Source organism: Crocodylus siamensis, chromosome 2, assembly GCF_052110815.1.
Source record: "Crocodylus siamensis isolate JL-2025a chromosome 2, ASM5211081v1, whole genome shotgun sequence".
Classification (NCBI taxonomy): domain Eukaryota; kingdom Metazoa; phylum Chordata; order Crocodylia; family Crocodylidae; genus Crocodylus; species Crocodylus siamensis.
In genome coordinates this window covers 278,724,108-278,837,791 of record NC_143396.1, presented here as the reverse complement: position 1 = coordinate 278,837,791, position 113,684 = coordinate 278,724,108, and the positions used below count along the sequence as shown (strand labels likewise).

At 44.3% G+C, this 113,684-nt stretch overlaps 2 protein-coding genes across 3 annotated transcripts; both read right to left on the bottom strand.

Moving 5' to 3' along the window:
* Positions 1-4,479: 4,479 nt before the first annotated feature.
* Positions 4,480-37,710, bottom strand: LOC149872263 (inverted formin-2-like). The gene is made up of 14 exons (XM_090035009.1): positions 37,608-37,710; positions 27,789-28,307; positions 25,835-25,977; positions 25,198-25,259; positions 23,670-23,772; positions 23,016-23,101; positions 22,085-22,185; positions 21,240-21,310; positions 20,968-21,075; positions 19,084-19,154; positions 18,540-18,660; positions 16,850-17,014; positions 9,716-9,818; positions 4,480-5,859 (listed from the first exon to the last, which is right to left on the bottom strand). Exons 2-14 carry the CDS (start codon positions 28,294-28,296, stop codon positions 5,660-5,662), a joined length of 1,842 nt encoding a protein of 613 aa, XP_089891135.1. The 5' UTR covers positions 28,297-28,307; positions 37,608-37,710; the 3' UTR covers positions 4,480-5,659.
* A 1,421-nt stretch (positions 37,711-39,131) lies between these two features.
* INF2 (inverted formin 2) lies at positions 39,132-105,763 on the bottom strand. Of its 2 annotated transcripts, XM_090034138.1 has the most exons (23): positions 105,365-105,763; positions 70,251-70,659; positions 68,839-68,954; positions 68,098-68,257; positions 65,790-65,823; positions 63,758-63,899; positions 63,490-63,631; positions 62,257-62,991; positions 59,969-60,114; positions 59,818-59,879; positions 59,150-59,252; positions 58,969-59,054; positions 57,469-57,569; positions 54,717-54,787; positions 54,482-54,589; positions 53,340-53,410; positions 51,851-51,971; positions 51,537-51,701; positions 50,498-50,600; positions 49,499-49,657; positions 47,967-48,767; positions 46,696-46,752; positions 39,132-42,882 (listed from the first exon to the last, which is right to left on the bottom strand). In XM_090034138.1, exons 2-22 carry the CDS (start codon positions 70,642-70,644, stop codon positions 46,697-46,699), a joined length of 3,876 nt encoding a protein of 1,291 aa, XP_089890264.1. In that variant the 5' UTR covers positions 70,645-70,659; positions 105,365-105,763; the 3' UTR covers positions 39,132-42,882; position 46,696. The 2 variants fall into 2 exon arrangements, with proteins under 2 accessions (XP_089890264.1, XP_089890265.1); XM_090034139.1 differs by lacking the exon at positions 46,696-46,752 and having other exon boundaries at positions 105,365-105,760.
* Between the last annotated feature and the right edge of the window lie 7,921 nt (positions 105,764-113,684).

Here is a 113,684-nt window from a genome sequence, read left to right as displayed (position 1 = left end):
ATGTGGGGCCATGTCACTTCAGGGCACACACAAATGCATAAATGCACAACCCCAGCCTGACACAGATGGGGGGGCTGTGTCAGTGCAACACTCCCATGTCAATCTGAGACATGTGACACTGTATGTCATGTCAGAATACACACATGCTGTCTAGCCTGTAGCACGTGGGTACCTATATATGCAGAACACCCATTCCTACAGAAGTCTGAGGCACTGAGAGTCAAATCACTTCAGGATGCATACATGCGCGCACACACGCGCACACACACACACACACCTCTCGCTCTCTCAGTCCAAGACACAGGAGGTTGTTGCAGCAAGATAGGCACAGACGGAGAACATCCACCCAGTCAGAGGTACAACGGGATAGATCTTGTACAGGCTGCAACACACAAGCTGTGTTACTTCAGGACGTGTGCACACACACTTCAGCTTGGGCTGTGTGGGCCTTGTCAGCATGCATGTAGAGAAGGGACATAGCTGTTCAAGCCTGATGCACACAGAACATACTGCAGGCTCATGCACATGCTTTTCTGTCATTGCGTGTGCATGTGTTCATGGGTTGGGGGAAATATTTAACTTCCAGCTTTGGATACTGGTGACCTCCTGAATGCACGTGGACATACGAGACACACAACGTTCTTCTGACACATGGGGCTATCAGAGAACTGTGTTGCTGTGGGAGAGAAATGGGCAAGCTTAAGGGGGAGAACAGGGTACATCATGGGGTACGTCATCTACAGGAGCCTGCGGGGCCTGGTCACACCTGGAATTACATCCTAGCACACTGCACAGTGTCATCACACAACACATTCCAGCACCTGCTCTCATGAGTGTTTTGATGAATCCATGCATTGAAATCAAATAAATAGATAACAGACCCACTCCTGCAGAGCAGGAACCAAGAATTTGGTGCTTCAGTTTTAGATGCCCAGACTTCATTCCACCGTGCTACAGCTCTCTCTTCCTGCCTGGTAGTACGTCCCTTATTTTCACTGTGAATCTGACAGTATTTCAGAAAAAGGGCAAACAAATCTCACACTGATGCTATTATACTACAATAGGAGTGCATTTAAAAAAAAAACATAAATGCATGCCAGGCTCCAGCACGTGGCAGGTACACGTGCAAGGTACAAGTACTCATTCTCTTCAGTTCTACCATTTGCTCTGGAAAGGAGAGCTGGTTAGAGTTGGCACACAATACACTCCAGCCGCAATATTTGTCATTGGTAAATGAAGAATGCGATTAATATTGAATATGGGACCTTCTGAATTATCCTCCTGTCCTAAGTATAGGTCCCTGTTATAGCAGTCAACCACATCGGAACATAGGATGGGAAGGGCCTTCCAGAGTCCAGTCTCCCATGAAACTGTCTGTTTAGCTCCTCTCATATGCCACAGCCAGGACGCTACTTAAAAAATACCTACACTGGGACACAGAAAAGAGCTAGGAGAGACAAGGGTGCTGTCAGTGCCCTGGCCATTGCAATAGCAGGGAATTAGGCAAAATATGTACAGGTGATCCTAGGAAGTGGACCAGGCTGGCATTGTGATAGAAGGCCAAAGCCCCATGGTTGGGATCTGATCCCAAATCTGAAAATCAGTTTGACATGAGTTGTATGACCAAAACCTTCTAGGTAGGTACCTAAGGTATTTCTAGGTACTAGTAGGAGGATCAGTATACCCAAACCAAACTCCCACCCAAAGGTCTGGGGCAGTTACAAGACAGCAACATGTTCCCAGTCTCTAGACTGAAGCGACACAGCTGTTTTGGAAAGCTGGGAGGCTAGAGATGAAAAAAAAGCACTAAACAGTTCTCTTTTGTTTTGTTTTAAAGAGTAACAGCAATGAAAGTAGTACAAACAATAGACTGCAGAGTGCAAGGCAAACTGAGTGTCAGTGTGTCAGAGACAGAGAGATACAACTTTTAATGTAGAGTTTATTTACCGCTAAATAGAATAGTGAGTGTTAGAGCATTGTTTAAAAATGTGTATTCATCCTGCTGTTTTATATTTAATTCATATTTTAAAAAAGCACTAAAAAGTCTCTTGAGGAAAAGAAGCGTGGGGGGTGAGGAGGTGCCAAGGATTGTCCAAGGGTTCAACAGTGAGTTCTGTAGCAGTCTAAAGAGAGTCAACTTCAAGAGAGAGGGCTTGTTAATAAGTCATTGAAAAGGATGTAAGATACCTTGCATAAGTTGATCTTCCCTCGATTGTAGTGGTGCATACACGTTATTTGTTAGTCACTATGTAAAAATAGTTACTGCCCCATCACAAACTGTGCCTTTTGAAAGCAGAGACTACCAGCACCATTTATATGGAATCTAGTAAACTGAACCCCTCCCAATTTCTGTGTAGTGTCCAAACTCAGTATAAATAATGATTTAAATTAATGAGTCAATTAATAAGTAAACTGACATGGATTAGAAAATAATTTTAAATGATTTAAAATTATTTTCTTGTCTGTGCTAGTTTTGTTCATTCAAATAATTTAAAGGTATCGGCCCATTTTAAAATGAGGAATATCAACTGATACTTATTTTTACTATTAGAAAAAAACAGACACCGCACCAATAAAAGCTGGCAGTAGGATCACTTACTGTTAACAAAGTACATGTACTATTTTGATTCAGTCTTATGTGGAAAAATTCTCTTTGGGGCTAACAAGTCTCCACTTTCCCAAAATATAGAAACACCCTGGACTGCAATAGATCGGTATTACCAGTACTTTTTCTCTGGAGGCGAGGTGGGTATATGAGTACATGCCATAGCCAAAGATCACAGCGGGTACTATTTATTACTGATGCATATAATGTTCCCTTCATTGCCTGCATTTTCCCTCCCTACTGTACTTTAGTTCTATTAGCACCAGATCTTTTTCCAGACCTTAATTGTACTTGTATTTTCAAAGGAAATGTGTGTGGTATATTCTTGCTATGATTACCTCATGGCTTTTTCTTTGTAGTATCTTTGAACATAAAAGTATCTGGTCTTTTGTGCCATAGTTTTCAATGTTCACAGCTATTTCCTGTATGTGGCTCTCAACCAGTCGTTCCTTAATGTTTTTCATGTGGCAAACCAGGAGTGACTTGTTCTGCAAGAAATCGCCACAGGGATTTGAAGACAAGAAAATGCCATTCTGTCTTAAAAATAGAAAAACTTTAAAGATTGTCATCTTCAGCTTTTATTTTTGGACATTTGTCTTTTTCCATTTGTCCTGACCCTTTATATACTGTTTTAAGTAAAGGTGGTTAGCCAGCTTAGTCTGAAGGTAGCAGGTAGGGCAGGGTGTCAATTTAGAGATTAATTGGGCATGTCTACACATGCTTTTACAAGTGCCTAAACTTAAAGAGCCTTAAGGTGATTTAGGTACATGTCTACATGTGCACATGCTAAGGTGCATTAATGTGGTGTGAGGACCGACTCGGAACTCAAAGTAGTCCCGAGTCAGTCGACATACACGGCATCAATGTGCCTTAGCACGTCTACACTTGCATTAAGGCTCGTTAGTTATTTAGCTACCTAAATCTGATACCTGCTTTGGTACTGAGGCATATACTTTCTTCTTATGTCTAAATCCACTGTGGAGGTACCACTGACGTTCTCAAAGTCACTTCACTGCCACTTAACTCTAGAGAGAGACAAATTTCTCTTGATGGGTGTGCACTAATTAGTTGCTTTGAGCTATAGAGTTAGGCACTCTCTTACCTAATGAATAATAAAACTGAGCACTGAAATGCCTAAGTACCTTTAAGGATGGTTTATAATTATATTACTGCATGTGCTACATTTATTTTTATTCATGTTTACATTTAATTCATTATTACCTCATTTGACTTTATGCCATCTGAACAGCAGGTTCAATTTAATCCTTTTGTTCACTTGAATGATTCAGTTTGAATCATGCCTTGAGCTGCACAATTATCTGACTGTTTTGCAGAAAGATTTATTAAGAGAGTGAACACTCTAAGTTATAGTCATTTCTCCAGTGGGGTATCTAGCGAGGTGATGCTTTTAGGCTGGTTGAGCAGGTCTAACTCAATGGCAAACCTCCACTGACTTCAGTGGTGAAGAGTTAAGAGCAAAACATTTTCTTTGCAACTGTGTGCAATGTAGCACTAAATCTGTTATTTTGTAGTTTGACATGCTGAAGTGTAATTTGGCTTTTAGGGGCTTCTCTCATTACAGGGCATATTTCTCCATCATTGTCTCTAAGAAGTTAGATGTTAAAACTCTGGAAGTCTGGAATTCTGCCCTGAGGAGAATCAAGAAAGTATTCGATATTCTAGGTGATCACATGAGGATATTGTTTGCTTTTAAATGAGTGACTATTTTTGCTTTAAGAAAAACACAAAAACAGGCTCAGGCTCATCTGTTTAGTAATTCATTGCAATTAACATAGCAAGAACAAAATATGAATTAAATATAAAACAGCAGGATGAATACACATTTTTAAACAATGCTCTGTTAATAACACTCACTATTCTATTTAGCGGTAAATAAACTCTACATTAAAAGTCGTGTCTCTCTGTCTCTGACACACTGACACTCAGTTTGCCTTGCGCTCTGCAGTCTATTGTTTGTACTACTTTCATTGCTGTTACTCTTTAAAACAAAGCAAAAAACATCTAGTAGATATCCCAGCAACCTCTTAGGAAAACAATGCATGTTTCTTTACTCCATCCTTGAATAATAAAGTCAAGTCTCTTTTATCAGGCTGCACCAGGAGTTTGGAGTGTTCCACCATTCTAAGTCCAATTTTCACTGACGGCATTTTGGCACCAGTTTATTATTTAGGGGCCAAATAATGAGATCCACATTCAGAATTTTGCTTCAGAAAGCAATGGCCTTAAATAAGTTGCCTTTGCTTAATTAAGCTTTACTTTTCAGCAGTGTGAGGGGTGCAAAGTGAGGGGAGAGAAGAGGGTCTTTCTGTAGTTCTTAAAATCAGTGGTTGGTTTGTGTGTGTAAAGAAAGCAAGACAGGACTTTATAATTAAATGGAACTGCTTCACCATAATTAAAACTACTTAGCGCTTCATCAACTTAACTTTCTGCTTTTCCTTGAGCATAAAATGAAATGCATACGAATCACCACCAGACATTAAATATAGCCTCTCCCACATTCATACAAAGGGTTTTTTCCCCACTTAATGTTTTCTGTGGTTATTAGACAAAAATGCTCTCTTTTTAAATACTGATAAAATGAAATATTTTAGTTAAATAAATGTATATAATCTAACTAAATCAAAGCAGAAAAGGAATGCTAGTAAAGTTCATGTGTGCATGGTGACATAAAAAGAATCTTGTTTTGCTCACCTGATTAGTTAAGAAAAATAAACCCCAAAGATTTCAATACCTCTTGCATATCATATATAGAATAGTCTCTTGCAGCATGTTAGTGACTTACATTTCACCATGTAATTAGCTGGTAGCTTCAGTTAATGGACTCTTCAGTAACACAAAATAAAGCAAAAAAAGCAGCAGAGAAAAATTGTTTTTTATTTGTTATGGAACATTAAAAATAATGGAAGTAAAAAAAGCCACTTATGTCTATGATTTCAAAGATAGTCTGAAGGAGGTAGGAACTCCATTTTCTTTGAAAGTCTAAGAAAACTGACTTCTCCGTCTTCTTTAAGTATGGTGGCCTATATCCTAGCATTATTTAAAGGAAGGTTCAGCAGTTGCAGCCAGGATGCAGTTGGATTGATCTACAGTCTTGCCAGCTTCAGTTGTGGTTTTGGGAAGAATTTTTGTCTCGGACATATTTCCATGAGTTCTCCGTAGCTTAAAGCCTTTCCTGATATCTGCTAGCAAGGCACTGATGTCAGCTGCTTCTGGTTTCACATCTCCTTTTCGAACTATGAAGAATGAGATTATACATGTTAAAACACTTTGGTGCAGTGGGCTTTGAAACCCCCAAAAAGAGCTATAGCTTAAGGCTTGTTTGTTAACTGCCGATGAATAATCCCCCTTATGCATAATGCAGATAAATTAGAAACTGATATGGAGGAAACTTGTAATTTCCATCAATTACCCAAAGTTTAAGTTTCCTAATTTTGCAAAGATTTACTCAGAGTGTACAAAACTAAACATGTACTTAATTCTTTCTTAATTCTGTGGTGGTTCAAAGCCTAAAAATCCTGCGGGTACTTGCTAATAGGATGTCACTGAATCCATTGACTTTCAACTGTTTTCCTACAAAAAACAACACTCTATTTTAATAAAAGACCCAGCACTACTGTGGTCCTAAAATGTCTTTGTTGTATACACAGCATGGGAATTCTCAAAAAAGCTTGAGTAATTGAGGCACTCAACTCCGAACTTGTAAAAAAATGGTGATATATCACCAGCTTACTTCAATGTGGTCTTGTGATTGAGAATTGCAACCAATAATGCCCATCATTCCTTTAAAGTGGGCACTAATCAGTATACCATTTTCTTAGATGAGTGTCAAGAAAAATAATTTGATCTTATCTCCTTAAACCCCATTTAATTTAGACCTGTCCCAGAGAATGAAATTTACTCCCTTGCAGAGGGCTGCTACTAAATCTGTGTACCCCTGCACTCCCTCTTAAACTTGATTTTCCTGTCAGTGGAATATAAAAGGGGGTCATAGGCCTTGTGTTGTCTTTCTGCACGGTCACAAATTACAACTTTAATTTTATTTAAAATGTATTTAAATTATGTTTTTGTATTTATAATAAACTATATGTTACCTGGGAATGACATGCCAGGAATGACAGCCTCCACACTGTGGATGCTGAGCGGGTATAATACCAACTAGAAAAGGTAGAGGTTTGTAAGTCAGCAGCACCAGATGGACTCCATCCGAGAGTGCTGAAGGAGCTGGCTGAGGTCATCGCAGAACCCCTGGCAAAGCTCTTTCAGACTTCGTGGTGCATGAATTCGGAAATCCCTGAGGATTGGAGGAGGGCCAACACTGTGCCCATCTTCAAGAAGGGGAAGAGGGAGGACCCAGGCACCTATAGGTCAGTCAGCCTAACTTTCATCCCAGGGAAAATCCTGGAAAAGCTCATTAAAGAATCACTGTGCGATATGCTCGCGGAAGGGAAGATTCTGAATGACAGCCAGCATGGCTCTGTTGCGGGTAGGTTTTGTCTTACCGATCTCATCTCCTTCTACGACCAGGTTTCTCACCACCTGAACATGGGAGATGAGGCATACAGTATGTACCTAGCCTTCCAAAAGGCTTTTGATCTAGTATCCCATGATATCCTTGTGGGGAAACTGGAATATTGTGGGCTCAGCTGCTCGACAGTTCTGTGGGTGGGAAACTGGCTACAGGGTTGGACTCAGAGAGTTCTCATGAACGGATCTGTGTCGTCCTGGTGCGAAGTGGCCAGCGGTGTCCCTCAGGGGACTGTGCTTGGATAAAATACTTTTCAACATCTTTATCAATGATTTGGATGGGGGAGTGAAAAGCTCGCTGGCCAAGTTCGCGGATGACATCAAGTTACAGGGCAACGTGGTCAGGTCAGAAGCTAGGTTGCAGATACAGGCAGACCTGGACAGGCTCAAGAATCAGGCAGACCAGAACCAGATGAAATTTAACACTTCCAAGCATAAGGTGCTCCATCTGGGGGCAAACAACTTTCAACCCACATACTGGCTTGGTGGCGACAGCTTGACTTGCACCACGGCTGAAGGGGACCTCAGGGTGATGATTGACAGTTGCATGAATATGAGCAGTCAGTGCAAGGCAGTGGTCATCAGGGCAAATAACACACTGGCATGCATCAACCAATGCATCTCGTGTAATACTAAGTAAGTGATACTCCCGCTGTACTCAGCACCGGTGAGACCACAATTGGAGTACTGCATCCAGTTCTGGACACCGCACTTCAATGAGAATGTGGAAAACCTTGAGAGGGTCCAGAGAAGAGCCACCAGCATGATCAGGGACTTGCAAGGCAAGCCATACGAGGAAAGGCTGAGGGACCTGGGCCTCTTTAGCCTAAAGAAGAGAAGGTTGAGAGGGGACTTGATAGTGGCTTACCACTATATCAGATGAGTGCACCAGGAGCTCGGTGAACAACTGTTCACCAGGGCACCCCCGGGGAAGACCAGGACCAATGGATACAGGCTTAATACCAGGAAAACCTTGTTCACAGTCAGGGTGTCCAGACTGTGGAATAAACTCCCTCCAGAGGTGGTGCAGTCACCTACCCTGGAGGTTTTCAAGAGAAGACTGGACAGTCACCTCGCTGGGGTCACCTAACCCCAGTAGTCTTCCTGCCTAGAGCGGGGGGAGGAGAAGGGGGACTGGACCTGGTGATCTGCAAGGTCCCCTCCAGCCCCTAACGATCTATGAATCTACTCTCGCTTACAATATTTACTACAATAAATGCATTGGAACTGAAACAGAAACAACATTCTTGTAGTTTTGTGACATGTTGGGTGCTTTGAAACCATTTTAAGGGTGCCACTGGATACTAGAGGTGCACCAATACATCAGTCCCATATTGGATTGGCACTGATATAAGGAAAATTGACAATATCAGCAATTGGCTCAGTGGCAGCCTGCCCTTGCCCAGCGCACAGATCTGGGGGCACACACGCTCATGGCCTCCTGGGATACATGCAGCAGTGGTAGCCGCACACCCCTGTGGCCCTCGAATGAGTCGCTTGCAGCTCCATCCCCTGTCCCTCCCCAGCTGTGCAGCACCTGCCCCTGCCCACTCCTTCACTATGGCGCTGCGATCTGCCCCCCACAACCCGTTCCCTCTCCCTGTGCCTTTCCCCACAACAGACCCACGAGCCAGACACTACTCTCCAAGCTGCCGGGCCACATATTGGCAATCGGATCTGTATTGGCTGCTATGGCTCCTTGAAAATCAGCCATTGATACTGGCCCAAAAAATCTATCGGTGCACCCCTACTGGATACCATACAATTATTAGCACTGTTAAGGATGCAAACACCTACACGATTCACAGGATAAACCCAGATAAGAATCAGTGTCAAAAACATTTTGACTTGTTGTGGTCTTTCTGAGATCTTTGCAATAGAATAATTGCTCCATTATTTTTTCCTAGTCAAAAGCAGGTGACATTAGTTTTTGAATTGGGATGTTGTTATATTCAGGAGAGTTATGGAGAGGTACCTTGAGTCTAAAAAGGTTGTGAAGCCCTGACTAGGGTGCATGATTAACTATAAGCATACAAGTCATTCACAGAGCCTATGCAGCAAAGCAAAGCATTACACATTTAAATGCTTTACTGAACCAGAACTTGGATCAGAACAAGCAAAATATTAGGAGCAGGAAGGGAGAGTAAAATGGGACTTGTCCGGCCATATCACAACAAAGCAATAGAGTTTGATTTCAAATTCAACTGATACATCTAATAAAAATATTCCAAGAAATTCAGAAAAATGCAAAGAAATAAACTACCTCCAAGCTGGAGGGAAAAGCTAAATTCAATACTTTTAGTCACTTGGAATGACTTTTTATCTATTCTACCCTGACTATTTTAGGCGATGATGAAGTTTTGAAGCACATTTTATCCCTCCTATGGAGAGTGCTTCTAAATGAGTGTCTTTCTAATACTTAGTTCTTCCATTTAGGATAGAATAAGCATGCCAAGAACCAAAAGAAAATTAAACTAATGCCTTTTCACTCTCCCACATACCAGATCTATAGATTCTTCCTAGCAAAAGATAGCAAATGAATGGAAAACTTTTATGGGAACTTACCGATAATTCCACATTCCCCCTTTTGTCGCTTAGCTTCTTCCTCTGCAAGAAGTTTCTTCCTTTTCTCTGCCTTTGCAGCTTGTTCCTTCCTTTCCTGGTTTTCCTGCATTCAAATATTTAGATACAAGTTACACAGAACATCCATGAGAAAAATTTCATGGTCAAAATATTTGCAGTTTGTAATTGAAAGCTATTTTTTAAATGTCCATAATTTGATACACGCTGCTGGGCCTCAGTTGTTTAGACTTTGTGCTTTTGGGCGAGTGGCATAGTGAAATCTCTTCGGGACAAACTCTAGCCTTGTCTACATGGTGACATAGTGACTTAGTTTATTAACTATAAAAGCAATGACAATACAGTGGACTGAAATGGACCCACAGCAGCTTGTTATGACACTATCCTACTTAATAATAATGAATCCACATGGCTTTTTGTTATTTCAAACTAATCGCTTAGCAATCTGGGCAGATATTCCATGCTACGGTGCTCTGCCACTCTGCTCTGATTTTTCATGACACAAATGCAGAGATTCATACCAGAACCATAGGAAATCCAGGACTGGAAGAAAGGTCAAAGTCCCACGGTTCCTCTTTTAGTATTCAAGGCTGGTTTTGAACTGGTAGGAAGCAGTCAGAAGCAGGGAGCCAGTGCCAAGCACTGTGATGATGACTGTCATTAATATGAACTACATGACATGCAGACACTTGAAATGCAGGTGGATATATCTGTTTGGATTTGCATGTTCACAGGGCACTGGATGCCTGGCAATAAAGCTAATGGAAGAGGAGGAAACCAAGAGGTGACCTTTGCAGATTAACTACCTGAAGCAATACTTCTGGGCAAGATGGTATTAGCAGACCACCAGGATGACAAAGGCCAGTTTCCCAGAAATCTGCACAGAGCTCCCCCCAACACCCTCCAAAGCTGGAGAGGCAGACTGCTATTATGAGAATTCCCCTCCGTGAGAAACACATTACCATAATCTCGAAGCTCATGTTTCCAGTTAATAACTAACCAGTTTGGTGGTAATGCTGGTAGATCAGCTCTCGGGACAGTTGCTATAGAGATTTGCAGCGCTATAAGGACAGTACTGCTGTATAGTATCGACACTTAACAGTGCACAGGAGGTTAGGGATGGTTTTGAATAGAAAAGCTCTTGAACTGGACGGGAGCTATTGTTGGTGCACATGTTCTTTACTTCCTCAGCCAAAGTATTAATCAACAGGAGAGGATATTTCTCCATGGTAGTGCATAGCCTATTGATCAGTGTGAAAGATTCACCATTATTAAGTGGTCTGAAAAGGTTTATGATGAAAGAACTTCTAGAAATTCACACCTATTCGCTAGAATGAGGGAAATTCTGCTTCTCAGAAAATGTACTATAATGAAATTAATTTCTTCCTCTCATTCTGGGAGATGCAGTGAACTATTTACACCCACATCTTGCAAAACTGTTCACTGGATTCTCAGACAAAAGAATTGGCTTCATTTTATTCCGAGTAGCTACAGAATGTCAATAGAGCTTGCTTCCAATGCTTTTGGAAAAAAGGAAAGGTGGATGACAGTCTTATGGAAAGGCTGGATGTTTCTCATTATTATAGGCCTGCTTCTTTCTATACAACGTGTGAGACCAAGAGAGAAATTCTGAATGGTGGATAGAAACAGGAAGCAAAAAATTATTCTTTCAAAGTTTGACTGCCAGAGAGTGCCTCCCTGAAAAACAGCCTAAAAGGTACAAAAACAGGATCAGCAATCCATTATGTTCCTAGTTTGAGGCCCAGTCTGAGGCTGAATAATGCCCCATAATGAGTTTAGTGTGCTTTTATAAGCAAGTAAAACGGAAACAGTTGGTGTTATGCTATTTATGAGCTGGGCCATATCTAAGCTGAGATTTTCTGACACATTGTCCACAAACACATTTAATAATTTAACAAATGACACACAGTTGAGGTTTCTTCAATAAAAATACAAAACAACGAAACAACAAACTGACTGAAAAGTTAAGGACAAAGCTTAGGGAGGCATAGCAAAAAGTATTCACAGCACCTGCAGGTGATGCGGTCAGAAGCATTCTCCTTCTCCATTTCCTCTGGATTTGAATACAGTAGGAAGGAGGTATAATTAAAGTAACAGAAATGGTGGATCCATCAATAGGGCATGTTCGCCACACTCCTTCAACGCCTTGGAGCATTTGAGTGTGTGGTTTGACCTTTGTATCAAGCAGTATTTCATCACAGCTGTTTGCTTCTGCAGACACTCCCTCTCCAATGCTGAATACTCCAGTTCAATCTCTGAGAATGCTTCAGGCAGCTACAGAAGTCTGCCTTCACAGTCTACTGATGTGATAATAGGTCGTGGATCAGATCCTCTTCTTACCCCTCCCAAGTCATTCAGCAACCCCTCTTTTAATGATAACTCACTTCTTTACATAGCTTGAGGTGCCAAGGGAAATCAGAAAAGGTCCAATTACTGATTTTCCCCACCTTCATATTTTATCACTGGTGGAGTGGAGACTTTTTTGTCTCATAAATTTAGAATCCCATTCCCAGCATCTCAGCACTTCCTTTTGAGGTAGCTATGTTTTCAGCTTACTTCCTTGTACTACATATCAACAGATGGATATAGAAGATACGTGGTGTTGTTGCTATGAACCAGGATGTTCCCTGCTCACCGCTACCTGTACTGGAGATGGTAGTGCAGGTAGTACAGAAGGGGAATGCTAACTATTGGGGCAATAGCTAGGAGTTGCTTCGCCATGTAATTTCTGGACCAGAATAGTTCACACTGTCTGAGTCTCCCATTACTGCATCAGCTCATAAAATACACTGAAAGATTAACAGAATTCTTCAGGACCTGTTATATGCATTATATGTCTTCAGCTACCTCTGCCCTTTGAAATGTCCCTGTAGCTTGATTTGGGGCATTTATCTTCTGAACTCCAAAGCTGTGTAGAAGTGGAGTGCGCTGATGGAACTGAGCCAGTGCATCTTTTCTAATTATTTTGATAAACCTTCCTATGTCTTAGGCTATGATAAATATGATTTTAAAATATGTAAATCATTTCATTTTTGTAATTCCTATGTTGCTGGTGTGAGAGGGATGGAAGAGGCCGGAAGGAGGCAGAGTAAACAATTTAGAAAGGCAGTAACGATGTAGTCAATGGTTATGCTGTGCCATGCCAGATTTTAAAAAAAACAAAGGTTTTAACTCTCTAAAATGTTGCCATTTTGAGTATCTCTGGGGATATCTGCAGTAGGTGAAGGGGGAAGGGACAGCAAGCAAAAAGCAGTTTTGCAAAAGAAAATGCATACTTGCAGAAAGCATGGCTGATAGCTGCAATATTTATGGGGTTAAATGCTGTAGGGAAATAGATTTAAAAACACTTCAGTCTCTAGGCTGGATGCCGAGTACAGCAGGCTTAGCAGAAGCGGGGATTAAATGTCAACCAGGTAGAGTGCTCCAGAATGTAAGTGGGCAGCCTGCACCCAGGTTATGCAGTTTAAATCTCCTTATGCAATAGTACTGGCATACAGTACACAGGATGTACAGACACTATTACCCCTCACAGGCACTTTGTAGTGCCGTCCACGCGGGGTTCCTGCACATTGTCCATATCTGCTGCATCATACCACTCTCTTCTATCTTGATAATCTTCCTCCTATTTGAACTTCATATTATGTATAGGGCCAAGTGTGGCCTCAGTGGTTTGTTGGGGTTTGTCATGCTGCCTGAAGTGTTATTTGCCACATCACCTTTGGATGGGGCAAAAGGTCAATCTTGGGGATAGCTCTGTCAGGCCTTAGGTCAGCACAGATGTAGTTAGGGATCTTCTGGAAGGGCTAGACATTTTTAAATCCGCAGGTCCAGATGTCCTTCACCCAAGGGTGTTGAGGAAGCTGGCAGGGGTCATTGCAGAGCCCTTGGCCCAGCTGTATGAGCATTTGTGGTCATCTGGCCAGGTGCTGGGGGATTAGAAACTGGCTAATGTGATCCCAATTTTCAAGAAAGGGAAGAAGGAGGACCCAAGCAACTATAGGCCTGTAAGCCTCACCTCAGTGCTCAGGAAGATCTTGGAGAGAATCATCAAGGAGCATATCTGTGGGGGGCCAGCAGGGGAGATCATGCTCAGGGGCGATCAGCATAGGTTCATCAAAGGCAGGTCCTGTCTGACCAACCTGATTGCCCTTTATGACCAAGTAACTAAATCCTTGGATGATGGTGTCGCCGTGGACGTAGTCTTTCTAGACTTTAAGAAGGCCTTCAACATCATCTCTCACCCCATCCTCATCAATAAATTAAGTGACTGTGGCACTGATGCCTACACAGTTGCATGGGTAAAAAATTGGCTGATGGGGTGCACCCAGAGAGTAGTGGGTCATGCTCAACCTGGCAAGATGTGAGCAGTGGGGTACCCCAGGGCTTGGTCCTCGGGCCCGCACTATTTAACATCTTCGTTAGCAACTTGGACAAGGGGGTGGAAAGCACATTGTTCAAGTTTGCTGATGACACCAAGATGTGGGACGAGCTGGACACACTTGAAGGGAGAGAGAGGCTGCAACTAGATTTAGAGTACAAAAGTGGGGAGATGAGAATAGGATGGGGCTCAACGTAGACAAATGCAGGGTGCTACACCTTGGGAGAAGGAATCCACAGCATACATACAGGCTGGGGAGTTCCCTCCTTGATAGCACAGAGGCAGAAAGGGATCTTGGAGACTCCAAGATGAACATGAGCCACCAATGCCAGACCTCAGCCAACAAGGCCAGGCATACCTTGTCATGCATCCAAAGATGCATCTCAAGCTGGTCCAGAGAGGTCATACTCCTCCTCTATGTGACTTTGGTCAGGCCTCATTTGGAGTACTACGTCCAGTACTGGGCACTGCACTTCAGGAGGGATGTGGCCAGCCTGCAGAGAGTTCAGAGGAGGGCCACCCACTTGGTTAGAGGGCAGCAGGACAGGCCCTATGAGGAGAGACTGCGGGACCTGAACCTGTTCAGCCTCAGCAAGAGGAGGCTGAGGGGCGACCTGGTGGCTGCCTACAAACTCATCAGGGGAGATCAACAGCAAATAGGCACCAGCTGGAGTGATGAGGAACAATGGTAATTAGCTGATAGACAATAGGTTTAGGTTATAGATCAGAAGGCAATATTTTACAGTTAGGGTGGCCAAAACCTGGAACCAACTTTCCAGGGAAGTGGCTCTCGCCCGTACCTTGGGCAAATTCAAGAGAAGGTTGGATGATCACCTGTCTGGGGTCTTGTGAACCCAGCATTCATTCCTGCCTGTGGCGGGGGGTCAGGCTAGATGATCTGTTCAGGTCCCTCCTGCCCCTAGCTACTATGAAACTACTTGCGGGGGTCAGCTCTGGTTCACTTGCTTCAGGTACCATTGCTGTTTTGAGTATTCACTGGAATTAGTACTGAGAGCATCCCTTCCCTGTCCTTTGCTTTAACTGTGCCCAGTATAGTTTTCTGATGATTTTTTCTGTATGGGGCTGGAAATGGGAAGAACCAGGTAGATAAGTCCTCTGGTACGCCTCCCCTCCTGGGTTCCGAGTCCCAATATTCAGTAAGAAATTTACTCCCTTGTGTAACGTATCCATTTTACTCATCTGCTTTCATATAGTCCACATCATCAAGATAATTTTGAGGAGTGCCTGACCCATTAGAGTAGCTTTGCTGAATTTTTGTATCAGTTTATATGCTCATTTCTTGCCCACTTGCGCTGGGGATGAAGCAAGCACAGAGGTAGCTCTATTTGAATCCAGGGTAAGTCTACCTTGTTATTTCGGGTTGACACTCAGGTTACCCCTAACTAGCCCAAGGCACATGAGCAGCACCTTCCTGTCTATATTACCGTGTTCCAACTACAGACCAAACACAGAAGAGACAAGTTGTGGGCAGACTGATACCTAGCAGGACTCCACTTGAGCATCTGCGCTTGCCCTCTGGTTATGGGTAGTTGAGACAAAAGTAGAATACAGAAAGGTTGTACGTTGGATGATGACAACCTGCCTATGCTTTCAGTCTTTAGCTAGGGGAGTCCTAAACACACTGAATGGGAGGTGCATGGAGGGAGAAAATTGGCCTCACGTTCTGGTGTTCAGTACAACTTCCAGAGGCAGGCCAAAGACTATTTTAAGTGAATGGTCATCAGGTTTGGGCTCGAAGCAGCACTAGGTAGTGATGCAGACACAGTCCCACACAATGACGGAAGTGTAGGGTAGGCCATCTAAGGCTGCTTACAAATATTCAGGATCAAGATAAAAAATGGCCACACTATCTAAGGCAAGCCGGAATAGTGGGGTTAGCAAGTAGGGAGCTTGTGGGGGGTCAGGCAGGCTCTGCAGCGCAAGTGGGGTCTGTGGAGGAGTTGCTGGGGTCCAGGAGGGTTTGTCAAAATCAGGGGGACTCATGAGGTCCATGGGAGGGGTGCTCTCCCCACCACCCCCCTTGGACCAGGGGCTATTTTTAGCTCCTCAACCCCACCCCCCCATCCCCAGATGAATAACTCCCACTTCCTGCCTGCCCTTTCCCTCACCCTGACTTACTTGCTCAGCTCCTGGCCTTAGCAAATGCATGTAAAACCAGCACCTGGAACAGCATATGGGATGGTGGGGATGGGTTTGGTGGGCTCAGGGGGAGGGAAGCTGACTGTTTGCGGGGGGGGGGCGGCTAAAGATAGCCTGGTGCCAGGGAGATGATAGGAAAAGTGCGTCCCTGGGGTTAGGCCAGCAGCTGGGCTTTCCCAGCCTTAGAGCTATTCTAGGAACTGTACAAAGGTTCAGGACAGCTAGATTGGTCTAAGAATGGTCAACTGGATCTTAGTTAGATGACCTTGGAAGCAGGGTTAACTTGGATCGAGTCAGCCATTTTTAGATGGATCTAACTTTCTGGGAACTTCTGTACAGTTTGCACTTAGATTGACCTAACTAATGTAAGGTCTGCACCTGGGTGAACTAAGTTAGATTGGGTGGCCATTTTTAATGTGATCCAGCCTTTCCCTAACCTCCCTGAATGTCTGCACCTGGCCTCAGAGTATAAAGGAGTAGGGAGAGGAAGTCACATTTTCTTGTACAAGTGCTGAACTGAAATTACAATCTAGCCTTAAATGTTCACAAATGCAAACCACCTTTCGTGCCTTGATAAAGAGGTCTCTGAAGGTTTTCATCGTGTTAAAAACATCTTCTAGTGATAACATGTTTCGGTCTTCACAGAGGTAATCAGCAAGTTCTGCCTTCTTCTTTTCAATGGTGGCAATCTCCTCCTCCAGTTCTTTTGAAGCTTTTATACTGTCCTGAGACACATTTACAAAACACAATTTATTCAAGTCAAGAAGGGAAATAATCTCTTACCCAGAGGACAAGCTAGTGAATGGATTACACCAAGGTTTTTTTTGCCTGTTTTGTTTTTTTGAAAAACTGAAATAGAATTCCAATAAATTTCTTGCTTTGAAAACACAGTAATTTAGGTACCGTTAAAAATGAGTATGCAATATGATACTCTCCATACTGTTCTAGCAGGCATACAATTTTTCCCAGCAGAGTTCAGGGGAATGTGACTCCCTTCCTGACTTTAATTAGCGACAACTTTGCTTCTAGAACTTTTGTTCAAAACATGAAATGCTAAACTCTGAAAAATGATGCAATGGTGTATTGTTTATCTTGGGAATATATCCGTATATATTACATGTTCAGGTAAAGGCACGATGGGATTGAATCTGCGATTCATACAATCACACCTCCTGCCATGCCACACGTGCATGGCAGGAGACATGATTATGGGATTGCACATTAGATCCTATTATACCTTATAGCTGATGCAGGGGAACCCCAATCCCCATCTCCCCCTACAGTGGCAAGAAGCTCCTATGGCTGGGAGCCCCTCACATCACAGTTGAGGGGTTCCCAGCTGCAGGGGGCTCCATAACCTTCCCACCACCACGGTTTGCCACCGTGGTGATTCTCTTACCTGGGGATTTCATGCACCCCCAAGATGGGGGGAGTTGTCCCCGGGATGAGCCTCCTGCCCAGGGGTTTCATGCACCCCCAGGGTGGGGCAGAGGTGATTATCTTGCCCTGGAGGTTTCAGCCACAGGATGCTGCTGGGACCCAGAGTTCATAGCTGCTGGGGCTGAGTCCCTAGCAGTTGCGGGACTTGGAACCCCGGCTGGGCAAGGTGCACCCCTGGAGCTAGGACCTCTGTCAGCTGGTGGGTTCAATAGCAAATTAAAGCTAGATTGCAACTGGCTATAAAGTCAGTACACATTTTCAAGGTCTAATTTTACAGCCGGTTGGAGTTTTTTGTTGTGTGATAAGTACTTTGCACGTGCAGCAGGTCTCAAGGTAATTGCACCATAAACCACGTAATTGCATGATACCAGTAGTGTGTAGAGGAGGCCAAAGCATTTAGATCTGTTTAAGCTGCTTCTACTTTCTATTTAACTATTTTAAGTTAAACAGTCCAGGACCGGACCTGTAATGATCAATGCTTAAAAACATATGCAAAAATATTGCTGTTCTTCCAGAAGGTGAACAGTTTTTTGAAATTAAGTGTGCCACTTTCATTTTTTAACCAATATTCCCTTAATAATATATTATTTTTTCCATATTACTATGGTATCCTACATGTATAACAGACAATCTGTTCAATTCCTGTCTTGCCACCTGCTTCTCTGTTAAAAAAACGGGGGGGGGGGGACATTTTTTGGACCTCCCCCCACTCCGTCTTTAGACCCATTTGTGACCTGAGCTCTGATGCCGCAAGTTTAAAACTATTCTGGAAGAGGGAAGTGTAGGATTTAATCAGACCCATGCACTTACCTGAATAGATTTTCCATACTGCACTTTCAAGTCATCCCCTGATGAGGCTATATTATGCTCAATTTCCAAGAGTTTCTTTATATTGGCACCTGCTTCTGCCTTTACAATTTCAAAGTTGATTCTGCAAATTCAACAGAGACAGTAAATCGGACTGGGTGAAAACAATTAGCCCTTTTTGTTAAGAGATCAAAAGATCCTGCAATAACTGTTGTGGAGATGTAACTAGGAATTCAAGATTGGAAAGAACCACCTGGGTCAACATGTCCACCCACTGCTATTGTCGGCAACTACACAATACAATCCCTTTCATAAACAATCACGCTTCATCGTAAAACAAATGCATTGTTTACCTCCCCCTCCCCCCCATTAGTTCAATTAAAAGGCTATTTCAGAACCTCACTGGTATAATAGAGGCATTTTTCTGATTTCCAGTCTACAGGCCAAACTCATTGATCAAGTTGCTTAAATGACTTGATTATCATCACCACTAAAATTTCACTCCAGTACATATTGATCCGAAATTAGAAATTTAAAAAGTTCCTACCCTGCTATCTTTGCAACACAGTCAAGATCACTGGGAAGCTGGAGCAAGTCTGTGTGTTTTTTTTCAACTTCCTAAAATGTAAGCAAAAGATTGTTACTTTGCACGGGCAGTTTTATTGCCCACATATACAAGGACATACACACACAAGCTTAAGAGTTTTAAAAAGTCAGGCTTGAGATGTTAATGTTTCGATCTCCCTTCTTAGATGTACTGGGTAAATTTAACCCCTTATTAGCTTTCTCACAGTTGTACTCTGGAAAAGTGGTGCCTTGCTATTGGGGCTCATGTAGGATAAAACACTACATCAAGGAATGCAAAACTCTAAAATTCTTGGTTCAGAGATGATACCTTTTATTAGGTCAACTAAGAAATCACAAAAAAAAAAAAAAGGCTTTTAATTTTTTTTGCAATTTCTTAGTTGGTCTAATAAAAAGGTATCATCTCTGAACCAAGAGTTCTAGAGTTGTGCATTTCTTTTGGTTTCAGACCAACACAGCTACCAAATACATCTCTGACACATCTAAAGGAAGCATTCTACCCTACTTTCTTAATATTGCTTCTACACATTTGCAGTCTTTGGGCCCAAATCTTGTGCGGTGCTAAAATGCACAAGGTCAAGTCAAGGGTTTGTATAAAAAGATGGTTCAGAGCTCTCCTGTGCAATGCTCCGATTCCAGGGCTCTTTTGCAGTTACTTTGTTAACACAGTACAACAGCAACTCAATGACTGTTTAATTTCCTGTGACCATAATGCCTAAAAAGGAGGAGACAAAAACTAATATGGCATGGGAGCATGATCATACCTTCTCTCCAACCACAGCCCCTTTACTTTGCCTTACCAGTGCCAGGAGGTGGATTGCCAAAGCAGAGAGAAAGAGAAAACAAAACAAAGGACACCCACAAACCAGTGGCGTACCATGGGTCTCCGGCACCCGGGGGCCAATGCTTGCATTTGCACTCCCCCGGGGGATGACCCGAGCAGGGTGTGGGGGGGCCCCCACTCCCTTCCCATGGTACTTCCACAGGGAAATTAAACAGCATGGGATGGGTGGAGGCTGAAACAGGTAAAGAAACTTACAACCCACTGGGCATGGGGGTGGGCGAATTACACAGCGAACGTGGGAGGTGCTGCAGCCTCTCTGCCTGGCTCTGAAGGGCCCAGCCAGCACCCCCCACCCGCCTCACTGGTGCCTGGGAGCCATGTCTCCCTTTTGCACCCCCATCGGTATGCCACTGCCCAAAACATCTTTTTCAAACTCAGTGCAGGATCACTTTTCATTATAGAGTAGTGATTTCAACCTTTTTCTCTTGCAGACCTCTAAAAAATGTTTTTAATTGAAGTGCAGACCCCTTTGGAAATTTTGAGCAGAGGTGCAGACCCCGCTGAATTGCGTGTGGGTATTTGCACACTTTTGACTGATCATAGTAATCTTTTACAGACTCCCAGGGTCCAACGGTACACAGGTTGAAAACCACCGTTGTAGAGAGATTTCTCAGTGCTCCTGGTCCATATAAAACCATAGTGCAGTGCTAAGCAAGGATCCATTTCAGTAATAGGAACACAACTTTCTTTGCATTTGGCAACCAACATTGGAAGACTTGCTCTAGCTTTGGGGCAGCCTGAAATGAAGTGCAAAGGTTAGAGAAGTCACCAAAGAACTTCAAAGAAAAGGAAGAGGTCTATGATCTTTTTGGACAATACTGCATATAGGCATGATCCTGTTTATGCTGAATTCAGCAGCAAAGTTCTCATCAGTTTCAACGGGCACAGGATCAAATCTTACACATTTAAATGGAGGTGCATTTGAAAGTAATGCACGGTAGCATTAATACATCAGGAAACAGCACATCTACAGCTGACTTCAACATAAAACTGCAGCAGTACCTCCAAAATATGGTGGAGTAGCGTAATAGAGTTTTGGTTTGCTTTGGTGTCTGTTAATTTGAGCAAAGTGCTAATTTTAAAGCCACCAGCATCTCCAGTGTGTCGTCCCTAGAAGATGAAAAAAAAAAAATAAAAATCCTAGTTTCATTTTAACAGAACAAAAAAAAAAAGCTTTTACTATCCATTTTGTATTATTTTATACACACAAGAAATACTAGGCTACAATTATACTTTTTATCTAAAAATATATTGCTTTAAAAATGCTTACTTACATAGTTGAGAAAGTTTCCAACTTTAAGAATCAACCAACAGAAAATTGGCAGCCGATGACTAGTAAGAAGTGCTGAAAAATGAAAAGCAATCATTTAAATAAAATTAAACAGTTTGAAATTGGATTTACCTGAAATTTGAACCAAGATGGTACAAAGCTCTTATCTAGATAAATAGTTGGCATTTTTTTTTATTTTTATTTTTTATGGATTTCAAAACAAGCCAGGTGCAGGAGGTGTTCTGTGAATCTGTGTCAGGGCAAAAAGGAAGAAGAATAAATAAGAAGTTGAATCAAAAAGACATAAGCAAGACTGAAATATCAGCATCCGTGAGCAAGCTGATCTTGTTAAATCTACAATCTCTCCACTTATTGAGTGATCACACCAGAGGGTCCTTTTGCCATGAGATGGTCTTGAGCAACATAACCTCAAAAAGGCCACCGAGATTTTTTTTTTTCTGTCCACATTCCCTAAGGAATACAAAAAGAGAAGGTCTGCACAAAAGTTGAGTCTACCTTATATTAAAAGCACCTAGATATAGAATTTGGAACATTTTCCTCCCTGCTAGGAGAGACCTTTAGTAGGAGACAGCCAGCATCTCTAGCCTTTTAACCTACTGTTTTCTTTATCCATTCCTCATTCAGTCAGTCCATCTTAGAGCTACCCTGCACATGTTGCAATCCCGTACTAAGCAGAAATGGGAATCTGTGGCTCAACATCTACACAGGCTTCTTGATCACATAATAAAAGACCCATCTTTTGATTCTAGCATGTCACGCCATTATTTCAGTTCAAATAGAAGTGTATCTTCCTATAGTGTGGAGCACAAATCACTAATAACAACTTACTCTCACAGGCGATCCTGATCATTTGTGCTTTGGGCCGCAGCATATCCAAGAGAATTCTTGTCTCTTCACCCAACAACATGCATTGAATCCGCAAACTGTAGCTAAAAGACAAAGTCAATGTAAAAAATGCAGCAGGATTAACTGAACCATATCCAGGTTATTTCTGAATAGAGAAAGCAAAAGGGTTATTGTGTTCTATTTAATGCCCTCCCCTAAAGATATTTCTCCAACTAAATGGGACTCTAGATAAATCAAAGTCTTCTAGATACATTTCCAATAAATTCCCTATACAAAATTACAATATTTCTTCTAGAATGCCCATATAGGTCACATCACATTGTAGTCTATGCAATAAAACTACTGCCAATGATATGATGTTATTATCCAACAACTGTATAGCCCTGGGTAGGTTTATTTTGTTCTTAATAAAGAAGCAGTTTTGGCATGGATTGCTACCAAGAGTTCAGGATGTCCATAGCAAAAACATAAAAATTCTAAACCAGCAAAGAAAACATTTTAAAAGGGTAATCTGAAAGCAATACAGTATATGCAATTTGAAGGAAATCACATTTTTACCTAACTTTACAAAAGGCTTTAAAAAAACCCTCTCTCCAAGTGCAGGATCATTAAGCCGTCAGATTTCTTAGAGAACAGCTCTATGGTTTGCAGCGTGGCTATATTCCTGGTTTGTGTGAGGAGTATGGAACTACAGAGTTTCTGCTGATTTGTCTCAGTAAGGCAAGAACAGCAGGAAAGATGGTCAGTACTGTATGGTGCGCACACAGACCCAGTACATATTGCTAAGGGGATGATATGACCACCTCCAGCAACTAGTTTACCCAACAGTGGAGTCATCAAGCAGCCTTAAGATCCATTTGGATGGTGCTTAGATGTTCACATCAAGGCTGAAGTTAGTTAAGATTTCCCTTACCTAGGGACACTGAGGAGAAGGAGATAAAATTGATCTGCATTTGCTAGTTCTGATTTTGCTTTTTTGCAGGATTTCAGGCTCTCTATCTAACAAGGAACAAAACAGTTAGCACTATCAATTAAATTTGGTCTGTAACACTCCCCCGCGCCCCCTCCCACACACAAACGTAGCTTTTCAGAACCAATATGCCACCAATACTGTTGAAGTCTAGGTTCACAACACTTCTAAACCCAGGCATTTCCCCATTCTTCACCTGAAAACCCTCCTGAAAGCCTGCTTCCTCAGGGGGGACCACAAGTAGCCACACACTTCAGTATGACATTGAATATGAAATATTACATTATCATCATCCATCAGATTTACAAAGAGAATTAGGACCACCATACAAAACTGAGCCATAGCCATTTTCCAAACCTTTCAATGGGATATTATCCAGTATTTGTTTCCTGGTCCCAGACCCTGCAATAGGATGAATGTGGGAAGGCCCACTTCCATTATAGTCTAGATGCTCACTGATTACAACACACTTTGGCACAGGTGTCTACACAGCTGGATCCAGTAACTAGATCTGCCCCTTACAACAAAAGTCCTGAGATAGCAGAGACTGTGCCTTTATCAGTACCCCTGTGCAATATTTTCAAATACTATCAGTACCTCATGCTTTTCAGGCAATAGTTTAATCAGCTGCTTCAGAGCTTCTGTATCAAGCTTGGATGTGTCCCCTTTCCGAATCATGGTGACTATCTCTTCATTTGAGCTGCAGAAGAGAGGCTTGAGCTTAGAAGCAACAACATAATATAAGTAATATCTTGGACAGTGCAAACATAAAAGATCAAGCTCAGAATGAAACTTAGCTCATTTTTCCCTACCTCACATACCCATCATTATTTCTATGATCCTAGGTTTGGCAAGAAAATAGTGTTTTTCTTTGCACCACTCTACCAATAAAATGGCAAGGTTTAAAAAAAAGTTTAATGTAGTTTTCTTATTATTTTTGTACTACAGTCAGCCTCTGCAGTAGACTGAGGTGGCCTTATTTTTAGACCTCATATCCATTATCACTGGGAAAGATGCTCTCATACACACTCCTTTCAGTGAAGAAAAACCAAAAAAAAAGCTCTGGAAGAAAGAAACCCCAAACCATAGGGTTCTATGCTTAATGCCTTCTGACCTCATTTTCTACCCCAAACTTTGAGAAACAAGGTATATTTGGGATGAATTCTGGCTGCTCTAATTACAGTCCTGTGAAGCCCAAGATGTTGCATTAGTGTTGGTTTATCGTGCCTTTCAGAGTGGAAAGTAGAGATCCTCATGCTCATATCACTCAAATGGCAGGAGAGGCTCAGCTATCCTTGCACCACATCTAAGCCTCCATTCCGTTTTCAGGTGGACCTGTCCCCTAATTTAGGGACCAATAAAGGGGGAGGAAGCAGTTATATGTGGCTTACACATTATTGCTCCTCTCCTCCCACTCCCCTATTTCACATACAACACGGGGTAACAATGCACAAGATACATCAGCCCCAGGCTGACTTATCTTCTCTATAGAGCTGCCTTGGGGGTATAGTTTTCTCCTCTTCAAGATATCGCCTGGAATAGGGCTAAGTGGGAGTCCACTGAAGTGCATCTCCATAGGGGTGACTTTATTCTATGGAGGAGAGGGAAGGAGACCAAAATCCTTAGAGTGATAATTTAGGGATAGCCTCTATAAAAGAGGCTTTGTTGGCTAGCTATATTCCACAGGTCAATAGCCTACTGTGCAACAGGTCCCCACCTTGTGAAAAACAAGTCTGTAAATTGAATTTTGGCTCTGAACTACTGGAAGTCTCTCTTTAGAATGTAATTACTACACACATTTAGACTTTCTAGTTAGGATTTTCCAGTAATGTTTCATGTCATAAATTGATATTTATGTAAAAAATACCCAGCATATGTCCTGCTCTGAATAAGTCCTTTATTATTTGTGAAAATAGTCCTTCTTAAGCAGCGATCACACACAGTCCAAAACATGGTTTTATTAGCCCCAAGACAAATTGCCATGTGTTTTTTACTGTTATAAAAAGTAAAATTTGACTCATTACTAAAAATTCTTTAAGTTTATCTGAAGTATTTCTGTTGAATTGATTTCTATTTGCATAGCGTCCCTATATTATATTGTTAGAAGGTATTGGTGAAATCTTACCATTTAAATTGCTTCAAAAATATGTTCAAAAGGAGACTTTTCTTTGTATTTACATGTGTGACCTGTTTAAAGAAATACAAAATCAGAGGAGAAAAAAAAAATGAAGGAAAACATTTCAATAAAAAATTTAGAAGACAGCTCCTTGTTGCTAGTGCCTGACATATTCTTTCCTATACTAACAAGTACTCATCATACTGCAGAGATCAAGCCCAAAGCTATATACAGTGGAGCTCAGTATCATCATCTCCAGTTTACAGATAAAGAAACAGATACAGAAAGATTAAATCATTTATCCAAACTATTGGAGCTTGTATGTGGCAGCATGGAAAAGGGACCCAGATCCACCCACTTCAAACCGCGTGTTTGGCCCACTCAATTATTCTATCTAAATTTCAGTGGCATTATTTATTTTTCACTGCAACACAGTTTATTCCATACAATGTTAATCTAGCATGGGCACTGAGAGTGACTGTATCCCAAACTTCTTCACAGACTGCTAGGAAAGACTAATAAGAATGAAGAGTGACTTACGATGTAAAATATGGGAAACTATTATAAGTGGCCTTAAAAAAAAAAAAAGACTGCTTTCCACAATTAATTTTCTATGTAGTCTCCAAGACCCAGGACAACCAAATACCTCTTTTGATTTCTTTAGCTTAGAAACTGTTTTCTTCTCAGTACTGGTTTGTGGATCACAGAAAAGTTTCTCTAAGCTTGTATAATCAGGCTCTATAATTTCTCTGCTGTTTCTAGTCACTGACGCCCACATTGAATGACTTTCTGAAAGAGAGAAGGCATCAGACTAGCTACAGAGACAGCTAAACATGTGACACTTCAGTTCCAAGACACTGCTACTCGCTGGAAAAGAAACGCTCTGGTAGATGGATGAAGGAAGGAGAGAGGCACATTAGTCCCGGACAAATGTTAATTATTTAAGAGTGGCAGCTCCCACAGTGCAGATCCCAAAGGTTTGAAGGCTAATTAAACCAGGGAAACCACAACCACATGCTATTAACTGCACTGAAGGCAGGAGCCAAGCTAAATGGCTTTTCCCAACTTCTGTTAGCTCTCGCCGCTCTGCTGCATATCGCAGAGTTGCAGTGCGCGCACAGGATGCTGCGCTCCAATTAGGTTAATGCCTCTGTCTAGGATACTTAAAGGGCTCCCCAGGCTCAGGATCACTGTCTGGCTCATTAGGAACCATCTAGCTAATGCCTGGGACATTTGGAAAGCAAAGACAACCACCATACTGGAACTTCTCTAAAGGGTTTTGATCTCATTCATACCCAGCTAAATCTCAAATAACTTTACTGAAGACAAATGAACTTCTCTGGATTAGTATCCTTGCTGATGCGATAAGGATCTGTCCCAGGGTATTCATTCTTTCCTACCAAAATATTTGAACGACCTAGCCAATTCTTTTCCAAAAATACCAAACTGATCTTTTAAGAATACTTTTGATGCATTAGTGCTCCACTTTCTCAAAAGAGGTCCCCTAAGTAGCAACCTGGAGAATCAGCACAAAGCTCATGACACCCATGCTAACTTAAAAAAACAAAACAAAACACACAGGTTCTTGACATAAGCTAAAATGGAGTTTCTGGGATGCTGTAGCATTTTCAGTCCACGCATCCCATAAACACTCTTGAAAACAGGCTGGTGACATGCCTTCTGCCGGCTCAAGTAAGAATTTCACTTAAAATAATACAATGTTGAAGTTAATTGATGAATCCTCTTGGAGAGATGGCAAAGCTTTGTGGTACAGTAGGACTTCTAATTCAAGGATCTCACAGTGCTTTATAAAGACCAGTGAGGTCTCATAACCAGGCTTCCTGGTTTGTCTGATAAAAACATCCCCAATTTTTGGTTTAAAAAAAAGTAACCCAAAATCCACATTTTCCCATGATTAAAATGAAACACCACTATATCTATCTATCTATCTATCTATCTTCATGGAAAAATGGGTATTTTTATACAGAGGAGGAATTATGAGTAGGGATCCTAGTTTCCTCTGATGAAAAAATCCCCAAATTTGGTTTTAAAAAACAGGAACCTAAAATCCACATTTTCCATGAAGATCTATATCTATACAGCAATATATCTGTATCTATAGATACATAGTGGTGCTTCATTTTAATCGTCGGAAAATGTGGCTTTTGTGTTACTTTTTTTAAACCAAAAATTGAGGATTTTTTTTTTTAAATCAGAGAAAACCAAGATCCCTGCTCATAACCCCTCCTCTTCATTAACTAAATATTAATGCAGAAGAAATAGGTGCATAGAAGATAAGTGACTTGTTACAGTCACACTTGTAGTGGAAGCCAGGTACAGAATATGGATCTCCTGACTCTGCCCCATTCGTTTCCTGCAAGGCCATGCTCTCACATAACTTGCCCATTTAACAGGCAAGGGCCCCAATTTCCCAAGCTTCTCTGTGCAGTCGAACCCTTGCTTCAATGGTACTGAAAGCAGGTATCAAGGGCCACTGAATAGCTCAGCTTGCCTGACCAGGACCCAAACTTTGTCAGGGATATTTTTTTTCCCCAATAGCTGTGAAGCAAACAAGCAAGTGCAGCACTACAAGCACATACGTTTCACCGCCTCGGGGGGAAGCGTCTGCCAATCAAGCCGCTTCATTCTTAAGGTTGGGGTCTTCACCTTCACAGGGCAAGGCTGACTTGCATGTCCACAAGAGGGATCATCACAGACAGCATTACTGCATGGTGGGAGCAGTGGGGGAGGCAGGCCAGATATCAGGAGGGGTGGAAGGGGCATCCTCTTCTCAAGGGAAGGTGAAGGAAGGGGTGGGGGCAGAGGTGGTGGTAGCAGAGCAGGAGGTGGAGGAGTTTTATACTGCCCTTGTGAAGCTGAGCCGGTTAGTAGCCAGGAAGGTAAAGTGTTCCCTGAAGTACGTGGTGGCTGCAGGGGACGAGCTGGCCTTTCGGGAATGGGGGCTGTTGAGGCAGAGCTCTCATCTTTGCCTAGGGACCCTTCTTCTGCGTCCAGGTCAACCTGAATATATTTATTCACTGTTTGAACAGCTCTTTTCTGTACCGAGTTGCAATTATTTGGGTGCTTATTTGATAGCAGATTCTCCATGGTTTTCTGTCCTACAAAACAGTAAATAAATGAACCCAAGATTAATGAATTAACAAAGGTCTACTCTGCCAGCACCCACTGCAAGCTTCCATGTAGCAGCACAAATGCAGAGGCCTTTCTTTAAACAAAGCAAGGACGTGTTTCAGTGGGATTCAAGTTAATACAAGCTACATTTAAAGATATGCTCATCAAGGAGCAATCTAGCACTGTGACCAAAGTCAAGACTGCCCTGTAAACAAAGCAAGACCGCCCTGGTATCTTTATCATTATCGTCTTTACCCCACCCTCATGTCATACAACTTCAAAGCGAGAAGGAGGCATCATTGGAAAGTATCTTTCTGCTTTTCCTATTGCTCATTGTTTTCCTTCCCTATTACTTGTCCATTTTGGGGGGTCTTTCACCTGCTTCAAGGGCTGAGAAGAAGATAATATAGATCCTTCCCAGGGTGGTCCTAGTGATTCACTTACAAGGGGAAAAGATTGACAAAAGATATTACTCAGGAGTCACTTAATTTGGAGACCCAAGGCTCTCCACTGAAATTACCTAGATTAGAGAAGAATGAGGGAAATCATGGCTAATCCAGGGAAGTAGCCATCACAGAGGATGGTCTAGGGGTTCACAGCTGGGTTGGCTTGTTGCCCTAAAGCCAGGGGATGGCTGGGTAAGCTACAGAGAAACATTAATTTAAATAATATACTCGTACTCCCCTTTCTTTCTTTCTTTTTTTTTAAACTAGGATAGTCTTTTTTAAAACCTTTTACCGTATGTGACCGCTAACTTTCTTCATGTTTTCCTGTAAGGGACTAATCTCAAAGGCTCACCTCCTCATCACTCACTACTCTCTCAAAAAATGTGAATACATCAGAGAAGCAAAGTCACCTTTTACACCAGCTATATCGATACAACCCTGTCCTAACACCTTCATCCTGCATTTCCAAGAGAGAGTTTTATCAGCACTTTTGGACAACTTACAACTACCAATGGGTCAGAATGAACGATTATGATTTCTTGTCTTCACAGAGAAGTTACTTGCTAATTAGCAATGTCCCGGCTAGTCTTGTGAAGGGATGACTAAGACCAGTGCAGCTATGGAGGGTCTAAATCCTGCAGACACTTAGACACAAACCTAACCTCACGCCTATGAATAGTCCTGTGCAATTCAGCAGAACTATTACTTCCCCACAGAAGCCCGTACAGTGCCAGAGTCAGGTTCTGAATACGCGACTGAATGAAACCCTTGAGTCAACCCCCCCCCTTCCTTTTTTTTTTTAAATTAAAGCATGGTTTGAATAAGAGAGTGATGCACAGAGTGTGTGTTAGTAAGACACAGGCAAGGAAGAACCTATCACAGGGCTACATAGGGGCGATACACTTGTTTCAGAGATGGAAAGAAAGACTCATCAGGAAAGACAGCTTTGACAACCCACTTGAAAACCGTTTTAGATTATTATGGAAAGGGCCAAGTTCCACAGACCGTGTGCAACATCCAGCTCCATCGAAGAGCAGCCTTTTTATAGAAAGCTGGGTAGGTAGTGGTTACTTTCACTGGAGACAAAACATCCTCCACACCAGTCCTGCAGAAGGGATGCGCACGGGTAGTCTTTTCTGCGCTTCCCCAAATCCAACGGCAGGGCCTGGATCTAATGTTTGTTTACTATATTGCTGAGCTCTCCCAGAGCACATAGTCCAGTCCTGTAATGACCATCTTAAAAATTACAGGATCCAATAGTTGGGATTGGCATAAAGCCAACATTGAATCACATACAGTCCACTACCACTTGCCATAATCAAAAACCCACTAAAATGCCTGCGTAAGGAATTTTACTGGCACCTTATCCTCTATGAAAAGTACCAGTTCATTAGTTTAATAGCTAAAGAAAATTTTGCTCTTGAAAAACTTTTATTAAATCATTGTTTTATTTTTTGACCTTTGCAGAGGTACTAACAACATCTGATCAAATCAAAGGATGCACTTACCTATGAAGCTCTGGGGCAGCCCATCATAACAAAACAACACTACTTTTCTAATTTAAGCATTTCATCCATAGATCTCAAACCTTTTTAGAAAAGTGGCAAGGTAATTTTAATTCATTAGACTGAGTGAAATAGCAAAGCAGATCAGCGATGAAAATGAAGACAGTTTGCAGGATCTTCTGATTCCCACTCTAGTGCTTTTTTCTTTGGACTATATTACTTTGTCAATAGGCTGAAGAGAGTTTATTAAAATAACCATATAGCTGCCTAGCAGGAAAAATGAGACTACCCTGACCAATAACTCAGTAACATAGAAGCTGTTGGGAGAAACAGCCTACTACCTTGCCTAGGTGGTGAAGCTACAGGTGGAAGAGGGTCATTAACACCTGCCAGAGATTAGAAATAAAAAAAAGGTGTGCAGATGCTTCATGGATGAATTGAGAGGCTATTGCCATTTAATAGCAACGCATTTTTCCACCAGGCTTCATCAGTAACCTCAAGGGGAAAGCAGGTGAAACACAGTATGCTCAACTTCAAATGGTTAGTAAGCTAAGACCTGGAGACAGTATGCAGACTTCTCTTAGGACTGTAGGTAAAAGTCCTGCTATTGATATAAGAACAACAGTAGCTCTGAGCATGTAAACACTTAAGTGCATGCATAATTGTACACTGTGTAGTAATTCAATTGAGTTTAACACTGCTATCCAGATAATCAAATTTATTCTCATGTATGGTTGAAAGACTGGGGCTTTAATATCTGTATCTTGCTTTGTGTTCTGAAAGTCTTAGTTTAATGCTAATTAATGAACAATTATAATCATCTTCCCCATGTGGCAGCTAAGTTTAAATTATTTGCCCAAAGCGATGTAATCCCCTGATGGAGATGGAATTAATACTTAGAAATTAATTGTCTCTTGCTAAAAATCCTTCAGTAAATATGAATCAATTCTCCTGTCCCACCACCATTTTTTTTTTTTTTTTACCATTACCATTGGTTAACCCTTAAAATAAAGCCAGAGTCATTCTGAGACCCTCTGGTTCCAAGGTAGAAGAAACCCTCAACCTCTTCGTTGTGGTCTTTACTGTTAATTTAATAGCCTTGCATTAGAAACCAGCAAAAATTAAATCAGTCAGGAAATTACATGTGATTTATGTATTGAGTGGCATCACTTAAAACTGTAATCTAGCTAAAATGGCTAATAGCTAAAGACCTACAGTGACAGCTGAGTATTACTCATGTCCGCTGTCTGTTTGAAGTCACTTACTGTGAGTTTCCATAAACATTTTTCATACAAATAAAAGCTAATACCTTCCCAAAGGTAAAGTAGGTTGAGACTTAATTTATGCAAACAACTTAATGTATCCCCTTTAGGATCTCACAGTCTTTGTGTTAAAGTTGTACAGATGTTTGTAATTACTCTAGCAGGGTAAGTGAGGATTTTATTACTGTGAACTAGCCTAATGAGAAATAATCCATTTGCCGCTGGAAGTGTTAAGACTAAAATGAGATGATAACAATCTTATTAGAAATAATCATATGAGACTTCTGCTTGTGCGTGTTAATTATGCTGTGGTGGAATCAGTAATAAAGACTATCAATTAGGAAGTATTTTAATCAAAGAACTCTTTTGCCAAATTACGTTCCTATAGAATGCTTACAGAGGTGGTAGTCTTTTAAAAAATCCTATTGAAATATAAATTCTGTCCAAAGGAAGCATAGTTAATATACTTTGAATGATAAATGGGTTTATAAAAAAGTATCATCATGGATTATACTTATGAGAACATCTAGACAAATCCATGTTGTTAGACACATTAAAGTTTTCTATTATTATTGAAAAAAATAACACTGTTAGCATTCAAGTGATCCAATGAGTATGTTAAAGAAATCTCAGAAGGAAATGTCTCTTTATTAGAGTGCCTGTATCCTCACATACAAAAGCAATTGTTTTCAAACATTACAAAAAAATTAAATCACTCCAATTAGGGCAGCTGGGATTCACCTCTGTTAAATTAAGCAGGGACTGGCTTGCTACAGAAAGCTGTGAAAACAAGCCATGTATGTCCTGGAGTATTGGTGGCAGACTAAATAATATCTATTCACTAGCATTCAAGGAGGTTAGGAGAATGAGTTTGATTGCAATGGGATTGCCAAGCTGACCCATTTCAGGTAAGTTTACTTCCAGTTACTAATACTTAATTTTTTTTGAAAGCTCAGTAAAACTTTGCCTTATCTTAGGCAGGTTACTGAAATTTGAGGTCTGAGGGACTGCAAGTATATCAATTTCATTTAAACTTATTTTACCAATTTCCTGGAAGCCTACTGACCAAAAACATACAGCTTCCCTTGGTCAACATGATTTAGGTTATTTTACTTTGCAAAAAAGTTAGACCCCAAAACATCTTACTTAGCTGGAACCCCTCCTGAGGGGCGCTGCGCTGTGCTCCCCCCTCCCCAGACCTGATTGAAAACTGCAACACTCAGTCTGGAAGACTTCAGGGCTGGAGCTCTGGAGCGTATAAAAGCAGCTGAGCCCCCAGCACAAGGGGGACACATCCAGGACAGAGAAGAGCAGGGCTTAGAAGAGCTGCTCAGCAGTGGTCTAGAAGTGTCCCTGAAGACCCCCGTCAGTAGGGAATGGTAGATGGCTCTAGCAGCTAGGCTTTCGGTGCGCAGCATGGCATCCAGACCCTGGGAGCTGTGTGAGGCAGCTCAGGTCTGCAATGTCTAGCGTGTGGCCAGAGACACAGTGCATGGAACGGGATTTTTGGAGCACTTGGGTGGCTCAGGTCCTCAACCCCCGGGACGAGGCTGGGAGCTCAGTGCAGGAGGCGCTGTACGGAGGGTCCGGGAGCAGGCTGAGCCTGGTGCTGCCCAGGCCTCTGACTCATAATAAAAGGTTGAGTTCAGGCAGCCAAACAGTGCTTGGGCCACAGAGCTAGCAGACAGGGCTGAGCCAGAGGCTCCAAAAGCCCGGCATAGTGAAGCCCTGTTCCTCGGTGCAGAGGACAAGGGCCACCCTCCAGGCGTGGGAGCCATGAGTTACAGGGGAGGGGAGTCCCCCTGGTTAGGTAAGGGCTCCTGAAAGTTGGGAGGTCCCACTGGGAGGGCCCCCCCGAAGTTACCAGCTTCCTGGTAGGGCCTGAGAAAAGCCTAAGGGCATTGGGGTTTCTCCTTGAGGTTAAATTTATCTCTGGGGTTCTTGCAGCATAAATGGGGTGATGTCGTGCCTTATTTTGTGAGCTCTCATGTTCATATATTAGATGAGTAGAGTCCTAAGCTTCTGCTGGGATTCCCCCCGCCCCCTGTTCCTATTACTTCACCTGTTGTTTATTTGTATTTATTTGTGGCTTATTTATTGTTTACCCATACTTATCTATAGTTTATGTACAGTATTTTGGGGTTTATCTGTTTCAGATCCGATACCTGTATCTAGAGCACTGGTATAGGGTTTTACAGCATTTACCGAGAGGGTATCGTTTATGGTATTTGTTTAGATATCCTACGTATGCATGTGCGCGCATGTGTGTGTATATATTGGGGGGGGGGTATGTATACGTGTGGGTGAGTGTGGGTATGTATGTGTGTGTGGGGGGGTATATATGTGTACGTGTGTGTATGTATGTATATCCATGATTCTTTTCCTTGTGATAAGTTAATGTAAATACATTTGTATATAGTTAAGTCCCCCGACTGTCCTGGCCTGGTTCTATAGGGATGGAGGGAAACTGAGCGGTCTGCAGCTCCCACCCCACAGCACACCTACCAGCTAACAATTCCCTTCAATTGGAGAAGGGGAGTATATACCCGAGTTACCTGGATTACATTCCTTTGCAGAGAAATTTAGAAGCTTTTTCTTAAGTTAAAAGAACAATTGTATATCTCCAGAAGTTTAAAATGTTGCTTTAGGACTGCATTTAAAAATGGGAGAAATACAATAAGGTTGTTTTGTTGGCTAAGTGGATAGAGAGTAACTGTAGCATAATCTATATTTATATCTAAAATAGGCAAGGAGTTAATCACATATGTAGTCTGTAACTATTAAAGAGAGTGCATATTTTTTTTCTCACAAAGGACAATATTTATTACAGATGGGATTAAGGATTCTGCTCATCTTGGCACCTATGAATAGTTGGAGAAAGAGAGATTAATAACCCTGGTGGTGTCAATATTTGTTTTTTTCTCATTATAGGTTGCAGTTCTGCAAAAATTGCAATAAGAGAGATTCAAGGAAACATTAACTCCTATCTCAATATGCAAATTTTATTTAACATCTTGTTATCAAATGTTTTATTTCCAACAATGTCGGGGAAAGTGATACGGTCTTCAAGAATTTGCTAGATCCTGGTTTTGGAGAGAGATTGAGTGCCTTGGAAATGCCACTTTGATTCTTAATGCTACTTATATTAATATTGTTCTTTCAATTTTGTATTATTATGTCAACAAGAGAAATGGAATGTTAACATTTGCTTATGAATGGCAATATCTCTTCTGTAGTGTTTTTTTATTAGCAAAATGTTTTACCATGGAAGTTGCTCTAATCTGTATTTCACAGATGGGGAAACTGAGGTACAAGGAGTTGGAGTGCTCCCAGCCCCGTTAGTGGCTACCCCACCCAGACCCAGCTCCTGGCTCTTTTTAAAGTCCTAGACTCACTGGCTGCTGCCAGGTAGGGCTGCGCTCCCCACTGCCCTAAGCTATGCCTTGAAGTCGCTGCAGCAGCAGGGAGCTAGGGCAGGCGGAGGGGGGGGGGTGCTGGGGGAGTGGATGGGGTTCGGGAGGGGCTGGGGGCTGGGGTCTTGTGGGGGGGTCCCCTTTCTCCTCCTCCACCTCCCCCCTTCCCTGCACCTACTTCCCAGCACAGAGTCTGGGTCCAGCTCCCTGCTGCAGCAGGTGGGGACTGACTGAAGCTCTCAGAATCTTTTCTGAGTCGATTTGGAGAGCGTTGAATCAATTTAGACCTTTTATTGGTCTTCTGATTCAATTCCGATTCAGCTGCAGAATTGGGCCAAATCTCCAAATCGAATCGGCATTCAGAGCTTCACACGGCCCTAAATTCTACTATACGTTCTAAAGTTTGTATAGAGAGAGATTGTATGGCTTGGAGAGTTAGCAATAGGAAATAAAAGCTTTCATCTCCACCATACTTGTAGGAATCCAGTTTGGGAGTGTTTGAAAGTGTCCCCATGTGATGGCTGTCACATGATGCAAGTGAAATATGATGGTCCTACTCCAGGTTCTTCTGAGCATCACTACATATCGCAGCCTAGGCTGTGTTTATGCTGAGGCCAGGCTAGATGACCACAAGGGGCCTTCTCGCCTTAAACATATATGAGAACCTTCCATTACAATAGGCACCCATGGGTTGGCCCTATATTGAAAGTTAACTACCTTCTTACTTATACAGAGGTCCCTCTAGGCTAGCTGTGTTGTGGATTAATAAAAATCTTTAATTTCAGGAGGTGGCCAGGTGACACAAATTGTTGAGCATAGTAATTCTTCCTGGGGTACCTCCTTTCTGGGGTGCAGTGGTGGGGCGGTCACATTAAAGCATATTTCAGAAAGGGTGTCTGGACTCCTTTTGGCTCTTGCCTTGGCATCAGGTGCTAGCTGTATATGTGGCAAAGCAAGTAGGGAAAATGGTGACAAAAGCCAGTGACTTCCATAAGAAGCAGTTCTACAGGTGGTATCAATAGTACGATCCAGTGGCTTTTTCTACCAGGTATGGCCTCAGTCCTGCCAAGTAGGCTTGCAGAAAATATAGGGAATCACTGCCCCTATTCAATTAGGCTAAATCCAAAGATATGGGGCTGCCAGCACTGCCTGCCTTGCACTGGCTTTTGTGGGGGGGGCAGAGGGAGGCAGCTGGGGGAGCAGCTGGACAAGCCACAGCTTCTCCCAGGACTGCTGGCTCAAGCCAGGGACCACCTGGGTGCTCCTGCCAGCGCTAGCGTCTGCCTGTGCAGTCTATGGTCAACTATCCAAATTGCTCCAATTTGATTTGGATTTGAAGATTCAGCTGCTGAATCTCCTCCAAATTGAATTGGCTACCAAAGCTTTGCACGGCCCTACTGCCAAGCGAGTGGCAAGTGACTTCAGTGGAAGCAGAGGATGCTCAGACTCTAAACTTGTATCTCTAAATAAATTTTGCAAAACCTAGGTTCATTCTGACCCCACCTCTGTAATCTCATATTACTTATAAGCAGGTGCCTTCATTTTTATTCTTTTTGTCTTTTTATATATTCTTCACTATGGCAAGGATGAACTAATTCACTTGTATTTGTGACTTCCTTTTTGCATTCCCATTCCTAGACTTGCTTAACTTCCTTATTTTGTAGTTCTGCCCTGATAAAGCAGGCTGTGTTTTGAATGTTGAATAAATGCGAACCCTATAATTACTGTGTGGGAGTTATGAGCAAAGGACTTTATATTTTCTGTTTTCTAAGAAATTCAGAGGGGAGGATCCAGGGAGGGTGCAATTGCACCTCCCCCACTTTGGTTCCTGCTTCCCTCAACTTTTTAAAATGAACTGCCTGGGAAGGGCAGCAGTAGATCTGTTCAGGTAGTGCTGAGAGTCAGCTGACTTTATGGCTCATTGTAATCTGATTCCTGCAAATGTTGGGTGCTAATAACCCTCCCTTCTTTTTAATAATCTGGATGCTTCATTACTCAAGTTATCCTTTCTTTGGCAATTTTGGTGTCTTCTAGTCACTCCTGGTGATGTCTTCCTTCTGTTTTACAGACTTGCAGAGTGTTTTAAGTCCTACCTAAAAATTTTAATTCTGATTAACATTAACTTGGATATGGAGATAATTGAGAGTGAAGTGTTGGATGCACTGTCAAGATTATCAAGATGACTGGATCTTGTTTTACAAATCTGAATAAGAGATCTGCTGAACTATGACGACTACAGGACTAATAAAACAGTATCTTTTAGACTTTTTTTTTTTTTTGGCCTAATTTTAAAAAAAATATAATTTAGCTAATTGGTATGCATTCCAATGCAACTATTATTTTTTCCTTAATAGCCCTGCTCCCCCCCGGTCCCCCCCCCCCCCCCCCCCCATTTGTTAGTAAAGCTTCTGGTTTCTTTTTACCTGGAGAAAAATGTGTTGTGAGGTTGTGCCACAGTATCTGCACCCCGCCCCCCCCCCCCCCCCCCCAAAACCATACCTAGCTTTGCTTTAGAGGCTTAACAAATGTAATTGAGCCACCTTGATAGCCTGGCTGGATTATGAGATGCCATGTAAGGGAAACTTTGCCCTGTCCCAATTCCTTCCAAGTCCTCTCTTGGGTGAGGAGAGGGGAGTCTTAGGGTGGATATTTAGTTAATACCTTCTGGTTCTTTTGGAAAACAAAACAGTCAGCTCAGGTCCAGCCTTGCTCCCCTCATCTGGGATTGAGAACAGCTTGCCCGCTGCTGATGGGATCAAACCAGTCTTATAAACCTATACAGAACATACTAGAAAAGCAAATGTGTGAATGCTCTTTCAGGGGGATCTACCCTGCCACTGATATGCTTTGTTGTAGCATTGATTTTTAGTTCATTTTGCACGCCTACTTTTCAGTCTGTTCCAAGTTCCTGTAAGGAACAATGGTAACTTACCTTGCTTCCCCCAGGCTAGGGACAGAAGTTACACACAAACTGGTATAAGTGATCAGAAACCAGTTCAGATTTCTAACACAACAGAAGTTCAGTGTACGTGAACAGCTTTTAGAATTTCTTAAACCAGTTTAAGGCCATTAGATGGATGTAGTATCAGACTTAACTGACTTAGGTTGTCAGTTTTTTCAAATTTTGTCCCAGATTCAAGTTAACTTGCAGTCCCCTGGCATCCCAGGATGCTTTGTGCCTCCTCTGCAACTCCTAGCCTTGGCCCAAGCTGTCTGCTCCAGCCCAGCAGGGATGCATGCTCTAGTGCCCCCCTGGCTCATGGCCTGGGCTGTTTGCAGGCATGTGGGTGCATTTCTGGAATCAAAGTGAATGTCCTGGATGTCTAATCACTTGTGTAGATTGAACTGGTAAGCATCTTAGATTAACCTGCAAAGATTGAATCGATTCAGTCTCAGGCTTTTTGACTGTCCGCATTTAGCCTCAGAGGCTACGGGTCAAGGTTCTTTGAACTGCAGCCTGCTCCCTTGTGATTCCTCAAGGTGGTACTAGCTAAATGCTGATACTGGGTGCAAGGTCCAGTCAAATGCCGATAGTGGGTTCAAGGGATTTTTGCCTACTGCTTTTTTTTTTTAAATCAGTGTTGTCATTTATTTCTTGTTCTCTGATATCTGGCCTTGCATGATGCAGTTTAACCTAGATTTTTACATCAATAGGTATTGGCAATGTTGGAATTTAAGAGCCTATTGTGAATTAGGCTGTGTTAGCACTGATGAAGGTGTGAGCATAGTATGTATTTTATGTGCCAGTCAGCTTGCAGAACATCACAAGTGCCTGGTTTTGTTGGTGCCTGATCTCTGGCATCTCAGCTAAGCTAGGGAAGCTGGCACTCATTTTTTAGCCATGGTGTGGCTACAGCATTGCTTCCAAATTGGCAAGCAATCAGGCTGTTGTTACACAGTAATATAAATGTTAGAGCCCTGCCTGCACACCAGTCTTTGCTGTTACTGCACTGGTGAATTATAGGTCCGTTTTCCCTGTTTGTAGTCAAGGCTCTAGACGGGGCAAAATAATTTTTTGCATCATTAAACACCATGTGACTGAGACCTAGAAAAACAATTTTTTGAATTGCTCTGAGTTTGCTTTTGGACATATTTACTGTCAGCACCACCAACAACCAAAGTGTTCAGAGGATTTATCCCTTCACAAGTGTCTTGTAACCAACAGAGAGAGAGAGAGGCAGGATCTGGTAGACATTAGAGTTTATTTTGATAAACGTTGTATTGTCCTCCAAGTAGCGTACTGTGCACAGAAGATGACCTTCACATACAGAAAGCTGGAAACGTCATGCTGTGGAGCCTGGCTTTACACTTGGAGAGAATGAACATTAGTTAATTCTGGTGAAAAGCATCACCTGGCTGAAATCGTGCAGGGTCCGCTGAATTTTCTCTCCCAAACTGCACATAACAGTAAACAAAATCAGGAAGGAACTGGCACATGTGTGCTTACCTGTCTTGTATGCAAAGGGATTGACCCACACGTTACATAAAATCCCCATTATTTCTGAGGTGAAAGAAGAAAGTTGTTAGCTCCATCTCTAAAGCTATAGATTTTAAAATAGGTTTGATGAAAAATGATATGAGAGAGAGTAGCTAACAACTGCTGTGAAGAATATACTATGACTGATGTGCTTGGATGTTTTAACAGGAGATGAAGCCCCTGCCCAAAGTCCAGATCCTGCAAGACTTTGCAAAGGTTCAACTATATATGTATGTGAATAGTCCCAATGACTTTTTATTCTTCAGAGTTAAGCAAGTATACAGAGTTAAGCATGTATGTCAAAGGTACATTGTCCGTAGCCTACATCCCTGATCAAGTGAGAGAATAAGCAGAGTATAAGGGTAAATAAGAACTGCTTCATGTTTTGTTTTTTCTTCACTGAGAAGCATAGAAATGATGTTTCTATGCTAAAGCTGTGGCTAATGAGTCATTCTGCTATAAATCCTTATTTAGGTTTCCACTTGGTTAGAATAGACCCCCAAGATGTTTAAAAATGGAGTTGGGCGCTCTCCTCTCCAAAAAGCAGAAAACTTTTGAATTAATATTCTGACCTTGGAGACATTTCAAGTTTTAGAATTTAAACAATGTTGGAATTTAAAGGAAAATGCTCGCATTTATTGATGCCCTTGGTTTGGCATACCATATGGATACTACTGAGGGCATTTATACACATGCTGCGGGGGTTGGGGGTGAGTGCACTTTAATTAGAGTGGCTCCAAGATCTACTTTATTAAAAGTGCCCAGAGTGTCGCATGTATTGGTGCCCCTGTGCTGAAAAATGGTGGTGGGGGTGCTTTCACTAAAGCTTGTCAAATGAGCTTTAGTTAAAGTGCCCCCGCTGACATTTTTCAGACAGGGATACAGATGCACATGGTGCTGGAGTCTGTTGGAGTACTGTAATTACCATGTTTTAGCATACTCAATTAATTAAGTCTGCTCTGACATGCTGTAATTATAGTGCATCGGAGCAACCTTGATGCATGTGTATAGGTGCCCTGGCTGTTAACTTGGTTCCTACAAACCTCTGGCTTTCACAAACTAGCTTGTTTGCTGGAATTTTGCTACAGTTGTTGGAGGAGTTCCTGTCTGTGTGCATGAAACTCATGGTTGCATTATGTGAGTGGAAAGCTATTGAAATAAGTGTCTCTGCTTTCACTAGTACTGAATTTTGGCTCTGCAATGACTAATAAGGAATAATCGGGTACAATTACCTCGTGACAGCAGTAAAGGGTGTGCGTAGAACATGGGTCAAAATTTCCCCTCCCACTCGAACTGAATTCTTTTCACCCTGTTTTGCTAATCTCTGCTCTTACTGAAAGCCTATTGTGATGGCTCTGATAACCATCGTGCTTTGCCCTAGTTACAGGGATGTTTCTTGTACGAGGGCACTGTTTTAGTTTAACAGATGCCTGGAAGGAAAAATAAGGAATGGAAGGATGGCTCAAGACGGGCCACTTATCAAGTAAATACTTGAGTTCTGTTGGCTTTTAAGGATTTCTAGTTTCTTACCAGCCGACCTGAAAAACCAGTTCTCTTCAGTAGTGACAAAGCCCACATGAAGAGAAGAACATAGGGAGCATGATACTCTAAAAAGGGTCTGTCTCCTAATATACAGGAGGGGGTGGATTGACGGAGCTGGATTAAAATGCGGGTGTCTGAAAATCTTAGGGCTTTCTATATTCCCATCAGATGAGAATAAATTGTTGTACAGAGAAGGGCAGAACTGTAGGTGCCAGAGTCTGCTCAGATAAGCTAGGAAAATACTGTTGATACAGTGCTGCAGAGTGATGCCTGGTCTAGGAGTGGGAGAACTGCAGAAGTCTACTTTTGGATATAAATGCATGAAGAGACACCAGAGGTGATGGGCTTGGACAGACCTGAAAAGGGACAAAAAGTGAAGCTGACCCTTTAACTATGACAAGCATAATTGTGACTAATCCCTGAACTTGCATGTGTGTATGTTCTGATTACCATACTGAGATCTTGATATTGCAGCTCCATCGAAGCTAATGGAAATCTATATGCTTATGTTTAGTGTTGGGCTTGATTTCAAATTCAGTCATGCTGAATTTCCAGAAAACATTTCTCCAGTTTGGTTGGTCCATTCAAAACTAAGGATCCCTGTACTACTTAACCAATCTTCTCAACAGTCAAAGCAAAGCCCTGAGTGAAAAAGAAACATTTTAAATTCCTAACTTAGTTCAGCACAGTTTCTGGTAAATGAATGACACCTGATCAAGTCTTCAAAAGCAGAACAAGAGAGCTTGGTCAGCACATCATTATATATGCTCAGAGTTACTGTATATTGGCATGACTCTTAAAAATAACAATTTTTCCCCACCCAGTTCCTATTTCAATGAAATACTGTAATATAGATTGAAATTCTATAAGTTTGTTCAAATGGATAGCTATGTACAAAATTATGGTACAAGGTTAATATAAACATAATCAAGAAAGAAAGCTCATTTAAAAAAAAAACAAAAACAACACAATACTGCAGGCTTGTAATGTTAAAGCAAAACTTGTATAACTGCCTTTCACCATGAAGCAGACTCTAAATGTTCCATAGGTCTTTGCTAATGCAGAACCAGGGATGTGCCAAATGACATGACTTTTAGGGCAATCTATTCAGCATTTTCTCCTGTTGTTTTCACAATCTAGAAACTTTACACTCTCGTCCACTAAGAGCTTATGCCCGTGTCTATGCATGTGAAACTAAGCATGTGGATGGTGCCATTGACAAAGTTAACCATGTGTGAGGTGTTGCAGGACTGAGCCTTCGGAGTTCACTATAGTAATCCTTTCCTTTGACAGACATCCCTCCCTCTACCTCAAATGACCACAATGGTACTGAGTTCACCTGAATAGGTCCAACATCAGTTACCAGTGTTGGGAGGTCCCTGGAGTGGGGCAGTAAGAGAGATCCAGCTGGATGCTGGTGAGAGTGCAATAAGTGCTTGCTTTACACAATTCAGTTTTGGAGACACTAAGTGCTCACTGCTGCAGTCATTTCTTTATCTGCACTCCCACAATTCTCAACAGGAATTTGGCCTGCAAACAGATTGGAGGGTTTGGCCCAAAGCAAAGTTTAACAGGGGCTTGAATCTATTGGCCCTCCACACACAACTCCCATCTGCTTCAGAAGTTCTGGGCATGGAGCACTTGCAGTACCTGACCCTTGCAGGCCTCTCCCCTAAGGCACATAACTGTTTTCAGTAAGTCTCTTTCATCTGGAGTCTGTTTGCTAGATACAGAATCTGCAAAGAGCGATTAGTGAGACTGCTTTAGAAGAAGCTTTGCATTCCATCATTGCAATCATTATTAATAGAGGAATTTCAGCCCCACGGCACTCGCTTCCCAGGGAATGGCAGCATTGCATGGGTTTGTGAGCAGGTTGCTTTGTCTTCCTTTATTTATTTTTCTGCCTTGCTGTGATACCTGTTGGGGGCAGAAATAAAAAAAAAAAAAAAAATCAACAAGAAAACAACGCTGTGATCAGTAGCCCCTGTGTGTGTGTACGAGTCCTATGTGGTGTGTTAGCTGGGGCAAACTGTTTGTATATCCATCAAATGAACCAAGCCCTCCCAGCACTTAAACTGATAAAACTACTATTGGAATGAACTCTCTGAAAAGCCGTTCTCCATGCACCAATATCTTGACTTTGATTTACTTGTTTCTCCATCTGTTGGTGTGGAGCCAGTCACACCCCAGATTCAGTAGGTCAGTCTATGCATCTCATGAGCTCCATGTTGAACCTAGAAAGAATATACTTCTAGGTTTTCAGCTGCATGTTAGTTAGACCCAGCAAGTTTAGGAATCGATACTGTTCACCCTGAAGGAGAAGCTCTCGGGGTTTCCATTGACTGGGACACTGATCTGTATGCAAAACTCTGGGCAAACTTCCATTCGCTTCGCACAGAGCCCAGGGTCCTGCCCCATGGAGGTTTTTAGTGGGAAGGTCGTTGGGCCCTCAATTTGAGATTTAGTTGGTCTTAATTAAACCTGCCTGATGCATCAACTTCCAGAAGAAAATACTACTAAAATTTCACTGTTGAGGGTGTGGGTCTCAACTCGTACCTTAGCTCAAGTGAAGAATCCCTCCTGAGGGCGATGGGATTACTCACGTGGGCTAAGCACAGGATTTCTTAGGATGCTGTCTTCATTATTAATCAAATAAAATCCCATGAACAAGTTACAAATGTGCACAGCATGGCTTATGCTGTATACAAATCCAAACATTTGTGCTCAGGACAGTACTTGTACTTTAGTGGTAGATCAGAAAACAGTGTGTATAAAAAGCATTGGATCCATTGCAGAAGGCAAGGTGGGCTTTTTAGGTCTCTGATGTTAAAAAAACCTTGAAAATGGAAGACCCAGCACAAGAGTTATCCTAACTTTTTAAGACTGAAGAAATACAGTCCTTTGCCAGTTGACACTGCGTTTGCTAAAAGTTGCCAAATGTGTCTCACTTTTGTAACCCCGATGAAATTAAGCTGGATTCCTTACTCGTGTGTGTATGTGTGTGTGTGTGGGGGGGGGTGCAGAGGTTGTACTTGGATGTCTTTGAAGAGAAGTAATGTGACGGAGACCCTAGTAATAGGTATTTACAGAAGACTGAGTTTTGTGTAGGAATTGCTGGGTGAGATCCTGTAGCCTGCATTACCCAGTTACAGTGGCTTGTCTTAGCCTCAAATCTAGTTCTGGGGATGTACCAGATCCTATCTTTATTGTCCCAGATACACAGCATGCTAAATCATTGGTAATACAAAGATTTATCTCCTATTTCTTTCCTCTGTGCCCAACTGAGATCCAGTGACTTCAAAACACAGCAGTGGATTTCCTGAGGAAGAAGAGAGTCCTGACAAAAATGGGTGCTCTGATTCAAGGCAAATCATGCTGTTATGGCCTACAAAATGAAAAGCAGCTAGGCAGCCTTTCAACAGAAAAGACGGGGATGGAAATCTAGGCTCTGTCTTAGAGGAGATGATGATGACGAGTTGTGCTGGTTTCCTGGGTATGTCCCTATTCCCTCTTCTAGGTAATGTTTACTGCCAGGTAAGGTCATATTACTGCCATTTGTACTGAAAGGCAGATATTGGTTGGTTAGGGGGAAAAAATGATGGCCAGAAAATTCTGTGCATTATTACCTTTTCCACTTTAAGTCATATAAGCAAATGACAGGAACAGAGAAGAGGGAAATTGCCTTTAGGGTTAAGGGTTCACCCTTAAATTTGTCCTTTTCAACATTGAAACACTAGAGAGCGCTACAAGACATGAAGCTGGGAGCCTGCTGCAGCTAAACAGGAGACACCCTGAGCTATAATATGCCTCTGCTTTTTTTTATTCCTTCCTTTTCAGGTCCTTTTGAAGCTTTTTCAGGCTTGATCTGAAGCCAGTGAAGTGAATGGAGAAAGGAGGGCTGGATCAAATGCTTGGTGTAATTCATGCGTAGCCTTCCTGTTTGTTCTAAGGCCAGTCCAAGGATCAATTAGTCTGCCTCAGTTTCTTTTTGAGTCGGGATTTTGGGACTGGCTTGTGGGCAGATCCCTCTCGGACATTTTTTCATTTACATCTCTGAGCTCCTGACACTATTTGAATTAGTGCCTGCTCTGCGTTGTAGTTACTGGCCCTGACTACATTATGGCCACTGTCTAGTGCTGCTGTTGTAAATCTTGGACTACCAGATACTTAGAGATGGTGCTGCCCTCAGTGCAAGTTGCACAAAGGTCTGGAGATGGGACAGCAACCAGGGCAGGAGTCTGACTACACAGCGTTCTGGCCTAGTCCCTGACGGCCAGAGAGCAGGCCATAGGGTACTGATGCAAAAAACCCAAATAAAACATCTTGATGGAGTTTCCTATGACTCCTCCTCCATCATCAACAAGAGCCCAGAAAGGAGAAGACACTTTAGTTCTCAGAGATGACTAGGACAGGATCCTCCACCCTTATGCAACAAGAAAGCGCAAATCCTGAGAAATGCATTTGGTTCACAAAATAAGACAGACGGATTTCAGATTTGTTTAGTTTGTTTCGTTATAGCTGTTTATGGGAATACAAAGGAAAGCACGTAACAATGGCAGTTCAGGACGGATTTTGTTTTGGTTTTGCCCCCTTCACATAACTTAACTTCATTTGCCTACAGGGGCTCTTGCTGTGGGGTAACAAAAGCTTTCTCAACATCAGGCTTGGTTGCTGTCTTTTAATTTTTGTTTTTTTGTTTTTTGGTGCCAAAACACAGCAGTCCCCAGGCTGCATAGTTCAGGGGTCCTCTCCTGCTTAACTTTTAAATCTTTGCAAATTGAAGAGCTCAGTAATGACCAGCATTTGGGATATGGCCCGTAGGTGGAGGCAGGGGTCCTGTTAGTGCTCCTCCTTGGCTCGGTAGACTGCTTTCAGAATTGTAGTAGCCAGTGTCGAGCTTTTTAAAAATTAGGTGAGTCCCATTAACAGAAACCTGGAGCTGGGGGCAGCCGTTTCTTCCAAAGGACAAATGTACTGAACTCCCATTTTTACAACATTTAGAGAAGTTATCAGACCAAAGCCAAGGATTTTAGTTATGCTGACAAGTTGGGTTCACGTGATAAGGGAAACCAACACCAGACTAGAGATTTTTCTGCAGGGAAAGAGGAGGGTGGCTTTTAATGTAGAAGATGGCAACTTGGGAACTGATTCTGCAGTACTAGGTGTTTAGCGTCCACTCCACCAGGTGCAGGATCAGGCCCTTTGACAGCAAAAATCACAAAGGAAGAGGTCTGTGCGTCTCTCTTCTTCGTCTTTTTTTTTTTTTAAAGTCTTTATGGATGCCTATACACGTGCCTGAAGTGTGCTAATTGGCACACATCACAGCAGACTTGATTAACTGAGTCTGCTGAAGCATGTTAATTAGCCACATGTACTCAGTGTCCTTATGCTTCAAAATGGTGGCAGGGGCATTTTAACTAAAGCTTGTTGGGTGAACTTTAGTTAAAGGACCCCTGCTACTATTTTGAAGCATGGGACACTGATTACATGAGAAGCTGTGGGTGCTTTAATTGGAGCAGCTCCCGAGAGCCGCTCTAATGAAAGCACTCCCCTCCCCTCCCCCCGGCCCCCCTATACCCTGGAGCACGTGTAAAGATGCCCCACATAAGTAAGACTTGAGGACCAAAAGCTTACTTAGCCAATGCGGTGATTACTGATCACGCCAGAAAGCCACGAAAGCCCCAACACAATGGTTAGTTCACATGAAAGCCTTTTGACAAGTTTACGTACCTCACTGTACCACACAAGCTTTTTTTGTTTTATTATCGCCAGTATCAATGTCAACCTCTGCTTTCAAATAAAAGAGAAACACTAAGTGGATCTGAAGGTGGCAATGCAAATATAACAACAGGAACCTCCCCAGGACAGCAAGAACCACTTAGGAAGGGGTTTAATTTCTTATGAAGGACAAAAACATCAACTAAACAGTTTGAAAAGTAATGATAATTAAAGCTTAACTTTGTCATTGAGGCCTATGTGGCTGCAAAAGGGAGCACAGCCATCTCGCATTTCTCCCTCCCTTCCCACATTGACTCCAGGTATGAAGAAAAGGTTTATATGTCTGATGCACCTAGTCCTTCCTCCACACTCGAGGAGGAACAACTAGGAGGTACCATGGTTCCAACTACTTTTTCCTGTTACCTCCTGACAGGTAGAGCTTGGGGGACCAGAGACAATAGGCTGCATTTTCTAAAGGGCTGGCACAGTGTACACCTCCCCATGGACCACAGCAAGCTCTGAACCTCCAGTCTTGCCTGGGTGACATGATTATGCATGCCAAGGGGCTGACCCTCAAAGCTCCATGAGCCTGCATATGGCCTCAGCACAAAATCAAGTCTATAAGTGTGTGGCTGGACTGCGAAGGGAAGAAGGAAATGCACTTGATCTTTAAATTCCAGTGACAATAACTGGGGGTTGGAACAGATCACCTTTGAGACACCTTCCAACCTTATGACTGATTTGGGTTACTGTGTGCAGAATATTCCTGTAACTGAAGCCAGGGGGGAGAAAGGTCAGAATAACAGCTGGGGGTAGGGGCAATGTTTTAAAAAAGCTGCATTTTTATAGCTCGTGTAGGCATTTGTACTGAATGTTTAATAGTTACTTCGTAGAGCCTGATGGATCACTAGTTTGCCTATAACCATGGCTAAATCTTGCTATTGCATCTTTGACAGGCGTGTTCATCACTGTCTTGCTGCATGCTAGGAAGGTGTACACCATGCGTTTAAGTTTATTAATTGCTAAACCTTTAGAAACTATTTGTAAGTCTGTCCTTGTACAACACTTGTGCTGTTAAAACCAGTCTCTGGTTTTAGAGAACATCTATATTCAACAGCATTGCTCTCAGGATAGTAAAACTCCCATTGACTACAATGATGCAGGACTGGATCATAAAGAAGGAAGAAAAAGTTCTATTTACATAATCCTGGAGAGCAGAGACTAAGGACTCCAATCCTGTGAATCAAGCTAGATTTCCAAAGGTTGTATCTAAAATGTATTACCTGGCTGGCTTTTGCTGTGCCTCTTCTTCTTCCTCTGTTTCCCAGACCCTTTCTGCCCTTCCTTTTCAGCACGCCCCTGTCCTGGAGGAACTGAACAGGAAGAATCTGTTGTTGGTTCTTCTGAGAAGGATTTCTCCTGAGAGGTGTCCAGCAATGACTCTTCATCAGGATCTTCATTTTTTTTTGCTGTTTCCCTGACGTCTACCTGTTTGGAGCTTGACTTGGTAGTGAGAATTGTTTCGGCATTTTCAGGTGCTGGTTCAACTCTGATTTTAGTCTCACTTTGACAGGTGTCACTGGGCAGCAATGTCTGTTCAGCTATTTTACCACTTCCTAAGACAGTTAGTTCAGATTTGCTATCCTTATCCCCTAAGCTAGGTTCATCTGATTCATCTTTTAAGCTGGTACAATGGCTTGAATAACTGCTTGCAAACTGTATAGATGCTCCTATGTTACATGGAGAAAACACGTTGGTTTTGTGTTCTGTGTTCTCTGGAAAGCTGTACGAGTCGTTCTTCCCCTTGATGCTTACTCCATCCTTTGGCTGGGAGACCCTATCAGCATCTGCTGAACTAAAGGAGCTTTCTTGAGTACAGGGCTGTTGTGGCAAATTTCCTCCAGCATTGTCTTCAGGAGGTGGCTGGTTTGAAGCAGACAACTGTACTTCATCTTTACCAGGGCCCGTGATGGTGGTAGCAGTAGCATCTGGGGCAGGAGTGTATTCTGAGTGATTGTCTTCACTTTGTTTGGTCTCACAAATGCTTTCCTTTCCCACTTCTTTTACATCATTAGCGCTTTTCCCTTTAAACAAAAAACAAAGGGTCAGACATGGTTCTTCAGTGCTGCATTTGAAATGACCTGACCTGTTGGCCATCACCCCAAACCTAGCTACACTCATGGCTGTGAACCCTAAAAACGAATCTGATTCAGTAAAAACGAAGCTTAACTTGAAGCCTCCCATGGGACTAAACTATGTGCTTAATTTCCATGGAAGCAAAGAGAACTTAAACATGTTGAATTTGGGCTTATCTTGGCAGTGACACCTACCACTTGGCATCGTGGCCTAATTTAGCTGACAAGTCTACGCTGAACTTAGTAGCTGGATCTGAGACAGGACTTCAGACCTCTCCGCCCTCCCAGCTTTCTCCCATTCAAGTAGTAATCCAGTCTAACTCTGCTTTTTCAAGGTAACCCAGGATGATGATAACATGCAAATGATGTCAACATGAGTCTTCCAGCAAGAGTGCTGGCTGGGGAGTCTCTGCGAATGGAATCTGCAGTCTTTAGAGCTGGAAGGAAGCTTGAGTAGCAAAGGTGCAAAATCAGCAGCTTGTGAGTAACCCTTTCATGCAGGTGCCTAAGTGATTTATGAACACTGGTTTTCTCCTCCAGGGGCCCTGGACCCACTGATATCATTTTTGGAAGTGGTGTCCCTTTAAATTAAATACCCCAAATGTGAATGAGATTGGAGCTCCTGCTTGGGTATCTGTCTTGCAGTTGGGTGGGTTGGAGAAAAATGGTCTCTGCCTTACCTGGCTGCCCTCCCTTCGGAGTGCCTGCTGGCGTTGTTTTAGGTGGAGTGTCTGACTCTCCCCTGTTCTTTGTTTTCCGTAGCTTGAAGCCTTTCCGTATGTCAGCCAGCAGAGCATCAATAACGCACACCTCCTCCTGCTTCACTGCCCCCTTCTTAACTGGGGTTTAAAAACAAGACAAAACAGAGACATCACTAATATTGCTCTCCTCCTGAATAGGCAGGACCATTGAGATCAGTGATGACCTAAGGAAGAATTTCACTTGACCTCCTTGTTCCCCCCACTTCCACTCCCCAGTGTTGTGTTGGGACTGATCCCAGTTTAAAATAGATATGAAATGCTACTGCTCGGCCCTAGGACCATTACACATCTGTCACATTGGTGTTTGTGATGACTGTAGAGGGCAGGAGGGAGGGAGCTATAAGTAGTGTGTCCCAGAGCCTCTGCCACTGAAGGTCATCACACCTGCAGGCTGAGACCTTGCACCTCTTTGTGTCCTGCATCTAGTTTGAATGTTGCAGATGTGAGGGACAGCTAATCTAGGGAGGTGGGGATGTTCTGCTTTGCTTCTCTATTGCCTTTAAGACCAAACTCTTTGTTGCTGGTTGAAATGTATTGCAAACTTCTGTTGGCTTTGATGAATGGTTTCAGTTGAGAGCAGGGCTGGGAAAATTCTCTGAAAAAGTTAAATATATAGATTTTTCAATTTGCGAGGACATCTTAACCAGAAGTTTAAATATATTAAATTTTAAGAAAAAACACTTTGTCCAATGCAGAACAAGGTCTTTTGTTTTCAAAGTGTTTTACTTTTCTGTTTGGTTAGCAGACCCCAAACTGGTATTAGCATAGCTCTGACTGGGGTAGATGGACATGGCTGCCTATAGACACCACTTTTAGGTACTGAGGAGGCTGGAGCAGGAACAGGTTGTCGCCTCTGAGTCCTTGTGTGGCTGAATATGGGCTTTATGAACCTTCCATTAAACCCTGTCAGATACTCACTTATCTTTCCATTTTCTCCTGTCTGTCTCTTAGCTTCTTCTTCCTCCAGCTGTTTCTTCCTCTTTTCTGCTTTTGCAGCTTGTTCCTTCCTGTCCTTGTTTTCCTGTAGGTAGATAATATCAGAGAATATCTGATGTGATATCTGATTTAAATATCTGGTAGCACAGCCATGCAACTGAGATCAGGTTGGAAAGCCACTAGAAATAGGATCTATCCCACTTGTTGCAATTCCTGGGCACTTACATTCCCAAATGGATAATGTGGGCAGTGGGACCTGTGTCCTTTCTTGGGCGGGGGTGGGGGCAGAAAGCCTGTTTGGCCATGCTCATTCTCAGTAGGAAGAGGCAGCCATAGATCACCCTGTAAAGTAAACCTACTGACTTGCTCTAGATCACCTTTTCTTGTCCACTTGCATGCAACCCCTCTATAAATGTTGAAAGACCCCTTCTGAGCCAAGCTGATTTGTTTTGGATGCATGTGATGACCAATTTTGAGACCACTGTAAGTCTAAACTTTCTATGAATTGCTCTTTGAGTGGAATAGAGACTTTCATGGATCCATAATTCAAACTACAGGCCTTGGATAAAGAATCTGACCATTGAGTTGTTGCACACTTTTTGTATTGGAAGATCCAAAGTGGACAGATTCCTCTTTGCCAGTGGCAAATTGCCCCTGAACAGAGAACTGCTTCCTTGTGTAAAGCTACTGCATGTAGTACACAGAGTTTCCAGTACCAGCCACTCTTTACTTCTCTGGCTTAAGGGATGTGGTCTTTGCTACACCACTTCCAGCTGCTGGCATGAGAAGGCGCTGGTTGTGGAGCAGAGTTATGATGCAGCAATTCTGCCTGAGGGACCTTATGCTAGTAGAGATGTTAGAGCAGTCACAGGACTGCTCTAACTAATGTCAGTGCTGACTTGAGCACCTGACGGCCCTTGCTTTCAAGGGGAGAAATGAATCCACCATCTTTCTATGCTACTTGAACTGATGTGTGTTTTCCACCCCTGCATCTGACTGTGCAATGTTCACAAATGCAAACCTTAAGTGCTTTGATGAAAAGATCCCTGAAGGTTTTCATGGTGCTAAATATATCTTCCAGTGACAATTTATTTGGATCTTCACAGAGATAGTTGGCAAGTTCCTCCTTTTTCCTGTCAATGGTACTAAATGTCTCCTGCAGCTTCTGTGATGCCTTTATGCTGTCCTGAAAGGCATTTAATTTAAATTTGACAAAGGTAAAGACTGACGTTAAAAATAGAATAACAATGTATGAGCTGAAAGTTCAGGTGCAGGGTGACATAGAAGCAGGCAAAAGGGTGAAATGTAAGATGTGAGGGAGCTCCTCTCACTGACCTCGATGGGTGCCTCATACTGTGCTTTCACATCGTCGCTCGAGGCCTGTAACTTTTTCTTAAGTTCTTCCAACTTATTTAAATGGGAATTGGATTCTGTACGTATAATTTCCAGGTTAATTCTGAAAAAGAGTACCCACAAGAGACTGAAGATGTTTTGCTATTTAGTCTGGGAATGCTGGAAGACAGGGAGATCTGAGCCCATGTATCCCCTCCTGTGCTTTCCCTAACAGCAAAGCACAGATGTATCAGTGAAATCTCAGGCAGGATGTTCCCAGGAGCTATGCTTAGTGCCTAGAAGAATGGAGCCCTTCTCTTAGAATGGAGACTCTTGGTTCTACTGTAATGCAGTAAGCAACCCCCATCTGAAAACTCTAAGAAAGTAGATTAAGAATAGGATTTCTTTCTTTCTTTCTTTTTTTTTTTTTTTCAAACAGTGCTGAAAAAATTTAGGAACACAAACACCATTGACTTTTTGCATGGCCTATGAATCTAAATCACTTGTACTCTTGAAAATTGTCCTTTACTAGTCCTGTAAGTATCTCTAGCACCAGTGAACCATGGTATTATTTGCTTACCATTGCTTATCTGTTTGTACAGATAGGGAAGGGTCATCCAGCTATACACTGGTGTTTGTATTTTGGCTCTTGAGAGCCAGAGTCTCTAATACAAGAGACCACAATTCCATGCTGTCCTATAAAACCTTGCAGCAACAAAACCTGTGGTATTGGAAATGTTCGCAATGTAGGCAAAGCAACTTCCTCTCTTAAGTGACCATCCCCAAATGCACTTGATCAAATCCATCTGTGGTGTGATTCCAGGACTATTAATGCCATGGGCTTTAAATCCAGTGGACTTACAGGAAAGACCAAACTGGCCCAGGAAATATAGTTTTGCTTCACTTTGTTTGAATACCCCCTTTGCCAAGGAACTAGTTCTCTGTGAGCCCCTGGAGTAAGTGAGGAAAGTGGTCTCTAGCAGCACATAGAAAAACAGGGGCAGATCTAACTGCAACCTCGTGTATTGCATACTTGGAACTGAGACATATGGACTCTAATTGTCTGGCATCTCTAATGCATTAAAGGGACTAATCTAAAGATTAAGGGCTCCTTTTGGAGTGCTAGCTACTAGCATATTGTCCCAGAATACACAGTAGTGAAAGGTACTTCATAAACGATTAAAGGTGGATGGAATTAAAAAGGTACAGCCCCCCCTCAAATGCAGTATGGCCTCTGGAAAGCTGAATTAATTGAATGTGGCTCAATTTCCAGCCCTAAGCACTGCCGCTTATTGCCTGTTGCAAATCATCAATTTGCGTTTTAAAATGGTCTCCAAGTTCATGAACCAAATCTTTTGGTTCAAAACTAATTAAACTCTACCCCATTAATTAATGGGTTATAACAGCTTTTTATGTTCTAATTTCTTGAAAATGGCTGGTGTGGGGGTTGTACGGTGCATGTCTTCCTTTTTAATTTAAAGTAACCTCCTACCCTGCTGCCTTCGCAACACATTCAAGGTCCTTGGGAAGCTCCAGTAAGTCCGTGTGATTATTTTCTACTTCCTGAAATGAGAGAAACTTCAGTTGTTGGTATGTTCTCAGCTTCACATTGGAGGAGAAGGGTATGTGGGGGTTTTGGGTGGGAGAGGTGGGGAGAATGGATAGAAGCAAGGTGCTCGGAGTGTGTAATCGGTCCATATAAGGTGACCTCTCCCCTCCCACCCTCTTATTGTTACCGAGCCAAGAATTTAGCAAGTTGTTTTTAATGAGACATTCCCGAGTCCTTAATGTTAAAGATTAAAACAAATATAAAGAGTTTTGAGAGGGGCATGAACACCCCACCTTTAGGGCATAGGTTCACCTCCAGCTGATGAGAGCTAGGATGAAACTTTCTGACTATTGTCTACTGTAGTGTTTCTTGAACCTTCCTTGGGTAGTAGGTACTAGCCACTGCTGGAGATGGGTTCAGACCGTGCTAGTCGGATGCTAGCTAGTCCAGTGTCCTATGTATAGAATAGAAACACTCTGATGCATCTTACCTGCCTATCTATTTGCTTAGATAGCCACGATCACCACAGTGTCTGTGCACTTCTGCCTAGCAATTAAGGACTGGCTGACACCCTTTTTAGGTGTTGCAAGACCAGCAGGACTTAGGCTGAGGTTTTAATTTGCAGATTTGTTTAGGCAGAGAACTCAATAAATGGGGCAAACTGAAGCTGGTTCTGTAGGCAGAGCAGACAGGAAAGTGGGGAAAAGACAAACGGTCAGATAAGCAGGAAAAAGAAAGTTGTGAAAGCCTGGGGGGGAAGTCAAAGAGGCTCAGTTGATGAAGTGGGAGTGGGCAGAAGGATTCAGAGTGTGGGTGTGACCTCATTAGGGCTGTTGGCAAGACAGCTGCGTTTTGGGCACTGAGGAAATGAGGGAGGAGAAAGGAAGGGTCTGGGCAAAACTCCCTGTTCTCTCCACAATTTTTATAGGAATCTTTTTTTTTTTTTTTAAGGTTTTCTAGTGATAGCATTAGAGTCCCATCCAAATGGAGCCCTGCCTCCAGGGCCAGGCACAGAGGATGCAAACATGAGTGTGTGACACCAGTTTGGCCAGGATCAAATTCCTCCAGGGAAACTGCAGAGGTACCTTCAGAATGTGGTGCAGCAAAGTAACGCGGGTTTGGTTTGCTTTGGTTTCAGTTAGTTTGAGTAATGTGCTAATTTTAAAGCCATCAGCATCTCCGGTGTGACTTCCCTGAAGGAAAGAAAAAGGAAGCAGAAATAAGTCTCGTGTTCCCTCCTTATTTATATCTGGTCTATACAAAAGGGAGGTTTCAGCTTTTAATCAATAAAATGGATTGATTAAATTAAAAACGCCTTACATAGTTCAGAAAGTTTCCAACTTTGAGGATCAGCTGACAAAACAGAGGCAGGCGATGGCTAATAAGAAGATCTGTGAGGGAGGAAAAAAAGGTGTCTGTGAATGAATGTCACCTTCCACTTGGAATGACTCCCAAATGGTCTCTGAGCTGGAGCTCCCAGCTCCAATTATTCCAAATCAGGACTTTCTGGTTTACAACACAAATGATGTGGCATCTGTTCTAATGTGTGAGAAACCCAGGGAGATTCTGACTTTTAGTGGCCCTGGTTAACTTCTTGAGCTGGACTGAGGAAGCCTTATGGACTCTCTTCATACTTTGAAGTTCCTTATTGGGGAAATAGCATGAGACGTGATTCTATTTGCTTGACACCAATGTTACACCAACACTCACTGATTGCACTGGAATTACTCTTGGTGTAACTTACCAGTGTAAGTTGAATGAGAATCAGGTCCTGTGATTTTAATATTCAAGGGCACTCAGGGTCAGTTTGAGATATAGAGAAGCCAGTTTTGACATGCCTTGCAATTGTATTCCACTAATTATAACTAGACAGGCTAGTCCTGTTCTCAGGTGGTGGTTAGTTGGCAAAGGAGCTGATTATCCGTGTGAGAAACAGGCCAAAGACATATACAGTCTATCCCATAAGAGTGAGCTTTGTGCGACTAAGGGCCCTTTAAAAAAGCAAATTTGACACACGTGAGGTGGCAACAGCAGGAACACCAGCACAGACGCATTTATTTAAGCTTCTCTGCTAATCCCACCAGCACCTTGATCGTTGCTGCTAGTGGAGAGTTGCAGAGTATAATGGAGCCAAGCATTTTGGTTACACTGCACTTAGCGGTAGAAAGGGGGCCTCATTCACCCCAAATAATTTCCCACAAAGATTCCTGGGCCTCTGTACTGCCTGGACTTGGATCTGGTCTGGGGACAGCAATTTTTGTGTGATTTCCATAACCTAAAAAAACATGCATGTAGAAATTTGAAAGCCTATTCAACACCATCAAATTGTCCTCACTATGGTGTCAGACTTCCCTCCCCCACCACCTGCAAGGGGAGATATTGAGTAAGAATTGCTCAAGATATTTTTATACCACCATCTAATAGGGGTGGACAAATTACAGCCTGCAGGCCAGATCCAGCCTGCCAAGTGACTCTATCTGACCCAGGTGGGTCCCTCTGCTCCATCTAGCCTGGGTCATAGCATGTGTGGCTGGTCCCGCCATCCCTGGGTGTGGAGGTGCCAACTGGTGCAGAGTGCAGGTCACCCTATCCCTGTGTGTGGTTCCCAGATGCTGGGAGCTGTAGTCTGAGGGGCTTGGTGGCATGGTGGCAGGGTGGGGGTGATGCAACATCTGGACTTGGCTTCTCAGCAGCCTCCATGGCAGAGGCTTGCTCTAGCCTCATACTTCTGGCTGCAGTTGTCAGTATTTCTGCAGCCAGACCTTGCCCCTAACCCATCCATCCTGCCCTACCGCAGAGTGGACAGAGTGGCAGGGGTCTCTACTGAGACCAGCTCAGGACCCCAGGGGCAGTATGTGCTCTGTTGGGTGGATGCAATGAGGCCATGAGCAGGCAGAAAGCGGTACCTGGGAGCAGGACAGGTGTGTGGAGCTGGAAACAGGAGATGGTGACATTGTGGGGCTGGGGCCTGGGGCAGAGCTGTGATCTGCTCCCCACACATCCCTGTGACAGATGCTGGGTCCATGGACACCCCACCCACCTGCTCTGTCCAACACCATCAGTGTTGGGTGCAGGGTGGACAGGCCTGGGCCAGATAGGATCAACTGACATCTCCCTAGCTGCCTCTGCCAGGTGGTATAAACAGCCATGATGGGGGGCTGAGTCCAGGTCAGCACTCTTCTCTCTTCCCACCCTCAACAGCTCACTAAAATTCCTTAAGTGGTCCTAAATAATTACCTACCCTGACCTAGAGGACTGTCTCATTCTGGTTTTCCATATTGTCTCTGCCTCCAATGATCCAGGTGGACCATCCTCATGTACTCCCAAATGGTAGCTCTAGGGCTCATAAGACATACCACATAATCTACATGGATACTTGGATGGCCCCATTGCTATGGTAGCAGACTATCCCCTAACTACTTACAACAGCAGAAAACTCTGTAGGAGAGAGCTTGACTAGTGGGTAAGAAGGGATTTTGAGTATTTCTGGGTTGGCAGAGGGCTTCTGCTCAGGCAGTTGTATACAATGATGTTCTAGGGAGTCCTAAATGGGGTCTTCCTTTAGTTTTTGCCAGGCTGAGGTCCACTGTCTAAATCCAGCTTCCTGGAAAGATCTGGCACTAACAAACCCTGACTAGTTGATAATTGCATCAACAGTGAAGCTGGCATTATAATCGGAAAGTACCACTTTGGTAGGCAATGCCAGTTCCACGGAAGGCTCTGACTATCAAGAAGGATTCATTGGTCTACAGTTTGTTTTTGCTGAAATGCGTTCATGGTGGTCCACAGATTTTGGCTGCTGAGCATTTTGCCAGGGGAGGCTTCTTCAGGACTTGTGCTTTGTAATTCATCCCTAGAAACAATCGTTAAGCTTGACGTCCATAGCTCATAAGGACCTGATTCTCTCATGACTGTCAAGGAGGAATCCACCAGCCAAAAACAGATTCTCCTTAATATGGAATGAAGACAACAAAAGGTCACTTTGGCCTCAAATTCTAGGGAAAAAAGAGGACTGCTATGTTGTGCATGGTTCTGAATATAATCCATTGATGTGTGGCCTTATCTTGTTTACCTTCACAGGCTTTCTTGATCGTGTCTGCTTTAGGTTGTAGCATGTCTAGCATGACGGTAGTCTCCTCGCATAATAGCATACATTCAATCCGCAGTTGATAGCTAAGAAAAGAGATTTATACAAATATACTGTTAGACCTAACAACCTCCTGAACTGTGGTGGCCTCTCCCCTACTCCCAGAACCATTAAAAGCTTGCTTATTCTAAAATCTATGGAAAAAAAACTACATTCATAGCTCGTGTGGGTATGTTCACACCACAGCAGCAGAGGCCTCAGTCCTGCTACTAATATAATAAGCCTTGGTCCTACTTTGTACATCAGCCCGTAGGAGGAGGACACCCAAAGGAATATTCCTGGCATTGCATGAAAGACCTGGACTTCCAATGTGCTCAAAAGCAGCAGGTTGGGTGTGGACAAGGCCTCTGTCTACATCAGACTGGTACGGAGTGATTGGCTGTGCCTGTGGCTTGCGGTTCTTTATCAATGGGAACCAAAAACTGGTAGCTTGCAGATGATGCTATAGGGCTACACTAACTCGGCAGAGAGGCAGGACTGCTATGTGGCCTTCCGGATCTAGGTTCTATTCCTGAAACTCCCACAGGCCTCCTGAATCACTTTTGGGTTAGTTACGTGATCTCCTATGTCCCTTAATTCTTATTGGCCTCTGTGTATGCGTGTGTGTGTGTGCGCGCGCATGTATGCATGCATGCATGCATGTATGTTTGGGGCCACAACCTCCTCCACTGTGAAGCCACAGATATCCAGAATTGCATGCAAAATGGGCAGCGCTAACTGGGGAAGGCTGTGGGAGACCATCTCATTAGGAGCCTTGCCAGCAGGTACTATGAAATCCCTTAATACCTCCCTCTTGTAGCAAATGGAAAAGAGCATAGGTGCAATATGTTTCTATGGCAGAGCAATATGACTATGGTTGCATCTTCCCAAGCTGGCTTTAAGAAGCATAATTTATATTTCTCTTTGTATGAGTATTTTCTTATCTCTAAAATGGAATAGTTCCTCAGGTGGCTAATGTGAGGTTTATATGATTGATATTCTGTAAAGTGCTTTGAGGACCGCTGTTGTTAATTTGCACTTTATTTGCTGTTTCCATTAAGGTGTCTAATAATGAGCAGCTGCCCTCAATTCAATCACTAAGCATGCTAAAAACTCTTGACGGAATATTTTGTTTTAAAGCAACAAATCCATTAAAAAAAAGATCAGGCTCTTTCTCTCATTTTTATTCCTTTGAGAGCTTCTCATAGTGTTGTCACAAGAAAAAAGACCCACTTCTTTCTATTGGGTGGCTTTTGCAAATAATTGCAAATGACTTGGCATTCAGAACATTGTGTAGTGTAATTCTCTGGCTGGGAGCACTTTTGAGTCTCCTGTTACATGACACAGTGCACTAAACTTCTGCTCTCCGAGCAGATCAAAGCTATTGCTTTTTGAAAAAGGTATGTAAGCAAAGATGAAGCTAAAGTGGGAAATAATATCCCTTACCTGGGAATCCCAAGGAGGAGGAGATAAAACTGATCAGCATTAGCTAACTTTGATTTTTCTTCCTTGAAGGCTTTCAGGTTTTCTATCTAACAAGAAATTACAAGAGTCAACACTGCAGAGCTGCACGCCTGCTTACAGCTTTTGTGAAATGAATTATATTTAGAGGCTTCTTTTTCCTAACCTCATGCTTTTCGGGTAGCAGCTTCAGTAGTTGTTTCAAAACTTCAACGTCAAACTTGGTCCTGTCCCCTTTCTGAATCATATCAGCTACCTCTTCATTTGAGCTGTAGGGAAAAGGCATGGAATTAGAAACAGTCATGAAATGATGCATGTGGTACTGCAACCATAAGCCATTAAGCATAGCGCTAATTCTTTATGAAGAGGATCTATAACCCCCCAGCCCCCCATGAGAACTGCCTACTGGGAGGAAATATGATCCAGTGGCTAGTGCAGATGTAGACTTCCTGGGGGACTTTGGTCAAATCACTTAAGACAAACTTTTAAAAGATATTTAAGTGCCTCAAGATGTGGCTAGGTGCCTAGTAGGTTTTTTCAAAAGCACCTGAGGTTAGGCATTGATGCATGCCTGCAGGCATACACAAACACATTTTCTTCCTCATCTAGAAAATGGAGTTCATAGCACTTCCCTATCCCACAAGGATATTGGGAGGATGAATACATTTAAAAGCCTAGAGGTGCTCAGATACTACAGTGATTGAGACCATGGTGATACAATAGGTAGACAAGATTTTTCAAGCTTTGCGTAGATTGATGCATCTGGAAGGAAAATAAAAGTCGCTTTCCAAAGTACCATTTTATTCAGCAAATGTGAAACAGGTCATATCTTACCATTTAAATTGCTTCAAAAAGATATTCAAGTTGAGACTTTTCTTAGAGTCTAAGAATGTGATCTGTTTTAAGAAATGACACTTTGGGTTAGAGGAGCCATATGCAGTGATCTTTATCTATATTTATCAAACAAACAGAAATAGCCCAATACCTCCTTTGGTTCTGCTTTGACAGGGGCAGCGGCTTTCTCCTTGGGTCTTGTTTGGGGAAAACAAAAGAGTTGTTCTATGCTCGTATAATCGGGCTCTATGGTTTCTTCACTGCTGCTAGTCACTGATGCCCACATAGAGTGACTTTCTGAAAGAGAAACAGCATCAGTTTGGCTACAGATACAGCCAAAAACTCAGAACTTCAGTTTTGAGACAATGCAACTGCCTGGAATATAAATGCTCTGAAAGATAAATGAAAGGAGGAGAGAGGCACATTAGTCCCGGACAAATGTTAATTATTTAAGAGTGGCAGCTCCCACAGTGCAGATCCCAAAGGTTTGAAGGCTAATTAAACCAGGGAAGCTAGAGCCACATGCTATTAACTGCACTGAAGGCAGGAGCCAAGCTAAATGGCTTTTCCCAACTTCTGTTAGCTCTCGCCGCTCTGCTGCATATCGCAGAGTTGCAGTGCGCGCACAGGATGCTGCGCTCCAATTAGGTTAATGCCTCTGTCTAGGATACTTAAAGGGCTCCCCAGGCTCAGGATCACTGTCTGGCTCATTAGGAACCATCTAGCTAATACCTGGGACATTTGGAAAGCAAAGTTATCTGCAGTGTTGCTTAACATGCTAGAGAATTCCACTGAGAGCCAGATACGGAGAGAGGCACATCTTGGTGACCATAATAATTTGAGGGAAATCTGGGATGGAAAGGGGGGGGGGAACAGTGGGGGGCACCAGTATGCACATGCATGTGCACACACAGCCCCGACCCTGCAGCTCCCCATGCACACCACTACCCTGGCTCTCCTGAGCAAGCGACTCTGCGCACAGGCCAGCAGGGTCCAGACCAGGAAGCAACCCATTGTTTCAACTCCCTGCAGAAAATCGAAGCAAAAGTCCAAGAATGGCACAAACCTGTCCGCGCATGCCTGGCTCCTGACTTGGGAGTCTCATGTGGGCGGGTTCCTGCCAATCTGGGAATTTTGCTTCGATTCTCTCCAAGGGGTGGGAAGCTGAGACAGCATCCGAAATCCAGGACTGTCCCAGCCAATCTGGGATATATGGTCACCCTAGGGTAGCTAGGCTACAGTGCTTTCAGGAGCTCCCAGGCATGCAAGCACAGCATATCCACAGCTCTATTCCTAATGTGATGCAGACTGACTCAATCAGTTGGTGGAGAGCAGGAAGGCTGTGGGCCTGTCTCCTTCCTATTTCTGGTAGGGTGGCTAACAGGATGTCTTCAGGGATCATGACTGGCCATTTTCTCCATGGGAACTTTCCTAATTATTATAAATTGTAAACGCATCCAGTCTGGCTTCCCATATAACTGGGCCATAGGATTTCAAATCATTTATTTATGTATTAGATGGGTAACTCCTGCTTGAACTGGAGCATATCTTCTAAAAAATCCACCCAATCTCAATATGCTGTTTGAGAATCCACTAAAACACTTGATAATTCTTCCAATAATTTGTTCCATGGTTCATTACCTGCATTAAACATTTTTCACACTATTTTAGGCCTAGGCTTGTTTGCCTTCAACTTCCAGTCATTGAATCTCGTTGTCTGGTAGATTAAAGAAGACCTCAGTCTTGCATGTACCCATGTGGGTACTTATAGATATAGCTCTTCTCTGAATTCTACAATTTTCTTCAAAGTCCTTGGCTTGTGGATTGGAGAACTGCAGTGGTAATCTCACAAGTGGAAAATAGAGGTAAAAATCCTGCCTATGACTTTGCAATACTCCCCTTCCTATACAGCCTTAGCAGCACTACATAATTCATGCTGACATGATTTTCCACATTTCACCTCTCCCCACCTAATTTTTCCCCCCACAATTGCCAAGGACAGAAAGCCCCCATTCTGGCCTGTCACAATTTGAACAATTTTGAAACCAGATCCATAGCTTGCTGAAGTTGATTGGAAGACTTACTGCTAGGGGACTACATGGAAGGGAAGTGAGGTGCCTTTTAGTTTGGAATTTATCTTAAAAAAAAAAAAAAAAAAAAAAAAAGGGTTTTATTTCTAGACAAAATGGTCCCCAGCCAAAGACTTAACTAAGACATTCAAAAGCTATTTCTAGGCTTATCTCCATGTTTCCTTTGAGCTTTGCTGCTCAGGTGTGAAGGAGGCAGTGAGGCTCTGCTTCCAGATGGAACTAAATCATAATAATTTTAGCCCACTCCAATAAAACCAGCTGGATATGGGCAGTGCAAACACAGCTGAGTCCTTCTCCACAGCCCCTCTAAGAGCAGTGATGGACAGGGGGCAGCATCAGGAGCACCTACCTCTCACCACGTTGGTTGGCAGCTTCTGCCAGTTGAGTTTCTTCATCCTTAAGGTTGGAGTCTTCACCTTCTTGTGGTGGGGCCTCGCATAGCCAAGAGAACAGCTGACGTGGGCGATGACTATTTCTTCCCCACTGCCTCCCGGTGCCATGCCTGGCAGTGGGGGAGGGGGTGGGGGAATGCCTGCCATGCCTGGCAGTGGGGGAGGGGGTGGGGGAATGCCTGCCATGCCTGGCAGTGGGGGAGGGGGAGGGGGCATGCCTGGCAGTGGGGGAGGGGGTGGGGGTACGCCTGCCATGCCTGGCAGAGGGGGAGGGGGCATATGTGCCATGCCCGGCAGAGGGGGAGGGGGCACACCTGGCAGTGGGGGAGGGGGGGGAGGCATATGTGCCATGCCAGGCAATGGTGGAGGAGTAGGTGGCGGTGGCGGCGGCAGTGGTGGGGTGGCAGCAGCAGCAAGGGGTGGCGATGTATTCTTCCCTGGTGACGCTGAGCAGGTCGGAAGCTGTGAGGGCAGGGTGGCCTCTGGAGGACTTGGTGGTGCTGGTGCACTGGGGACAATGGCTGCCACAACAGGGATCTGCTTTGCATTTGGCAGCTCCTCTAAGTCTGTGTCTGTTTGACTGCATTTATTTACATTCTCAGGAGATTGGTTTTGCTCCATTTTTTGTTTGTTTGGATGCTTCTTTATGGAGAGCAGTCTCTTGATGATGTCTTCAACGCTGTTCCCTTGTACTGTAAATATAACGTAGTTAAACCAGGATAAGCAGTGCAAGCTAAACACTGGCATACTATTCAAATTCTTTCCAAACAATGTGTACATATCTGTGTGTCTATCCCCCTTGTTTCTCCACTTACACTGCTGAAGTCTGCAGATCTGTTTTACAGTGAGACTTTTCCCTAACGAACTCATTATATGATCAAGATCCAGACTGAAAGCCAGATCCAAAATTGACTGCAATCTGCAGAAAGGCTTTCATGGTTGAAGGAGAACAATTTTTGGAGTTAGTTTACAGAGATGAGAAACAAAGTCCTGGGCCCACTGAAGCAGATGGCGAAATGCCCATGGATTTTAGTAGACCCAAGACTTCCATGCAGATGCACATTTATTTTCACTCTGAGTTCTGTTTAATCTTGATGGGTTCCAGACCTGAAGTAACGTATGTATGTGTGAAAAAGACTTAAGGAATGGAGAGCAAGGCTTGGGATACCAGTCAATCAAAATAGGCTTACCATCATTTGCAAGCAAAATGGCCCTGTTTGCTAAGGTAACCAAGGATTCCCACAGCAGCAGGCTGGAGTGATGAGAAGATTCCAGATACAAAAGGCTCTGGAGAATGGACAGCAGTTGGACAGAGGCTGGAGAGCTGCTCACCTAAAATACAAGGCAACTCCAATTAATTCTTTCATACGTGAGGCCAGCACCCATTTCTTGTGTGGAGTGATGGATACTGGTGTTATCACTGAAGAACCTTTATCCCAAAAGTGAGGGCCTACTTACTTTATTGAACAGAGATGTAAAGACCTCGTGGTGATTGTTCATGTCAATCCCATCACTTATCTTTAACAATTCCTCGTCATCTTCTGTCTTGGCCTCCTCAAATGTTTCACACTGGATAAGCAGGTCATCCTCTTCTATGTCTCTGCCATGCCAGAACATTTGTTTTAATTGGAGAGAGTCTATAACCATTTTTCAGTAACGCTTCTCTGCTTGTAATGACTGGTGTCTTTTTACTACCCCCCTTGACTTGGCTGATGATCACTGCAGGAATTATTTGCCTTTCCATTATTCATAGAGGAACAAATCCCACCCATACATTCTCACACTGAGCTCTATCTTCCTCTGCAGTAAACTCCAAAGTAAATCAGCATGCCAGAATCTGGCTCAGTCTGAGTTTTGTAAGGGGGCATAATAATTTAAAAAAAAAAAAAATCTGCTGGACACTTTCATATTTCTGTTTTTTCCCCCCTGCTATGTGGCTCAAGACAAAAAAAAGGACATTCAAATTTCATAAGTCAAGTGAAGTTCCTTCCAAGTTGTTGAACATTTTGTTAAAAATCCTAAAAGAAGAATATTCTGTGAAACCTTCTAAGAACCTGCAGCACAGAAACGCTCCCCTCCTTAGCAGAGATTAATGGAAATATCATTTATATTCCAATTGTTAAAGGGATGTGATAGAGATTCCAACTATATGGATATATATTTTTTTATATATTCATTTTGAATCTTCAATGGCTTTCTTGCAAAACAGCCTTCTAAATGAACAAACTGTGTGAACAGGTATGTCCAGATGCACTTGATCAATAAGTGCCTTAAGCCCCTGACAGACATTAATATAATCACACAATTGGGATCCAACAAATGTTATCCTGGATCCCAAAAATCATGCTGGCCATGCAGGGCAGGATGCATGATTTTGGTGATCGGGATTAAATTAGTTAGGTCCCAGTTGCATAGCTGCTGGTGCATGGCCTAGGCTTCCCATGCCCGGACCTTCAAAGAGAGCTGTGGGAAGCGTAGCTACTGGAGACTGGTTCCTGGTTCCCAGGAAGTCTTTTCAATTTGCTGGTGAGAGGGAGTCACCCCCTGATGCTGGGTTCTCTGTGCTTGGACCTTTAAAGGCACACTAGGCACCACAACGTTGGGAATCGGTTCCTGATACTGGGCTGCCTGGTGTGTCTTTATACTTGCTAATGCAGGGAAACCCAGTGTGGAGCCATTCTCTGGTCTCGTATTCCCCTCATATATTCACATATGCAAAGGGCACACATGCAGCTGGGTTGCACATAGGCTTTGGGAGCTTGGGATCAGGGAGGCCCTCCTTAAGTCAGGCTTCTGTGCCAGCATGTTCATGCCACGCATGCAATACAAACCAATTATAAAGAAGTTCCACATTAAATGTGTAAGAATTCAACTGCATGATGTCATGTCTATCAGGGGCCTTAGACAGATGTTTCTGGGACAAGCAGCAGCAGTGGCAAACAAGCCTTAAAAACGCCAGGCTGCTCAACACCACTCTAGGGTATAGACTACTTTAGCTATACTCTGTTCGGTACTCTCCCTCTAAATCATCAATTCCTGCCACTACCTGAGATGGGGTACTGGGCTAGATGGACCATTTGTTTGCTCCTGTATTGTGCTTCTTATGTTCTTATGATATAGGCTCAGTTTGAGATGTGGACTCACCAAGCCAACAGCACATTGTTTCACAAAGGTCTGATTGCTCTGAGTTTAAAAACTGCTTGCAAGAATTAATCATGGCCACTGCTCCTATTAGTGTTGGGGTCTTTGTGGATACGGCAATATTTTTCCTCTTAAAATCTGGCAAATGGTATGTTAAGCCAGGATGGCCTAAAATCTCTTTGGCTCCATTTTAAGAGATGTTTTATTATCCTTTTCACTCAACCCATTCTAACCAAGCTTGTTTATTGTATACGAATAAAAGGAATTGCTCAAACACTTGCTGAGTTTCTATAGTTATATCAAAGTAAACTTCCTTTTATAGTGAAATTTGAATAGAAAAAAACCTTACCTTAGTTTGTTCAACATATCCAACAACTGCAGACCTGCAGGGGGAGAAAACATATCTTGCATTATGACCTACCAGAATGTAGGCACTTGTGATGGCATTAGGGAATGATTTTCTATGCAACTTTTTCCTCCCCTGCCCGTCCTTTCATAAATGCAAATAATTTGATTGCTATTGGAAGTGTGGGTATTTATTATCGTTATAATGATTTAATTCTACTGTTGAAATCTCTATTGATTATGGACAGTACTGTATGGAAAGCTAAGATCCCAGTTCTGCAAACACTTAAGCACAAGTTTAACTTTACCTACTGTCCATAATAACATTGTCTTCAAAGAGGAGTAGGGAATGTTAAGCGTGTGCTTTAAGTCTTTGCAGGTTCAGTGACTACAAAGAAAGAATGTTAACTGATGAACTTGTGGGCCTTGATCTTGCAATTATTTGTGCATCTGGAAAATCCCTTTGAGCCAAGTATTTCAGGAGCTTAGTTTACAATGCTGTTTAAGAGCATAAATACATTTAAACTGCACATGGAGTCTCTTAAAACAGAACATCTGTATATTTGCCTCATCAGATATTGTATTTCTCCTGTTCAAACAATTAGGATAAGCTGTGTTGTTTTTAAATTGTGTGCTATACTAAAAGGGCCAAAGTAAGTCAATCCTGGCAAAAGAAAGCATGGCTCCCATGAACTGCCCCAGACCTGCTTCAGAACTGAAGTTGGCTGCTCCAGAACTGGAATGAAGGTTGGCATGCTATAGAAAAGGGTTGATTAAAATAGTTCTTGGAACATGGGTTACAATATGCAGGATAACTTAAGTGGGAGTTCTGTTAGGATACAAAGGGAAAAGATTGAACTGATGTGAAAGGAAGGAGCAAGGCTTACAACAATCTACTACAGGATGTTTATCAGAGATAAAAGAAGAGCTGAGCTGGAGGTCAGTAAGTTGGTGCTGGGTTGGACTAGTTATTAATATATGATGCTTGATGTGATGCAATTTGTATACTTTTATTTTTTAAACTATTCTAAATACTGTATTTACTTACATATCTCATGCAACATTTTCTCCAAACTGAGGCACATGTCTTTAGTGAGGAAGCCGATTACCCTGCTAGAGCAGAAGTATGGGGAAGCTAGAACAGCTGTTAGGGCTGTGCTTCATTCTAGCTGCATACAGCAAGAATGAAATCCAATTTTCAGGGTCACTTGCTCATCCCTTGCTGCTCAGCCAAAGGCTAAAGGTTTAACCCTCTCACAGCCACTGCTGAATTGGCAGCAGCTTTTGGCTGAGCAGCCATGATGCAGCCAATATTCCAGGAAAAAAATCTTTTCTTCCTTCTGCCTTCCTACAGCAAGGTGCATCTTATTTGAGGACATGTGGTATACAAGAAACTATGGTGTATTTACTCATGTGCTGAAAACAGGGTAGATAAAAATCAATGATTTAAAAAAAAAAAGGATTATTTAAATTTAAATCAGATTTTTTGTTAAGATGCTTTTAAAAATAATAAATTTATATAGAGAGAGTTTTAATTTAAGATATGTTAAAACTTACAGATATCATCATAGAATAGGAATTATAACTTCTAGTTATATATTATTTGAGACCATATATTCATGTAACCTTTTAAGAAGTAGGTCACAACAGGTCATGGACTATGTTAGGGGCCCAATCTCATGGGGCTCCCAGAGGCTCCTCTAATAGATTAGTAAAGACTAAAGAAAGCCACTCTACCCAATGCGACTCAGTGCTCAGTCTAGAAGATCCCATTAAGCATCTCTGCGATGCTCAGTTTCAGTTCTCAAACTGTGGATTTGTCTCCAGAGATCACAGGCAGACAAGGTTCTTTGGGCAGATGTGATATCTTTTCTTAGATCAGCTAAATAGTTGGAAAATATGTTCTTTGCAAGCACAAACACCCTTCTTTAGGCATAGGCAGAGTTTGTTGTCTCTAGAGATAACATCCTTGTTAACAGTAATATACGGAAATGAGAGATAACAGACTTGATTTACCCACCCACCAGCCCTATTGTCTCTCTGCAAGCTTGTATACACAGAACAAGCCCTTACCTCTCTCTAAAAGTGCAACGTTTCAAAAAGTTAAATGAATAAAGAATATCAAATGACAAGAATGCACTTCTTGTAGAAAACAATGATCAAAGCAAGGCTTCCTGCCCAGTGATTTAAATAATGATTTAAATCTATTTGGTTTAAATCAAACCCACCCTGGTTGAAAGCACGCAACAAAATGCTCTGGATTCAAGAGGCTAATTCCCACGGAGAGAATGGGGTCTGTGCAACTTTCTTACCAATAAACTCATTTCTGATTTGCACCCTGACTCTTAGGTCTTCTGTCGCCAGTATTATCGCATTGATGACACTTAGCAGTGTTGCCATGTAAGGTACGTTATCTGTGGTTGAGAGCTCATTCATTATGACACTGAACCGATACTGCTGGTTCTTCACGGTCTGTTAAGAAGGACACAAGGGTTACTGAGGACTTTCATATTCAGAAATATCTTCCTTTAAGACCAGATTCTAAAACAACTTCTGCATCTTAAATCCTCATCAGTGGAGGGAAAAGATGTGGGGGAAAGGAGGGACTTTTAATCATGGAACAAGCATCTAATTGGCAGTGGAAGTAACTGAGAGGACACCTTGCTTGGACCTTCGTTGATATACATGGCCTCTCCCTAATATAGTTCTCAAGCCTGATTTTTACAGGCTGAGAGACCCAGAGAAATAGTGCCCTTGTCCTTGAGTTAGGCTAACCACAGAGATCTGAGATTGACAGCTGGCTGCCTGTAGCCGAGTCACTGAGCAGCCGCTCAGATTTCTGCTGATGTGAAAGGGAGGGTTTTTTTTTTTCTTCTGACCAAGCCAAACCTCCTATAAAATTAATAATTGACTTCCTGCTCATCAGCAGTATGATGTAAACTGACCCCCAAACCTGCATGGGAGAGAACTGCCCATGGATCTGATTTGTGGGCTGACAACAGAACTACTGCACGGGGAACTGTTATGGATGATAACTCTACTTCTGCACTTACCTTGTAATGGTCCAGAGCATCCAAAGCCAGAGCATGGCCACTGGGACAGTACATGCAGAGTGCAGCTAGCAGTTCAAACACCTGCTTTTTCACCATGACGTTCGATGTGTCTAGTGCTGCAGAACAAGAGAGCATGGATATTGGTGCGTAGTGCTCTGAAAGATCCTCCCTGTCCAGGACCTGTCATCCATCCCAGCTATGTGCTTATGGCTCCATGTGAGCTTGCAAATATTAGCATATCCTGCTCAGTGAAAAATCTCGACACTTCATTTATGTATTTCTATTTCAAATTTGCAGAAATTGTTTAGTTTCTTGAATGGCAGACAAAATACTCATTTTTTGTGAGTTTCTTGTTTTGTTTGGGCGTTTTTTTCTTTTTGCCTGAATACAGTTCTATTTTTCATTTAGATGGGCCCAAAATGCATGTCAAGTAACCCAATTGCTCTAATCACCCCTCCTGAATTTCTGTGTTCCCCGTTTCCCTCTCTGTGTGTCCTACTAGGAATTGCTCAGGATGTCTTAATTGTGTTTTGCTGTTGAAGAAAGGCTGCATTGCTAAACAGGGTAGAAATTCCCAATTGTATATATTGTATCTGGGCAAAATACATTTTTGGAAAGGAGAAAAAGGAAGCTCCCCTTCAAACTTGAGAATCAGAACAAACAAGCTAAAAATAACATGTGGGTTTAAATAGATGTAAATTAATGACTATGGCTTGATTAAAGTGACATAGATCTCTACTGAGGTTAGCTTCATTGTGGTTAGCTTTGTACAAATAAGTGCTGCCCTGAAGAGTTTACAGTTTATATAAAGACAGACATCTTTGTTTTATGGATGGGAATGGACTGAGGAACTGGGGGAGTTTGTCACCAGGCTAAGTACAGAACCCAGTTTTTCTGAGTTTAGGAAAAAATGGAATTGCCTTCCTTTTATATTGGTTATAACTGTCAAGCTTCATTGAGTAACTTGACTCCTTATTCTGTGGCATAAGAAAGAGTGAGCATCAAACATCTGTTTATAAGGTGAGCCGTGAGACTGAATGAACCAGAAGGGCCCATGTTATGCCAAGACAGACTGTCTCTAAACATTAGCAAACACAAAAGACTTGTATGTGGAAATTGGTCTGATTTTTTTTCCTCCCTCCTGCCTCTGCCCCAGAAACTGGAAGGAGTGCTGCTATTATAAAGAAGGGGGTCTTTGTGAGAAAAATAATCTGTTTGGCATCAACAGGCATCCAAATAACATCTAACGTATGTATTTAAAAGATTGCAGAAGTATACAATTAATTCAAAGGAAACTGTAGTCGGTGAAATATGTTCAGAGCAGAGCAAATAGCTAAGCAGCAGGAAGCCTTATTAAGAAGATTTCTGCTGTCTAGTATATGTGGCTTGAAAGGAAGGGTGACTGTTCTTACCTCGAGAGAGTTTTCTGATGTAGCCTTCATTGTCCACAATGTATTCAATTCCCCTTTGGGAGTTCATTACTGCTCGTACACAATTAATGCAGGTGAGCTGAAGCAAGGCATCAGAAATCTTGGACACTCCTCGCCCAGACAGCCTGTCCAGGGCTTCTAGGAGCAGATCGAGGCCACACAGCTCCAGGAACTGGACCATCCAGGTGTCATCACTGCTCTCCAGCCGCTTCTTGAGCCCAGAGTAGTTCACCACAGAAGGGATTTGGAGGAGGCGAATGCACAGCTCTGGCTCTGCATTTTCCAGGTTGGCCTCTGTCTGGTCGCTCTCCTGGGACCCAAGCTTCTCCTTCAAGGCAGCCCATTTCTTGTGGGCACCTTCTTTTTTGAAAGACATTGTGAATAATCTCTCCTTAAAGGGAAAGAAAAGATCAGGTGAGAATAACTCTTTTAACGCCTGGGCACTTCTCATGGCCATCAGAGATGTAAACTTGAGACACTGAAGGTCTTTATTCCCGAGTCAGGCTGGAAGTGCCCACCAGGTACACTGACCCATGGAAGAATACCTCTCCAGCTATGGAATAAACCTACCACTTCATTTAATCCACCCATATTTTGATCAATCACTGTGATTCATCCAGAATTTTAACCACTAGTTAAACCAGGGGTGTTAAACTTGGTCAAATGCAGTGGCTGCCCTGGCCAGACTGCACCACATATGGCAGCAGCTCCAGCAGCTCTGTGACTGTGATGCGAGCAGGGAATGCTCCAGCCAGTCCATGACCTATGCTGCACATGGTGCTTGCCTACAGCATGGGTACTGGACTTGCCACAGCGGGCTCCATGGGTGGTGTGTGCCCCAGAGCACTGGTACAATGTGGCTAGGGTAGCTATCATGTGCAGTGCAGGTGTTGCTCCGGCTGGACCATGCCACATGCAGCGCCCGTTCTGGCCAGTCCAGGATCTGTACTGGACACAAAGTGGGTCCCAGACCTACTGGAATGGCCATGGGATCTGGTATACTGAGGGAGTGGGAGACGGAAGGGGAGGGGGAGGGGGCCCAATCCAGCCTGCAGACTGGCCCTGTACCAGGGCACACATTGTACCCCATGTAGGTCTGACCAGACCCAAGGGCAGCACTGGGAGCTGAATGGCAGGACTTTGCAGGCTGCATATGTTTGACACCTCAGAGTTAAACCATTAGCTTTAGCCATTAGTGCATCAAAGGCTGCAGACACAGTCTAATAAATTTACATCAACACATCAATCCCTAGCCATTGGCCAGGTTGCCTGTAGTGAAAAGGATAGTGTTGAAAGTGCCATAGCTGCAGGTGTTTGGTATTTTCCTCTAGGCCAGAGCGCCTTACCTACAAAATCTAAATTAGGGTTTGCTCTTGTTGGCGGTATATGGAAGTAGCATAAAAAATATTCTTCCCTTCCCTTTTCCTGAAACTGTATTTATTCATTTTTACTTTTTGGCTGAGATTTCAAATTCTGAAAATGTTGGCTGCAAATGGAAATTGTGGGGGAAGGTCTTGTGATCAAAAGATTTCCAGTAAAAACCTCTTTCCTCTCCCCACACCACAGAGAAACCACTTGCCAGAATTTGTATTTGCCAATTTTTTATCATTTAAACCATTAGGGGAACATTTTGACCAGGCTCCCACTGGGTTTGTTTGTTTCAGCTGTGGACTTGGCTGTGCCATGTGGCACTGGCTATTGTGTTTTACTCTCTATTAAATGGTAATTCCACATGTATGGGGTGGCTTGTGGGGGGTGGGGGGAAAGGGGGTGTTGCATGTCCATTTAAATATTCCCCCTGTGACTTTTCCTTAATGCACACGTTGCAGCCCACTGAGTCAGGATGAGAAACGAGGCACTAGTGTCATGAAGCTATTGCCCCTCCTTTGATGCATCAGAAGTCTCTGCTCTGGACACTAGTGGGAGAGGAGTAGAGTGGAGCGACGGGAACATGTAATATAGTGACACTTCGCTCTGGGTAGCTGGGGCCACACATGCAGTCAGTATTAACCAAAGAACCACAACCACATCCACATCCCTCCTTTTCCATGTCCTTGTGACAAGGTATTTAGCAGAATTTGCAGATTTGTCTGAATCTGACGTGGCGGTACCATAAGCGCTTCTGCTACAACCTCTGAGCTGTCAACTGGACTCCTTGGTGCCCACACCACCCCAGTCCCCATCTACATCTCAGTGAACTGTTGCAAATCTGCTCCAGACTCAAAGTGAAAAGCTACAGCACACTCCATAACGTGCCCAGTTCAACAAAGGAAAATGCTTGAAGTGTGGTCCGGCTTTGAGGTTTGCTAAATTTCTGCACAGACTTATTTAAAACGTACCCAGTACATGCCATACAAAACCCCAAGCACTTTGATAACACTTCCTGAGGAGGTGTTGAGGTGAAGAGCCAGGTGTGGTTCAGTAGCTGCAGTCTGAGTAAATAAAGTTAAACACGGTGCATGCACCTTGCACAGGGCACTGGCTCTAGCTACCAATGGGCTAGGAAGGGGGCAGGGGGACGCTGCTCCTCCGGGTAAGCAATTGTGACTCTGCTTCTTCTGAACAACCTTGCTGTGTGGTGAGAAGTGAAGAAAGAGAGAGGGAAACTGAGCCACTTGGGTTAAAGCAAGCTCCAACCTGACCTGCTACAGTCCATTTAGGCAGTAGGTGACCAGAGCTGTTTTAAAGAGCCAGCAAGGGATTCTCCTACTGCAGGAAGAATACCTGGAAAGGTATAAAGTAGACACAGGTGGCATGCTGGGGCTAGCAGGGTTGTGGTTCAATGTGCTGTGCACTGACAACTTCTGCATGATAGTCTCCTGGCTGCTGCTGCTGCTGCATCAGTGCTTTAAGTTTAGAGCAACCCCCAGGTTGGTCTCTAGTCTGCACTGGGGGCCAAACTCCTGCCCCAGGACTCAGAAGCTGCAGCTGCTTCCTTTATGGCTTTTCCCACCTCCCCTGTACTCAGCTGATACTGGTCCTAGCAGAGGATTAATGTTCAAATTATGCATATGTGGGAAACATGGAATAAATTGTAATCCCCAGAGAGTTTTGCAAAGCCCACAATCCATAATCCTGTTTTTGTGCTCTCCTGCTAGTGGGAAAATGGCAAGCCTGTTTGCTTAGTCTGAGCTAAATTAAGTACACAAAACAAACAGCACAAAATCACAGAAAAGCAAAGCTGGACAGGCTCTCAGGAGCTAGTCCAGCCTCCCCTGCTCAATGTAGGATCAGTCCTGACAAACTCATTTCTGAATGGCAGAACGTAAATTAGCTTTTAAAATGTTTTTGGTAACACTTTCTGGTTCTATTTCCCTTACAAATATGAATGTCGCCTCTATGAAAGTTCCCCTCTAACTGCTTTTTAAAAATCCTGCTATATCTGAATGTTCAGAATATGACTCCAAAAATAGGTCTGATCACATCCTGTTCATAAAAGCAACCCATTATAGTGCTTGCTTTTTCCTTTGTTTCTTTTGACTGATGTGGAAGTTAAGTTTGTAACTTGCTCTTAATCTCTTCCTCTGCTGCTCTTAATTAGATGTCACTTGAACAGCGTAGTGCTTGCCTGCTAGATGTGAGTGCACAATCGGTTGTACGTCACAGGAGATGATATTATGTTTTAGTAGTACTTTTCAAATCAAAATAACCAGGGAAAGTATACGAAGAACTGCAGATGCTAAGGCCGGCCTTCTTGGAGTTTGTCTGGTGTTTCTGGAGAGAGGGCAGGATTGTCTCCTGCAGCAAGTGCTTGCTTAATGGCTTGCCTCTGTTGGACTTGGTAGAGGCTGGTCATAACCGGTGATGGAAGTTTAAAGTGGTATGTGTGATGGGGCAGGGAACCAGTGCCTAAAGTCAGCAGCTGCGTTGTGATCACAGAGGCTAGCGCTTTCCACCCAGCGGCTCTGAACTTTGGTGACGGCTTCTGGCTCTTCATCTGGCCACCTGGGACATCTCCCAGTTTTGATGCTATAAGCACCATACTCTCAGGGAACCTCTCCTATGCTGAGCAGAAGATTCCAAAGTGGAAAGAAGAAACTAGGGTTGTCAAGGCCATAAAATGGGGGTGAAGCATAGGCAGATGTGAAGAAAAGCTCCACTGCTGCAGCTACTTAGGGCCTTCCCATCAAGCACAGAGCCTCAGTTCACTGTACCATCCCAAGAGGGGCTTCGACAGAGAAGGGTGGAAGACGATACAAAATGAATTTTCTACTTCTGCACTGCTCCAACCCATTGGGCACTCATTTGCTCACAAGGCAGAGGGGACAACACAACCCAAACTGCAGTATAGCAACAGGGAATCTAGTCACAATGGGCACAGGAATGAGCTTGCAACGTGCTCCTATTCCAGTGCTCTGTAGTACGGACCCCTGGTGAACAAGGCAGTTAGAAGAAGAAGTGTCAAATTTAAAGAAGCTAGCCAACCAGCAGCAATTACCCAGGGCCCCCAATTCATGTGGTTTTATTTCCTCCATGCCCCACAATATTTGGAATTTCCCCCTGCCCCAATGCTTAAAATCCCAGCTCCCAGATTACACAAGAACCTAATCTTTCCTTAGAGACACAAGCCACAGTTTCTAGCTCTAATTTGGCGGAGAAAAGCTTGAAGATATGAGCTTGAGTGTATTGAAAAGTAGCTAGAAAGCAAAAAAAAAAAAAAAGACTCAATATTGAAAAAGAATTCTATGATTTTTAAAGGGGATCTCTCAATTTTTTTTGGAGGTGTGGCTTGTCATTTTTGAATCTGGAAGTACTACTTTATGCTTTAATAACAGAACCATACATCCAACTTGCTGTCTACCTGCAAGGAGTTCAGTGTTGCAGGGAATTTCACTCTACCCCGTCCTTTAAGGTGACTATTCTTTGGAAATCCACCTCCATAAAATATGCGTATTGACTTCTGATTTGGCAATCAGGGCTCAAAGCTTCTGTATCAAACATGTCATCCTTCCACCCTCAAAAGCAGCTGTGGAATGCATGGCATGTTCTAAAAAGCCCCAGCACTTAGGCCTTTAGCATTTGAACTGATTTGTGGTTATATAGTTGGGAATAGGCTTATACAAATTCATTAGTTGCTTCACAGTCAAAGGTTGTTCCACAGACTTAAAAGGGCTAAAAGGGGAAGGCTGCATGGGTACTGCAGCTACTCAGAAAACTTCTGCACCTTTTGACTTCCCTTTTTCCAAGATTACTGGCAAACAGCCCAGATGCTTACAGTTCAGTTGATTGAAAAAAAGATGTAATGCTGGAAAAATGTGAAGCAGAGACTATGGCATTTAAGCGCATACTGTTCTGTAAGGCTAAGTACAAACAGTCATAAAGCCCGAGGCAGAATTGGCACAATCTAAGCCAATTCCTCTAAGTCAGCGGTTTTTGACCTTTTTTGTACCAGGACCCATTTGTGAACATCGATGGCAAGTCCTGACCCAGTGCTCCTTGCTCCCGACCCACTGCCCCCCACCCCTAGCCCCACAGTGCGTAGAGCAGGGGGTGGGTGTGTGGGGCAAGTGGGGGTGTGAGGCATGCGGGTCCCAAGCAGCCCTTTGCAGGCTGGAGCTCTATAAAGGAAAACCCACGGCTTCCCACATTTTTTTTCCTTTAAAAGAGAATCCATTTTTGAAGTGTGTTGATCCATTTTTAAAGTCTGTTTGCGACCCTTTCACGTAGTCTTGTGACCCACGGGTTGACAAATGCAGCTCTAAGGTGTGTAGGTCGAACTGATAGCCAATTGAACTGATGTTCCGTATTCGATTGGGAAAGGCAAGGGGAGGCCTGCACTGACCCAGGCCACTAGAGTGGGGGGTGCTAGAGCACATGTCCCAGCGGACTGGTCATTGCCAGCCCAACCAAATGTTCCTGGTATGCACCCCCAAGGCCCTGCTGTCCCCCAAAAGGGGGTTGAGGAGCCCTTTGCCTGGGTGCTGCCCCACCGTGGGGCAAGGGAGTGAAAAATTTCCCTCTGCTCCTAAGGCTGCCCAGGGCTAACCCTGAGACCAGCAGGGGCTAAGGCCAGCAGCTGTGGGGCTGGGGGAGGGGAAGAATTCCCCTCAGCTCCCTGGGGCTGCTCCAGGCTGGGGGATCCTTGGCTGGAGTGAGAGGAAGCCCCCCAAGGTGGGGGCTCGCCAGTGCCTCCATGCTGGGCTGCATGGGCAGGCATCTGGTCAGGAGGACATCTCCCTTCCTCTTGGGGCAACCACTGAAGCAATCAGCAGCTGGGAAGGAGGGCTGCCGAGGGCTGAAAAGTCCCCCCCCCCCAGCAGCTTTTCCTCCCCTCATGTGCTGTGTAGACCCTAGCTAAGGGGGGTCTGTTCCCCCCCTCCCCAGCACCACCCCTTTGGGCTGACAGATGCAGGCAGAAAGCACATTAAGGAGCAGAGGGGTGAGGCAGTCTCTGCTCCACTGGAGCAGATGGCATAGCCCAAGGCTGCAAAGCATCCTGGGATGCTGGGGGACTGTGAGTTGACTTGAACCAGGAAGGGGTCTGGAACAGAAGTTCCACAAACCGGTTTGATCTAAATCAGTTAAGTCTGATATTCCATCCAACCAGGTTTATTTTAATCTGGTTTTGGCCATTTGGAAAACAGTTTATGTGCACTGAACTTCTGTTGTTACAGCTCTAAACCAGTTTCCGATCACTTAAACCAGTCTGCATGTAGCTTCTGCCCCTAGCCTAAATGCACACATGCCTCTGAAATGTGAGCACCCCCCACCCCATCCCTCTGAAATGTAGGCCTGGCTCTAAGATCTGCTTGGGCAGGTCAAATCCTTCAGCTGTTACTCAGGTCTGGTTTGGGCAAAGTTCCTATTAAAATCAATGGAAAAAGCGTTCATTACTGCAAACTTCTGGGCTTGGCTTAAGGCAGGGATCTGTTGGAGAAGGGAAAAGAAATTTTATCTTCCTCCCCCATCCATGCTGGAGCCCACCTCCTGGCTCCCTCTCATGCCTGCTACTATCATTGTGTGATCTCTTCCGGCACAAGGATGGAAAAGCAGTTCCCAAGGAGCTGGATGCAGGCTTACTTCCCCCACCTCCAAATCCTGCATTCCACCCTGCTTCCAAGCTGTGAGCCAAGCCCCTGGAAAGGCTCCCATTTGACTTCCACTCCTCTCCCAGGTCCTTTCTGCAGGCACCTCCTTCAGTGGCTTCTGAGAAGGAGCCAAGATTCTCTTGCAAGACATGAACATGTGAGCTGACTCTAAGCTACTGCAGCATTTACCCTGAAGCAGTGGAAAGTGAATCTGTCTCCTTGCCCATGGAATGAATGCTGCGGGGGAGCGCATTTTCTCACATTTCCTCCTGCAGAGTCTCTCTGGGTGTGGAAGGGTGTGAGGCCTGGTATCCGATTCCAGCCCTGCAATACTATTGTAGGAATGCAGGAGGTTACAGGGGCAATGGCATCAGCAGCTGTTACTCACACCTCAGTGTTTGCCGAGGGCTAATTCTGCACGTAGGGCTTCTCCTGGGAGGAAGGACCAGTGCTATGAACAAAGCACAGGAGGGCAGGCAGAGGCTTCTGCTCCCAGCCTGGCTCAGTGACAGGAGTCCTGCGAAGCTGCGAGCAAGTTGCTAATTTCTCTGAGCCTCCGTCGTTCTCCCCTGCCCTTGAAGGAGTGGCCGTAATACTTGCCTAGTAAGATTTCCTTGAAAAGCTCCCACATTGAGATCTTGAGGGAAAGGGTGAGGGAACTGCATGCTGTCCTTTCTGTGCATCAGTATTTGTCGTGTGTATAGATCACTAATTTATTTTGCATACCAATTTTATGAGCCTTCCTTTGTCCTGACTCATTGGGTGTGACTTTCCTCCTTTCCTCCACTGTAAACTATTCTTTTGCTGAAGTCAGTTAGATTCATGGAGGGGAGAGGAGAGTCAAGTTTGGGCTGCCAGTTTTAACCCAGAAGGTAAGTCCAAACCACTTTGGACTTACCAAAGTGGCTGGGGAGTCCAAACCACTTGCTGGGTGCATCTGCACATGAAATTAATGCACAGCAATAAACTCCAGAGCTGTTTCAGCCAGGGTCAGCTGCTACATGTGCACCTAGGACAGCAGCAGTCTGAGCCAGGGTAGAGTAGCCCTGAGTTGGCAACAGGCTTGGGTGGGGGGTGGTCCTAAGCTTTGGGTGGTAGCATCAGGGCTGGAGAGAGTACTAAAGTGCAGGGCTAGGCAGCAGGCAGGCAGCCCCCACACTTAAGCACTCTTGAGCCCTAGCCAGCCCTGGTTACCATCTCCATGGAGTAAATGACTCTGCCAGAAGACAGTACTGTCCCTGACAATACTATCTTCTGGCAGAGTTAATTTTCTGCACCCTAATACTGGCGCACGTGTGGATGGTGATGCTTTACTGGGGAGCTAATCAGTCAACTCCACAATAAAGTGCACATGTAGATGCACCCACCCTGTGCAAAGCTTGAACAACCAGAGCATGCACCAGGAATTCCTACCACTCCTGGAATGAAACCTGTCCCCGACACCCGCAGCTTCTCCCTTCTCATTTTTAGACTGGGTAAATATTCTGTTTTTGTGCACAACTGTAGCCCTTTCAGATCCAGCCTAGACATTAATTCCATCCCTCCTTCCCCCTGCAAGTTGCATCACTAGATAAAATATCAATTCATGTAAGTTTAGCAAGGTCAAAGCTGTGCTGTCTTTCTTATTCTGAAGTCAATACCTGACATGAACTTTCTGCTGAGATCAGAGAGGAAATCCTTACTGTAGCTTCCTGTTTGTTAGTGTTTTTGCTCTGAACTACCCCTTCCTGCCTTAAAAAGATCTGGTGATCCAAATCCAAACAGGTGTACCTGAAAACAATAAACCTCATGGTTGTGCATTAAACTGAACAAGTCTGGACTGACGATTCTCCCTGTGTGAGGTTATTTTTAAACCCTTTCTGCAAGAAGGAAACAGCCTGTTCTTGTTGAAATGTCTCATCTCAACAACTCTCCAGACGGTGTGATAAACATGTTTACAAACACAGATAACACATGTAATGTGTTATAAATGGACTGTCTTTCCATGTTTTCCAAGAAGCCCAAGTCATTCTGTAAATCCACTTAGCTTCATCTTTTTAAAGCTCTTCTAGCTTTGCCCTTTATCTGATTTAAAAGGGCAGATTAGTAAGTAAATGATATAATCAGTAGGATATATATAAAAGGTGAACATGGAATAGGCATTTTTCACATCTTAGGGATAAGACATGTGGCTCTGAGGTAGCTGAACATGAAAAAAATCCCTGTGTTTAAGGGGAAAATGGAGCCCAGGTAAAGGTGTTAGAAATATTATTAAAAATGTATAATGAATAGAGTGTTGTTAGAACTGCACAGTTTGTATTTCGTACCTGATAAGCAGAAACACCACCAAGGACCTCTCTCCCCTCTTGGCTAATTTACCATCTCTTTCCTATAATAAATCACACATACCTTCAAACTCCCTCTTCTTTCTCAAGGAAATCACAGAAGCTGTGATTTAATTGGCTGTGTCCTTGAGAAAGGGAAGGATTTGAACTTTTGGTAACCTGGAGAGCTTTCTAAGCATGCGTAATTAGCTAATGCATATATGCCTACCCGCCCCGCATACTTAAGTAGTTAATTATAATGCACATGCGACAGATGACGTGACGTCATTTCATGTATGTTTGTATGAACCGGAAATGAGTTGTAAGAGTTCCTGCTTCTGCACACGTGCCCAGGAAGGAAGGGATAAAAGCCAGCTAAGAGTTTTCCTTGGGGTCTTTTGTCTTCACTCTGACCCTATTTGCAAATATATCCTTTGTGTTACTAACAATGTGTGCCTGAGGAATTATTATTCGTGAGCCTCCAAAGAAACGAACAGTAGATTTTCATATTAAAGGGATGAGTGAATTCTGCCTTGTTTAACATAGAAGAGGGAGATGAAGGAGGAAAGAAAAAGAAGACTCTTCTTCCTTCGCTTCCCTGCTTTGCAGCAAGGGGGCCAGGCAAAATGTGGGTGTGAAGGCTTCACAGGGACTCTGTAGTATTCTGTGGCCCCACCATACCCAAATATTCATCAGTATTTGGTGAATGATGCTTTCGGATGTGAGGATCCTTGTGTTCTGCCCTCAAGCTCTGTGAGGCACTCAGGTGCCTCTGCCCTTGATGCACCTCCATTGAGCAGGGGCATGCATCCAACCACAGAATATCCCCATTCTTGTGATAAATGCAGTCACTGTGACTCCTCTTTTCTCTAAGCAATGTCACCGGGGGGAGGGAAGGGGTGGTTGTCAGTGTATAAATTCTTCTCTGTGGTTTTAACGGGCCTCCCAGAGGAAATATCAGGCTATGCTCATGTAAAGCAGCATTGCAGTTTGTGGTGCCAGGTATTCTCTTTGAGCAGGGGCTTGGCAAAACTGATGTGAGATGCTAAGTGTCCTCTGTCTCCCTGCCACCCAGCTTGCTGGACCACTTGTGTGTTGTTTCTGCTCCTTTCCCTTAGACCGAGTGACTTCTCTGGTTTTCTCGGGGTCCTGTGCCAATACACCAGTGATTCTAATGCGGGCAGGTGGTTGGTCACGTCAGTCTGAAGTCAAACAGAAAACAGGGCAGGGTAACACCTTCCAGAGACTCTCTGAACCTGTTAGTCTTCAACAGGCCACCTTATCCTGCCTTCTGCCAGTGTGTCTAATGTGAAAGCGTTGACTCGCAGGGAATTTATTTCTCACCATCTGCAGATGTATCTGGGATGCACAGGACTGTGGACTTGCTGAGAACAGTGCTCCAATGGCAGCATTTTGGTTCTAAGGAATCGGCTTGGGTCCCTGCAAGCGTCTGTAAAGTCATATTTAATGGCTACCACCTATTTCACCTTGTTCGGAGATGGAAGGGGGGTGGTGCTGGATCCCAGGACAAACTCAAGTCTGCTCCTTGTTTAAAAGAGAATGGTTCTGAATCGTTCCCTGAGCGCAGACTCTGCACCCCTCAGTAATAGGAATTCGAACAGGAGAGAGTGTGTGCAGCAGCACAGGCCACCCGCGGCTACTTCTGCAGGGAGCCTGGAGCTCTGTTGGCAGAACCAGCCAGTGCAGGCAGCAGGCCTGCCAGCCACCCTGCCTCCTGCCAGCACAATGAGAAGCAGCAGCTCTGCACACCTGCCCCCAACAATGCAGGGTTTTGGTTGTTTTGACCCAGACGTTTTATCCCTATGCAAAGCTTTGTTCTCTGCTTTCTCCACAGGGTGTCTCGGCCACTAGTTCTGACTAGGTCTTTATTGTGGCACAGAGCTAGCTCCACTTAAAGGCACACTCTTCCCTCTGTACAGGCCTCTCCTCCTGAGTGTATTTACGGCATATGGAGATCTCTGCTTGCTTAAATGAATTTTAATGGCAGTTTGGCAGGTTGCAAAATGAAAGGGCTCCACAGATTCCCAGTGCCTGAATGAATGCTGAAATCAGCCCTGAGGAAACCACACTGAGTCACTAAAAAGAAAAAAATCATGGCTTTTGTGCTTTCCAAAACCCATGTCCATTAGCACGAAGGTCTCGATTCTCCTCTCCGCAACTTAGTTTGTATGTTTTGCAACTATGTTTGCCAGCTTAGTATCCATGCTGTGAAATTATACTTGGATACACTGGGAGGTAGGAGAATCTTCTTCATCTGGCTTAGGTCCTGGACATGCATGCAACTCAGGGATTTCAAGGGTTGTCTGGTCCAACCCTCTGCAGGAATGCTGCTCTTCCATCATCCCTGACTTTTGCTTATCCAACTTGCTCTTGAAAACCTCTTTTCTATTCCACTATTGTACTGTTCTACAGTCAGGAACTTTTTCCTGTGATCTAATCTCAGTCTGCTTTGCTGCAATTTAAACCCACTGCTTCGTGTTCTGTCTTTTGCATCAAGGGAGACCAGCTGTCCTTCCTTTTCTTTATGGCTGGCTTTCAAATATCTAAAAACTGCTATTATGTCACCTTGCTTTCCCTTGATCTCCTTTTCCCAAACTAAACGTACCTTGTAATCACAACTTTTCCTTGCATTGCTTGTAAATGTATATTACATTTCAACTGGTGTAATATCCATCTAATTACACTGTGAACGGGAAAGGACAGAGAACCAGCTACCTCGGGTAACTGGATACGGTATGTATTATTACAGTTCCTTGCCATTATATGGTGAGAACAAGTAACTCTTTTTCATGCCATGCTTCTCATGGCCTAGCTAGAGGCCAAGTGTACTGCTATAATTCTTGGGCTAGGGACAGACATTCAAAAAGCCTGAGCCTGAATTGATTTAGTCTTTGCAGGCTAGTCTAACCTGGCTAGGCTGAACCAGCTTGTAACTGCTCAGACATCCCAGACATGCAGGCACATGCCTGTGGTGGCTCAGGCTAGAAGCCAGAGGGGGCTAGAGCAGCCCTCCTGTCCCTTGCACAGCACTGAGCTGAGGGGGCCTGGGCCAGACCCTGGCAGGACACTCTTATTAACCCAGCAGGAAATTGATAACAGTGTTTATATCACCTCCTAACTCAGTGTTTATCACCCCATTACGAAAACATCAGAGGGACATTGCCAGCTACCTGTTGATTCTGCCTCTTGATTCTACCTGTTGATTCAGCATGGACCATAGTCAGCATGTGGTCTGCTAGCTAATACACAGACACCTCCTCAGCAAGGCAGAGGGGAGGGGGAAATTCCTGCTTAGCAGGGAGTGATGAGAGGGAAGCGTGGGAAGCAGCCCCCAGTTTGTGCTGGAGCTCCAGCCAGGGAGCAGAGGGGAGGGGCTGGTCCTGTTGTGGAGCAGAGCACCCCACCCAGCCCAGAGAGCATGCTGGGATGCTGGTGGTATCTGGTTTATCTTAAACCAGCAAGGGGCTGGGACAGACATTGCATAAACCAGTTTGAGCCGAGTCAGTTAAGTCTGATACTACATTTAACTAGGTTTATCTCAAAACTAGTTTCAGCCATTTTCAAACCAGTCTATGTGCACTGAACATCAGTTCTGTTGCAGGTGTAAACCAGTTTCTGATCACTTAAACTGGTTTATGTGTAATGTCTGTCCCTAGCCTTGGAGCTCTAGGCAAGATCAGGACTACTGCAGAGACTCCCCTTCAACTCCTTATAGGTGTAATGCAACTCTAGTGTGTATCATCTGCTTTATTTCCTCCATCTTCCAACATGCCCACAGATGGAAACCCCATCTAATGCACATGTAACAATGTTTAAATAATCTGGCATCTTGCAGTTCAGCTTGTTACAAAGATTTTTGGTTTTGGTCATGCAAGGAACACATATATATTTTAACGAGTAACAAAGAAAGTGCTTTGGTAACTTTGAGACAGTTGTACTAACAGCTTGGCAGGAAACCATCAGAAGAAACTGTTAATATGAAAACCAGTGCTGCAAAGCTTTTCAGTAGCATTTTTTTTTTTTTTTATTCCTTGAAAAGGTTGCAGTGAAGACAGAGAAGACTGGCAGAGAGGAAATTCTGGTCCAGAAGCTGAAGCCAAATGATTCTATTGTCTTTCTTGCATGGAAGCAAATCAACTTCCTTTCAAGAGCTGCATAAACTTTCATTTCCAAAGCCTGGGTGGTTCTCTCTGTGACAAGCCATCTTTAGCAAAGCCTTAATCCCTGAATACATATGGACTCCAAGATGAACATGAGTCGTCAGTGTGACAAAATCATCAGCAAAGCTAACTACACTTTATCATCCATCAGCAGATGCAGGATAAACAGATCCAAGGAAGTGATACTTCCCTCTATGCAGCATTGGTCAGACCACAGTTGGAGTACTGTGTTGTTTTGGATGCCATACTTCAAGAAGGATGTTGATAGACTCAAGAGGGTCCAGAGGAGGCTACTCGTATGGTCAGGGGCTTATAGGACAAGCCCTAGGAGGAGAGACTGAGGGACCTGCACCTCCTCAGCCTCCGTAAGAGAAGGCTGAGCAGTGATCTTCTGGACGCCTACAAATTCATTACAGGAACGAAGCAAGGTATCAGAGATGCTCTGTTCACCAGGGCGCCTTTTGGGGTAACAAGGAATAATGGTCACAAACTGACAGAGAGCAGATTTAGGCTAGATATGAGGAAAAACTTCTTCACAGTAAGGGTAGCCAAAATTTGGAATGGGCTTCCAAGGGAGGTGGTGCTCTCCCCTACCTTGGGGGTCTTTAAGAGAATGCTGGATAGGCATCTGGCTGGGGTCATCATTCCTGCCTAGGCAGAGGGTTGGACTCGATGACCTGTTGAGGTCCCTTCCGACCCTAGCATCTACGAATCTATGCCTGCAAGTTGTGCTACATCAGAAAGCTCAGTAGGATGTCAATTTTTAATTTTATGTAAACAGCAGACTTTTAAAGCCTCTGATAAGTGAAAGCAAATGCTTTTCATCTAACCTACAGGTAAGGCTTGATTTAACTTGCTGAAGTCAAGCCTGTTGTGTCTTAGAAAAAATGAAGCTGAAAGGGATTTATCTACAATAATACAGGGGTATTGAGACTTATCAAACTATAGTTATTGGTGTGCTTTGGATCACAGAACAAAGAGCACTGAAAATTTCCCATATGTGAGTCAAAGCATTTGGTGAAGGTCTGAAATAATTATTTTGAAAGGTGTGAAATGCATCTATTCATTCCACTGGGAGGAGTTAATTGAGGCTAATAATTAGTGAAGTGTGAACATTAACTATTTCACTGATAATCATTCTAGCACAGTAGTTCTCAATCTTGTTAGATTCAAGGCACCTTTGAATAGACTTGAGGCACCCCTTGGAAAATGTCAGCTTATCGTTTTCACTAGTTTTTGACTACAGAGAAATAACTGAGCATTGCAATGAAATGAGAAAAACCACAAATATGGATTTTTATTTGAAATCTTTGGCTAGGGACAGACATTCAAAAAGTCAGAGCCTGAACTGATTCAACCTTTGCAGATTAGTCTAGACTGAACCAATTTGCAAGTGAACAGGCATTCAGGAAATATAGGCACATGCCTGCAGTGGCTCAAGCCAGCAGTAGCTCTGAGTGAACTGTTCAGGGAGGGGGTTTAATCCCTGCCTCCGTGTCTCACCAGCATGGACCCAAGTCCGGGTCTTGCCTGATGCTTCCCCCCTGCTGCAACACTAGCAGGGGTGGGGGCATGGCCAGAGGCTGGCCGGCATGGCCCTGAAGCAGAGGGAGCAGGGACGGGGGTTATTTCTCCCTCTGCCCCAGGGGGCTGTAGCCAGGGGCTGCCATCCCCCACTGCTGCTGCCGATCACTCTCTGCATGGGGCAAGTGGAAGAATAAGCTCCCTCCCTGCCCCCTTCATCAGAGGGGAGGGGGAAATAACCCCCCTCCCTGCCCCCTCACCTAAGGGGGCCATGCTGGCCGGTCTCTGGCCATGCCCCTGCCCCTGGAGTGAGGAGGGACCAGGGACCCTGATGGGAGCAGCACCCCTTCTTATGGTGTCTTTGGAAGCCTCTTCTGGCAGGGGGCTGCACTGTGGGTGGGAGCAGGATGAAGCCAGGCCATCACGGTTGCCACAGACTGTGAGGGGCAAGCAGTAGGGGCACTAGGGGGGTTTTGGGGGTTATGGCCACCCCTCCGAGCCCTGGTGCTGCTGCGCAGTCTGCAGCAGCTCTGACTGGTCTGCCCTGCTCTCACTTGCAGTGCAGTCCCCCTCCAGGAAGAGGCTTGTGCTCCCGGGACCATGAGAGAGGGTGCTGCCCCTGTCAGGGTCCCTGCCCCTTCTCTGCTCTAGCAGCAGGGGCAGAGGCATGGCCAGAGGCCGGCCAGCATGGCCCTCTTAGGCAAGGGGGCAGGGAGGGAGCTTAGTCTGTCACTTGCCCTGTGCAGTGATTGATTGGCAGTGGTGGTTGGGGCTGGCAGGCCCTGGCTGCAGCCCCCCAGGGACAGAGCGGGGGATAAACATCCTCCCTGCCCCCTCCGCCTCAGGGGCTCATGCCAGCTAGCCTCTGGCTGTGCCATTGGGGTAGTGAGCGGAGGGTGCCATGTGGTCCCTGGATTGGGTCTGTACTGGTGGGACAGGGTGGAGGGAATTAAACCTTTCCCTGACCAGTTCACTTGAGGCTACTACCAGGGTTGGCCACGCCCCTGCCTCTGGAGCAACAGATGGAGAAATGCCTGGCAGGTTCATGCTGGTGAGACAGGGGAGGGATGGGGGGAATAAACCTCTTCACTGCCCCCTTCGCCTTACGGGCTTGGCATCTGGCCATCCCCCTACCCCTGCCCACCTCCATTCTGGCTGGGAAACAGAAGGGTGGGGCCAGCCCTGCTCTGCTGGAGCAGAGAGCACAGCCCCTCTCAGGGCTGTAGAGCATGCTGGGGGACTGGTTTAACTTAAACTAGGAAGGGATCTAGGACAGAAGGTCCATAAACTGATTTGAGCTTAATCAGTTAAGTCTGATACTACTTTCAGCCAGATTTATCTCAAACTGGTTTTGGCCACTTTGAAACTGGTTTATGTGCACTGAACTTATGTTCTGCTACAAGTTTAAACCAGTTTCTGATCACTTAAACTGGTTTACGTGTAACGTCTGTCCCTAGCCTTTGGGTTTATCTTGTGAATCATGTTTGTAAACCTTGTAAACCTAGTGCTAACATTGTGTGGCATTCCACAGCACCCTTGAAAATATCTCAAGGTACCCCAGGGTGCTGTGGCACCCTGGTTGAGAAGCACTGCCATTTGGACTGTAGCCACAAGGGCTATAACACTTCAACCCTACTACCACTTTCTTCTTTGTAACCTGTAATGCAGAACCATGAGAATCAAACGTTACAGCACAGTATACATCGGGGTGGGCAAAATGCGGCCTGCGGGCTGGATGTGGCCCACCAGGCCATTCTATCCAGCCCACAAGGCCCCTAAAAAATTTAGAAAATTAATAGTTATCTGCCCCTGGCTGTCTGTCATGCGGCCCTCGATGGCTTGCCAAAACTCAGTAAGCAGCCCTCCACCCGAAATAATTGCCCACCCCGGTATACATTCTGCTGATCTGACCTGCAAATGTCTGCCTAATGACTCATGATAGAGCGGATCCCCAATTGAGACAGACCAGCACAGCTGCAGTTACTCCCTTTACTTCAGCTGAGGATCCTGGCCCTTTGGACCAAATTCAGGCAGCTTTTAACAAAGTCAAATATGGCTCATACACTTGCTAATCTCACCAGAAGTTTTTTCATAACCAGTTATTGTTCAGAGAAATTACTCTGCACACTCCATCCTGCTGTAGGAAACAAATGTGAGTCTCTATTTAGATTACACAGGAGAAACTGTAATCCAGGATGGATTTCACACCAGTAAATGCACTCTTGTTTTATATTAGGTGCATTTCAGAGGGGGCAACACAATACAGCTCTTGACAACAGTGGCTGCTGAGCTGATCCACAAAGGAGAATTGGTGTCACAGCAGATTGTGTGTTGATAACATTCTGCGGGGACATGAATGGCGATGCTATGAATTTCATTCCTCACTAGTGTTGGAAGAGACATCAGCTACTAGTAGCTCAGACTCTAACCTTGAATTGAAGTGACTGAGTCCAAATAGTTTGTGTTCATAGAAAGACCTCATGTTCCTCTCTCATGCGAGAAAGAAACAAGTAAACTGAAAAGCTCTGCAACTGCTGAAATACAGCAATAGGCTTGCCATTTCCCCTGCCTTGGCTCTGAAAACACAGTGGCTGGATCCATACAAGCAGGAGCATGCCCACAACTAGTGGCACAAATTTGTGCCTCTACTTTGTGCTGTAGTGAATGTCCTTGCCTATGTGCTTTGTAGTGGGACACATTGTTTCGTTGCTCCATGTGCTGCAGGTGGGGGGCTGGCTCGGGTACAGGGTGAGGCACCCTGTGGCCCATTCCCTGTGCTGAGGCACCTTGTGGCTGGGCCAGTTGGGGAGCAACACATGGAGATGGGGGAGCAGGCATCTGACTGGGACTCAGTGTGCCTCGAGATGGGGTAGCAGGCAGCCTTGGACCAGCTGTTCCCTTGTCTCGGTGTGCCTAAGCATGGCTGGCTGGGGTGCAGCGTGCCTCAGTACGTAGGCTCCTTTGCATTTGTCTTAGCACTTGCCACTTTGGTGTGGGTTGCGCTACTTTTTTTTCCCAGGACTTTTTTTTTTTTGTTATCAGGAAGTCCCGGTAGCAAACTTTCCCCAGGTGCTGCAAATTAGTAGCATCGTGCACTGATTAACGTGCAACTCCTGCAGTATGTGGTGGGTGCTGCAAAGAGGTCTGTAGCACCAAAAACCACACGTGTACAGGTCTGGATCTAGCCTGCAAAAGGAATTGAGCCTTTACAGGGAAAGGCTGAGAAAACCAGAGGTTTAAAATATTATCTCCAACCCTGGGTATCATGAGACAGATATGTTCCTTACAATACAGATACACTCTGTGATGAGTCATCAAGCCTGGATTAAATGTCGGGCAGCCTCAAACAGTCTCCATTTTTAACACATGTTCTAACCTGTCTTTCTCCTGCAGACACTTTACCTCAAGTCCTTTTTGGCTTGTATTGCCTGTTTAAAAAAGCAGAGAAATTCCCATACGACTAGAAGTTAAGGCTGCTCAAGTGACTCTTCTATCCATGAACTCATGCATATCAAGAGTTAGGTGGCAGCTGAGCATAGGAATATGAGGATGTGAATTTTGGAATTTTGTGCCTGAAGTGGCAGATGTCTGGGGGCTGAAGCCGTTTTGTGGACTGGCCCCCTACTGTGTGCAGTTCTTCTCTGCTCAGTCTGATGACAGTCCGCTCCAACTGTACCTGTTGGGCAAATTTGTCTGTGCTAAGTGATCTCACCCTCCTTGCTGAGTTAGACATGTAAACAACACCCATGTGAAGGTTTCAAGCTTGTTTACCAAGAAAACCCGATAAACTATCCACGCTGTATTTCAGAAGTGGTTGATTTCTAACATTTCCTGGAAACATCAGAAGTTATGTCACTTAAACCTCTTGTGGAAAATTTAGTTGTTCTCTGAGCAGTAGTTATGGTGGAGGTTTTTGAATTCCAAATCCAATAATGGCAAGGAGGAGTTTTTAATCTTGGTTCAAGTTAAAACAGCAGAGCATCCATAATTACAGAATCTCTGTCACCTCCATAATTTCCTATATCTTCTGAAGACACAATAGATACATGAAGTGAGAGAATCTAATTAGATATAAATAAACACAATTTGCCTTTAAGAATTAGATTATTCCCAATTAGCGCAATCAGTATTGTCTTGCCATTCTAGATTTACATGGCTAATTAGCACCCCTCCCCTCCTGCAAGGTTGAGCATTAGGAATGTCAGAAATTCAGCATACAGCACCTCTCTAGTTGGCAAAGACCTAATAACCTGGCAGATGCAACAGCAATGTTCTGTTTAGGTGATCCCAGCTGAATATTGCCCTCCTGCTATCAAAATACTGATAAGGATTGCAGCAAGCGTGTTATGGATATAACCTGTATCTCCATAACTTCTCTCTTCCACATTACACAGTCATCAGTAATGGCAATAGGGTCATTGTTTATTCAAGCTCTTGAGCAAGGTCCAAAAGGTTTCACTACTTATTTAAGGTATGGCCCATGATTCTCAACTAGGATGCCTTGGGGTACCCTGGGATCGTTTCAAGGTACCACATGGTGCCACACAGTGTTAGCATGTTAGGCTTACAAGCATGGTTCACAAGATAAACCCAGAAATTGGAATTCAAAACCCATAGTTGTAGTCTTCCTGAGTCCTCTGTAACAGATAAATTGTTCTATTATTTTTCTGTAATTAAGAAAAAAAAGAGTGAAAGAAAAGAATTAACATTTTCCAAGTGGGGCCTCATATCTAGAAAGGTGGAGAACCACTGCCATGGGCTACTGGAGGAAGTAAAAGCTGTGTCTCAGTAGGGCTAACTGCAGACAGTCAAAAAGCCTGAGGCTGAATCGATTCAGTCTTCACAGGTTAGCCTAAGCTACGTAGATTGAACCAATAAACAAGTGAACAGACATCCACTTTTGATTTCAGAAATGCAGCCACATGCCTGAAGTGGGGCACTGGAGCATGCCTCCCTGTTGGGCTGGAGCAGAACTCTTAGGCCAAGGCTAGCCTGCCCACCCTGCGAGTGGGGGTTGCAGGGATGGTGCAAAGCATCCTGGGATCCTGGAGGAGTGCGAGTTAACTTGAATCTTGAGGGGATCTGGAACAGAACTTAAATAAACTGATTTAACCTGAATCAGTTACATCTGATACTATATTCATTTAGGTTTACCTTAAACTGGTTTTGGCCCTTTTGGAAGCAGTTCATGTGCACTGAACTTCTGTTGTGTCACAAGACTTGAATGAGTTGCAGATCCCTTATAACACTTCATGTGTAATTTCTGTCTCTAGCCCAGAAGAAACTCATCTGAAGCATTGAACTAGTGCCTTTTTAGGCATTAATGTCAGGTATTGCACTTCTTTAATGGCTCTTCTTAAATGAACTTCCCTCTGCAAATGTGCAAGAAGGGGAGCAATCCCCCTGCCTGCATGGAAGGGAAGGAACAAGGACTCCGAAGTACCATGCACTTCTGCTCCTTTCTCCCTAAAGACAGAGGAAGGAAGGCTACTCTGTAAAAGCAGCTGGTTGAGAGAGAAGGAAGTTGGAGAGAGACTACCGGCCACTACAGAGTTGAGGCAGTGGTGGCAATGGGGTACTCTAGTTCTCATAACCACCTGTCTCAGATCCGTCAGCTTTGTTTCTTCATCTGTAAACACTGCATGCTGAACCTACAGTATGAGTAATCTCACAGACGCACACACAGGCTGCAAAGTCTGTCTCTTCCATCTTCCAGACGTCTCTGCTCACTTTCACTTCCCCTCGAGATGGAAAAGATGTGTAGATGTTGTACTCTGACAACACTTCTGACTGTTCCCTCCTCTACATAAGCATACCTCCTGCTAACTTTGGGCAAAATGTGTTCTCTGTGTATGGAACAGTATAGGAAAAAAATGGATACATTCTTTACCAGCTGGATAATTTGAATAACCCACAATGGCACTGCAGGTTCTGTCTTCAGCATACTTCCTGGCAGTGGTTTTCTGTGTGCTGCCTGCTCTAAATCTGGTACGTCATTAAAAATACAGGCCATATATATGTTTGTTTTTCACTAAGAAAAATGTGCGAGGTAAGCCACTCGGTTTGCAAAAGGGCACACCCAGTTGTATAGAGGATCTTCAGAGAAACACACTGTGCTTCTTTCAGCTTGGAAGAGAGATTATAGAAATAGCCAGAAGCAATCAGCATCAGTGGTTAAATAGCAAGCAACAGGCCCAGAATTGCACTAACAGGTTCAGGAAATACTTTAAACATTTTTTCTAAAAGATGTTTGTTCTCTTGCTGGCTACTAGTGGCTAGGTAGAGAACCAGTGGGGTACTTCTGGTTTTTATTCAGGTAAATATTTATTTCTGTGGACATATGCATTCCAAAAACCCATGCTTAAATCAGGTGTGGGCAAGATGGCGAATCCAGCCCGTGCTGGACTCCATTTCCCAGCAAACCCTACCTGCATTGCTGCAGCTGGTTTCCATGGAGACCCCAGGAGTGGCAGGGCCATGACAGTGGGGGGCCAGGGTTTCCATGGAGACTGGCCTCAGCAGGGCATGCTGCTGGGTGGGAAGCTGCTCCAAGGCTGGGATCTTGCAGTGGTGACAGTGTGGGGCAGATCTGTGATCCGCTGTCTGAACACCTCTGACCGGGCCACGTGGGCAACAGACTGCAGCTCTGTCCCAGCTCCAGATCATGCTGTCACTGCTACAAGATCCTGGCCCCGAACTAGCTCTCTGCCCTGCCAGTGCTGCTGGAGCTGATCTCAATGGGAACCCTGGCCCCACGCTGTCACGGCCCCCCCGCTCCTGGGGTCTCCATGGAAGCCTGTCACAGAGATGCGGGCAGGGGCTGCTGGGAAAAGGAGTCTGCCTCAGGCTCAATCTGGCCCATGGCCCAGACTTTGCCAGTGGGTTAAAGAAAGCTTAAGTTGCAAAAGTAGATATTCGGATGTTAGGAATTGCCAGAACTGAGGTTGCCCATGCAAACTCAATTTTGCCTCCTTTATTCATAATGCATCATAATCCCCTTTTAATTACATGGCCGTGTACTACTTTTCTCATAAGACCCTGCCTCCTTCATTCAGGATGGATGCTGCTCACTAACAGGAAGGTGTTTAGTTTATCCCCCACTGTTTCCTATGCACTGTGCCAGGGTGCTCAAATTTCCAGCCCCATAAGGGGGCCAAATGAGGAGCATGGGTTTGGTTCATGGGCCAAATCCCGTGTGCAGGGCTGGTCTCTGGGCCTAGCACAAGGTCAGCACATGGGGTATAGCTGCAGGTGTGATCTGGTGCACGGGCCTGGTCATTTGTGCCAAGGTGATCTCATATGTGGCCCAATCTTGTGTGCCAGATCTGGCCATGCACCAGCCCAGCCCTGCGTGTAGACCCAGCAGTGAAGTGACCATGTGCACTGTGGTGCCCCACTACATATGGGCATCATGATCTAGTGGGCAGAGTCGCATCATTCAGACTATGGGGCTCTCCATGGGTCTGGAAGCTTGGCAGCAGTTAGGAGGGGGCAATTAATGCTGCCACCGCTCCCCTCCCATCAGAGTTTTAGATCTGTGGGGACACCCAGATGACATGGTCTCATGGGCCAGCACTTGAGCTCCACTGTGCTATTCCAAACTTGCTCTGAAAATAACAAGCCTCATGGGCCTTTTCTGTGGCTCTCACCACTGTAGAGCTGAATGTTTCACAAAAACTCATTATTTTCATCATACCCTTGAACTTTGAGGGGTGTTGTTATCCTTATTTTACTGATGGGGAACTAAGACCAGGGGAGATTAAGGTCAAAAGTGCCCACTGATTTTTTTGAATGCCCAATTTGAGAAGCCTACAACTTGCACCCCCCCAGGGTCCTTAGTGTTAATGTAGCGATTTTCTGGCTCAAAGCAGAACTGCCACCGACTGAAGCTGTGAGCGCTCAGCATTCCTGCACACTGGACTGTGGGGTCTCAAGTCAGACCTTGAGAAAAGGAGGGATATATCATTAGTGGTCATCTGTGAAAAGTATGGTTCAAGTGACTTGCTTATCATCCCATTGGGACTAAGTGGCAAAGGCACGGAGGGAACTGTCCAGGATAGCAATCAACTGCCTTAAACCTGCATTTACTCTTCCTTTTCCCACAGCCTTGCATCTACTTTGCTACATATATTTATAGATTTTGCAACAAAGGAGGTAGGTATCTACAGAAAAAAATAGATTGAGGCTGTAATTAAAATTTCTGCCATGATGCATATAGGCAAGAGGGTCAAATGACGCCTAAAAAAAGGTAACTTTAGTTTCTGCATGTCCTAACATCTGAGTTCTTGACCATGTAATCTTAATAATTTTCATTTAATACTTGTTTTTAGCTGTCCTTTCTTAAAAAGGCCAACTAAAAAAATGCATTTTGTGGCATCACGACAAAACTCACCTTGTTCGAGAAGCACGGCTTGTCTGGTAGTATCTTTTCTAGGACCAGTTATGCAGTTAGGAAAGACAAGTAGGCTCGGGTCACAGAGTTCCTTTCCTCAGGTCTAGAACAGAAGTACTGACTTTTGCTTAGTCTGAAGCTATTCTGATACCTTTTCTTTGCTTCACAGATTAACTACTCTCTTCCTCTTCTTTAAGTAACTATTTTTACATAACAGAGTTCTGCATCTATTTTTTTCTCAGACCTGAAGAAGAGCACAAATCAGAAACTTGTCTAACCTCTCTCCCAGCTATGTGCTTGATGCAAAGACAGATTTTCCCAAGCAAACCCTGCTTCTTGCATATTCCCTGGATCATTGTGGCTACCATGACATTGCATCCCACCTCGCTAAGTTGGAACTTTACCTTTTACCGGAAACCTCTGTCACTTCAACTATTCATTTTACATACAAAGCGGCCTAGTAACAAAAATCCCCTGACTGCTTCTATTCACATACGACTCATAGCCAGCAGTTCCAGGGGATATATACTGGATTATACCCACTATTCAAAGAGATTGAATTCTTCCTCTCTTCCATATACTTTTTCAAGAGCTGTGTTTGCATATAAATCTAAATGAATACATTAAGGAAAGCAGCTAGTGAGCATGCACAGTTGCTAATTTTAAAAAGTTAGGCATCTTATGCCTTTCAATTTATTTTTTGTCTGAAGTAGGAAAGGGGCTTACCATTATTTAGACTCGAATCCACTCAAAAATGCTTTTAAATTAATCCAGCTGTTTTTCCTAGAGGCTAATGGAAATGTTTGAAGCTAGTTTAGAAAACTTATTTTAGAAAAACAGAGCTACAAAATAATTAATTGTTATTAACCATTTCACTGCTCTGCTCCAGTATTCATTTTCACTATTTCACACAAGTATTTGGGGATTTGAGGGGAGAAGAAAGGCAGGTCATAAAACTTTGGCCCCCAATACTTTTCCTTCCAAGTCTGGCCTATTTGCTTGTAGCTGAAGTAATACACAGGAGGGGCTGAAGGACTACTGGTTCCATCAGCCAGTGATTTATAAGATACTGTATTTCCACAGCAAGCCATCATTAGGCGTATAAATTGCTCCCAGGCTTTCTTATGGCTAGAAGGGCTCTCATCGCTACAGCAGCGGTCTGGGACTTGCAGCCTTCCTAGTCCATTTAAGAAGGCTGAAGTGACTTGACCGTGGGGTAATGCCTCTTTCATGCACTCATATATTTTAGGGGCTAAATTGAGCAATCAGTTACAGTAGTGTAAATTCAGCGTAACTTCGGTAGGAATGACAGAGTAGACCTTGTCCTCAGGCTTTTAAAAGCAGCAAGTGAGCCTCAGAACTGGATAAACACTGAACACCTCATAAATATTCAGTAGTTTCTTCTGATGTTTGGAGTCAGCATATCATCATATAAACAAATGCCTGGAGCTAAATCCTGTGGAGTTCAAATGAGATCAGGACTTGGCCCGTAGAAATTCTATTAGAAATGCAGAGAAATTTGGCTTTGCTACTTGCACAAACTACAACTGAATGAGTTGAAGTCACATTTTCATGATTTACTATGGAGAGAAATGTAGTTACACTTGGGTGAACTGCATTTACTTATAAACTGGTGAATTTATTCCCTCCAATTCAACCCAGTGGAAGGTTCAAGTCAGTGCAGATCAGTGACATCAGGTGCTGTGAACAGGGCGAGTCAATGTTTGCCTCTCAAATCTCAGTCCGAATCACCAATAAGCCATATAAATATTGCAGTCTACTTTTCTTTCACCCAACAAGCCTTTTTATTTTCATTACGCCTACAGCCCTAATGCAGAGGAGAGTGAAGCTGACCAATTCTAAGATTTGGAATGGCAGAAATAATTCCTCTGTTTTCTGGAATGATTTTTTTACTTGTCATCCTTTTTCAACTAGTAATACATGGAGGAGTGGACTTGGAAATCTTCATGGACTGCATACTTAACCATGCCATCAGTTTGAAGTCAGCTGCAGGCTTTACTCAAATACTTCCCAGCATGCATTTAAAAAAAAATATCTCCCAGAGTTCCTGGAGTTTTGATTATGGAGCCCCTATAACTGGTAACTAGCTGGAGAGACCAAAATGATTATCTAGACAGCAGTATTATAACTTGATCTACATCTACATAGCAAACTCTCCGAGGCCAGTACCATTTTTGTTTGTGTGTATGCAGCACCTGCATAAGGAGGTCCTCACAGATTCACAGAGTTTGGGGCTGGAAGGGGCCTCATGAGATCATCGGGTCCAGCCCCCTGCTCTGGGAAGGAAAGACTGCTGGGGTCAAATAACATGGGATGGCTAATAACTTAACCAGTGTTTGAATGAATCTGAGATACCAGTCTCATGCTAAATCAGAATTTACAATAGGATGAGGTAGGCATTGGCAGGCTCCACTCCAGATGAATCAATGACTAGTCACAGTACTGAGGAAATGCCAGAAAAGTATAATTCCTTTAATTGGATCACTAGCTGGTGGTTATGAACAAGAAAGCAGAATGCAGTGATGGCTGTTGGAGCTGACTTCTAGTTTTGTGCGAAGCGGGCCCTATTCAATTCGGATTTGGATTCGGCCCGAATCAGGGACAGCGATTCAATTCGTTGACTCGGATCACTGTCCCCTGATTCAGTTTGGCCAAATCCAAATCTGAAGATTGAATGCTGATTCGGAGAATCAGCGATTCAGTAATAGACACAGCTTTAAAAGTTTTTTCTACATACCTTGAGGTAGCAGGTGCGGCTTGTGATCGCAGCGATAGTGGGGCAGATGGAGCATCCCATAGGAGCATCGGGGGCCTCCACACGCTTGGCAGCGAACCAAGAAGTAGACTGGAAGTACTTCTGGTCCCCTTCCAGGTCTGCTGGGAAGCAATCAGCGATTGGCCACGGGGGGACCCCGGGTGCACCCCCCAGACCCGAGAGGCACCAGTTGCTGAGCCGGGGGGCTGTGTGCTCCCCTGCAGACCCAGAAGTAGACCAGAAGCACTTCCAGGTCTGCTGCCAAGCGTGCTGGGGAGCCCCCTGTACTTCTGTGGGACACTCCATGAGCCCCAGCATCACAGTAATCACAGGCCCCTGCTACCTAGAGGTATGTAGAAGAAACATTTAAAGCTGTGTCTATGTCCAAATCTTCAAATCTTTCCAAATCTCTCTGAATTGATTCGGAGGGTTCCAATTCAATTCAGAGAGACTAAAGGTCCTCTGATTTGATTCGGATTCAGGGATTTGGCCAGTGAATCGGGCCAAATCTCTGCCAACTCAAATCACGGACTGAAGATTTGCACAGCCCTACTGACATCTATAAAAATGTATCTACTGGGGAGAGCCTCTGCCTGCCGAGCTCAAGACGACAATGGAGTACTAACCTCAATTACCTTGTGCTCTAGAAGCCTATACACCACTTCCATCTGGAGACTAACAAAAAGACTAACAGGCATCCCCTCTTAAGAGGGCTCTGTATGACTCGACAGAAGAGAGAGTGCTATCCAAGCCAAAGAAGCAGAAGCTGGTTTGCAGATAGATAGCAGCAATGTGGAAGAGAAAACAGAGAAAGCTGCCTCCCTAAAAATAGTTTAATTGAATTGATAGCGAGTGCAATGTTAACATAGTTATTTCCTAGCTCCAGGAAGACAAACAGGCAGGCTCAGCTAAGTAAACATCATCTTCATTCATTTCCCTGAAGAGCAACACGGGTTGGGTCACACAAGCTCAGCCTATGTTTGAAGTGGTGAGGAGCCACCCAACCCTGTGGCATCTACAGGAAAGACTGTCTGCTGCAGATACAAGCTCACTTGGCTGTACATGCTTTACAGTAGCACCACCTATTCAAGGGGTGCTTGAAGGGGAAGCAGCAGGAGGGTCTATCTCTTCCTTGTCCTCGTTGGAATGACATGTATTAGAAAGGGATTCAGACTGGATGCAGGGAATATGATACCCTAATTCAAATGGCTATGCAAGGACTAGGAGAAGTCTTCCTCCACCTTTTCCTCATCCACTATGACCTCTCAAAGTGCCAGGGACCATCTTGTTCCTTCACTTCATGAGAGGGAGTTCAACCTTTAAAATGAAATCTAATTATAGGCGTATTCCTGGTTTTCAGGACTGTGTTTTCCCCACCTTCCTTGGAGGAATTCCTCTCCTTTGAGTTTGCTGTCCTTGATCATTAAACATGGTTCAGCTTTCCAAGTCCCAAACACAGTGGTCAGCTGAAGTTTCGACACTTCAGCACATATCAAGCAGGAGCAGATATCCATGACCTTGTGGGATGGCTGCTTGGAGAATTAATGTGACTCTCTCTCCTCAAGAATCTCCTCCCATCACCAAAAACTGACTGAGAACATCAAAAGGTTTGACTCTACTTAGACACCAAAGCAGAAAGTAAATTCTGCTGCTGCTTCTCAGGTTCCTCACACAAAAAAAACTCAAGCGACCCAAAAGCTTCCACCACCAGCATTGCATCCAGGACAAAACTATCCTTGTGTATTAAGAAACTGAATTTGGGAGTCCGTATGTTGCAGCACCACCTGATGATATCAGTCCTCACAATAACCCTTTATTTGACAGCCCTGCAGCAACTGTTAAACTGAAGTGTTATTTGAGTAACATCATTTTTGATAGAGGTGGTAAAGATTACTTGGACTGTGCTTTAAATGTTTTGATGGTCTCTTGACTGCTGAAGCCACTCACTAGGCCTGTACAAGTTGGCAGCGATCCAATCCAGCTTCAGATCTGGCCGCTTCGGATGGCCACGATCCGATTGGGACCCCCGGACCGGGTTTCTGCCTCGATCTGGCCGAAGTTTCGGAGCCGCCTCAGAGATCCGGCCATAGGGTATAATGGGGAATCAATGAAATATCTATAACTTTGTTTTTTTGTCCAATTTGGATGAAACTTGCAGGGGTGGTCGCCTCTGCTGAGAGCATGAAACCTGCCAAGTTTCAAGAAGATTGGTGTAGGGGTTTGTTGGGAACTGTACCCCACATTCTTGAAAACCAAACATATGTCACGGCTGTGTGTTACACCATGGGGGGGGGGGTCAAAACTGCAGGGGTGGTGGCTCTTACTGTGGCCACAAAGCCTGCCAAATTTCAAGGAGATCGGTGCAGGGGTTTGGGGAGGGGGAACTGCACCTCAAGCTGCAGACAAAACTGGTGCCATGGGTGGTTGTGTGACTGACTGTCTGTCCTGGGGCGGGGAGGGGAGACACTGCTGCAGGCCTGGCTGCTGAGCTGCTGTGCTCCCAGTTACCAATCAATCAATCATGATTCACGCAGAGACCAGCGACTTGGGGACCAGCTCAGTGGCTGAGCTTGTAAACAATATTGTCATTTACATAAAGTAGGAAAATTATTATACCCATAACCAGCAAGAACCTCCATCTTCCGAACTTTCTGCAGGAATGAAAGGCTATGGTGACAAACTGCAACAAATGTTCATCTACCACATTTAATACAACCAATTACTTTCAACTGCAGTAACTCCGGTGTATCATATGCTATGACTCAACAGCTGATGAATACACACACCCTCTCTGTACTTCTTTCTACATTCAGCGCCATAAAGCTGGCTACTCATATATTGCTGTCAGCATCTGGAAGCAATTATGAAGCGTCTCTTATACAGCACTCCCTTTCCCAGGAAAACAGACGCTGCATGGCCTACTCCCAGAATCTCTATGTGCTCAGCCAAGTCACACCAGCAAACTGTGGCCTTCTTCTGCAGTATTGTTCTAGTTGTTGCTCCTCATTACTATGCTGGCAGCATAGCTCCTCAACTGGAACAACTGGAACTTTGTCTCAAAACCCTATACCCACACTCACAGCCAAGCTGCTAGAAACAATGCCAGCCTAGTTCACTATAATTAAAGAGATAATGTCAGCACCCAAATTGCAATCAGACTCCTCTCCCCTTGATCTAGTTCTCTAAGTATGTGTTGGGCTCATTAGGCCACAGACCCAAGAAACGTTTGCAAAATCCATGCATTATTTTCTGCTTTCAGCATTCTTTGGTCCACCTTATGAGGCAAAGTCAATAATCAGTAGCACAGCACTCATGAGCATCCTTGTAAGAAATGCCTGCACATATGTGATGCTGAGGAACAGTTAAACTTGTGTTCTATTTCTAGCACTTATGGGATCATAATATACTGTAGTGTGAAAATGACTGGGAAAATATTTTGATAATGTTGTAAGAAGTGGTGAACCTCCACAAAGTTACAATAGTGTGATGTCTTGCTGTAAAGCTATAGCTAGTGTTTACGTATATTTAACATGTTTTCTCATTCAGGTAAAAATAATGCAAAACATAGCGTGGATTATGCCTACCTGTGTCTATGTGCACTCAGATTTCATTTATTTCTAGAGTCAGAAGGGACCTGGTAGATCATCAGGTCCAACCCCCTGCTCCAGGCAGGAAAGAGCGCTGGGGTTAGGTAACCCCAGCCAGATGCCTGTCTAATCTCCCCTTGAACATCTCCAGGGAAGGGGAAAGCACCACCTCCCTTGGAAGCCCATTCCATATTTTGGCAACCTTTACCGTAAAGAATTTCTTTCTTATGTCCAATCTAAATCTGTTCTCCTTCAGTTTGTAGCCATTATTTCTGGTAACCCTGAGGGGCGCCCTGGTAAACAGAGTGTCTCCTATTCCCTGCTGACCCCCCCGATGAGATTGTAGGCAGCCACAAGATTGCCCCTCAGCCTTCTCTTGCGGAGGCTGAAGAGATTCAGGTCCCTCAGTCTGTCTTCATAGGGTCTCACCTGCAGGCCCTCAACCATACGAGCAGCCCTCCTCTGAACCCTCTCAAGATTATCCACATGCCTCTTGAAGTGCGGTGCCCAAAACTGGATGCAGTACTCCATCTGCGGCCTCACCAACGCTGCATAGAGGGGAATTATCACTTCCCTAGATCTGCTGGTGATACTCCTGCTGATGCAAGAAAGAGCGCGTTTAGCCTTATTACCTCATCACACTGGCGACTCATTCATTTTTGTGTCAACCAGGACTCCGAGATCTCTTTCCGCTGTTGTGGTGCTCAGAATGGTCCCAGTCAAAGCACCTTGTACTGCGCTGCTGCTGAATCTAACAGCCTAGCCAGTATCGGTCCTGTCCAGTACTTGAATGTTAGACTTCCATGGACCATTTGCATCCTGCATGAAGTGGCTTTGATGCTGCAGTAGTCAGGGCGGGCAATTATTTTGGGCGGAGGGCTGCTTACCAAGTTTTGGCAAGCCATCGAGGGCTGTGTGACAGGCAGCCAGGGGCAAATAAATATTAATTTTCTAAATTGTTTAGGGGCCCCTGCAGGCTGGACAGAATGGCCTGGTGGGCTACATCTGGCCCGTGGGCTGCATTTTGCCCATCCCTGCAGTAGATGGTAACCTCTCCTGAACTACTATTAATAGATCCCATAGCCTTTACAACAGAGATGTTATCCCTGGAAAGGGAATGCCAGTTTCAAATGCTGCCTACAGTTTCACCAAAGACTTTAATTGTATAAAGTGTTGTTTCTTGCCTGCTGAAGTGTTGTTACCCACTGCTGGACAATTTGCTTCTTCTATCTTGGGGTGGCTGTTTTATAATGGTGGGGAAAATGACCTTTTGTCCACAGCACATAGTAAAATATTTTGAAGAAAAAAATAAAGAAACTGAGAGAAATGGAATATCAGATAAATGCAGCATGGGTTTACCAAACACAGATCCTGCCACACTAAACATACATCTTTCTTTGATATGATGATGAATTTTCTAGACACAGGAAATGTGGCAGATCCAATTTATCTGGGCTTCAGTATTTACTGATAAAGCACCACAGAGAAAACAAGCAGATGAACTGGAGCAGAGCGAGACTAATACTAGAATGTAAAGGTGGGTAGGGAACTAGCTAAAGAGGAGGGGGAAATGGGTAATACTGAAAGAGGAAGCACCTGCCTGGTGGAAGGCTACTAGGATGGGTCCTGGGACTGATCATCTTTAATATCTTCATTAGCATGTCTCACTGAAAAAGTACAAAGGGGCTAATAAAATTTACTGATGACAAGAATCCGGGCAGAGGCATTGCAGATGAGGCCTGAGAGATCAGACAGGAAAAACTAGATGACCTTGAGGCCTGGAGTAATAGAAACCAGATAGACTTTACTAGCACAAAATGCAAGGCCATGTACTTGGGAACTAAGAGCAAGAGTTTTTGCTGAAAGCTGGAAGTGTCAGACAAGAAGGACCTGGCTGAGTCCATCAAGCACAGGATAACCATAAGCCACCAATGTAATCAGGCTACGAAAAAGACAAAAATCCATCTTGGGTGTATCAGAAAAGGTATTTCCAGCAGAGATCAGGAAGCATTAATGCCATTATACAAGGCATGAGTAAGACCTCAGCTAGATTTCGGTACAGTCTGTTTATCCCTGCTCAAGGAAGAAGGATTCAAGCAGGAGCAGTTACAGAGGAGGGTATCTAGGATGATTAGGAAACGGAGAGGAGATTAAAGGAGCTTGGCTTGCTCAGCTCCCTGTCATTTGCCCAGCTATTTATGAATTCATCTGGGAAAAAACAAGAGAGAGAAAAAGAGCTATTTAAGCTAACAGACAATGTTGGCACATGAACAATTTGGCATAAACAGACCATTAATAATAAGTTTAGTCTGGAGATGGGAAGACAGCTTCAGGAATAATGTTCCAGTAGCTGTTCTTTTCCCTCATTGCCCCAAATCTTAGTGCTGCTTGATCAGATTACGAAAAAATCCAATAGCAGGGGCCTGCACTCAATGATCCAAGTATTCCCTTCTAGTCCTGTGTTGCTGTGACCTTTTTCACAACAGCTTTGTAAGATTTGAAAATTAATCCCTGCCAAGGAAGACCCTTGGATGATTGCCACTGCTAGATTCATTAATTTATCATGACTCAGAAATAATTTTTCTGGTATTCTGCACCTATGTGGTCCATTTTAGGTCTTGTGAGACAGCACTTACCAACCTTTAGATAATGGTGAAAGCAGTCAGCGAGGATCATATAGGGTTGAGCAAGTTGACAAGTATCAAGCGTCCAAGCAAATGCAATTGGCTAAATTCACCCTTACTGTCACTCCACTGACTTCATTTTATCCCAGCACTGATTTAGCCAACAGGTCCATAGCCTAAGTATTGCTTAGCTTAAACCAGATAGTTTGTGGTTCTCAGATTAGATTTTGTCCACCTAGAGAAATTACTTGCCACATCAGATCATAGACATGTAGGCGCACATGGGCTAAGTCCGGACCATCAAAACGCCCGAGGCTGAATCAATTCAGTCTTTGCAGGTTAGTCTAAGCTGCGCAGACTGAACCGATAAGCAAGTGAACAGACATTTACTTTTCATTCTGGAAATGCAGCCACGTGCCAAGCCAGAAGCCAGTGGGTACTAAAGTACACCTCCCTTGGGCCAAGGCTAACCTACCCATTGGGGGGTGGGGCTTGTGGGAGAGGTGCAAAGCATCCTGGGATGCTGGGGGACAGTGAGTTAACTTGGATTTGAAGGGCATCTGAGACAGAAATTCAATGAACCAACTTAAATCAGTTAAGTCTGATACTACATCCATCCAGGTTTATCTTTAATTGGTTTTGGCCATTTTGAAAGTGGTTTTGGCCATTTTGTACTGAACTTTGGCTGTGTTACAGATTTGAACTGTATAATTTCCGTTCCTAGCCCTGCTTCCTAAAGATGATGATGAAATGTTGAGAACTGAGACCCAGGGGTAGTATTTGGAGTGCTTTTGCTGCCCTCAAATCCTGCTTTCAGGGAGTTCTCACACCCTGGAACTCTGCTCTGGTTGCTGATGCTGCAGATTCTCTTTCCATATTGCTTGCCAGCATCCTGGAAAAAAAAGTAGTATGGGAAATACCTGTTCCATGTGTGTGCAGGAGGACAGGTTTGGAGAGAACCTGCCTCTGAACTGCCAGACAAGATGCCCTCCTTCAAAATCAGTCTTTCAAGTATACAGTCAGTGTGGTACATCTACTGATCTCTCTTGAGGAGCATATGTGGAAACTTCCCCATACTCCAGTATCAGTATGATGCACCCTGTTCCAGAGGGGACACACTTTCCAGACAGCAACAGGATGCCATTCAGTCTTTACCTTCATTTAGCCCAGTGATTCTCAGCTAGGCTCAAACAGTCCCTTTTTTCACAGAATCAAAGAGAAGTCAGGCTGAAAACACCCTCCAGAGGTCATCTAGTTCAACCCTCATCTGAAGCAGGATCATCCCCAGCCAAACCATCCTATACAAATTGTCACCTAATCTTGATAAAAGATGACCCTCAACCATGACACAGCATAGACCTAACACCTTAACCTGCCACAGGTAAAGCAGGGGAACCACAGCAGCCAACCTCCTGCTTGCATGAAATATTATCAACTTACCATGCTCAAGAGATCCTGGATAGAGGGCCATACCCCCCGCTACAGAGAAAAGCAACCCCCCCCCTCCCCCCGCAGTCCGAACCGATCTGACCTTGGGGGAAAATGCCTTCCTGAGTCCAAAGATGGTGACTGGTTTGACTGAGCAGAGGGGCAAGACTCCCTAGCCAGGAACCTCTGGCCTTGATTTCAGCAGCAGCACCGGGACACCCCAGTCGAAGGTCCCAGCCTTGGCTGTAGCCAACACCTAGTGCCTCTGGGAATGCCTAAAAACACCCCTGACACATGGAGCAGAAAGCAAGACTAAGGGCAACCAGCAAAGCCCAGAAGCATGGGGAGTATCCATAGCAGAATACGGGCACAGCTATGCCAGGATCATCCAAGCTCTTCTTGAACACCTCCCGTGATGGAGAGCCTGCCACTTTCCTGGGCTGTCTCGTCCACTGCCCAGCCCAGTTCAGACACACCTGGCGGAAATCTGCCCCGCTGCGCCGCCCATAGACAAGCCCAGGCTCAGCTTTATTTCTGCGCTCTTTTCCCTGAGCTTCCTTCAGGCGGCTTCTAGCAAAGCTCTACAGCTGCCTCTCCCCTGCTTTCAGGGTCTTTTTTGAGGAGGGAGGCGAGGCGGGGGTGAACACACTGCCCAGCTGAGCCGTTTAGTTTTCAGTCCAGTCCCTGGCCTCAGCTCCACCCGGGCAGGCTTTGCTCTGTTCTGGCACCATCATCCTCACGGGACAAGGTGCTTTGTGTAGACATCTTGCGAGAGACCAACTAGACAGCTGGAAAAACTGCACTTTGCAAGCTTTTGGGCACAAACACCCTTCCTCAGGCGGAAGGAGAGCCTGTACTGAAGGAGGGTGGTTGTGCCCCGAAAGCTTGCAAAGCCCAGTTTGTCCGAGTTGCTCGAATAAAAGACATCGCATTTCCCCCAAAGCGCCTCGTGTGCCCGTGTCCTCACACCAACGCGGCTGCACCCCCTCCCCCCAGCCCCCGCCACCAACGGTCGCGCGCGCCCCGGCCTCCTGTAGTCCGGCCAGGCCGGGGCAGGGCAGGGCAGGGCAGACACCGGCCTTGAGCTCAGCCCAGCCCGGAGCCGTCCGGGGAGGCTGCGGTGCATCTGCCCAAGAAGCAGCCCAGCCCCAGCCCCGCTAGCAGCCGGCTGGGGCCGAAGTTTTCCGGCGCTGTGAGGGAGATGCTCGGGGGCCGCCGCGAGCGGAGGCGGCGGAGGACGGCGAGGCTCTTACCGGGCTCCTTCCTCCGCGGGGCGCCGCGATCACATCGCCCGTCTGCCTCGCAGCAGCCCCGGCCCGACCCAGCCGCTCGCCCAGCCCCGCCCGCCGCCGGAGATCCCACGTGGAAGCCGGCGCGCCCGGCGCCGCCCCCGGCCTGGGCTCGGGGCCGCCGGGGGTGTACCGGGGCTAGTCCTAAGCTACCGCCGCCCCGGCTTCTCCAGCCTCTCCTGGGCACGTCTGGCGGGGGTTTGCCCCAGCCCCCCCCGCCGAGGCTTGCAGGCAGTAACGCTGCGGTGTCCAGAGAGCACAGGCGGCTGGGCGCGGGGAGGAATCAGTGCCGGTGAAACGCAAGACCTGCCATGGGCCGGCTCAGGTCCCCTCCAGCACCGCCTCAGTCCTGGCTGAGTGACCCCCGCCCCCTTTCCTGGACCCCCTCCCCACCAAGCCCCAGGACGCCCTGGGCAGCCTCGTCCTGGCTGCCGCCCCACGGGCAAGAGAGCCGAGCGGGAAGGAGGCTCCGGCGGGGGGAGCCCGGGGGGCTGCTGCGCGGTCCCTCGCCTGTTCACGTCTCCGGGCCGCGTCGGCTGGCTCCCGGGGCGCTGTGCTGGGCGTCCCCCCTCAGGGCACTCTTTTGGAACCTCTGACCCTCGCTGTTTTGCTATTTGTTGTTGTCCCGAGTAATCAGTGATGTGCCCTCAGTGGCCCCCATCCCCAGGGGGGCTTCCAGCTGTACTAGGTGGGCTTTGGCCCATGTTCCAGAATGGCATCTCAAAAGGCCTATGTCGCAGAGGGGCAAGGAGATGCTGAAAGGGAGAGTGAAATGGGTCTGACCAGGGTTTTTTTTTCACTGTTCCTCTTTCATTTGCAGCCTCCAGCATTGAAAATTCAGGAAGTTCTGATTCAGAGGCCGTTCCCCTCGCTCCCAGGCTCAATCGCTGCCGATGCCCCTTTCCTCCAAGAATGTGTCCAGTCCTTTTATGAATCTGGCTAAACTATCAGCTTCTGGTGGCAACGAGGTCTGCTCTTGAATGACACATGTAAAAATAATGTCTTTTTGTTAAGTTTTAAAATAACTACTTATCCATTTCATTTTGTGATCTAGGTCTTGTCACGTGTGAGAGCATCAATAATATATCCCTATTGGCTTTCTCTTTGCCATTTAGCATTTTGTAAACCCATGCCTGCCCCCCCCAAGCGTCTCATTTTTAAACCGAATAGGCTTAGCCTCTTTAGTCTGTCCTCACATGGCACCCCTTTCATACCACTTCTCATCCTTTTTGCCCATCTCCGGACCTTCTCTAGCTTTTTTATATCCTCTCTAGGTGTGGGAACCAGAGCTGGGCACAGTACGTAGAGGCATCATGGATTTACAAAGGGGCAGGATGATACTTTCCATAGTGTATAACAAAGGATGATTGACTTACTGCTTTTGTGGACAGTGAGCTCTTGCAAAAGGCAGTGTCTTGCTTTGGTGATGGAAGAAGCAAGAACTGGACTCATGGGATGCAGCAGCGAGGGTGTCTTTCCCTGAAACTACAACACTTGTCTCCACCTTGGAAGCTTCATCTTGGTGTCCTCAGTTTCATTGTTCCCTTGGGAGGATGCAGGATTTTGAAAACGGGGGTGCAGCGGGTATGTGATGCATTATCCCATATAATACAGCACATACTTTTCTCCAGGCAAAAAGAAACTAGAAGCTTTACTAATATACTGGGGGACTAGGGCTGGATTGTTCAGTATATGATTGAAGCAAAAACAAATATAACTTTATTGGGATGAGTTAAAAACAGTGTGCAGGGCTGTGAAATAGGAGCTACCAGGAGTATATAACAAACAGCAGAACTACAGAAGAAAGGCTAGCTTGATTAGTGGAACATCAAGACCATTAAGGGACAGAAGGTCATTAGCACTTACGGAAATGAAGAGTTCAGAAAGAATTAGGTAGATTTTAATGAACCATGAATTCAGTTGACACTCTCACTGTTGCATAAGCAGAACTGTTGCCAGTTGGTTTTAAACTTTGAGTGGCACAGGAATCAAAGGGGTGCAAGCGTACCAGTGCTCACTCCCCATCTACTCCTGATTGTTCTTGCCAATCACTTGATAAGTTCAGGGAGTAGCATGACCCCTAATGATCCCTAAACCACTGAGAGTTTTGAAGGTGATTGGGACCTTGACCTGGGAGGCCACTGGAGGGTATGAGGTTACTGAAACAATCAGTTCTCATCTGCCTGTTCTGCACAGGACTTGGTTTTGGATTGAATGCAGTTGTCCTATATCCTACATATTTACCACTGGGTATACCAGGGGAATACCCAAGCCATACCTAGCTGGAATTGTCTTGATCACCAGACTTGGGGGAAAAAGCAGTACAGGTCCCTGCTGGATTGATGTTGGCCAGCTGGGTCTAGTGGGGCTGCAGAGCTGGATGTCACCTTGATAGTGGGTGAAGGGAAAGAACAGCCATAATCTTTGATATTTTTAAATGACTGGCTCTGGTCAGAAACTGGCTGGCGCATGTCTTTTTATCTGCTGTTCTAGCACTGGCTCAATAGATTTCCTCTGACTGTGGTGTGTGTAGGCCCAAGCCATCTTCTTAAGGTTGGAGGGGTGCTCACAAAGTGAGTGGGAAGCCAGGGAAGATGGGAATAAGCTAAACAAAAGATGCAAGGTTGGCTGCGGACAGCACTGGACAAAAATTCTGATTTGACATCTACGCCCTGTTCTGCCACCCTGTTGTATGACCTATGGCCACTCATTTTTTCCATCTGTAAAGTGGATATAAGGATTTATACACTTTCCTTCATAATGGCTGTGGTTGAAAAGCACTGTATCGGGGTTAAGCATGGTTATCATCCATGGAAGTAAGTTCAGTGACTCAACACTGGGCATTTCTTTGCTGTTACCAAGCCTACTAATGACTTCACAGAAAAAACGTGTTTTAGAGCTAAAGAAAAAGCTGAAGTGAAAGTCAGGATTGAGTTGTTTTGCAATATTTGAATGTACTGCCATTCCCAGGAACTGGGGATAGTCACAGGTTTGACATATGAGTTAGGTTATACTGGGTGCATCTACCCTTGCAATTAATGTGACGCAATAAACTCTGGAGTAGTCTGAGCGGGAGTAAACTACTTCTGGGCACAGTGTCTACACATCTATTCTGCAGTTAACCACATGTATAGACATGGCCATTGTGATTACAGTGGAAGGGATGGGAATCTGGATAGGAAAAAAACAAGCCTAGGAGGTTTAGATTTTAGCATTCACTTGTACAGGTGGGCGGGCAAACTATGGCAGCACTTTGAGACAGCTTTTAACCGTAACCATCCTATTGTAGCTGTCCTTTCATTAAAATGTAATTTTTTAACTTGGTTTGTTTCTCCACCAAGTGATACCCCTATAAAATATAAATCAAAATTAATGGCTCTTCTGGATTTTTTTGCTCTGCAATGAATAGGTTTAAACTTGGTTTTGAAATAGCTCATTGTTATGCAGGCAGTACATGTGCTTGTCACTTCTATTCATGTGTGGATTACTTCAGTATGTGAAGAAACCTAGGTTTTTGGTTGTAGCCGCGTTGGTCTAAGGACATAGGCAGGCAAGGTTTTTGAGCAGATGTGATATTTCATAGATTTCATAGACATTCAGGCTGGAAGGGACCCCAGAGGATCATCGAGTCCAGCCCCCTGCCCAGGATTAGACCAACTGAGTAGTTGGAAAAAAGTTCTTAGCAAGCTTTTGGTTGCAAACACCCTTCTTTAGGCATAGGGAGTCTCTGCTGTTCACTCCTATGCCTGAAGAAGGGTGTTTGCACTCAAAAAACTACTAAGAACTTTTTTCCAACTACTCAGTCGGTCTAATAAAAGATATCGCATCTACTCAAAAACCTTGCCTGAAGAAACCTAGAGTACCTAAGGTTTTCATACTTGAGCACATGCATTTGCCTTAATGTTGGTCTTTCATGTTCCTGTTAGGGATTTCTCTGTCCTCCTGCACGGTGATTTCTGGGTGATGAAAGAACGGGTTTTGTCAGCTCTGTGACAACACCTCCCCTCAGGGATTTTGAAAGAAGGGGCATGTCTGGATCCGCTTTTGTTGTGTCATAGGCTGTATTGTTTTTTTCTCGGACTTCCCCTCCTCTACTGCTGGTGCATGAACGACGCATGCCCTTGGAGGCTGGGGGGGCATGGCGACCACCCACAGGTGTTGTTGGCAGTGGTCTCGGCGGCGAGCAGGCAGCCGTGGTGGTGTTGGCAGCGGGGGGGGCAAGTGCCAACCAGCAGTCGGCGACCACCCGCAGACGCCACCAGCAACACTGGCAGCGGCCAGCGGCAATCGGCAGCCAGCCACAGATGCCACCGGCAGTGTCAGTGGCAGGTGGGGGGTAGCAAGCGGCAACCACCCGCAGGCGCCAGCAGCACTGGTGGCAGCGGCCAGTCACAGGGGGTGCACTGCCAGTCTCACAGGATGCACATGCACCTGCATGCACCACCTACGCATCACCAGTGTGCTGATGTAATAGCCACTGCTGCTTCCTGCCCACAGTATGAAGGATGGAGGCCAGAGGGATGCAGTTACACACCAACCCTGTGCTCCTACTAGGAGCGAGAGGAATTTTGACAAGGCAGAAGAATTCCTGGGCAGTGAGGAGATCTCTTGATTAGATATCAGAATCAGGACTAAAGTTCACCAAAATCAGGGGAAGGAAAAAGAATTGAGGACTACGGAAGGCAAGGCATTACCACGTACAAACCTGTTCTATTGATATAAACAATAAGGCGCGAAGAGAAGGAATGCAGATTTCCAGCTTAATAAAATGTTGCATGTGTGGCTTCTGAGAGAGAGGGCAAACAAGAAAAGGCCAGGGGAGAAGTTGTTCCCTTTTTTCCATACAAATATGCTGTCTGATCCCTGAATTTCTCTGTATGTTTATTTAGACTTTGCCTTTCCCCTTCACATTCTCCATCCAGAAAGACAGGGTGGGGACATGGAAAGTATTTGTCTAATTTGTAACATCACCTTTCATCAAAAAATACCAGTGAGAGGGTTTACAAGGCCTCTTGTAATTCATGTAAACCCTTTGTGATTGCTAATTCGGCTGGTACTGAGGAAGCATAGTCCAGCTATTGTCTGTGGTAATATATTGTTCATGCATTAATATCGCAGAGCACTGTGCTGCTGTTTTGTCCCATACATTCAAATAGACTTTGAATGAAATGGGCTGAGTTCTCTTTTAGTGACTGCTGGGAGACTTCCCCAAACTCTCAGTACCATTACTACCAATACTAGCTTTTAGGTCAAATGGCAGTGTTCTGTGTAGCATTGTCTCTGCTTCATCGCGGGACCTGACATCTCTTTATAATATTTATCACCCAGTTTTGCAAACAAATGAAGTTTAAATAAGTGTCAAAGGGATCACTGATTCTATTGTTGCAATGGCAAATCTCCCCCTGAGTTCCATAAGGCACAAAACTGAACATCCAGACTCCTGAGGTTTACCCGTCAACATTGATCCTTGGTTTTCACGCTTGCCTACTCTCCTGCATTCACTATTTGCTGATTACTTCTAAGTGAACCTCCAGCTTTGGAAGATTCATTTATCTGCACTTCCATGTTCTTCCATGAAATCAGACCTGGGCAACTTGGAATGAGATTTTGGCTCCACTGACATTTTGCCCTATTTGATGGAGCCAGGAATTCACAACAGAGGTTTAGGAAAGCATTCCCTAATAATTAGAGGCTATTAATTATCCAGCTTCATAAGAAGATTGGACAAATTCATGCAGGATAGGTCCATCAGTGAGTATTAAGCATGATACTTAGGGCTGTAACTGCCAAATAAGATCCTCTGAAGTCTCTAAATACTGAAAGCTATAAGGAAAAAAGGGAGAGGACAGATCAGTCTGGATAGGGCCTGCAGAAGTAGTCCCACCTTAGCATTTATGAACCTTTAGTGTGCCACTGTTGTGAAGAAGCCTAACAGCATAGTGGGCTGGATTGGTAGGAGCGCAGCCAGCAGATCGAGGGAAGTGATTATTCCCCTCTATTCGGCACTGGTGAGGCCACATCTGCAGCACTGTGTTGAATTTTGGGCCCTCCGCTACAGAAAGGATGAGGAGAAATTGGAGGGAGTCCAGTGGAGGGCAACAGAAATAGTTCAGGGACTGCGGCACATGACTTCTAAGGAGAGGCTGAGGGAACTGGGGTTATTTAATTTAAAGAGAAGACTGAGAGGGGATTTAATAGCAGCCTTCAACTACCTAAAGGGGGATTCCAAAGTGGATGGAGCAAGACTGTCCTCAGTGGTGGCAGATGACAGAACAAGGAGCGATGGTCTCAAATTTCCCTAGCTGCAGCAAGGGAAGTTGCAGCAATGCCCTCGAGTTGCAGCAACAGAAGTTTAGGATGGTATTAGGAACAAATTCTCACTTCACTAGGAGGGTAGCAAAGCACTGGAACGGGTTACCCAAAGAGGTGGTGGAATCTCATCCTTGGAGGCTTTTAAGACCCAGCTAGACAAAGCCCTGGCTGGGATGATCTAGTTGGGGATGGTCCTGCTTTGGGCAGGGGGTTGGACTGAATGACCTCCTAAGGTATCTTCCAACCCTAATTTTCTATGACTTCTATGATCTGTGCCACTGTGAGATGCAGAATACTGGGCTAGACAGACCTGTGGCCTGACTCGGTGTGGCAACTCTTACTTTCTTGTTGTAATGGGCACGCCTGCTATGGGAGACTCCATTAGCTTAGAGCATGTGAACTAACACTGTAAACAGGACTTAACAACCAGATCAGGCCCGTTGCTTTTAACTTAGCTAGTAGCTCCATTATTATTGTTACTGGGAACTGGGCATCTATGTCTGAGGTGTCTATGAAAATGTCAGCATATGGGAATGAATGTATTTCCTAACATGTTGCCCTGTCTCAGTAGAGGAACCACAGGGCTAGCCTGCCCTGCAAGCTGTGTGCAGACAGTTTTGTAGTAGCTATTGCAGAGGGTTGTGACAGTGCTGGAGGTTAATCTTTGTGCTGGAACAAGATTTGCATTAATGAAAGCTGACCAAAAGCTCAGGCTTAACTGGTTTGCTCACTGTATGTGTGACACTTCAGACCTCAGGCTAGATTCACCCCAGTTGGTAATGAGAGACAGGCCAATTCTAGCTCTATGGGCCCACATTACTTGAGATGGGAGGAAGCTGTTTCAAGCTTGCTTTTCCTTGGGAGCGGTATCTCTGCACGTGAGCCTGGCTGATAGAGGGAATGCCCTGACACAGCATATCTCTGCCAGCTGTGCTTCCTGGTCCGCGCTGCCAACTTTTTAGGCTGCCCATTCTCTACAGATCCCTTTTGGCAGCTTCAGCAGAACATGCAGCTATTCTGTCACCAGAAGCATCACGCTTACATAATGCTTAGCATCAGGAGTCTCAAAGTGCTTTGAAAAGTATCTCAGATCCCCGTTGTTCTCTCCGTGCCGAAGGGAGTGTTAGGGAGGTCAGGGGATCTGTTCGGAGTCATTCAGCAGAGCCAGTGACAGAACCAGGTATCAAGTTCAGACCGTCTGTGTCCTGCTGTGTGCACTGGCTCCAAGTCCACACTGATTCTAGCTGGATAAGCTAACTTTTCTCTTGTACCATCTGCTGCTGAAAGTTTTGCTAGCTCCCTTAGCAAACTTCCTCAAAATAAATCGGTAGTGGTCCTGGGGTACATCAGGCTTCTATTGAGCAGGGGCAGGCTGTCTTCAATAGACTGAGCTCTTCAGCAGCAATTCTCTTCCTGAAGGAAATGAGGGACTAAGTGGATTTGACTCCAAGTGTTATTCAGCCAGTGTTGTTCTTGGATCCTTTTACAACTATAAAGATTAGTGTGTGAATGGAAGTGTATTCCCTTCTTCTTCCAGAAGTGACATTTGATTGTGATTTCACATGGGTTTTACAAGCCTGTAACTCTTCAAACTCAGTGGAGCAGTTACAACATCAGGCGTTCGAACCAGGCCCATAATGTTACACTTCTGACTCTACCATAACATTGCACTTGTGCCAGCTACTTTAGAAACAGCTGAACTGTCTTGGCAGATGATATCAGAGCAGGATCACATGAAACCCATGAATGTTTTGTAAGAGGGGAGTTCTCGTTTCCTAAGTAGTTAGCCTGTGTTTAGAAGGCATTCTGCATGTGGACCAGTTCATTACTGCACAGCCGCCTGACCTGAAGACCCCATGACCAGAATCATGTTTTATGTTTTTCTTTATGTATTACTGAATGATTTCCAAACAGAACTGGTCTTCAGCCATGGTTTAGTCATCCATTTATTGCACAGGAACATTTCTACACT

Bases quoted from the DNA above. Each gene is read 5' to 3' on its own strand.
- LOC149872263 (XM_090035009.1), bottom strand. From the start codon at position 28,296: ATGGAGAATCTGCTATCAAATAAGCACCCAAATAATTGCAACTCGGTA. The intron at 23,773-25,197 runs GTAAGATTTCAC...TCTCTTCTGCAG, and splicing joins TTTTTGAAGCAATTTAAATG to CTCAAATGAAGAGATAGTCA. The intron at 23,102-23,669 runs GTACTGATAGTA...GTTCCTTGTTAG, and splicing joins TATTGCCTGAAAAGCATGAG to ATAGAGAGCCTGAAATCCTG.
- INF2 (XM_090034138.1), bottom strand. From the start codon at position 70,644: ATGTCTTTCAAAAAAGAAGGTGCCCACAAGAAATGGGCTGCCTTGAAG. The intron at 68,955-70,250 runs GTAAGAACAGTC...CTTGTTCTGCAG, and splicing joins CATCAGAAAACTCTCTCGAG to CACTAGACACATCGAACGTC. The intron at 59,055-59,149 runs GTTAGGAAAAAG...ATTTCTTGTTAG, and splicing joins TGCTACCCGAAAAGCATGAG to ATAGAAAACCTGAAAGCCTT.